The sequence below is a fragment of the Podarcis erhardii genome, assembly GCF_964252035.2.
Source record: "Podarcis erhardii genome assembly, chromosome: 5".
NCBI lineage: Eukaryota > Metazoa > Chordata > Lepidosauria > Squamata > Lacertidae > Podarcis > Podarcis erhardii.
In genome coordinates, this window is record NC_138509.1 from 14,288,109 (window position 1) to 14,413,117 (window position 125,009).

Sequence of the window (125,009 nt, forward strand, 5' to 3'; positions counted from 1 at the left end):
GCTCGGAAAGGTCGGGGAAGGGAGAGCTCTGGGCGCGCTCGTCTTCGCCTCAGCGAAAGGGAGAGGCTGTGCCTTTCCTGAGGAGAGCGAGAGGCGCGCCAGAAAGCGCCCTTCTTCGGCAGAAGAGGCTCTCCGTCTCTCCCCCTCAAGGCCCGGCGAGGCTTGGAAAGTTACCAGAGAGGGGGAAGTTGAGTTGGCGCTGCTTCTGGCAAATACGCGTGTGAGAGGAGAGCGTAAGAAAGTTGTCGGGAGACCGAGACAGACCATTGGTCCAGGCGAAAGGTTACCCCAAACTTGGGTCGCCGTCTGATAGATTTTTTGGGGGACTACAACTCCCATCATCCCTAGCTAGCAAGACCAGTGGTCAGGGGTGATGGGAATTGTAGTTCCAAATCCCCAAAGTTTGGGAGACACTGGTCCAGAGTTTCACGGAGTGGGAGCGGTTTCCTCAGCTGCATCTGAGGATGCTGGGGCTTGAACCCACAGCCCTGCCGCACTCCTGCAAAGAAACTTTGGTTTTAATCTCTCTCTCTCCACACACACACACATATGGATGTAGTGGCCTGGCCTAGCCAAGACTAGGGCAGGGTTTTTTCCTTTAAAGTGCTGCCACTTTCTCCATTTGGTTACAGGTGGGTTGGAGTCCTGTGGATTCAGTCAGGGTATGATGGTGATTTCTTACCTACCCAGTTTATCAAAAGGTCCCAGGACACAGTGGCGTAGCGTGGGTTGTCAGCACCCGGGGCAAGGCAAGTAATTTGTGCCCCCTAACCCATGGATTTGCACCCCCTAACCCATGGATTTGCGCCCCCTAACCCGTAGATTTGCACCCCCTAACCCGTGGATTTGCGCCCCCTAACCCTAACCCCCAGATGTTGCGGCCGGCCCCCCCTGCACCCCCCACGCTACGCCACTGCCAGGACAGGATAGGAGTGAACTCCTAGAGGCTGAGGTCCCTTCGGCCTCCCCAATAAAATATTTAAGGGGGTCAGGCCCCACCAAAGTTGAAGGGAATTGCCATTCAAATAGTGGGCCTGTATCATGTCTTGTGGGACTTAGCTTCTCCCCTCTCCCCCCCCCCCCAAAAAAAAATAATTCAACCTGCAGGACAGGTTGCACATTGCAGCAATTAAAAAATATAGTGCTGAAAATAGTTTGAAACAACTTGTACTCGTATGGATAGATTTTAGCCACCTCAACACTCTACAGTGTAGCACCTGTCCTGTCCTGGTAGACAGGGGTTGTTCAACATGCCCCCCTTCCTAGCTCTCGTTGTGCCTTTCCAAAGCTGGGTAAGCAAGACTTTGGGAAGAGGCATGAGGGCTGTGACAACTGACAAGGACCTCCTGGGATAGCTCCGTTGATAGAGCCCGGGACTCTTAGTACCAGGCTCATGAGTTTGAACCCCACATTGGGCCAAATATTCCTGCATTGCAGGGGGCTGGACTAGATGACCCTTGTGGTCCCTTCCAATTCTGTGATTCTATGACTCCCTCCTAAAGTCTAGTTAACACTTTGTCAGGAAAGAGGAGGGAGGGCTCCAGGACCCTGCCAGAGCCTCACACACCCAGTACCTCAGCTGGCTTTGGGATGGCAGTGCAAGGGCTGCAAGATGGGAGGGTCAAATTTTGGCCTGGCTCCTTCCCCCCAACCCCCGCCACACAACAAGGCAGTGTGTGTCAGGAGGGAAAAGTAGGCAAACTATCCCCATGCCCACCCCCACTAACACACACACCCCCGGCCTATCACCCACTATTCCAACACGCAGCACAAAACCTCCAGATAAAAACCTGGCAAGTCAAAGGTCTACACTGTCTAAAGCACTTCTACAAAAACAACAAATCCATGCCAACACAGGAAATAGAGGACAAACTAGGGGACACCTAAATACCTTGGCTAACACACCATCAATTTCATGCCGCCTTAAACAAATGATCATGATGACGATGATGGCAGTGTGTGTCCTGTGGGTTTTGTGTCAAAGTGTGGTCTAAACGACAGAGTCTAGGGCTTGCCAATCAGAAGGTCGACGGTTCGAATCCCCGCGATGGGGTGAGCTCCCGTTGCTCGGCCCTGCTCCTGCCAACCTAGCAGTTCGAAAGCACGCTAGTGCAAGTAGATAAATAGGTACCGCTCCAGCAGGTAGGTAAACGGCGTTTCCGTGCGCTGCTCTGGTTCGCCAGAAGCGGCTTAGTCATGCTGGCCACATGACCTGGAAGCTGTACGTCGGCTTCCTCGGCCAATAAAGCAAGATGAGCACCGCAACCCCAGTGTCGTCTGCGACTGGACCTAACGGTCAGGGGGTCCCTTTACTTTTACTCTTGTGGCCCCACTTGGTATGAAATGTTGGACTGCCCTGTGGTACACCTTCGGGGATAGTGGCAAAACGCTTAAGCATCTCAGAGATGCTTAGCTGTGTAAATCTCTTACTAAACTGAAGACAGAACACTACACGTATAGGTGTAACTCATCAAAGCCCTAGTTCCATGGGAAGGCATATGCTACATGCACAGTCATCTTGACACATCCGCAGGCCCAAGTATTCTCATACTGGAGGGGAGGAACCAAAGGAATTAAGACCTGGATCTTTCAGCAGTCTCTTCCCTGCTCCCAGCCACACTTTTAAAAGTAACTGCCATCTGAGAGTAAATTCTGCCTAGCTCATTCACTTCAAATTATTTTGTAAGAAAAAAGACTAATACATATACTGTAACAATAAGTAAATATTAACTCACAACTGGGGAGAAAAGAATTAACCCGCCCATCCCATGTATTGTGACCAAAACCCAAACCCTACACTGCAGTTATGCTTGAAAAGAGCTTTCTATCAGTGCCAATGGAAGCAGAGTGCTATTGGGGGTGGTCCCCAAAGGCGGAGCCCCAGCTATTTGCACCGAGTCCCAGATCTCTTTCCCCTTCCCCTCCCTTAAAAAAGAGAGACTTTGCCTCAGGTGGCAAAATGTCTTGGATTGGCCCTGTTTGGGTAGGGCAATCAGCTCTCCGTTTATTATGCGGAGGCTGCACTGTGATTCCAACATATCCCACCTTCATTATCCAATAAAGTACACAGACCCCCAAATTGCTAACCTTCTCCCCCACTTTCATTAGTTGAGTCTTGCAGAATTCAGCACCAAAGGCATCCTAAGGATCCCCCAACCCAAGCATAGAGAGCCTGGGTCCTTCTGTTGTTGGAGAACTCCCATCAGACCCCGTTAGTGTGGGCTGGTCAGGGATGATGTTAGCTGGAGAGTACAGCTTCATCATCCCAGCCCTTTTTAAAATCCAGACTGCCATATTTAAAGACATGGGAAAAGGAAGCAACTTGTTTCTTACCATTTCTTACCCGCCCGCCCCCATTCAGGATCTATCTGACGTCTAAGCCAGGTTAATGTTCCAGAATTACTCCACACACAGCCCAAGAAGGGGGACATCCATGGCATAAGGGAACAGGTTTAGCAACATTTAATGTCTCTTCCAGCAGACCGAAAAGCCAGTCAGACTTTGTGGTCTGTTCTATAATCACTAGACTACACTTCTATTCCCCCTGCTATTTAACCCACCACCCTCGCATCCCTTCCATCCATTTCCATTTTGACTATAACGCCAGGAAAGAGATCACACCTTCCAGGTCCCACAAAGAAAAGTAGAAGGGTTTTGGTGGACCTCTTTGTAGATTCTTTCGTTCGCTGTCAGAGGTTCCCCACAAGGAGAAAAGTCTGTCTCCATGGCTGGCGCAGCAGCAGCAGCTTGACCTCACATCCTATACACTCCTTAAGGAGGAGGCTGCTGTGCCATAAAGCATGGTGGCACAAGCATGGGAAAACACAGTGAAAATGAAAACACACACAAAAGGAAGAAAACACAGATGCCAAGTGTTTCCAAATGGCCAGTTTATTATGGTTTGTTTGCAGGGAGGTTAGATGATATTGCATCAAATCAAGCATCCTTCGACACTTTCCAGTGCATTTCTCCGCCACTTTCCTTATTGCAAAATGCCCGTTCTTTGGGGGATGCGGGTTCATTGTACAGGAGCTCCAAATTCATTGTACTTGTGCAACCTGAATTTGTCAGTATGCAAAACAAAAACAAAAAACAGCAACAGTCTGGAAACACCCCTGGTTCCTCTCGAACCTTAAATCATAAATAATCTTGACCATAAATCATTGTGGTGATCAAATAAAATCAAGGAAGATGTGAGCCCACCCCTAGGAAGATGCCTTGTGCAGAATTTTCCCATGTATGTGCCTGCATAGTCTACAAAGGGCACAGATCATCACACTCTTCAGCTGCAAAGGCCATTGAATATTAGACACACAAGAGAGACTACTTGTCCAACTTGAATGAACATTTATGCTGGTTCTCCAGACCCTCTAATTATGAATATAGTAGTTTTAGTCCATGTAGTAGCCTCCAGATGTTGGTCTGTAACTTACATCAGCCTCAGGCAGCATAATAGCCAATGGTTGGGGTGATCAGAATTTTAGTGAACAGTAACTGGAGAGCAGCACAGAGTCTACCCCTGTTCAATAGTTTAATGCAGCAATAGCCCTGGAACTCCTGAGGAGCAATGAGCAAATTTCATGTTAGTCACCCTCTATGCTGCACAACACACAATGTCTTCTCTGGTGGAAAAGTGCAACATGTTGAAGTTGATGCTCGGGGAATATACCTCCAGCAGGTGAAGGTTTAAAGGATCCAGTTGCACATTTAATCAGATACAGCAGATCTTTGAAAAAAGCCATCACAAATTCAGTTTACCTTGTGTGCACTGTGGAAGACCTACCCAGTCACATTACTTTGCCCTTACAGAGCCATGTTTCTAGCTGTCAGGGAGGCCAGCTCTTTTTGGTGTTTTTCAAGCATAGATTCCACTCTTTGCCAAGACCTCTGTGGCAGAGGTACACAATGCCATCATCTCCACCGTCAAAATAGGTACCTCTACCAGCTATAATCTCTGAACAATTTTGCTGACTTTTAAAGTTTTCTTAGCCAGTTCTTCAATAAGGGCAGAAATACATAGCCGCAGTTTAATTGCCCAAGAAAAGAGCTTACATGTAGACACTAATCTTCTGAATTTACTGTCAGAGGAAGGAGTTCCCTAAAAGCAGTGTTAACTGACAAAACAAAACCAAGGCTTTGTAGCACAAACAGTGCAAAAGATTGGCATGAATTCTGATAGGTGCTTTCCTATCTGGTCCACAGCGCAGCACCCCTTCCTTCACCTCCACCCCAAATGCATGTTTTGGGTACTTCCTTATTCCATATCCTTCTCTTTATTATACTAGAACTCTGCAACACTCAACGACACTTGATTGAATAAGTATCCTGCATCCACTACCAAACAGCACGTAACACACACACAGAATTCACTGCCACATGTTGTGTTGATGGTCACTCGCCTGGCCAACACTTAAAAGAGGATCAGGCAAACTGATCCAAGCCTATCAGTTGTTATTAAGCCACGACCACAAACTAGAATCTCCATTTTCAGAGACAGCCTCAGAACACCACTTGCTTGGGCAGGGGCAACTAACACAAGGAGAGAGGGGTGTTGTTTTCTTGCCCTACATGTCAGATTCCTGGATAAATTTCTGGGCAGTGTTGGTTAACTATTAGACCCGCCCTTCGTCTGATTCAGTGGAACTCTTGTAACATAGAATTAATTGCCACAAGATGTAGTAATGACCACAAGCAGAGATGGCTGCTTTAAAAAGTCTCTGCCATTAGCTGCAATAGCTGAATGACAGTTCAGTTTGCAAGCAGAATACTCCAGAATGCTCTATGCATCTTGATTCCCTGCTGGTGATCTTCCATCGGCATCCAAGTTTCTGTTGTGATAAGTGGAATGCTGAACTACATGGACCTTGCTCTGATCCTGCAAGACAGCTCTTGTATTCATAGGTAAATATTCTGCAAATAACTGCTGACTCTTAAAAGCAAACAAATGTTTCGGGGACAATCCTCTTGTTCACATTTGTCTTTACCCTGAGCAACTATACCTGCACCAGTTGTTGCATTTTCAAACTGCAATTCCTTTCAATTCACATAACGATTAAAATACATTAATAGGGTGATTGGAGCTAATCACAAGAGTCTTGTCAAACACACGCATTGAGCTGGAAAGAAACTGCACTCTTTGGGTCATTTGTATAAGCAGAGAGGATCCCTATGCTTACTTCAGCAAACTCTGGATGTTCTTATCAGGTAGAGGCTGAACACAAACCTGTGATAAACAGTTTCATAGCAATGGATTGCACTAAAAAATGTTTTCTCCAGCTGGGATGTTAGAACTAGGTGGACACGTTTTGTGAAAGTGGCCTTTTAATGCTACTCAAGTTCAAAAGTGTATCAGGAATTTCAGCAGTTTTAAGGTGGGAAAGATTCAGTATCAGGCTTAATGGTGGTCTACATACTCGGTAGAATGGAACAGTGTGGAGGATGCTGTATGTATGGCTTCCCTATGAGGGATTGACAAACCTCATTCTCGTTTCCTCTGAGTTTGTCATCTTTACAATCTTAAGTTCAGTTTGTTCAATCTTCACATATGCTTGCATTTTTTTACAAAAAGAATATTTGTGAAAATTCATAACACTTTGGTGCATTTATACCCACGCATCCATTTCTCTATGCCATTTTGCCTAACGTACAAATTTTTGCAAGCAATCTGTCTTAGCAGAATGCCATTGCTAATGTTCTTTCCCGCTTATATAGACAGACATGTTTGCACGCACATCTTTGTAATATGTGCACTAATATGGGCAATTGGGAGACCAGCTGGTATCACACAGAGGGGCAGACTTGACCCCGAAGCCTTCATAATTGCTAATCCCTACTTTACAGTGACAGAAATTGGATTCTAGCCACACTGAGATTGAAGGCAACAATTTTGTGGTGCGCGCACACACACACACACACACACACACACACACACACAAATCTGTATTCCTTCCTAACTGCAACCTAGGAGTGCTCTGCCAAGTCTCAAGTGTGAGAAAGGGGAGAGGGGGATGTTGAGGGGAAACAGCCCCCTGGCCATTCATCCTGACTCCACCCCCTCCCCAAGTAATGTTTGCTTATTACTGGCTTGGAGTAACTGGCTGTCTTGCCTAATCTCCTTTTCAGTGCATCGCAGGCAGTACTGTCGGGAAAGGCAGAATAGACTGCACTCCATGGGCTCATGGGATGCACATGCTCCACCGCAACATGCCTGAGTGGGCATCCAGCAGATTGGTGAGTGAGGAGCAGGGTGGTGTCAACGGACTGTATGCGCCACCATGTGGGCTTACCTAATGGCAACAATAGACAATTGGCCATCTGCAGCGCCTCCACCACCCTGAAGGAACACCTGAAAAGGCTGGATTGGCTGAGTCCCCAAGGTAGGGACAAGAACCTCATGTCCGTGAGGAGCTATCATCAATTGTTAAGGGTGATAAAACATGCACGCCCTCAAACGGCATCAAAATATGAATGTGGTAGGAGAATATAAAATATTTGAGGGGGTCGCCCCCCCCCCAAGTTGATAGGCATTCAAATGGTGGGTGTGGCACATCATGTGACTGATTATATGGGGGGGCGGCTTACCTGGGATCCCCAATATTTTATTCAAGTTGGCACCCCTGGTGGGGGAGGGATGGGGCGGAGGAGAAGAACTGCTAAGCCAAAATAATTCATTTACAGGTCATATTTATTCCACTGTAAAAAGTCAATAGACTCCTTATATATATATACACACACACACAGTCACCTGCCGTTCCACACAGTAGACACTGGCTTCAGTTCCCAATGGGATTCTGCAATAAATGTGGAGAATTTTAGCCTAATGCATAAGAGGAAGGAAGCACTAGATGAGACACATTTCACTCTGCTTTTGTGCTAAGAGGCCAGAGGTGCAGGAGGGGGTAACAGCATCCTCCTAAAGTGAAAGCGACCAGAAGGAAAATTTAGCAGCCTCTTCCCAAATGAGTTAGAGCATCATGTATGGCCAATTCCTGCCCGCTCCCAGAAGCCTCTCACTTTATCGGGCACTAATCAACCAAGTCTAGTTATCTTGTGAGATCGTGAGTGCAAGCAAAGAATGCCTGGAGGGCACCCAGTGAGATTTAACTGAAAGGAGGAGAGCTTTAGTACAAGAGTTAGTCAAGATGGTACAGCTCGCTCAGCACTGCAGAGGTTCCCCTTCCCTGTCCTGGGCCCAGGCCTCTGCTTCCTGTCCCACATTCTCTGGTCTTGCCCGGTGGGCAGATATTTTCCCCCCAGCTCTCGCTACCCAGCAGAGTAGCTGAATAGTACCCTGAAGAGTCAAGCCAAAGAGTGGCGATAGGAAAAGTCACATTCTCAAGTCAATGCCAAAGAATATAGGCAAGCAAATATCTGTAATAGGAGCGTCTCTGCTTAATTTCCTAGGGAATATCGCTCCTCTGCTCCACTCTGCAGGAAACGCCTACCTTCTTTCTTTTCTTTTAGATCACAGGCAGCAGAAGGTGTGTGCTGAAAAACTGACTGCTGCCCCCTAACTCTAAAGAGAAGAGAAGCTGGCCATCACCCACACAGAGATTGCCTCTGCACAAAAGGAGCCAAGGGCCATGGAACAGATGAGCTGGGATGGAAATGTTGGCCTTAGGTCCACTGGGGAGGACAGCCACATTGCAAAGTGGCCTTCCACACTTCTGCTAGGGTCTTCCCTACAGCAATCATGGCTTCTACCAGACAGAGCATCCTGTACCACCATCACCCCTGCAGCCAACTGTCCTCTTTACTCCTCTCCTCAGTTGACTTCAGAAGCTGTCATGGGGTCAGTCGGCCGCTGGGAGGCCAGAAGAGGCACAGGAGAGGTGGCCTCTATGAGGGCTGGGTTCAGAATAATAGGTAGAGTCATAGGTGGCACTCCCACCTGTAAGGGGGAGGCCAGAGGCTGAAGAATAAGAGGTTGCTGTGGCACCACTTGAGGTGCATCTTTCGCCGAGCTCACTTTCACAGGTGCTGCTGCTGGAGGGTGGAACTGTGGTCCAGAGAGACTGGAACTGCTTGGAACTGAAGCCGTCTCAGGGTCTGCTGAGACAAGAGAACAGATTTTTCACATGTTCAAGAGGAAAATTAGTCACCAGATAATATGTTCCATGGGGAAACGGGTGGCGCTGTGGGTTAAACCACAGAGCTAGGACTTGCCGATCAGAAGGTCGGCGGTTCGAATTCCCGCGACGGGGTAAACTCCCGTTGCTCGGTCCCTGCTCCTGCCAACCTAGCAGTTCAAAAGCACGTCAAAGTGCAAGTAGATAAATAGGTACCGCTCCGGCGGAAAGGTAAACAGCGTTTCCGTGCGTTGCTCTGGTTTGCCAGAAGCAGCTTAGTCATGCTGGCCACATGACCCAGAAGCTGTACGCCGGCTTCCTCGGCCAGTAAAGCGAGATGAGCGCCGCAAGCCCAGAGTCGGCCACGACTGGACCTAATGGTCAGGGGTCCCTGTATCTTTACCTAATATGTTCCATGACCTTCCCAAGCTTCGCCTAGCTCACTCTTGGTGTGTATAAAGGTAAAGGTACCCCTGCCCGTATGGGCCAGTCGTGACCGACTCTAGGGTTGCGCGCTCATCTCGCTCAAGAGGCCGGGAGCCGGCGCCATCCGAAGACACTTCTGGGTCACGTGGGCAGCGTGACGAAGCTGCAACTGGCATGCCAGCACCAGTGCCGCACACGGAAATGCTGTTTACCTTCTCGCTATAAAGCGGTACCTATTTATCTACTTGCACTTAGGGGTGCTTTCGAAGTGCTAGGTGGGCAGGAGCTGAGACCGAACGATGGGAGCTCACCCTGCCGCGGGGATTCAAACCGCCAACCTTACGATCAGCAAGTCCTAGGCACTTAGGTTTTACCCACAGCGCCACCTGTGTATAAGTACACACAAATCATTCCTTTTTCTCTTGGTTTCTTTTCACTCCCTGTTCCAGGGACCGCAATATCTCAAGGATCGCCTCTTTCCATATGAACCTACCCAGACCCTGAGATCATCTTCTGAGGCCCTCCTTCGTGTGCCCCCTCCTCGAAAGGTTTGGAGGGTAGCAACACAAGATCGGACCTGCTCTGCAGTGGCTCACCATCTGTGGAATGCTCTCCCCAGGGAAGTTCGTCTGGCACCTTCATTATACACCTTTAGACGCCAGGCAAAATTTCAACCAGGCCTTTGTTTGATCCTGTTTACATCCTATACCCTTTTAAAATGTGTTTTTTTGGGGGGATAGCTACTGGGTTGTTGTTTTTATTTTTATTAGGTATTTTGTGGTTTTATATTTTGATTTTATTCTGTGAACTGCCCTGCAACCCCCAGGTATAGGGCAGTATATAAATTCAATAAATTAATAAATCATCATCATCGCACTGCCTCTTCAGTCACCCCATGTGACGTGCCTCTTCCAATTCCTATGCTAGTTTCCCATTCTGCTTCTCATTCTGCATATATTTGTTTCTTTAACACTACACCTTTAGCAGCTCAACAGATTCCTGTCTTCTTAAATGGTTTTACCCATTCTTCCTTGCTGCTCCTTAGGCTGGAACTCCCAGAACACAAACACATGTGACGCCAACTCTTTCTCCCCTTCAAACCTCACCCAGAAACTCATCTTTTATGAGAATGCTTTGGCTTAACCTCTAACTGAAGCTTAAGCAGTGCAACTGAATTTTCTCTCTTTTATCCAGCGCTACCTCTTCTTGGTCTAGCTCCATCTTTAACCCTTCAGCCGGCAGACAAAAGCACTTTTAGTCAGACAAGCCTGTGGCCTCATTACCCACCTTGTTAAGGCATCTGTAAATATACAAATCGATGCATTTTACTGATGTTTTTACCTACTTGTTTTTATTTTTACTTTGTATTTTACTGCTGTTAATCGCCCTGAGCACCATTTGGTGGAAAGGAAGAATATAAAATTAACAAATACGGATTCCTATCCTCTGTTTGCTGTACTTCCCACATTGTAAGACTTTAGACTGTAAGCAACCTGGAACAGGGATATGTTTGTTGCTGGTTTGTTGTTTGTTTAACTTGCATTAGTTTGTAAAGCATCATGTTCAGTGATGAGATTTGAAAAATTAGTCATGCAATACTGCTGCCGCTGTTACTACTGCCACCAGTTTGCAGCAAAGAAGAGATCTGGTGCCACCCCTAAGACAGAAAAGGAGCAGCTGCAGGGGTTTGTTTCCTTGCTGCCTGCCTGAAAAGGTGGCAAACTCTCATTTCTGCTACCAGCTAGGTGACGTAGGCCACTTGCTTCTCAGGAAGAATATGGCAAGAAGGAGACAAACATGATCCCATTCATTAGCCAGTGAAACAACACCTCTCCAATGCTTGCTTCCTCTTCCTCTTCCCATTCCTTTTATATCATGTCTATTAGATTGTGGTGGTGGTGATAGAAGCAGCTCATTCTTGCAGGAACTGTAGGACTTACCAATGGCCGCCAGCTCAGGAGACTTCTCAGAGGGAGCTGAATGGGTGGCAGTTCTTGTATCCCCTCCAGGGGAATGTGGCAGGGAAGATACTGTTGGTTTGGGAGGATGCATCTCTATTGGTAAGGTAGGAACTGGGTCTAAATAAAAACAGCAAGCAAAAGAAAAAAGAAAAGATTATACCTCTCGAGGAAAAAGGCTTTCCCTTAAATCAAGACTGCGTGCTCCCACTCATGTCAGATCAGGCTGCTCTGGCAACACGGGACAAGACTATACACACCAACCCACACACAAGTATTCTCTGCTATGACAAGACATCAGGAGTCTATTCTAGCACGATCTGTGCAACAGCCCCGCTCCCCAATAGTCTGCACCATCAAGGGAACCAAGGCATGAACTGTGGTGTGAATCTTAACTTAGCCATCAGGACTGTTTGTGCCCACGCATCTTTTCAGGAAAAGAAAGCAAGAGATGCACAACACTGGTTTTGGGATTGGCTTGGAGCTCCATTTCTGTTGCTGTCTAGTAAAGCCTCAGATCTACTGCATTCTAGGGTCCATCTCAAGCCCCAAGCACTGGCTCCTTTCTGCAAGGAGCACAAGAAAAGGGGAAAAGAAATGCCTTAAGAGAACAAAATGAAAAGGAGAGCAGGCTCTAGTGCTCATTGATGAAAAACTCTTTATTGCAGCTCAACACATTTCAGAGTAAAACACTGCCCCTTCGGGAGCTTGAAAAACTTGTGTTATTAATGTTCAAAAACACCTTGTACTCAAACTCTAACCAACTCAAGAACCAGCTTGAAAAAGTAGGAATGCAATCCTCACCATCTATACTGAACTAGGTTTACAAGTTGATTAGATTTGAATAAGGTGGCTTGGAATTTTAAAAACTCGCACATTTCTCAAGCTCCTGAAGGAGTTTTACTACCAAACATGCTGAGCTAAAATAAAGAGCTTTGTATCAGTGAGTAACTAAGCATACTTTCCTGTTTGTTTGTTTGTTTGTTTGTTTGTTTGTTTGTTTGTTTGTTTCATTTCTTTATGCAAGGAACCTTGCATGGCCACTTCTACATACCCCCAAGTGCCTCTCTCAGAACATGAAGCTTGCTCACAGATTCTAAACATAACACAAAGCGGTTGGCTTGCATACCTTGGATGACTGTCTGTTTGAAGAGCTCATCCCTCAGTTTTGGCAGAAAGCAGTCTATGCGTTCCCAGGTGATCTCCCAGAGATCAGAGTAGCCTGTTCGTGAGTCAGCACTGTGGAATATTCCAGCCGTGTCCATTACTAGCAGCATATTTTTCAGCGATTCAGGGATGGCCTCTGGCTGCAAGGCAAGACATATCTAAGAGCTAAAATCTGAGATCCTGTACTCTTTCTTCCTTCTGAATCAACTGCTCCCTCAAGTCCTCTTTTTAGATCACTATCAGAGGTTAACATGGGGCTGGATCACTGGAAGACCAAGAAGGGTGGAAGGGCCCAGAGGGGTGTTAACATGAATTTCAAACATGGGCCTACCAAGGAGAGATCCTAGAAACCTGAAGGGGCAGCAAATACATACCAACAAGTCACTGGATCCAGAATGCATGTATTTGTCCATGAAATCCAGAATTGTCAGCCATAGTGCAGCAAAGGTTGGGAGGGAGAGCAGTGGAGACAAGTGCTGCAGAAAGACCTAGGATAGAACAGAAGATCACACAGTAAGCATATAGCATGAGAGGAAGAGGGACCTAAGGTGACTGCTCTGACACCACAGGGTATGTTTAAGGTTATTTTAAAGCCCCAAACAACCTCTGTCCAGTATACCTGAAGGAGCATCTCCACGCCCATCATTCTGCCCAGATGCTGAGGTCCAGCACCGAGGGCCTTCTGGCGGTTCCCTCACTGCAAGAAGCCAAGTTACAGGGAACCAGGCAGAGGGCCTTCTCGGTAGTGGCACCCGTGGAATGCCCTCCCACCAGATGTCAAAGAGATAAACAGCGACCAGACTTTTAGAAGACATCTGAAGGCAGCTCTCTTTAGGGAAGCTTTTAATGTTTACTAAACTATTGTATTTTAATATTCGGTTGGAAGCCGCCCAGAATGGCTGGGGAAGCCCAGCCAGATGGTCGGGGTATAAATAATAAAATTATTATTATTATCATTATTATTCCTAGACAGCTCTGCCCTGTTAAAGGATTCCAAACCCTGGGAATGCTGTGCCACACTTGGGCCCAAAAGCTTGTTTAGGGCCTCTTGTAAAAAATCACCAGACCATGTGGCCACAATGCTTAAATCCTGAGAGAGTAATCAATTTAATGAAATGAACAAGGTTGTACACACACTACAGTCTTAACACAGATGGCCAGAATTAAGACAGGCAGGGTAATATTACTTCGAAATGTTGTTAAACTTTAAATTCTGTGTATATATATTGGGGGGGGTGTCTTTTGCAGGGTTGTCTTTTTGCAAGTTATCCTTTCATTTCAACTGTAAAGGTGAAAATGTAGTAACTTAAAATAAATCCTCTCTGGCTCCTTAAAGCTTGTTAGCCAACCACAGGGAGCTAAAACAAAGTCCTCACCCTGCTACAGAGATTGCAGGTGAAGTACATATAAACAGAAAAAGTTACTAGGAGAATAGACTTTGTTTTTGTTTAGTGACAGTGAATTCAGGGCAGGAGGCTACTACACCACTTCCCACTGGGAATGGGGACACCAGTTCAAAGGAAGATAGCAATTCAAAGTGGAGATACTGGGTGTCTCCTGAAATCCCCAGTTCAAGTCTGCTCATCCCCACTGCCAAATAGGCATAGTCAGAGGGACCTTTAAAGTGATGTACTGGATGCAGGTGGCGCTGTGGGTTAAACCACAGAGCCTAGGACTTGCCGATCAGAAGGTCGGCGGTTTGAATCCCCGCAACGGGGTGAGCTCCCGTTGCTCGGTCCCTGCTCCTGCCAACCTAGCAGTTCAAAAGTACGTCAAAGTGCAAGTAGATAAATAGGTACCGCTCCAGAGGGAAGGTAAACGGCATTTCCGTGCACTGCTCTTTTTCGCCAGAAGCGGCTTAGTCATGCTGGCCACATGACCCAGAAGCTGTACACCGGCTCCCTCGGCCAGTAAAGCAAGAGGACCGCCGCAACCCCAGAGTCGGTCACGACTGGACCTAATGGTCAGGGGTCCCTTTACCTTTACCTTACTTAACGTTAGAAAGCTTTGCTCTCTGAAAAGTAAAGTAAGAGGCCTCGCACCTTGGAGAGGAGAGTAGAGGCTCTCATTCTGGTCTCCTCCATTCCACCGACGTCCGCAGGGCTGATATTTTCTAGGAGTTTGGTCAGCAAAGGAAACAGCACCTATTATCCAAGATAAACAGCAGACTGGTAAATAAGGACAGGAGGCAAAATATAGTAGGGGTTGAGAGCAAGAAGCTTGCCTGCAGCCTGACTTTTTCTAGGGGACAGCAGATGATCACAACAACATAAAGATTATTAGGAATGGGTCCAGAGGGACAAAGAAAAATAAGGTTGCCCTAAGACAAATCACCTCCTCCAATGATGATGCAACTATATCAATTCTCCTTGAACTGCTCTTCACCCTAGCTAGTTTGCTATTGACTTATATGGATGCACATCTTCCAGTGAATTGGTTGCAACTGAGGGAGGCAAGATGCAGAGGCTCACTGAAGGTCTGTGCTGACCATGGCTGATGGGAACTGTAGTCCAGAGCATCAGGAAAGCACCAGGTTGGCAAATGCTATGCAAGTAGGAATTTGCTGCCTACTCACGTTGTAAAGCAGTAGTAGGCAACCTAAGGCCCATGGGCCGGATGCGGCCCAATCGCCTTCTCAATCCGGCCCACAGACGGTCTGGGAATCAGTGTGTTTTTACATGAGTAGAATGTATCCTTTTATTTAAAATGCATCTCTGGTTTATTTGTGGGGCATAGGAATTTGTTCATATTTTTTTCAAAATATAGTCCGGCCCACCACAAAATATAGTCAGCCCACAGCTGAAAAAGGTTGCTGAACCCTGCTGTAAAGTGTCTGCATGTCCTGCTTCCCATTGGATTTTTCAAATTTGAAGTGGGAAAACTCAGCTCGCCCTCAAAGGAGATGAAAGCCCCCTCCTCTCCCAAGCCTTCAGAACTGGAAAAAAATAGGATTTATTGCTGTTTCTACTTGAAATAGGGGCAGTCCCTTCTATGTGTAATATCTACTTTGAACCTGCCTAGATTTTCAAATGTACAGGTGAGATACCTTTTAGATAAAGGAAAACAGAGCATTTATTCTATTTGCCTTGAACATTTGGCCTTTCATCTGTGTACCTTAATAAATTACTAAATTGGGACCTTAATAAATAAATTGGTCCGTTTGCAGCCCAGAAAACTCTTCCTCATGCCTGACCATTGTTCTGCATTGCCACTTGCCAGGATAGCAGATAAAAGAGTGTGTGGTTGAGCCTTGCCCAGTGATGACCAGGCAGGTCTGCTGTCTCACCTTCAACAAATCTCTCAGATGTCCTCCCTGCCTAAAGAAGTATATTCTGCCAGGGGAGGAAAAAGACTAGGAGGTGGAAGAAGTTACACAGTTTAAATTGCGCCACAACTCAGCAAGGTTTTGGCTCAGGAGAAGTCCTATCTTCTCCATTGCCTCCTTTGGAAAGATGAGCCCATTCGCAAGCATTGCTGTAATGGTTCTAGGGGGTTGCTCGTGCGTAAGTTGTCGCCACACCTGGCTGGGTTACCTGGGTGAACCCTTTCTGTCTCAATCGCTGGCAGAATCCGTCAGTGGGCGTTTCTTGAACTTCTTCCAGCAAAGAAGTTCTTTGACGCCCAGTCTCCTCCTACTCTCCCTGCGCGGAAGTCTTCTGCGCAGGGAGGGTGTGGGCAGCGGAGGACCCGTGCTCTCCCCGCTGGTTTCCGGCGAGGAGTCCTGGAGCCTTCTCTCTGATTGCCCCATCTGCCCCCCTTCTCCACTGGTGCTACGCTGATTTCCTTCCCCAGCAGATGGGCTGCCTCTCTCCCTACTGGGACCCTCTCCGGCATCCCTCTGGAGTCTTCCCTCCGCCTCTGGCTCCGATGGCAGTTCCCTGACAATTGCCAATGTAGGCATATAACAATACCTTATTGAAACAGGATTCCCACTCTAAGGCATCCAGAGCCTGCAGGTCATGCACAAGGAGAGCCCGCTGCAGGTAGGTCAGTGCCTGCATCCGCACCTGTCGCCTTGCATCACAACACAGGCAGGCAATACCTACAAAGAGGGCAAGTTAAAATGAGAGGGAGAATCTTCATTCTGCACCAAGCAACTCCAGCCCTTGCTTACATCCTTCACGCAACCTCCCCAAAAGCACAGAACTGTTCGATGCTTATTAAATGTAGTCCTGGACCAGCACAGAGCCCTGGGTTTCCACAACAGCACAGTTGAAAAATGAATCTGTCGCAGGAACCCATGGGCCTGTCACATAGAAATATAATTTACTCTGGCATCCTTATTTACTTCTTATAAGCTGTTTCCTTTATGAATACCGTATTTTTTGCTCTATAAGACTCACTCCCCCCCCCAAAAAAGTAAGAGGAAATGTGTGTGCGTCTTATGGAGCGAATGCAGGCTGCCCAGCTATCCCAGAAGCCAGAACAGCAAGAGGGATTGCTGCTTTCACTGCGCAGCGATCGCTCTTGCTGTTCTGGCTTCTGAGATTCAGAATATTTTTTTTCTTGTTTTCCTCCTCCAAAAACTAGGTGCGTCTTATGGTCTGGTGCGTCTTACAGAGCGAAAAATGCAGTAATTATTAAGATTTTCCTAATTCTGCCAGAAACAGGATAAAGGAAATCTTTTATTTGGTTGTTTGTATTGTTGTATATTATGCTTGTTGTTTGTTATGTTTGTGTCTGATGGGGGTGGATTTCTGTGTTGGGGGGTGGGGGGTTTGTGTTATATTGTAAATAAAATGTTCAATAAAAAATTATTTTTAAAAAAGAAAAGAAATATAATTTACTCCATTACAATCCTGAGTTGCTGTCATGTTTCTGGAGGGCTGTAATCTAGAGAACTGTTTGTGTGAGCCATTCAAATCAGATGTTCCGGTGTGTAACGAATCAGAAGAATCACAGTAGGGAGCACACCAGGACCAATAAGGAAAAGTTTATCATATTTTGGTATAAAAATCTTTCTTAAAAGCAAAGGGGGAATACTATTTGAGCTTCTCAAAGTGCAGTGAAAGTAAATAACAGGGTCGGTAGCAAGATGCTTACTAGCAAAAGGCAGCTTAATCTTGCTACTAGTTTTGAATGGAAACTCCCTTCAAAAAATGCATGTGTGAGACTGGCATAGAATATCAAGCACATATAATAAGCCCAGTCTCTGCTTTGGTGAACACACATCCGAAGCTGCTCTTAACGTGTTCTGAATATGTGTTCTGAAGACAGCCCTGTTTAGGGAAGTTTTTAATGTTTGATGTTTTATCACGTTTTTAATATTCTGTTGCGAGCTGCCCAGAATGGCTGGGGAAACCCAGCCAGATGGATGTGGTATGAATAATAAAGTGATGATGATGATGATGATGATTAACACAGGGCGCTTAGCAACATTTTTTGTTTGTTTGTTTAATATCACTCTTCCCCTAAAGTGTATTACTTCAACTGCCTCATGTCCAATTCTGATGCATGTGGCTGCTATCTTCTAGTCCAGGGCAGTCCAATACGTAACCTAATGCTCAAGGCCTTTTTTGGCAACATTTGACACCCCTCCCTGGCCCTCAAACTGCCTTTTCAAAGCCATGTAAGCAAGATGCTGGGCTTTAGGAAGGAAGCTTGAGGGCTCTGACAGGGTCCTAAAGTCCTCCTATCTCCTTCCCAAAGCCTCGTTAGCACTTTACCAGCTTGGGGAAGGAGATGTGAGGGCTCTAGGACCCTGCCAGAGCCTCATACCTTCTTCACAAAGCCCAGCACTTTGCTTAGCCAGCTTGAGGAGGGCAGTGTGAGCGCAGGGTGGGGTGGGGTGACAAATTTTGCCCTTGCTCCCCTCCCCCTGCAGCTTCCATATCAAAGTTCTCTTGCAGTCCACTTGATAGGAAAAGCCGGACCACCCTGTTCTTGTATGCTAGGATGGGCTAGGCTTACCTTGCAGTAATGGGCACCAGCAATTGGCCCATAACGTCTGAGAGTCTGCTTCAATTTTCTTTCCCGCAGCCTCCAGATGGTGCTGCTCTTCAGCCCAAGAGCTATAGATGGTGGCAGCTCGTGTGTGAAGAGTGTGCATCAGGTCCAGCAGCTGCAATAGAAGAGGTAAGTTGGCAACATACAACCTGCCTATCTATGAACAACATGAAAACAAGCCACCATCAATGCTCAGAATGGAAGAAAAGCAATGACCTGTTATCGTGGTTGTGTCCAAACAAATATGATTATCAGAAGGGGAAGAAACAGGGCAATCACCCAGGCTTGAGGGAATAAGCCTACAAGTACAGTAGTACCTCAGGTTAAGTACTTAATTCGTTCCGGAGGTCCGTACTTAACCTGAAACTGTTCTTAACCTGAAGCACCACTTTAGCTAATGGGGCCTCCTGCTGCTGCCGCCACACCGCCAGAGCCCAATTTCTGTTCTCATCCTGAAGCAACGTTCTTAACCTGAAGCACTATTTCTGGGTTAGCGGAGTCTTTAACCTGAAGCGTATGTAACCTGAAGCGTATGTAACCTGAGGTACCACTGCATATGAACGTGTTCAGCAGTTCCAACTGATTCTTGGTTTGATTAAGGAAGTCATAATCTATAGGAAGGGAATTCCTATTTTTAATTTCTTACTCTTCTAGAATATGTGGTTGGGTGCGTTACTCTGTATTAAAATACAGATTCATAGCAAAATGCCCCCATAACCCCAAAAAGAGACAGAACCATGCAGGCAAGAACTAAGGCACTTTTTAATTCCCACAGAAAGGAACACTGCACCCACACCAACCCTCTGGACACTTTCTTTCCAATAAACTACTCTAGACTGTACTATAGCATCCATATATTTTATAGTATCAAACAAAATATAGGGAAACTCCCTGCAGGCGCTGCATCACTAAAGATCAAACTAGATGCGATGTTATTTATGCCATTTGGCCTTGTGTGGCTGACTGCTGTGTGCTTTACAATAGCTGGCTGGTGGCAGGCAAATTGTACAGGAACTGTGGTGAAGTGGGGCTTTAACCTTTGCTCCCACTGTGTTCCCAAATGGAATTAGCCCCTTCCACTGCTCCTGCTATTTGCAATGGGAGGAAAGTTTCCATTGACACCAATGGATGTTTTCCTTCCATTGTGAGTAACAGGCATGGCTCTTCCTTGATTTGCATCAGGACCACAGTGGGGGTATTGGATTGAAGTCCTTCATCCCCTGAGCCATGGTCCTGATCCAACTCACTCTCTCCTTGCCAACCGCTGCCACCTCAGCTATTTCCCAGACTACTCTGAAAATAAAACCCAGACATGCAAGGCCAAAGAAAATGAATAATGCCACACCTAGGTTGACCCAAAGCTACTGCAACCAGGATAACCGCAGGGAAAGCAAGGAAGAAATCCAGGCTATACTTACGTCCTGACTAACCTGTAAAGACACAGTGTGGTAACTGGCAGGGATGCTCTCATCCTCATCATCCTCGTCACTGGCCGAGCGGTGCTGATGCTGGCTAGATGCCCTCAAGTGCCTCAGAGAACTCTCCTTTGCTTTCTTCTTGAAACGGGTCGATTTGGGGTCATACTTGTGGCTCTTCCCTCGCTTTTCCTGGGACTTGCACCCTAAGAACGAGAAGAATTTCTCTAGCTTGTGGTTCTCCAGGAACACCTTGTGCCTGATTCTAATGCTAAAGAAACAACCTGAAACTTTCAGCTCAGGGATCCCCAGGCGTGAAACATTAAAGGAGGAAAGCTCCAGCATTTCTGGTGGGGTGCTAAGTTCTCCCTCTGACCACTCACTGCTGTTTCACCACCAATCCCTGAGCTCCGAGCCTTCATCCTTTGTGGGTTCCCTAGCTGGTGCCTCCCATCATTCCTCTGTGTTCAGCCAGCCCATGACAGCAGGTCTAGTTGATCTGTCTTTTTTATAAGAACAAAAAACCAAAAAACCAACCCTCACCTAATGGGTGTAGATTGCTCCCTTAATTTGATATAACCTGGAGCCCCACAGCCAAATACTCAGGTTACAGAAAAGTGATGGCCTCACCTCCATTTAGACTGGCCTCTACAAAGATGCGGATAGTTTTGACGCAGAGCTCAAAGTTTTCAGGTGTGACATGGGCAGCATCTCGCACAATGAAAGACAAGGACTCAACACACTTCATGAGCGACTTGGTATTGTGTGGGCCCAGGTCCATCCCCACAGTCAGGCTGTACTGATTCACCAAGGGTGAACTGCCCAGTTTGGAGAGTCCAGCCATGGCCTTTGGGCTGTCAAGGTCATCCTTCCCAACCTGTGAAATGAAAAGTATGTTTGAGTCTAATAGGGCAACTGTCAGCCCTCTCTACAGCCAAGAGAACGGGCTGCATTGCCTGTGCTAACTTCCAATAACCACCTGATATGCCGTTCCAAGTCTCTGGGCTGCTGCTTCCTTAGAATGTTGCCTTTTCATAAATAGCCAGATCCCTATGGAGACAGTTGGATTTGGGCCAGTTCACTCAATTCACTTGGCAGAAAAGTCTGCGTTGGAAGGCCTGTTTTTGCAGTCTTCGGAAAGAATACAGTGGTGCCTCGCAAGACGAAATTAATCCGTTCCGTGAGGCTCTTTGTATAGCGGTTTTTTCACCTTGCGAAGCAAGCCCATTGACAGCTTAGCGGATTAGCGCTATTAGCGGTTTAGCGGCTTTTAGCGGATCAGCTGATAAGCGGCTTAGCGGCTTAGGAAAAGGGGGGGAGGGGAAAAAACCCGCAGGAACTCGCAAGACATTTCGTCTTGCGAAGCAAGCCCATAGGGAAATTCGTTTTGCAAAGCGCCTCCAAAACGGAAAACCCTTTCGTCTAGCGGGTTTTCCGTCTTGCGAGGCGTTCGTCTTGCGGGGCACCACTGTATACAGTTGTACTTGCCTTCCCCTGGAATCCGGGTGAAAGGGCTGCCAGAGACTAGCAATGCAAACAAGACTGTTTCCAAACTTAGAAATAGGAGCCTTGATGCAGTGCTAACCTCAAATCTGACTTGGGTTTGGGCTTTCTCTATAGCCTGTTGCCTCAACGAAGACATGCATAAAGCAGGTGGAAGCCTTTGGTACTACTTACCACAAGCCAGCCGCTGTTCATCACATCCACATCAGTCACAGAACGATGCATTTTGCCTTGCTTGCTGTGATCTGCATACACCTCTGAATCAGAAGTGTAGCCACGATCTAGGCTGGCTTCATTTGGGTGATAGATCTCACTGTCTGACTGAGCCCCTTTAAATAAGCAAAACGGAGTGAGACAAAAGATGCAAGGGAATACCAATTTCATGGCAGCAAAGAGCTGTGCTAGTGGCAACTGTGTATGTCACTGCCAGTTCAGATCCCATCAGCATATATGTGAAATAAAGATTTTTTTGGTCCTAACATGCATCATTTTATACCTGTTTACATTCAGTTGCATTTGCCATTTTACCACCCATTCACTCAGTTTGGAGAGGTTCTTTTGGAGCTCCTCAAAATCTATTTTTTGTTTTAACGATGCTGAACAATTTAGTATCGTCAGCAAATTTGGCCATCTCACTGCTCACTCCTAACCTAGGACCAACAGACGGGGCCACTGCCAAGGACAAATCTTACCTGTGTCATTCTCTGCCCTTGCTGTTGCCTGCAGCGCTGGGGGTGGCTTGACTCCTGATCCAATGCATTCCAGGAGGCTAAAGAGCGTGTACCAGTCATCTCCAGAATGGATGTTGGCAGCATTGGTCTTGAGAAGTTCATGAAGACCATACGCAATCTGATGACTGGCCCTGTTCAGCATGCTGGGCTTCATCATGAGCAAGATACGCAAGGAAAGCAGCACCTGCTCAGAGAGAAGCAAAGGTGAGTACTAGAGCATCAAGCTATCTCTACACCAGCTTCACTCTTGCATTTTGCTTTTATTCCCCGACCACAGTCTGCGTTATGTGAAAGGTCCTTTATCAACACAAGAGGATAAACTGGAGGACCTTTAGGTATTGGAGCTGTCTGTGTGTGTGCTCCTGACATTTTCCTTAGGAAAAAAGTCCTTATGCAAACCTAGGGCTCTCGTGGGCTGCTTCCTCCCTCTTGCACAAGGCTGTCATTGTTTTGGTTATATAAGGACTAGTATTCACCGCTAAGCTTCAGAAATAGAGGGAATGATGGGTATTCTGTGCTTCAGCCACAAAACTCAAGGAAGAAAGCCATCATTCCAGAGATACTATGAACAAGAGGTCCAACAATAAGAGGAGACCACTCCATGAAGCCCCCTTTACCTGGGCACTGATCTCCTCTCTGCGCAAAAGACGGATTGCCAGCCGCAACAGCCCCACCACTGCCCTCTCAACTAGGAAGCAATACTCCACAGCATTAACACACAAGTGGTAGAGGTGGTCTCGCACTGCCTGCCATACAAAGGCTACACGGTCCCTAGAGAAAGAGGGAGAGAGGACATTATGACAACAAGACACATGCAAGCACAGCTTCAGAAGACCTGCAACCCAGTTGGGCATGTGCAAATACTTTTATATTCAGATTCACACCAAGAGGGAAGTCAGGTCCCTCGAGTCCACAACTAAACAGGTATGGCAAGAATAAGAGAATATGTCCCCTGTCCAGTACTGTATGAATACAAAGAAAGCTAAGATAGTGTATGAGTTCAATATAAGTCTATACATAAAGCAACTATATGGAAGATCATAAAAAGAACAGTTCAAAGCTGGAATGCCTCTGATGGTGCATTTGTGTGACTCACCTGTTCTCCAGCACAATCCTCAGAAGCATCTCCAAGCAGAAAGCACAGTCTTCCTCATCATATGTTTCCTCATCAGGAGTCACAGAGATGAGAGCCTGAAGCAAGCAAATCATACCCAGACATATTTAGAGAATGATATGGAATGACAATTCCCCACAACAGAAGTCTACATATGCTCAATCTCTCCTCAAGGACTTCTTGCAGCAGCAATGGAAATGAAAAAGCAAGGAAGCTCATGTAGGCATAACACTGTACATACATCCTTTGATGCACTGCTGCTGTGAAGTAGAAGGACCACCATTTACTGTTCTGATGGATTTATATCTCTGGGGATGCAAAGCCAAAGCAATGGCTACAGATCTAAGGAGAACGGCCAACTAGGGTTTTTTTATCTGTCAGCTGCTCTTAGTTTTACTTATGGTGCCAATCCAAACAACTGGACTTCACTATTCAGCATGATATGCTAGACTTGTATCAAAGGAAGAAAATCTGGTTGCGTCTTTGGAATCCCACCCCCTTTTGCAGTCCCCCACCTCAGAATTTCCAAAGCAGCAGGCACTAAAAAAAAAAACTTTTAATAGTAGAGCTGCAAAAATGCCAGAAAAGTCCAGGGAAAAGAATTATGCTGAACAAATGTAATAGGAAAAAAGGAGGCGGGGAAATAGATTAAAAATAATCCAAGTTCACAACGAATTATTCAAATTTTCCAAGTTACTAAATCAAACAAACCACTAGGAGACTATGAAAAGGAGCTCCTAGGAGGTGCACATTTTTTCAAACTTTGATATGTCTGTCTATCAGGTTAAGCAGTGGAATGAAACCCAATTGTTTGGAGTAACACTGTAAAACAACCTAGAGAAGGGCTCAGAGGCCTCTGCAACGGATGAACCTCTGGCTCATTAGTATCACATGGAAACCTCCAACTCAGGAACGGAACTGGCCAAGTCTCCCGTGGGCAACGTGTGCCAACACAGCATGCAATACTTCCATGGTGTTTGGGCAAGATGGCTCCCTGTTGACTTGAGCACACAGTTCAAGATCATATCCATGCAGTTCATATACACCAAACCTATATGGGACGCTTATTCACCCTCACCTTCATTAGCTCCTGCAGGGACTCCAGTTGCAGAAACTTGCTTTCAGTTATCAACTTCTCTGGGTCACATTGCTATAGAGGAGAAAGTGAAAAAAGGATGTGCTTTAGGAAGAAAACAAGGGCTAACGGTGCCAGCGATCTCTCCTGGAACTTACGAAGTACAAAAAGGAGGAGGAAGTGTCCTTGAGCAGATCCAGAATTAACTGCCCTGCCACCAAGTCCCCCACACCAGTTAAGGGGAAGGGCCTTTGATTTGAACCCAGCACCATTTTTTATGGAAATTAAGACATAAAAGGACACTCAGGTTGAGGTGCACCAAACTTTTTTTTAATGGCTCAATAAAGCTTCAATATTTATATTTTTAAAAACCATCATACTGACCAACAGTACCCTAGTTCAGTGTTGAGGCATCAGAACTTTAAGCAAGCTCTTTGGGTTTTTCTATCTGCCGTGAATCACAATACTGACAAGAGGAGAGGGGGAAACACCCTCAGCTCACAAAGGGCAGCAGGGAGCTCATTTTACTGTATGTCTAAATGGCAGAATGACTTTTTTGTCATGAAGGGCATAAACATTAAAAAGCCTCCCCAGAGGGCATGTGGCAACCAGAGGGACTGTACCCACTGTGATTGGGGAGAAAAATGAGGCGTTTATTCCTACAGAATCACACCCATCAGTTTGAAACCAGGGCAAGGCATGGGAACAAAACTCAGCCAAGTAACTTTGAGCAAGTTATTCTCTCTCAGCCTAACTACAACTTTCGGCTCTTCGGAGGGAGAACAGGATACAGCTCCAGCTGCTAAATAAATGGTTCCTTGGAGAGAATGCACTGCCCCAGATAAACTTACATTATGCTAACTATGTGGGCAAACAGAAGTTGCATTTGATTCTCATCATGTGCTATAAGAAGAGAGCCTGTTCAAACAAGAGCTGTCCAAGTGCAATTCTGGCAGGTGGGCAGGCAGAGCCCACCGCCCTCCTGTATATGTGCCCTCCCAGCTTGCTGACCATGAATTACCTTTATACACTCCAGGGCCATTCTCTTTGCCTCCTGGTTCTCCGTAGATGGCCCCCTCATACCAGATTGTTCTGTGCCACTGAGTGTCAGCCAACTAACGAAACTCAGCATTGTGGACTCGCCACTAGAAGAAAAAAGTACATTCGGTCATATCAAGGGCATACTGATATACGGTATCATATCTTATATCTACATAACAATTCAGGATTTTGATTGCCTATACTTATGTCGCCAAAACTGCACCACCTGTGCAGAAGCACTCCATTTTGTGGTGGGATCACACCTGTTCTACTCCACTTCTGTTCTTTGGGGGAAAGTGCCTGTGCTTATGTAGCCAATACGACAACACCAACACACACAAGATTCCTGGTAACCCCAAAAGTTTGCAGAAGTGGGGGGGGGAGTATCTTCATGCAGGGGAACCAAGTGGTGGAACACATCCCCAACCAAAGAAACAGCCCAATGAGGACTGTGCATGCTCAGAGGGCACCAAATGCTAACTAGCACCATCCACACTCAACACGGAGGCACCAGAAGACTTAGGGGAAATAATGATTAGACTATTAAGGGAAAATCTAAAGATTTGGGCGGGGGGAGAGGATAGAATAGAGTATCCCAAAATAGGGCATGACTGTGCAGGCTGGTGGAACAGGGGCGTGCCATATTACAATATTTTGTTACAGATCTTACTTGCGTTCTCTAGCACCTGATAGCTTATACCTGGCAACAGAAGAGCATATTTGCCTGCCAATGTGTACACATTCTCCAGACCACTCACCGGTTGGAAGGTGTCTCCTCGCGTTGCAGAGAGATCTTGCCATTGGGATCTACAAAGTCTTCAACCTGGAAATTAAGCCAATACGTCATGTGTATTAACCAAACCAAGGGTTTAATTTGGTCCTTTGAGTTCACAACTCCCTCTTCCCCTCTCAAATTGACACTCTCATTGGAGCGTCCCTGTTTAGCACAACAAACCATGGGCCGCTGTAGGTAAAATGATTGCCCCTTGGAAAGCAGTGCTTCTTGGAACTGAGCTAAATCAAGTCTGATTACTATTCAGAGATACTGCACACTTTAGGTGATGTTAACTAACTCCCATGCTGCTTGATTAACTTTGCCTACCCTACCATTAATCATCACTGGTTCTAAGGAAGGCACTATTTGCCTGTTTATGGGCTTTAATGGCTATTGCACTGTCTATAGAGTAAACAAAGAGGAAGGAGAAGGGTCACATGGCAGTTTCTTTAACAGGAATGAGAGTTCCATAATGTTAGGCAATTTTAGTAGCATAAACTGGTTACAAGTCTAAGGATTTATTAGTCACATGTTTTAAGGATTTTTAATCACATGCTTTTCAGATAAAATGTCCTATTTTGTGCTTTTCCCCATCTCACATAGTCCAATTTTTAAAATATATTCTTCTCAATTTAGAAGTTCTGGCCCAGCAAGATTCTGCTCTAGACCACTTCTACCATCCAAACGAAAAAATCTTAATTGAGAGCAGTTATCTCTCCAGTAATCAAATCCACAAGCATATAACATCCACATCATCTCCGTTACATCTCTAGCATTAACAATAAGTTATTTTGGTTCAATACATGTGCTACCTGCCAATAGTGCAGCACCTAAGAACAGAGATTTGTGAACACAGGGAACTGCTTATCCCAAGTAGGACCATTTAGTCTTTCCTAGGCCCTGCTATCAAGCATTCTTTATTCATCTGGAAATGCCATGTTTTAACTCTGGGATCTTCTGCAAGGAATGTGTCACTACTGAACTATAACCCCTCATCAGTTTATTACTGATAATAAAGTTTTAAAGATATTTCTATCTTTTATTCCATCCTATTATTGTTTCAACAACCCATATACGTCCCATACGCTCTCAACCCAATTAGCCTGGCATCTGCCATCAATTTACCTCCACCATGGTCTTTGGCAACAGCTCTGCTCTGAAAAGTTGTAGCATGGCCTCCATGATGTTTTTCCAGCCCTCTCGCAAAATGTCACCATGGCGATGAGCCAAGTGGAACACAGTCTTTGCTGCAATATGAGCTTTGGGATTGCTTCCAAAAACTGTAGGCAGATTCTCAATGGACTGCAGGAGAAATGGTAAAGAGAAGTCAGGGGTGAGTGGGGAGAAGCTCACCACAAACCAGTCAGGCCATTCAGTGGAACATCATCAAGAGGCTGATCACAACGCTAGCTGAGACCCTTCCTGGAGGACTTGCACCATAATTCATGCTTCTGTAATTTCACAGATTGCCTACTGTAATGTGCTTTATGTGGAACAGCTCTTTAAAACAAACTGAAATGTTCAGCTCAGGAATTCACCTCCATAAGCACACAACCTGGTCCCGGATGGCTTCCTGTCAGGCCTCCTTTACAATTGTCAATTTCACAGATGGTCTATCACCTATGTAAATCAAGGTGATCTGATTCCATTGGAACTTGAGCAGAGCCTTTATCTTTATTGGACTATCAATTCTCTATGATCATACCAGGATGAATGTTAAGATATGTGAAGCAGGATGTTCCCAATAGCTGTACAGTGGTACCTCGGGTTAAGTACTTAATTCGTTCCGGAGGTCCATTCTTAACCTGAAGCTGTTCTTAACTTAAAGCACCACTTTAGCTATTGGGGCCTCCCACTGCCGCTGCACTGCCGCCACACGATTTCTGTTCTCATCCTGAAGCAAAGTTCTTAACCCGAGGTACTATTTCTGGGTTAGTGGAGTCTGTAACCTGAAGCGTATGTAACCCGAGGTACCACTGTACTAGAAGTAAGAAACTTTCTCTATGGAGTGGCTCAGAAGGCATCAGGGATTTTGGCTTTTCCCCCTAGCTGCCCTTCATGCTTTAAATGGCCTTCCATGCAAACACCTTCCTTATTTCTTTTAAGTCACTCCCAGAATGGGGAACCTCCAGGGGTTCCGATTTGGTTCACCAAGCCATTAAAAAAAAGCCCAACAATCAGCTGACATCACCCTAAGGGCAAGTAATGTCAGCCGATGGGGAGGGGTTCAATTCAGTTCAGGTGTGGGGAACAGGCATATACAGTTGTTCCCTGCAGAAAGCAGGATCTAATCCTCCATTCCCCCACTCATCAGCTGATATGTGGGATGGGGGCTGCTGTAGGGAACTCCCGCACACAGCTCAACGCTGCAGAAAGCAAGTGTTAACTCCCGTAAACACACCATCAGCTGATGAGTATTGACCATGGTTCCGTTTAGAATCAGTCTCACACCATTTCCTTTCATTTGCAGACTCACCTCACTGCTAAGAGCTGTGAACTTGCAGAGAGAAATTATGAGGTTGTCAAAAACATCACTGAGGCCATAATGGGCAGAAATCATGGCACATTTTCTGAAAAAGACAAATCACAGCAATGTAAGAGAGAACACACAGTGCATTTTCTGTAGGAGCTCTAGGGTCCTCACACCACCCTTCAGTGGAAAACTTGCATCAAATTTGATAATTCAATTCTAGCTGGTAACATTCGAATGACAAATTTTGTGTTTGTATGTTTTAATGATGCCACTCAAATTTCAGAAGCTCAGGATATGATGGAACTTAATTGTGAATTAAATGAGGCAGAAACCACAGTGGTAATACAGCTCAATGGCAACTAGGATAAGCATTTCTGTCTGCCAGTAGACACTTTTAAAAATGGCTATGCAGAAATTCATATTCCAGTCTTGCCTACCCATGAATAGATATTCAGTAGGCTTAAGCAATATATACCTCACTCATTTACTAGACAGTGCCAGCTAATTTTCCCTGGATGCAAAAAGCTTTAATCTAAGTAAAAACAATTTCTATATATACAAAACGAGTCTCTGCTGGATGTTGTGAAGGAGCATTACCTGAAACCAGAGATGGCCTTCTGAATTATCGTTTCATCCAGGCTCTTGTCAAAAACATAGGACAGAGCTGCCACAGTGGGCCCCCAGGTCATGGCAAAGAGGTCGTGATCATAACTTCCACGGGGGACATGAAGAAAGATTCCTTCATCAGTGACTCCACGATGCAGCAGCACACTCCACACGTAGTTTTCCTTTACTAGGCCCGTCTGCTCCTCTGGCATCACAATCTCTTCATTTCTACCCAAGATGAGGACAGAAATATCGTGTTTACATATTAACATTCGGCATCAATGCACAATTGTTGGTACCCAACATGATGCACTGTGTGTGTCTTATTTACAACAAGATGAATGAGCTGGGGAAAGAAGGGTAGAAAAGGCTGGCCTAACATCAACCAGTGGGGAAGCTGTGGCCCTCCAGATGTGGCTGAACTACAACTCCCATTAGCCTCAGCAGGTATATGATGGGAGCTGTGGTTCAGCCACATCTGAAGATCCAAAGGTTCCCCAAACCAGAAGTGAGTGTGTGTGGAACTGATAACTCCCTCCCTCTCCAAGGGGAAATGCCAAAACACTTACTTGATGGCATGATACATGTCCTCCAGCATGTCCTGCTCAAAGTCTTTGCCTCCATTTACCCCTTTCAGATTTTTTCGGAATTCCTGTTAAGCAGCAGCAACAGAAAGCAGAATATTACGTTGTGATCGCTGCCTCAAAACAGACATCACAACTATTTTAACATGTTGCTAGGTACTGGCGCACAAAATGTCACTAACAAATTGATTCCTATGAGTATCCCAAATCAATTTACAATGTAATAAAGTATATATAAAACAAGCTGCAGAAAGAAAAACAATCTAAAGCAGGCATAGGCAAACTCGGCCCTCCAGATGTTTTCGGACTACAACTCCCATGATCCCCAGCTAACAGGACCAGTGGTCAGGGGTGATGGGAATTGTAGTCCCAAAACATCTGGAGGGCCGAGTTTGCCTATGCCTGATCTAAAGAAAAGCAATTATGTATATGCAAAAACTGTTTGGAAAAACAACATCATCACATACATGAAATCCATTCAAATCCAATGCATAAACAAATTGGAACAAAGATCTCCACTTAGAAAGCTTATTGAAAGCGGAATGTCATTAACAGGCACCGAAATACAGGGAAGGTGCCTGTCCCTTATACAATGAGAGGGAAGCCAGCTTTCTCTTGACAGGATGGTATCTGCAAAATCTTTCCTGCAAAACACAGCACCTTGTGGGTATATAGGGGGTGAAAGCATCTTTTAGGTACACTTGAATTATCAGTTATCAATATATTTGACCGTTGGCAATTTGCAGGCAAGTTTTAGTATGATGTACAGCAACAACGTGCCTTCTGAAAGGCCACTGGGGGGCTATTTTACTATTATGTTTTAAAATACTACAAGTCAAAGAGAAAGAAAGAAGAGCAAGCATGGTGGTGGAGAAAGAATAGACCTCAGTGATGTGAAAGCCAGCAAAAACGTCTAGGTATGCAGGGTGTGTGTGAAGACATCAGAGCTCACCTCTAGAGTCATAGGTACACTCTGCTTGCGAACATTATGATTGTGTTGGTCAGTATTCAGCATGATAACGGCATAGGCAAGGGCAAAGCAAGCATCACTATTGGCAAACGGAGACCCATTCGCTTTCTGAAATGTAAAATGACAATACAAATTGGACACATTACAATCTAAATGCAACACTTAATTCCTATTTATGTCATTTCTAGCATCTGAATAGCAAGTTTTATGTTCCCCGAGACTGTCTTTTTCATATTATTTTTATTAAGTATCCAAAAATATTTCAAAGCATTTATCATTATATACATTTCTTTTAACATCCGAAGTTTCTTCTTGACTTCCCACCTCTCCTTTCCTGATGTTTGTTTTTTACTTCTTTTTATTAGCTATTTTATAACACATATATTTTTATTATCTAAACCCCACTACCATTAAATCTTTCAGTAATCCACTGCTTATATTTCAAATCCGGCCCGTGACTTCATATATGGGTGATAATTTGATAGAAAAACCATCAGTGGTCTCCATTCTTCCTTAAACACTTTGTCATTATGCCCTCTAAATTTGGCAGTTAACTTCACCATTTCAGTATAGTCCATCACCTCAGACGTTCTTGTTGCATACATTCACTTTTGTTTCAGCTTGTCACTTGCTACCAGTTTTTTATTTTTGTTGTTAAGTTGCTTTGAGGCTCCTTTGTTGCAAAAAGCAAAGAATAAATTAAACTAGTGACAACAACAACATCTCTCAGACGTAATATTCTAGCTCACTGTGCTACGAGGTAGAATGAACACATCCTGACTAAAATCAGTAATTTCTTCCCATGCTGATCAACTGCTGCAGAGAAGACTAGAGAAGTGTTGCTTCTCGACAATTTCAGAACTTACGCGCCAATGTTCTGTAAAGACTTCCAACAGCCTATGGATTACAGGAGCCTCTCCCGGCAACCTGAAAGCTTCTAAGTAGAGTCGCAGGGCTTCGTCTAATCGCAAGCCTTGAAAACCGAAAGTCCTGAAACATGAGAAGCAAAAGTGGCTTGAAGAAAGTAGCTTGCAAGCAGTCACATACCCCAAAATCTTTAAGGGTCAAAATACAGAAAAGTTTTCTAAACTATGACTTGACAGTATGGAGTTCAATTTCTCTAGGCTTTGGTTTTTTCTGTTTTAATGTACAGTCTACAATGATGCTATGGGACGCGGGTGGCGCTGTGGGTTAAACCACAGAGCCTAGGACTTGATGATCAGAAGGTTGGCGGTTCGAATCCCCGCGACAGGGTGAGCTCCCGTTATTCAGTCCCAGATCCTGCCAACCTAGCAGTTCGAAAGCATGTCCAAGTGCAAGCAGATAAATAGGTACCACTCCAGGGGGAAGGTAAACAGCGTTTCTGTGCACTGCTCTGGTTCGTCAGAAGCGGCTTAGTCATGCTGGCCACATGACCCAGAAGCTGTCTGCGGACAAACGCCGGCTCCCTCGGCCAATAAAGCGAGATGAGCACCGCAACCCCAGAGTCGGTCACGACTGGACCTAATGGTCAGGGGTCCCTTTACCTTTACCTACAATGATGCTAAACATCCTGGCAAAGGAAAGGAGATGAGGATAGCATTGCTTTGCACCACAGAGTAGCTCACCCATGCCATAAGGCTCAGCCAACCTTGGATGCTCTTGCTGAAAGCTATTTTGTCTAAGAGTCAGCATTTTTTATTTGTAATTATTTATCAAATGGTTCCAGGGTGGGTTACAAAAATACAGGGTGGAATCCAATGTTGTGCTCTGCATGTCAGCAGAAGCATTTCTGTTTGTCAGACAGAATGAGCCGCCTCATCCTCCCCCAGTACACTGTTCTGGGGATTCTCCTGACCCTCCAGAGAGGATTTGGTTGGGAGGGGGGAGGGGGGAGGGGGTTGCAAAGAATGCACAAGAGGAAGGGGGGAAAGCAGCATTGCACTAGCAGGAGCCCTTGCACTGATTTCTGCTAGCGTGCTGGGTTAGCTTAATCCAGGCCATAACCATTAAATTAAATTAAATTACAATGCAAAATAAAAATAATGAAATAAAAATCAAGGTCCTTTGAAAACAGGCTACCTCTATGGTGGTTAGAGCTAAGGGTTTCATGCAGTGAATAATTCAGAAGGTGAATTTTCCCATGCCAGGACTTTCTAACCGGTTTCCTGTTTATGACCAATCCAAACATTTCTACTTACCCCACAAAACTTTCCAGCAAGTCTACGTTCTTCCGGTCACTCACAAATTCTCCAATCATTTTCTTGTCCAGTCGAGGATTCTCCCTCAGCCACTTTGCTACTTCATTATTATCCATGGGGGTAGCCAAGAGGTTTTTCTCCTGAAGAAACTGTATCCCTTTCTTTGGCTTTTGATTGAACAGCTCTGAACCACTTATCAAGAGCTAGAAAAAGTCAAAACAATATAATTAACAGAAGACATCCTACATAGTTAATATTATCCTAATAGCCAATTTGTATCATATCTTCAATAACCTATTTCCTTTAGGTTTTTAGATTTGCATTTTACCTTCTGACTAAAGTCCTCTGTGATGCAACACATTCATAAAAAGCAACTTTTAAAATGTGTTCTTTGTCATAAAAGCCTGTTTCAGTATTTTCAAGTAGAATAGAAAGTATTTGTCTTTGTTTTTGGCGGTAAGGTCAAATGTTGAAAATGTTGGAAACAAGAGTCTAATTGTTTTCATCTGACACTATCCACATAAAATGTTGAAGCAGGATGATAACTTTGTTTTGCTTTAGGAATAATTCAGCACAAGGTGTGCCCTAGTCCTTCAAAACCTAAAGTAGTAAGAGATGATCTGAAAACAATTTAAGACAACCAGGTCTCTGTTGTCACAGCAATTCAAATATTGTCAATATATAAATAAAATTTAACAAGTTCATCTTTTAAGGTTCATATTCTAAAGGGATATGGCCACTTGTTGAATAAACAGAGAGTGTACATGTTAACCATTATTCACATTTGTCAAAACTGAGTTTCTGAAGCTCAGGAATACGTAATACAAGTAGATAATGTCATAAGCAGCTACCCAAGAGAGGGTTAACTAAAAGGTTGTGTGTGACTAGAGATCAAACACAAACATCTATGTGAACTTTACTAAAGCACCAGAATAAATGTCAGTCCTCGGTTACTGCCCATCACTAACAGGAAACAACACTTTGATGACTGTAAGACCAATTCCTATGGATATGTACAAAACAGCATCCTTCTTTGTTCCTCTGGCAAAGTCCTGCTTCCCACAATATCTCACCAGGTATAGCAGTCACCGCAACACAATTTTCAATTACTGGTTATTGGCATTCAAGATTCAAAACAGCTTCATGCAGGAACACCTCATTTGAAAGCAGGTTCAGAAAGAAAAAGGTTCCACCCTGTGGAATTGCCCTCCTATCAGATGTCAAACAGATGAACAACTATTTGACTTTTTGAAGACATCCGAAGGCAGTCCTGCTCAGGGAAGTTTGTACTGGTTGATGTTTCATTGTTCTTTTAATACTTTGCTGGCAACCCAGTCAGATGGGTGGGGTACAAATAATAAAAGTATGTATATATGTATGTATTTAGAGCTGTCCATGAAGAAAGAATGGGCCATGATAAAGAGACTTAGTGGTTTTTAATGGTAGGTGATGTTGCTGCCTTGTATTATTATTCTATATTATATTGTATTGTGTTATTTATGTACATCGTTTAATTTCTGGGAGTTAAGAATAGGACTGGGATAAATTGTGTGTGCTGTGCCCGTATTTTATACAGTTTGTATATGATGTTTGTTTGTTAATGTGTGGAGTGCTATGCCTAATAAAGGATTTTGAATTGAATTGAATTGAATTGTATGCATTTAAAATACACTCAAAACACTCATCATGCTCTTATATTTTAAAATTGTAAGTCTGAGGGTAAAGTCTGTTCTTTATTGTATGTGTCATGCCTACTCACATATCTTTCAGATCAACAGCATGCCTTACCTTCTTTTTGCTCTTAATCATTATCAATTCATGTGTGGTGGGTAGGACGCAGGAAAAGCGAGTAGGCTTCTTTGGAATAGTCTTTTCTGCTAAAAACAAAAGCAGAATGTTTTCACAGTGGATCCTTTCCCACATTTCCCATGATTTACAATATACAGATAAGATGGCGGCGCGTGTAGATGCAGCGGCTGGTTGCTCCTCAACTCAGAATTTGGCTTTTTTGTCCTGCCAAAATAGACTTGTTTATAGTCGGCAGGACATGTTATCTATTCGGCTATTTTGAGTGGAGTGCCCTACCTGGGTGGATGGAGCAGCCAAGTAATTTCGTTGTCCCCGAGAGGGGGCAATGACAATAAATATATTATTATTATTATTATTATTATTATTATTATTATTATTATACAGATAAAAAGAACTCTCTTTCCACATGACCCCACCCCACAACCCCATCCCAGCATCAATGCTTTTCTCTATAAGCCCAAGTCTTGCAAGGGACTACTTCACATGTTACAGTAGATGGAGGTACAAAGCAAAACATATTCTCCCATGTAATTTGAGAAAGTAGCTATCTTCCCCCATCACTTTGTTTATACAGGGGAAACACAATGTAGGCAACCACAAGTAATGGGGGAAAGGGCAAGTAAACATGTAGCTGCCTCACACATTATGGGATAGAATAAGGTATAGAATATATTTTAAATCATGTACAGTGGTGCCCCGCAAGACGAACGCCTCGCAAGACGGAAAACCCGCTAGACGAAAGGGTTTTCCGTTTTGGAGGCGCTTCGCAAAACGAATTTCCCTATGGGCTTGCTTCGCAAGACGAAATGTCTTGCGAGTTCCTGCGGGTTTTTCTCCCTCCCCCCCCCCTTTTCCTAAGCAGCTAAGCTGCTTATCAGCTGATCCGCTAAAAGCCGCTAAACCGCTAATAGCGCTAATCCGCTAAGCTGTCAATGGGCTTGCTTCGCAAGACAAAAAAACCGCTATACGAAGAGCCTCACGGAATGGATTAATTTCGTCTTGCGAGGCACCACTGTACTTACTTCTACTGTAACATATGACATGATCCAGTGACATTTAACCACCCTCATCCCAAATCGTCTACAAATGCCTGACTCAATATATAGAACATGGAAGGAAACGTGCATCATTTAAATGCTTTACTGGTGCCAGAGACCTCAAGCTGTAGTACAGCTACAGAATGGCAAAAAGAAGTCAACATTTGAAGTGTCCATTGCACACTAATGTTCATCATTTACCTGCGTTATTTCCCAACTCCAAATTCAGACTGTCTTGCTGTTTCATGTGGCTGGCTGTCAAGGAGCCATTAGTGTCTGGCAATTCTGCACCGGGTGATTTGCTATCTGTCAGCAGCCCCTCGACAACTACAGGGGAAAGAAGAGAACCAGAGTTATCCAGGACGAAGTTTTAAAGTCACCGTGTTATTATGTAGATACAGTTATTACTCACTCTGAAGAAACCTAACCATTCGCCTTCAAAGAGAGGAAATATGATTCAACAGAGAATGAATATCCACAGACCAGCTCAAATTCATGCACAAAATTAAAAAATGGAAATGATGAATTAATTCCTTGTTGAGAAAAATCCGATAGAAAGCAAGAAGGCATCATTTAAGATGTTTTGAAGCAATCAGGTCAAGGTTAGGAAGGAGGATTTATGGAAAAAGGTAGCAGTATTGTCTAGAACACAGTCAGGAAGGACAGATGTTACTATAAAATTAAGATGAAGGCACCAAATAAAAGGTTCTCACTATGGGTTGTTTCTTTGATGTTACAGGGAGTTTCTGTACTTGGTTTTAGTGCTTCCTTCTCCTGCTGGTAGATGCTGCTGAGCACTTTGGCTTGGCATTGTGCTTCTGTACTATCTATCACTGTCAGTAATGCTTCAAGGGACAGCAGGTGAGTAGTGTACAGTTGTCCAGAAACAGGAAAGGCATTCTGGGAAAATCAAGCATACCTAAGCATTAAATTAGGTTTAATCATTTGAGCAAGGAAAACTACTCACACAGAAGCTGTTCAGCCCCAAAGCTCTACACATCCACGCAAACCTCCCTAACATTGTCCCATTCCTCAAAAAATCCTTCCCCTGCAAATAACCTGTTGTCTCTCAGGTTGCCCATTAAAGGTAAAACTTCACTAAGATTCTGAAATGGATTATACTTTGTGGTGGAAGGCAAATTCACTGCATTTACACCTATGTTTCCTACAGGTAACATTTGAAGGATGAAGGAACAATGCCCATCACCAAACCTTCAGTAAGACACATATCAGAGAGTCAGTCAATTGCAGCTCTTTGTAATGCATCAGCTGTGGAGCCTCATGTGTTTGGTGATATAAGCCCTAAAAACTTTGTGTTCCTCACAATGCTCCAATCAAATATGTCTGTTGTTCTAAAGAAAGAATCCCTATGGTAAAAGTAGATGTGACGGGAGACCTATGATCGGTTCTCCTGCTGTTTTTCATAATTTAAGCACAGCTTGGGGGTGAGATCCAGCTGAGATACTGTGCAATTCTTTTTCGTGCCCTCTACCAAAGGTGATTGCATCCTGAGGACAAGACCAGAGATACCCTACTGCATGAGGATTACCCACACCTCCCCACCTGCCATGGTTCTGATCAGACCACCCTCCAACACATCAGCACGTGGCTGATATTTCATTCTTCAAACACACTCAGATCTAGTTACATCTGTATTATTATTTTTTTGCTGAGCAATCCTAATGGAAAGACAAGAGCAAAATAGCTCATTTTCAGGACCTTGGATAGCAGTTTGGTGAGGTCTTCAAAGAGGTTAGCACAATAATAGTCACAGTCATAATTTATGTACAGCTCAGTGACAAAACTAGGAATCCTCCAGAGTTGAACGATGGCCTCCAGGGCCATCTCCTTCATCTCATAGGGCATCTTGGGGTTTTCCACTGTGATAATTTCCATCAGCTTCTTTATGTACATCTGGTAGACAAAAGAGATGAGTTCAGTATATGGGATGCAAAACAAGGCAGAGTATTTAATTTCATTTGGGACACCAGTTTACACACAGCACAACTAAACCGTCCATAAGCACAAAGGTGAGAAACTATATTTCTGATGAGAGCTGCATTCCTTTGAAGGCAACTTGTTGGGGTCACATGCCAGCAATGGCAGGGCTAGAATGAGTGATGGAACAACACCCCTTCTCTTTCTCTCTTTCTGCCACCCCCTTTCCCTATTTCCCCCCTCCACACCGTCAGGATGAGATTATGCCAAGGACCACATGAAAAGAGGCCAAAGGTGGCATGCAGCTCATGGGTCACTGACTACTGACTCCTAGTTTATTGCCATGTGGCCAATCCTCAGGGAGTCCAGGCAAAGAGTCAGGCTTGGGTGCTCCTCCTTCCATTTCTTCCCATTTCAAAGAACTTTAATTCAAAGAACCAAGATTTCTGGTTCACATGCAACGCTATGTTGAGATTCTTTGAAACTAAAAGTAGTGTCAGTAGGAGGAGAGGGAAGCATGCAAATCTGGCCATGAGTGCTGCTCAGACTCCAACATTCCAATCAAGGCAACTATAGATCTGAGTGCTGCCTCTATGGGAGATGACAGGGAAAGCGACCAAGCAGCCACCACTACTGTCAGTGGGCATGGTCTTCCCAGGCACAGCGCCTTCCAATCTTCAGAAAGTCACAAGGTCACCTCCAGTTCACACACACTTTCCTAAATTCTTAGACAGGATTTCATACACATCCACGAACAAAGCCACAAAGCTGTTTAAATTACCTCCTCCAAATACAAGGTAGGCGCACTTCAAAAGACTCACCTCCAGTTGGAATTTCAGGTGTTCTCTCATACTCTCAAAGAGGAGGAAGCAAAGTCTAAGTGAAGCTGAATACAGATTGAGTCGCTCCACATTCAGTAACTAGGAAAGAATTAGAAGTTGAAAGATTGTTAGTGGAGAGATATTCATTTTCCCTCTACAGTGGTACCTTGGGTTAAGTACTTAATTCGTTCCGGAGGTCCGTACTTAACCTGAAAGTGTTCTTAACCTGAAGCACCACTTTAGCTAATGGGAACTCCTCCTGCTGCTGTGCTGCCAGAGCACAATTTCTGTTCTCATCCTGAAGCAAAGTTCTTAACCTGAAGCACTATTTCTGGATTAGCGGAGTCTGTAACCTGAAGCGTATGTAACCTGAAGTGTATGTAACCCTAGGTACCACTGTATTTGAAAAGCAAACCAAAATTGCAACATAAGTGTTTCTTCCAGACCACACTAACACAAGGCCTATATCCCTACAGATATTGCCTAATAGACATAAGACTACGATAAGTCCAAAACTCACTTGAAAGAGATATCGACATAATTCTTCTTTCACCAGTCCTAGGAGAGATGGACAGTTTGCAACAGAGGTCAACTCCAGGGCAACAGTGAGCAACTGCAACCCCATGTGGATCATCACTTCTGAGTTGTGGCGATCGTGTGGGTTAGTGAGAGAGATGAGGAAGCGGAGTAGTTCTCGGATACAGGGCAACCCATAGGGTACTAACGCTGTGCCTGGAATGGGGAAGGAGTATAAGTAGAAAGGTCACAATTATAGCACTTCTGAGCCAACCTCTTTCCAATAAGCCCAAGAGATTTTAAAAATAAAAATATTACTGATAAAGACAAATGCTAGGTACTTCCCCCCGCCCCCCATCAATGAGTGGGATGGATAGAAGCAAACAAAACTTGCTTTTATTTCAAAGCACTCACCTTCTTTCTGAGAGCACTGGGTAAACCTCACTCCCCGGGGATTGACATAGTCCATGTCATGAACAGACGCAGAGTCTGAGTGTTCAGCTACAGATGTACACTCCTCCAGAACTTCAGGGATAGACTCCACTGAGGCAGATGGCGTCTTTTCTTCCCGGGGGCATTCATTCTTTAGTCACACAAATTAACAATACAGGAAAATTAGTATAAGCTATCATTGCTGCATGAACAGTTCATTGACACAAGCAACCCTATTCATTCAGATAATATCAATTTTCATAATCAGACTACATACCTCAATGTTTGGCTGAGTGGCTAGACATCAGACATCTAAATTAGCAGCAAAGGCTGGTCTATATTTGAAGGCTAGGCTACTTATACTGTTGTGGAATTGCTCTGCTACTTCAGAATGTGTGTGTTATTCTTAAGCCAAACCTATCCAACTAGCTGAAGACCAGAGTATCCTGAACTTTCCTTTAGGTCAGCTGATTGCACAAACTATATTCCAGATGAGCAGTTTATCACAAACTAGCTTAAGTTCATACCTGGGGCTCTAGCTGCTCTCTAGCTCTAGACTCAGTTAAAGGCACTGATGTACTGATTCCTAAAGGGTTGACCAACTGCAAGTCCGTAAGATCTTCCTTAGAGCTGATCTGAGAGGAGCTCTCTAAGCCACTGTCAGTGGAAGGGCTGACTGTAGTAGATGCGTTTTCTGAACTTCCAGATGAGACGGGAGAAGGTACATCAATGAAATTAACTCCACCTGTTGATAAGAAACAGCAGCATTAAGTAGCAGCTATGCACCCATTATGAAGCAGCTCAGGACCACATTCCCACTGTGTATGCACAGTACATTGGGTTGCTACTAATTACTTCGCCTGACACAGAACACAGTGGCCTGCCTCACTGGAATGGGTTGCACAGAGTGTACTCCACTGGGCTGCATTGGCTTCCTGTTGGCTTCTAGGCACAATTCAAGGTGCAATTCTAAGAGTTCAGGAATTGCTAATTTAAAATTATTCTTCTTGAAACACCTTTTAAAAATATATGTAATGTTTTGTAATATAATCCCAAGTTTCTTAGCTATTTTCTTGATGAACTGAAAGTTTGTTAGCTAATTGTTCATACTTTACTTGCCAATGGTTGTACCACTCTCAAATATCTTATGTCAAGCTAACCATGTATTTTGTAACTGTCGTATATTAAGAGGTAAATATTTCAAAGACAGCAGCATTAAGTTGCCCTTTAATTTTGTTACCTATATTGCCACTTATAATTTTCTCCTTATTCAGTTACAACCAAGCGGGAAGATTTTATTCGTCTCCCCTACAATCATGGAACAAAGATCCAGAGAGGTGGGGCAGATTTAAGGGGTTGCAACACAGGCTCCCCAGCAGTGGGCCACTCTGTCCAGCTATATAATGTGCCAAAGACCAACAAGGAAGTCAACTGGTGCGGGGCTCCCAACAGTCACAGCTCTGTTCGTTCACCAATATCCATACTATTGTGTATTCTGTGGTTGCAGAATCTTTGGATCAAGAACATGGTTAAGGTTATCATTAGAGTTGGGTTTCCATTTATATGTTATATCACTTGCCGTACCTGTCCCATTGGCAGCTAGCTGCTCCGTTCCTTGAGATACTTTGGCTACATGACAAGAGTTCCGTGGCGATCTCTTCTGCTTTTTCCACTTTGATGAGTCACTCATTCCCCCTGCTCGCATTTTCAACTGTGAACAGCAAAACACATAGAATATCTCTTATAGCCATTCACCGTCACAAGAGAATTGGCAACAGCATTTGATCAGACCTAGAACCCTACGATCATGCCAGCTTACCCATGCTTCCTATCGCATGACTCATGATCTAGCCCAACTTTAGTTGGAAATTCATTATTTGTGTATTACTTCAGTTTATAAAATATATTAAAACTTGTTAGCACAGATATGTCTAGGGCTGAGCCTGAATCTCATTGTTGTGTGCCTATGTAAATGCAAACAAACAAACCACTCCTTAGACATTCTCCCACATTCTCGCATAACCAAGAAACGGAATCAGAAGCCAAGTTATGGAGGTGAGGAGAGCCTCAGTTAGTTCTCAGTTCTTGTTGAATTCTCTGGGACCAATTAAACAAGTTGCAGAGGATGGCGTTACAAAGTTTTAAAAAACAGGTAAAAATGTTTCTGTAGTGGAGACATCTTTCTTCTCTGCTCACAAATATTTCTTTATTCTTTCTTTGGCAGGCCCCAATCATCATCCTCCCACACACAAAGAAGAGTGTAAGTTGTCTACTAGGTGTGTGACATTGCCTGGATATATGTGCAGCATTACATTATGGGCTGCCAGCTTTTCTTTATTACATGGATTTTAGAATCCCACTTAAGACTTTTATGAAACTGTTGTGAAAAAATAAATCGTAGGCCTTTTGACTAGTTACATTCTCCCGCTATTTCTTAGCATGCTTCCAGAAGGCCTACCCAAATATAACTTTGATTTTAAACCTGGAAATCTCTTTTGCAAATTAAAAAGCTACAAAGGCAGCATTACTTTTGAATGAAATGATAGCTATGTCTAAATAAAAACAGCTTTCTAATCCACCTTGAACATCTTTGTTGCAAATGAAAGGAAACTTAATAGATTTAAGTGCATTTAATCACATAATAAATAATTTCTTTAAATAAGCACTGCAATTTTGCTCTGCCTCTGGACCTGGGGTGGGGGACCTCTGGCCTGCGAGTCATATTTGGCCTGCCGCAGGTCCCAATTTAGTTCACAAGGCTGTTTTCACCATATTATGTCCCCCATGACATCAGGTGTGAGGCAGGCAGAAGCACAGCCAGTCCCTACATAAACTAGGCTTGAAGTTACTGCCCGTCAGAAGCCCTGTGTGGTGCTTTAAAGTCCTGGTAGTCATCACCTGGCAGCAAGCAATAGACAGGTGAGTGGCCCTGCCACCTACCAAATTTAGCCTGTAAATGGTAGGGGGGGAAAGGATTAGGCCCAGCAGCCAGATCAGGTTCCCCATGCCTGCGCTAGAGATGCAAAAACACTCACATCAACCTCTGATGGAGAAAAGAAAGTAAGAAATAGAAGTCATACCACCTGAGATACGAGCAGGTCACTTAGCACCAAAACACAAGTTCTAACTCCTAATCTTGAAGTGGCATGATCTCAGCTATACTCAGTATATTTGATCTATTTATTTTAAGGGGCGTGTAGGCAAGGCATACATACATAGATACATACATAAATAATTTTATTTGTATGCCGCCTTTCCACAATAACTATGCTCAAGGTGGCTTATAACATGAAAAAATACATATCTGCAACGCAACAAAAGTAGTCATAAACAATAAATTAAACATTAAAAAATACACAACCAAACTGAACAATTTCTGCAACAAGATCTATAACAAAGATACAAAAAAACCATCAGCAACAACATCCAACCCACAACAACACCCCAGCCCATGAGTCAGCAGCCTCAGTTTTTGCAGCTGGAGTTAGTCAGGGCCCCGCCCTCACAGGTCAGGTGGGAAAAGACCCACAAGGCAGGAAGCAGGTATTCCAGGACTCACAGCCAAGATGGAAAGAACATTGCTTTGAAGGGAAAATACCACGCATTTTAAATTATTAGCCTGCCTTTCAATTCTATGATGACTTATAATTGAACAAAAACTAAAATAAACTTGAAAATACCTAAGCACACGAACACTAAAACTGAAGAACATCAGCAAAAACTATAAATTCAGCAACTGGCAGCATGATGATGATGATGATGATGATGATGATGATTTTAAAAGAAAAGGTCTGTGGAAAATAAAAGGAACTTCAGCCAGAACCTAAAACTCATTAAACTTGGCACCTTGTGAGCTTCACTAGAAGATATTTCCCAGGGCAGAGGACTTCAACTAACAGGCCCCTTCCCTGATCACCACCACCCCCTCCGCTTACAGCAATGCGAGACCTTAGCTGATTATTTTAATAGCTGGATAGGTGAGCAGGCAGTTGCTTTTTTAAAAAGCGCCCAAGTTGTACTGGACTTCAAAAGGTTAAAACCAACAAAATGAATTGTATTTGGAGATGGACTTAAGGATCAGTGAAACTGCTTTAGAATTTGTGAGGTATGTGCTGTCCAGCTGCCCCCATTCCACAGTCCAGCAGCTGTATTTGGACCAAATGGCATTTTCAAGTAAACTTCAAGGGCAGCACATAATACACTGCAGTAGTCTTATTTGGATGCTACTAGAGCATGTATAATTATGGCCAAGAGGGGTTCTTAGCTAGTGGAAAGCACTAATGGAAGCACTAAAGTACTAGTGGAAGGCTGGCCTCAGCTAGAGCCAGGGCTTTTTCGGCTGTGGCTCCAATCTGGTGGAACGCTCTGTCACAAGAGACTAGGGCCCTGCGGGACTTGACATCTTTCCGCAGGGCCTGCAAGACGGAGCTGTTCTGCCAGGCCTTTGGTCGGGGTTCAGTCTGACTCCCTCTCCCCTTTCATAAGAAATTGCATGAAAGTGGCCTCCCAATTTTTCTCACAGGCCCATATAAGTTCAGCACAAACAGCTGGGCCTGGTGAGCATTTAAGGTCCCCAACCCTAATCTGCGGGTTGCCATCTGATTGGATTTTATTCTGCTCCTGATCTGATTTGAGGATGTATTTTAATTGATTGTCTGATTTTATGTTAATGTGTTATACATTTGATGTTAGCCGCTCTGAGCCCGGCTTTGGCTGAGGAGGGTGGGATATAAATTATTATTATTATTATTATTATTATTATTATTATTATTATTAAGTGTCACTGATGACACTTAGATCTGGTCCTGTCTCTGGGTGTCTAACAACAACCTGAAGATGTGAACCCAATTCTTTAGGGGGAATACAATACCATCCAGACAGTACATCCATCTTATCTGGATTGAACTTCAGTTTATTGGCACTTATACTGTCCGCTACTGATCTCAGACACCAATTCAGCACATCTGCTGCCTTACTTGAATTTGATGAAAATGAGGTGTGTGGGGGGGGACAGAGGTGGTCATCATCAGCACATTAATTAGAGTCAAGTATCAGCACTTTATGATCTCACTTATTGATTTCATGTAGATGACAGTATGGGAGGCAGAACCCATAGCACAAGTAGCTCAGAACAGAATAACAGGCTCAAAGTATCACCTATTGAAACCAGCCATACAGATAAGAATACAACCACTGGAGCATTTTGCAGTCAATCTTCACCCAACCTCCAGTCCAGAAAGGGACCATGGTGGATGAACTCAAAAACCACTAAGTGGTCTAGAAGAATTAACAGGGTCACATTCCTCCTGTCCTTCTTCCAATACTGGCAATCTAGAAACAGATATACAGCCCTTCTTTTAAAAGGGAACATTTGTGACAAGCCAATACTAAGAACAATTTTAAGGATTAAAGAACAGCTTCTTCAGGAGTGGTCTCATGACTGTCCTCCTTCAATACAACCAGGACCACCTTCTATGTCAATGAAGCAATAACTAACTCATGGAACCAGTCAGTCATCATGAGATGCTAGCCAGGAAGTGCAAGGTTTGAGCAAACAGATAATATAACACACTCCTCCAAGAAACTTGTCCACATCATCAGGCCTCAAAAACTGAAATTCATACAATTTCTAAATGGATGATGTTCTGAACACATTCATTGACTGGACTGCTGACATAGTGCCATTCAAGTTGAGGTAAACACAAGCTTTTTTATTCCTGACGCACTTAGCAAATAAATCATGGTGCTATTGAGGGTTCCTTAAAATCAGAATGTAGACTGGAGAATGTAGACTGGGAAAAGCTTCACTGGGCTGCAACCATGCAGATGCAATAGTGACAAAAAAAAAAAAAAAAGGTATTGCTTATTTGGCACCATCTCTGACACCAAGTAGGCTCACACAGTGTTAGAACAGTTATGGCCCAAGTTTTATGTGCCTTGTGTTCAAGTTGTTATCACATCTGCTTTGCTGCCTCCTGCACCCTTGTGTAACAGGACACCAAATGGGCTGTATTCAGTGGAAGGGCACTTAGAAATGATAATCTTTATATCCTCAATCATCTACATATCCCACAATGTGAGCAGGGCTTCAACAGATGTAGCAGCCACATGAACTAGAAACATATACACACACACGTTGCACTAAGGAATCCCTCCAGAGCTTCTAGAGGCAGACCTGGAGCATGAAATATGAAATTTAAATGTAATCCTCCTTCATCACGGACATAAAATGAAACCTCACAATTTGCATTGCAATTTATGCCACTTGTTAGTTGCCTTATCCACAAAGAACAATCTAATCTGACATAAATCCTATGTGGAAAAGAAAAGTGTTTATCATGCAGCTCTAAATGGAACTCTTTAAACCACAATGGTTAAAATATGAAGTTTGAAGAAGTGCCTTAAGCTCTCTGAATCCAGCTACATTAGAAGGGAAGGAATTTTATGTTAGATTATTATGTGTAATAATCAGTTTGGAAACATAACTCTAGCTCTGGCTAAACAACTTTGTAGAATAATGGCTTAAGGGAAAGTGTGGATCTTGAATATTTGTGATACTGTTCTGCATATAGCTTTTCCTTTACTGAATTACTGAACGACTATCACATGGATGCAGCTAGCTTGTTTTGTCCTGCTCTGGAGGACAGGACTCAAACCAATGGGTTCAAGTTACAAGAATGGAGATTCCAACTAAACATCAGGAAGAACATTCTGATGCTAAGAGCTGTTCGACAGTGGAACAGATTCCCATGAGAGGTGATGGATTTTCCATCATTGGAGGTTCTTAAGCAGAAATTGGATGGCCTTCTATTATGCATGCTCTAGCTGAGATTCCTGCAATGCAGGGGGTTGGCCTAGATGACCCTTGGGGGGGGGGTCCCTTCCAACTCTGCAATTCTATGATTCCATATACTAAGCCTTGTACCCTACCTTAGACAATGCATAAAACCTAGCAATATTTGCAGTTGCAGCCGGCTTCCCTGCCGCAAATAGTTATGACCAACCTCATTCATTTGTGCCAATATCTCCAGAAATTCATAAACTGCACTAAACTATAGCTTTCAAGATAGGAGATGGTAACTGGCCATCGATAGCACCATCTCTAGCTTATGTCCTCTATAAATTCTCAGAATATTTTGACAACAGCATTTCTGATGTCTGCAATGTCACTTCCTCTATATTTAAAGCCTTCCTCCCAACACTATCCCAAACAGAAGCAGTTTGCTACATGCATTCTTCCCCAAAGCCATGCTGCATAAGAAACATGAATGAAAGCTTTTGCTACACAACACATAACTACCACCCACAGATGCTTGCAGAAGGGAAGGAGAGAAAGAGAGACCTTCAGTTTCTTAAAGAGTAGTACTCTCTCTAACTGGTTCAGGGCTTTGGACTGTTCCCCATTACATAGTTCCAGTCTGTTGAGGAGATATGGAGAAATCTGTGAAAGACAGTCACATGTACCGTTTGAAAAAGAAAAAAGAAAACTAAACCCAAAGACAGAATCCATGTAACAATGCAAGGAATGATGTAAAGCACATAATGAAAAGCAAAGCAGGACAGTAAGAGTGAAAACCAAGGCCTCTATGAGATGAAGGAGCCACCCACTGATTAATGAAAAGCTCTCACACAGGATATGCTTACAGAAAAGCATTCCACCTTTTACATCTAAGGCTTGCTTTATGTGACACACTCTTAATTTGAACACAGCACATACCTGCATTTGCAAGCATAAAACGTCAGAAGTACTACTGAGCCTGTTGGTGCAAATCCTGAGCTCAAAATGTTTCCTAATGCATCAATCTAGGAAGAGATCTATGCATGCACCCTATAGCACTTTGCTCTTGAATATATCCAAGTTGCAGAAGGTTAACTGAATTTTCTCTCTTGTACAAATCAGATTTATGAATAGGAAAATTGTTGTCCTGAATATTCCTTATGAGTCTGATAAAATTCCCTGTGTAACTTGACAGGGAAGAAAATACCCCTGTTATTACAGTACAGGCTAAGCTACAGATTTCTTTGCTTCTTTTTACTGTTCAGCCCCACGCCCTCCCAGGTGACAGGGACCTTGGTGATGGTTGGGACATTTACTCCCACAAGAATAACACTTTTTGAAGGATGACTGCTGAATTATTGATGTGTGGTCACAAGAAAAGGGATTCCTATCTCCTTAAAAAGGAGAGAGACGGAGCATGAGTTTGGAGCCCAATAAGAAAGCAGGGAGAACAAGGGGGAAGAAAAAGAGGAGAAATAGACCCAAGTAAAGAAATAATCAAATGCTTACTAAAACACATGAGCTGCTGCCCACATGTCAGCAAGAAAAGAACTGAGCCCACCCTTTGAGGGATGAGCACTTCCCTGTTCTGGGAGGGAGACATGAGGTCAGTTCCTTAGCTAACACTCTAAAAATTTCCTGATGTTGACTCTGTTCAGGTGCACAAAGATTACAAAAGAAAGCTGCCAGTTAATGGAAGGAGGCAACAGATCTGGCTCACAGAAGTCACTTCCTTACAATGCCTAGGTTAAGTGATACAGTTGATGACTGACTGATTCACAATGGCATAAAGAGCCATAACCCGAACTCATTTCTTAGATAAGCCTGCACAAGATTCAGAGCTGTGCCACTGATTCATATGTACATTTGTCCCACCTGCCCCCAGAATAGCGTAACTACAAACACTCAGAAGCAAAGAATCCATCAGCAGTTTGGGTCTTACCTTCTTTAAGTTAGTCCCTACGTAGCTCTTAGGCTCTTCTTTAAAGTGAGGTAATCTGAAACAACAAGAAAATACATATATTAAGGACAAGGAATAAGGGAAGGCCTTCTTCCTGCCTGGCAGCAAATAGAGAAAAATTGCAGTTCCCTGAAGGCTTCCCCTTGGAATATGGTTTATCTGCCCTCTTCTGATCAAAAGTTACACTACAGTGTAATAATCAGAAAAAGGAATAATCAGTCTTATCAGTTCGTGGGTAATGACTAAAGGTCAGAGCTTTGACTTGAATTCACATTTTCAGAAAATGACTGGGTCAAGTCTAATCTTTTGACTCCTAACACAGACACACTTAAAGAAACATTTGCTCTTTAGCTCTGAGTGTTGCCAGCCCTAGCATGGTAGAAAGTGAAGTATCTAAAACACATTAACAGTCCAGAAGAAGAAGAAGAAATCCTTCCCTATATGGACCCATTAATTCAGGAGAGCACTTATTTTGGCATGGATGAGAAAAGCAAAGTCGAATGTCTAGATGTATGTGCATTTTCACCAATATTCACATTTTACATTATACCTAAGAGTCGTTTTCTTTTAAAAGGCCAAACTAACATGATTATTGTTACTGAAAATGCAGGGTTGGCCACATAGTAAAAACTAATTAAGAACTGCCTTGCTGGATGCAGATGGAATGGATTTATTTGGGGGTGTTTTTTTGGTGGGAGGGGGGTAGACTGCCTCCCTCAGCATAGAAGCACTGTGAATTAGCTATCTTTCTTTAGTCCTTGCAGATAAGTCCCCCAGCTCAACTCATTAGAACTTAATGAATTGTTTCAAGTGTACTTTTGAGGTCTGCAGAAGACTGAAGATATCTTTTAATTCAAATCTTTTAACTGAAAAATACAATAAAGCACTGGAGTATATATATTGCTAACAATGTAGACATAAGATCTAATAAATTTGTATTGCTATTATTTATACCCATAAATGGTTCAAGACCAACAACAAGAAATAGAAAGCTAGATATATCTGCACAAGTTTTAGCTCAGTTGGGTCAAAGAAATTCCATTTAGAGTTTCTTGGCTCCTAAAACTCAAAATGGTCCTTAAGCTGTGTCCTGGGCTGGCTTAAGGGCACACAGTTACCTGGAGCTTTTAAAATCAGCTGGTGGGTAAGTGGGTTGTACAGCTCAGATAAGAACTGAGGCAAAAGGCAGAGAAATGCTTTTGATATTCATGTGATCTGCCAGGCTATTCAGTGAAACTTTCACCTTCTAAGGTTTGGCCCTTTTAATCAAAGACCACAGAGTAAAGCAGTACTTGGAATCTCCTGCTAGGACTTACCCTCAATGAACAACTAGCGTCATTTCTATTGTAATATCAGTCTCTAGTAGGCTTCTCCCATATGCAAAATGCGTGGTGTTCAATGTTTACTTTCTATCACAGTCCTTTGATCAAGGCAGCTTAATATCTGAGGGCCTACCTGAAAAGTCTAAACCAAAATCTGCAAGTAGCAACTAGGAAATGCATAGTTAGCTCAGGATGCTAATGATGTCTGGGGTTACAAAGTACCACAGACAAATGGGCTCTCTTTCATATATCATTTATCATTTTGCATCCTTACTGAGTGAGATAGCAGGCTTTCAAAGATGCTGGAAACCTATAGCTCTTTGTACACAGAGTAGCTTGCCTTTCTGTCCTTTTCAGAAGCTAACTATATCTTCTGGAAACATCCAACTGAATAGTTAAGAGTGAAATATAGATAAAAAACTATTAATAACCCATTTTTAAAATATCAGAACTACAACAGTACAAAAGGTAAGCAATGTCATTTTACATTCTAAAACCTAAGCATTATGTGTCCCAATTTCCTACAGCAAATATACGAAATACTCAATCTGATCTAGATTAATATGAAATACTCTTGAAAATCCTTGGTCATAATAGAATAAATGCTGTGGTACAGTAACTGGAAAGTGTATCAGGATATGTTGGAAAGCTTATAACTCAGGCACAGACTCTTTGTCACAGACAAATTATCCAAATTAGTTTTCCCAGATTCACAGTGAACCAAGGTGAAAAAGTACTTCAGTAAGCAGGAACAAATCATCTTAACTGGAAATACATTGAGTAGTAAAAGCCAACTGGATCCTGCATTTAAAAAAGCGTCTCAGATGCATGTTGTTTGAAACATAAACCCTTTTGCTAAACCAGCACAGTTAAAACTAATAGTGGCAAACCATTCATGTTCTCATTGTTCTGCACCATTTCCAACACTATTGCCATGTTTGGATGTCACATTAAACCAGAGTTAGCATGCTAAGAATGAGCCTCAGCAAGGACCAAGCATTTGCATGGACCAGATAATGCTTGGACTGGGTGATTTTCCGGAGCACGCCTGCCTACCCACCCACCCCCGACTGAAGTGTGGATTCTTCCTCTCCTTGAAGGGCCACCTGAGCTGTGCTGAGACAAACACAAGGAGGTTTACCTTGTGAAGAGCAGCTGCACCATGTCGACCAGAGTGTGCTCTGCAGATTTTCTCAATAACTCTGAAGACAAAAACAAATAACACAGGTGTCATTACTTGGTGTGATATTATCTAGAGGCTTCTCCAAGTAGACTCCCCTCCAAGTGTTGTTTACAAAGGATTACTGAAAATTTATTAAAACCAGCTTCAGCCTCAGCTGTGCAGCAGAATGTGCAAAGGTACACTAAGTGGCGCTACAGAGCTGAAACAGCGGGTGAGTGAAAGAAACACACAGGCAACTGAGCAAAAAGTGGTCTGCAAACACCTTTTTATTATTACTAAGTTCAACTGCGCATATTTAGCATATTTTATGCTTGTTTATGTTCCAGCGCATACTCATATTGCAGACAGAACTCTGGTCATTTACTAGAAACCATTACCCATCTGGAAAAGTTTGGGGTTTGCTTTCTTGCATTGAAAACCTACCACTAAGTCTCATCTCAAAGCATATACGGAAGCAAGACTGCATGATTTCACAGACTGACTCATTGGTGAGATGAGCTCCAACTGGCGTCAGGAGAAGAGTCCTCAGGACCTGAAAGAAGAACAAATAAAGATGACATTCCAACAGCAGTGTCAGGAAGAGAACTCGTGTACAACAACAGAGAATATCTGAAAACTTCAACTGAAGGAAGGGAATGGGGGACTACATCTCTTGCATGCCATAACTGCTATTACTCTCACTTAATGAATGAAAGCAAACAATGCTTTGCCACATACTGTGATTGGGTTCTCACCCCTCACTCTACCACACCAAGGAAGCCTAATTTTCACTACAAAAGATCAAAAAAACTCCTCTCTAAGTCCAGTTGAGGATTATTTTGCACTGGAAAGCTTTTAGTGCAAGTACAAGAGTCCTAAGTTTTAAAATATTGATGAAAACTAAAGTAGAAGTCCCAACACCATTTTTCTTCCCCAAGCTGGTCTCCATGGAACAAGATTAACAGGGCACCAGGCACAAGACATTACACTAATTGCTCCTTTGTTTCACATACCTGCAAGATCTTCATCAGGACAACTTCATCACTCGCAGGGTCTGTGCCCACAAACCGGGCATGTGTGACAGCATCTGCCATGTTCTCCATTCCCTCAGCTGTGCCCTCATGGTTAGAATCTGTATAACAGAGAATTTTTTGACATTATCAAACCAGGGGAATTTTGCGCCACAGCAAAATTCTCCATTCTTATTTCCATGGCTTTCCTTTTCCTTCCCTGCATTTCATCCAAAGCTCTCTTTACTCAGATTAGAATCACAGTTCAAGTTATGGTTCAACAAAAGATAAATTCTTATTTGGCAATGGATTGATTTCATGCATTTAATACTCCAGTAATTAGATGGTGCTATTTATTATCTTTAGTTCCAACTTTGGTAGCTTGGTTTTCACACGATACCAATCCTTTTGCAATCTGCATCAAAATTCGTTGTACAAAAGATCAGTCCTTATTTGCTGCATTTTTATGCCACCCTTAATGTAAAAGGATCCCCGAAGATATTGGTTTTGAAGTACCACTACATATTACTCTATATACTTTCCATTCTTCAGTTGTAATCAGTTTTCAGTATTTTCCAAACGGCTCAGTTTCCCTCCCCCAGAAGCATATGGTATATCTGCTGAGGGCAGGGAGGAGATAAAGTATCTTCCTCCATGCCCAGAATTGAAATGCGGTCCTTCTTCTGGGACATTCACTCAGCTGCGTGAAATTATGTAGCTGACATGAGAAGGCAAAACAATTATTCCAAATCATTACCTATTAGTGCATACGAGAGGAACTTATTTACAGATGTCAAGGCCAATCCAGTGATGGGGCCTGTAGTATCTTCCGAACGAATAACTTCCAGAAAAGGTCGAAGGAAAACAATAGGCTCAATGGATGAAAGCTCTAAAGCAAAAGACAAATCACAACATTATAAAAAAAACATGTAACATCACCTCCAGGGCAGGAAGAGCAATGTCTCCCCTTCTCAGACTCAAGTCTTGCAAACTCATGGTTCAACACACTGAGCAATTTCATTTATGTAATGTAAAGTTTCAAATAAGTTAAACACTGCATGGGAAAAAATAAAAATTTAAAAAGACAAGGCCCAGAAGAGGGAATAGAAGGATGGAACACAAGCACAGAGAGATTATAAAACTTAATATTTTGGTAAACTCCTGAGCGAGTTTCAATTGCAAGAGCACTGCTTAAATACAAACATGTGGCATACTGGGCATACCGGGGCCAATTCACTAAGAGAAATGGTAGCATTTTGATTGAATGCCAGCAATCATATTAGCCACACAGACAAAAATCCAGGTCCACTCAGCACCCACCAGCTACAACAGTCATTAATAATTTGCCTTGGATACCTCAAATACATGTAAAAGAATGTGTTGAAGACCAATTTACTTTCCTTTATAGCACATAATGAAAATAACCTTAGACACACGATTCTCAAAGTGTAGAAGGACCATAAATAGTTGCAACACCAAAGTTCAGTCAGTCTCTTCCTAGACTTCTCTAATCACTCATGTTTATTAGGAAACCATCAGATGAGCTGCCTACCAGAATAATAATAATAATAATAATAATAATAATAAATTTATTATTTGTATGCCACCCATTTGACTGGGTTGCCTTCCGATGGGCAGAAGGGCATCGTTTGGGGGTTATGGCCTTTCATGACTATTTCAACAAGGCAAAGTATTGTACAACTGAAACATAAGAAATATAAAAAGCAACAGAACCCAATCATCCCATCACATGCACAATCCTATAAAAGAAGAAATACATATAAAAATAAGTAATAGAACTGAGGAGGCTATAATGCATAAAATATTCTCAATTTGTGTACAACCAGGATTCTTCCACACACATACATCTGAAACCATATTTGCCAGCATCATAGAGAGTCCCTCTTTTTGTAATGACATCCACTCAACTGCAGTAGAATCAATCTAGTAAATCCTTGGCAAACAGTGGAGGTGCTGAGAATTCACTCATGTGAATCTGACAGTTGTCCTTTCCCAGCTTAACTCTGATGATTATTTTTTTTTAAAAAAACACACCTGTTATTTAGAAACAAATTAAGTATGGAGTATATTTGCAATACTTGTGCACCTTAACCAGACTTTATAGGATTGTTCATAGGAAGTCTTTGCCATCTGTACCAGTTGTAGCTTCCAAACTGTTTTCAAAGACAGGTTCATGAGAAAGTAATTGATCTGAGAGTTGCATGACCCTGACATGAATGAATTCTCAGCAACTTCAAGGCTCAGTGCTTGTAGACTGTCTATGGCAACGGATTTTAACTCCAAATGAAATTACTAAGACAAAATGCAAGCAATCCCCCCATGACAAATGTGTCTGCCCCATGACCAAACATTGATAGTTATTGATCCTGGATTTACTAAGAATTAAAGCAACGTTTCCAAAATTCTCTTAACATGAGAAAGCAACTGCTCCAGCACCCCAGTAAAGCTAAATGAAACCCAATGGAATTCCTTTAAACTGCACAGACAGAATGCTCTGAATCAAGTTTTGAAGTGTGTCAATTTAAGCACTCATTTTACCTTTCAAATAGAAATTGACACATGTCAAAAAGACCAATTACATTGTAACACACTATGGAATTCTTCAGTCACTACTCCAAAGTGGGATTTCATACCAGATTTTTCTTTCAAGATAACTGGCCAAAACTAAGGAAGCAGACAATTGAAAAGCCCAGGAGAAATTAAAAACTTCTACAGCAATACTTTAAATTCAGTAACTATCCATAGCTCTTCATGGCTTGCACACTATGAATAACTTCTTCATTCCCAATTCACTCTGTTGTCAAAGAAAATGCTCTATTGTTCTAGCCAAAGGGTAAAGGGACCCCTGACCATTAGGTCCAGTCGCGGACGACTCTGGGGTTGCGGTGCTCATCTCGCTTTATTGGCCGAGGGAGCCAGAGTACAGCTTCCGGGTCATGTGGCCAGCATGACTAAGCTGCTTCTGGCAAACCAGAGCAGAGCATGGAAACGCCGTTTACCTTCCCGCCGGAGCGGTACCTATTTATCTACTTGCACTTTGATGTGCTTTCGAACTGCTAGGTTGGCAGGAGCAGGGACCAAACAATGGGAGCTCACCCTGTCGCGGGGATTCGAACCACCAACCTTCTGATCAGTAAGCCCTAGGCTCTGTTTTTTAACCTACAGCACCACCCGCGTCCCATTCTATTGTTCTAGAGAGCCTGAAAACAAGAATTTCAGCTTTGTTCTCAGTTAACTGTCTTGGCTGTTGCATCTGTCTACTTAGCTTTCCTTCAAAGCTTTTCTGTAAACCGCCTTGGTACTTCTTTGAAATGAAAAGGCGCTACACAATACTGTAATTACCACAGTTTCAACTCATATCTACCAAGAAAAAAAAAATCTTGATTAGCATACCTCTACCAGAGACCTCAGACCTCACTGCCAGTCAGAGCACAGTGGACAATAATGGTCAATATGGGCCAATGATCTGACTCAGAATAATGCAGCTTCATCTATCTTTGGCCAAGGCCTTGGAGATGCTGAAACAACCCTTAAAGGAGTACAATATCACAGCTTTTTCAATGGTTAAGAAAGCCAAAAAAGAAAGCCACAGGGGCACTTTAGAGTTCTCTTTTCTTCCAAAACAAGGATTAATAATTGTACCAAAAACATTACGGTCTTTGTATATGAATCACTGAAAGACTCACTTAGGTGTCAGATATGTAAAATAACATGTGAAAAAGTGGACAACCATTCTTGGGTAAACTACAGTGGTACCTCGGGTTACATACGCTTCAGGCTACATACGCTTCAGGTTACAGACTCCGTTAACCCAGAAATATTACCTCAGGTTAAGAACTTTGCTTCAGGATGAGAACAGAAATCGTGCGGCGGCAGCACGGCAGCAGCAGGAGGCCTCATTAGCTAAAGTGGTGCTTCAGGTTAAGAACAGTTTCAGGTTAAGAACGGATCTCCGGAACGAATTAAGTACTTAACCCGAGGTACCACTGTATTCCGATCTTTATATGCATTAAAATATATTACTTGTACATTAATGATGTAAGGTTGTGGATAAGATTTTTTGATATTATTTCCATAGCATTGTAAAACAAAATGTTGTACAAAAGTTAAATGAGAAACCAAACACTTCTCATGGCAGAAATAAGGTACATGGAAACTGGAGGCCAAAGTCTCTTTCTTACTTTAAGAAAACAATTTTAAACTGATAGGGTTGCAGATTCTGCTGTAAAATGGTTCTTAAAAAAAAATAATGATAATCTGCTGGGAGGCAGCAAATTCCACAGGTAGAGAGCCGGAACTGAGAAAGAATAAATACATGAATAGAACAGCAAATCTTAGGACAAGACATGTAGTGCTAAAAAGATCATTAGAAACTATACCAGGGTTTTAAAGAAAACAAGGGGGGTGCTTTTCATCAGGACTACACAGCACATGGAGAGGGAAGGTTTAACCCTTTCTTCCTAAACTGCAATTGTGAAGAAACACACACAGGCATGAATAGTAGCCTTTCATTAAAGTTGTCATTGAGATCTTGTTTTCTAAGGCTGAGGGATTTTCATTGGGATTACAGTTGGGAAGGGATTAAGCTTCCCCTTGTTGCACTGTAGTTCCAGTCAAAATCAGACATACCTTCTATTGTTGTTGACTATCATTTCTAAGGTTTGGTTATGTAAATGTAAATAGTGGGAAAACAATGAAGAGAACATGCAAGAGCAGAAAGAGAAGAGAGTTGACAGAACCACACTGTAGCTGAAATGTCTGGACCTCTAAGGACAGAAATGTTTAAACACACAAGAGGAGCTGGACAGGTAACCTTTTATTTTTTAAAAAACACGGAAGAGAACTTGTTTAAGAAGTGGTAAACACGGATATTACAATTTCCAAATTGTTACCAATGGGTACCTTTTGTGACTGTCTCCTTAGCGTGGTTCTTTAAAACAGGATGCAAGTAAGGCTACTTTCTCCCATGCCATTTGCATGGCTATATCTCATTTTGTTTCACATGTGGAGTGCTGTTGAAGGGCTTTGCCATTCCTTGGAATGTGTCACTAACTTCGCTGATAGAACCCAGCAGGTGAAACAACTGTGTAAGGCGGCTGCCTTTTCTCTGCAACACAGTCAGTTGTGTTTTCTGCTGAAATGAACTAGTGTGAAATTAAGTCATGGCTGCAGCACATGTTTAAACTTTTAGGAAAATGCACCTCTAATAAAGGATTAACTCCTTCCTGTCTTCTGAATATGCTGTCTAAAGATTTAGGGCTTGCTTATGATCAAGGTAAATATAATTCACTGACAGTATCCAGATTTTTCCTCTATAAGCATCAAGGTGTGTGTGGGGGGGAATTAATGGAATGAAAAGATGGGCCTTGCAAAAGGAGGTTTCCTGCTCTTCCCACTCCACTTCCTGGATCAGGGCAGCTAGGAAGCACACAGCTTGAGCAGAGAGGCTGCAACAGGTCTCTCCAGACAGCTTCCCCCTGAAGCTGGGTGTACATAACACAGGCGGCAGCTGCAGCCTAGAAACTTGAAATGCAGCTGTCACCTGGCAGATTCTCCTGTTGCCTGGTGACTCCATGGATTTACTGGGCAAGAGGACACACCATGGCCACGTCAGAGAACCATGACACAATCCCCACCTCTGTTTTTTACTGAAACATCCAACTTAATTGAAGTTTTCAAGCTAATAAAATAAAGCACCACATACACACAAAAATCTAAGGTAATTTGATCTTCTTGCAAAGACTTGAGTAGTTTTTGTCCAAATGCAGATAAGCAGATGTGTTAGCACCTCCCACTTCCACCATAATGTCCAATGCAAAACATAGGGAAGGCATTTTAATGGGTGCACAACATGCGCACCTATTTCTCATTACACAATTTCATTTTATTTATTTAAAGAACTGATAAACTACTGGATGCCAATCATCTACATACTCTTTCCAGCTTGTTATTGTGCTATGCAGAGTGGCAGAATATTGCTCAAAAGACAATGGTTAAATTGGCTTAATTGTATCATGAAATGTTCACTGTATCTTTTCTGTGGCAATGTTTTGGGAAACGCTTTCTATTTTTGTGATGTGTTCCGGCAGCAGCAAAAGTAACATTTTCATTTCTGAAAACAAGACTGTTGCAGTTGTATGAAGCAGCAGTGGCAGCAACGGCATAACATGCCTTCATCTACAAATACATGGAATTGCACAGGCCCCAAAGTGGCAGAGGTGATGAGGTAAACCAGGCCAGGGGGCAATCAGGATCATGCATGCAGATGTGAAAATAAAAATACAGTGGTACCTCGGGTTAAGTACTTAATTCGTTCCGGAGGTCCATTCTTAACCTGAAACTGTTCTTAACCTGAAGCACCACTTTGGCTAATGGGGCCTCCAGCTGCTGCTGCGCTGCCGGAGCATGATTTCTGTTCTCATCCTGAAGCAAAGTTCTTAACCCAAGGTACAATTCCTGGGTTAGCGGAGTCTGTAACCTGAAGCGTATGTAACCTGAGGTACCACTGTATGGGCTACATTCTATTTTTGTTCACCATTTATACTTTAATTCAAGTAAAAGAGTTTGTCTGTTAGAAACAGTAAAGGAAACAAAAAAAACATAACTGCAAATGTACAAAATACCGGTATATAGATAAAATGGATCACAAATAATGACAAAAAGTGACAACAAGCACATGTTGTCATGTTGCAAACTGAAGTAACAGGCAATATATGCACAATAACTATTAATTCATGATTTTCTACAGTGACTTTACAGAAAAATCATACATTCACAAGATCATATTGTTGCTTGCCACCTAACTGGCAAAGATCCACTTTGATTAATTCTTGATTATAAAGCACTAATATAAATCTGGATTTTGTTTGGGAAGAAATATCACAGATACTGTGTCCATTATTACTAAATATTAAAGCAAATAAATTGAATACATTGTGAATTATTTCAGTGATATATCATTTGTAACCCATCTTTTAATTTTATTTTCTAATTTTGTATATAAGAGATATATAAGGTTTGCTTCCCTTCCCTACACAAACATGAAATTGCTGATTCAGTTGATAATCCGAAAGTGGGTAACTATGGACAAGGAGTAGTAAACAAAACAATGTGTCAGAAACATTCATTTGATGCATGTTCTAATGAGTTGTATTCAGTCTAAATCTTACATGTTCATTTAATATAACACATCAGTTAGTTGGGAAGGATATCAAAGTCATCTAACTACTGATGACAGTATTAAGGGGATTAATATTAATCTTGGCTGTTTCAGGTTATTCAAAAAATAGTAACTGTTCCATCCAACAAGAGCCAGAGGGCAGCATGGGAAAGCCTAAACAAGAGTAAGAAGATTAATGAACCCTGTAAATATTCCCCCCCTCCCGGTACATGGGGCGTTGAATCCCCAGCAGACTCAGTCATACCACCACTCCACTGCAAATCTTTTGGGCAGCTGAAGCTAGCATAGCTAATGCTTATTCACTATTGTTTTTGCTGATAACCAGTAGTACTGAGAACCCTGAAGAATAGGCAAGGGCCACAGAGCAGCTGGTTTGCTCAATTTCCCAGCACAGAACAAAACTCATAAATTATGGCCATTTCAATGGACTTGCTTGCACAAATAACTGTTAGAATGAATTTTCTACTCATAGAAAGCTACCGTTTCTTGTGTCAAAGGTGGAAAAAATGTTAATACAGCAAGAAACACTTGCTGTTATCATTCATTTTATAACGTTTTTAAAGTTCTGTCGAATGCCAGAAATTTAACATTATGTTTGCAACACAAAGTAGCTCCATTTATATTAAACACCACCAAGCAAGTGTTTGTATTTTGCTTTGCTTATTTTGGTAAAAAAAACAACTCCTCTACCAAGTTCAACTAGCACAATCCAAGAGAACCAGTGAAGATGGCTGCCAAAGGGTGGCTATCTGTGACAACATGAGCCCCTAGAGAATACGCTTATAAGAAGGAGGGAGTTCATTTCCAGTTGTTACTCCTGCTTGCTCTGCTACTCTGCATACCTTTCTTCTACCTTTTCCACACATCTCGCTTGACAAAATGACTATCCAATTTTCCACATCAAACATCCTTCTTATAAAATCTCTCCCAACTCCTGATTGCTATAACTGCTGCCATTATCTCTCCTCTTCTTTGGACCCCCCCCCCCCACGACATTCAAGCACACCACTCTGTACTTAAAAATACACCCATTGACCCATCCTGTCTCACCAGCTACTAGCCTCCCATGTGTCTCCAAACTTCTAAAGCATATGACCTCTTTCTCTCCTTTTGCTATCTTGATCCCCTATCCCAAAGGTGGCTTACACTCAGTTTGGGGGGCTAATCTTCCATTAAATTGCCAAGCGCACAGACTCTGTAAAATGTTACAGGAACTTGAAAAGAGAAGAGTAGGTTTGGGAGAACTTTGTCCAATTCTACTTCCCCATAAAGTGAAGGGAAGGGTTGGAACTCCTCTCATTTGTGTGTGAGATGGTTCAAAGATAGCTGTCACATTCCTGGAACTGAGATTTGCTAGCCAATTTGTGCCTTGTGGTCTCTGTTTAAAAGAAACCTCAGCTGCCAAAACAAGGCAGTCAATCGTCAAGACAGTCAATAGTCTTATGTACGTGAGTATGACCATGGTAAGAACTGCCCTGATTAAATGCTCTACTTGGCAGCTACTCAGTTAAATTACTTTGAATTTATGAATTCAATACACTCTAGTAATGCCATCTCTTATGTTAAGCTGACATCTATTTTGGTTAAAGTACAAAAGAGTACTACCAGATCATTCCAGAGCCAGAGGGAGGAAATCCACATTTGTAAATTCTACCAGATGTCACTACAACTGAAGCCTACCCATTGACCAATAATTAAAAGCATCCCTCTGCTCCTCTCTTCTCATTTCCATGAGAAACACCTTACTTTACTATTTATACCCCACTACACAAGCCCTTTCCCAGTGTTTCATTGCAGCCTAGATAAAAAGAACTGTGATTCTAGTTCTGTGTGCAAGGAGACTTGATATTTGCTTTCCTCACGCACACAACCTGAACAGCACACACCAAATTCCAAACTAAGAGGAGATTCAAAAATATTGTGTAATACAGTAAAATTCCACTAGGCTATTGCAATCTCCTTGAACCATTCCATGCAGCTCTCAGCATCCTCTCCAACTCCTTCATAAAATAGCTGCATCATAATGTTTCAGCCAAATCAGATAGTAAAACTCCTTCTCATAGGAGAAACAGAAGAATGCAACATTAAAAACCCAGAGTAAGATATTAAAACTAATTTCATCTCTCTTACTCATAAGTAGCTTTCACACCAACTTTTCTGACTCAGACTACTTCAGGCTTCTTTCCTTGTACACTAGAAAATCTGTTACTAGGTCTTAATTTGGCATTACTATTCGCTACTAGAAGTATTCTGTTTACTACATTAAGGCTTAGTGTGGATGTTTCTTATTAACCATCAGATAAAAGGCATGATAGCTAGGCACCAAACAGTAAAATAGAGAGGGTCTGTGAGCACTTACAAAAGGATGCTGTGATTACTAACACCCAGCATGGGTTTCTCAAAAACAAGTCATGCCAGACTAATCTCATTTATTTTTTTGAGAGAGTTACAAGACTGGTGGCTCAGGGGAATGCTATGGACGTCGTGTATATTGATTTCAGTAAGGCTTTTGACAAAGTCCCTCATGATATTCTTGCAGAGAAGCTGGTAAAATGTGGGAAGGACAAGGTAACTGTTAGGTGGCTTTGTAGCTGGTTGACTGAGTGCTCACTAACGGTTCTTCTTCATTCTGGAAAAAAGTGACAAGTCGGATGCCACAGGGTTCTGTCCTGGGACCACTGTTTATTAATTTAAAATCTTAGGACTCTTCCTCAGGGCAACTATAGAAGCAAAATGTATATGCAATCCATTAGTGAAACAATTTATAATCTTAAGAACTAAGCAGAGTATCACAAAATGAACATTTAAGTATAAACTGTAGCCTGAATAATGGAGGAAACTAAGAAACTTTTTTTTTTCAACATTTATTTAACTTATTCCTATTTTTCTTGAAGAACAATAAAGCAATCCTTTAACCTGCAAGCTACATAGTGTTCAAGAGGACTTATTCCCAGGTATGTGTGCATAGGATTGTTCATAGAATCATAGAATAGTAGAGTTGGAATGGACCATGGGGGTCATCTAGTCCAATCAGCTGCAATGCAGGAATCTTTTGCCCAAGGTGGAGCTTGAACCCACAACCCCTAGATTAAGAGTATTATGCTCTACAACTGATAAAGCTTGATAAAGCTTAGAGTAAAAATCCTGGATAAAAAACCGCAAAAAGGCTCAGTAGTTGTATTTTGCCAAATAAAAAACGTGGCATAGGCAATATTCTCATATATGGGATTATCACTGCGGTTGCAGTGTAGTAATAATTTATTATTATTTATTCCTCGCCCATCTGGCTGAGTTTCCCCAGCCACTCTGGGCGGCTCCCAATCGAATATTAAAAACACAATACAGCATTAAACATTAAAAACTTCCATAACAGGGCTGCCTTCAGATGCCTTTTAAAAGTAGGATAGTTGCTTATTTCCTTGACATCTGAGTGGTCTCACAGAATAATTATTAATGGACTGCAATACATTTTGCATTTATAGTTGCTAGAGAAAGAATCAGAAAGATTGAAAGGCTTTAGACTAACATATCGCCCTTCCTACACTTTTGTAGTCTCCCCTATCTCTATTTGTTCTAATCCATCATGTCCCTATGGGAACATACCTCCAGATTTTCCATGATGTTCTTCTCCAACTTTGTCACTATGAACTTCTCCAAAAGTAACTCATAGCTAATACACAAATTCTGCTTTTTATATATTTTATCAGTCTATACACCAAATGGTCTATGAACAGAATGTGTGAACTGGGAATTAATGTTCAATTGGTTCAAAACAACATTACAGGAAGCCACATAAAACTTTGATTCCTCAGAATGTTGTCTGTGTTTAAACACAGAAGTCTCTCCACCTATGCAGTGGAACTGAGCTCAGTGGAACTTACTGTACTATTAGTTTCCAAATTATTAGGTTATTGAAACAATTTGAATAGTTCCACTTTAACATCCCAACACACTCTCAATCGGCAAAGTCACTGCATTATCATAACATGCAAGTATTATAGGGGAAATCAAGTTTATGGTTCACTGGGGGACTAAGAAGTGTTAATTTCAAGTAATAAGAAAAGTTTTTTAGTCTTCTGTGTACTATATAAATATAGGCATGTGTATAGAAGAATTGTTTCTGTGTATGGAGCAAAATTTGCCTTCCCATACAGCACTTTAGAGATGAAGCAGTTTTGCATGCTGCTGTATCCACAGTCCATTCTGTACACACAAGGTCAGTCACATCCAGCGGGGATTGCATCAGACTCCTGGAATGCTGAAGTCCACATATTTGCCATTCAGCATGAAAACTGCTTTTCAAGTTCAATCAGCTATAAATGTTGCTTTGTTTTAATTTTCCACTGAACTTCCTGGAACCTATTATCAGACTGCCAGGGATGTATATTTAGCAATGGCAACATGGCCTTTTTGCCATTGCTCCACTGCTAATGTCACCTCCAATAAACAGAAACACATAACCTACCCAACAAAATACACTTGATTTCTGACAGTTGTTTACAGCAGATACTTCAAAGCCGTTGAAGAAGAGTATGTCCAATGCTCTATTTTGTACTCTGCAATCCACAAGAAGGAAAATCTTCAGGCCTCATGAACTTCCCATGTCCACAAGCTGAGAAATAATTCCTCTCCACTTCTAAAAATCAGTTTCCAACCCTTGTTTTCATTCAGAGATTAAACAGATCTTCCACAGAATACCTGCCTTCACTGCAGGTACTCTGCCATAACAAAGAAGACCAGTTCATTTCCCAGGATTCAGGAGTTACAGAATGACAGACAGGAAAAAAATGCCAAACTGAAATCATGATAACAGTTTTCTCTTCTGCATATATTGTCAAGGAAGGTACTAAAGCAGCTGTAATGGAAAATCAAGTTTAGAAACTTAGAATAGTGCCCCAGACAAAATCCAGAAAACACTTCAGAAAATGAGTTACTTGCAATAACATGTTAAAAACAGCCTCCCATGTAGTATCAGTTCTACACAGGGTTACAAATATGTCGCTCAGAAATGTTTCTGAAGGTCATTTATTACTGTATGGCATGGGAACTACTGTTGGAAAAAGTGTTCCAGATCTGAAAATAATAAACTGATTTGTGGCTCAGCCTACTAGAGATGGCAGAATTTCCAGTGCAAGTTTAACTAGCCACCCAAGAAAGATGAACGCAGGAAGATGGAAGAACAAATATTCAATTTTTTCCTCCTTCAAATGGAGGCTGGGGAACAAAATAGTCCGAAATATGGGGAGACAATATTTAATAATATTTCCATTGTAAAAAGTGTTATAACTAAATCCTGCTACATAATCTAATAGTCTTATTTTTAATATCTGCTTTGTTGTTCAATTGTATTTTAGTTTTGTACATGTGAGTGATATTTTTATTATCATTATTTCAGAGTGTTATATCTTGAGTTCGGGATTCATGAATCTAAGCTGTAGGAAATAACAGTTAATTGGCATTTCCAGAAATGTGATCTCTTATTCCAATTATATCATTAATCTCTCACTTTTTGACCAACAGTCCTCACAGTGACTAACCGCTAATAAATATGACTAACAGTAATTGAACACAAAATAATACAATTCAATGATAAATCAATTATAGCAACAACAACAGAGTACAACATAGTTCATCAAAATCAATTGCATAGAACTCAAGGCTCAAAGGCCAGGTAAAGCAGCAAGTTTTTCACTATCTCCCTAAAGGAATCAATGGTACAGATCTAGGGACACCACCAAAGAGACAATATTTCTTGCAGGTTATAACATTTCCTCAAAAGGTGGTAACACAGATAAGAGACCCTCTGAACTATATTTCAGTGCATAGGAACAAATAATGTTAATGCTACTGGAACATGCAATACATGAGCCAGTCCAAGATTACAAGGAAAAGAACATTTCATAGGGTAAAGCAAAATAACAAGTCAAACAACTTTTATTTGTTAAAAATCCTTAACATACTGAAATTGGGTCCCCCCCCCCTTTTAAAAATGACTCATATGACTATATTGCAAAAATGTAGCACTAGGCTAAATGTAAAGTACTTAAATTCAAAACATTTCATTTATTACACATCAATCTGTGGTCATTTGCCAACTTTTTTAGCAATTTACACAGAAAATAGTACTCTGTAAGACAAGGAATGTAACAGCAGCGAGGCTACTTGCTTAATGTACAGAACATCCTAGATTCAATGCCTGGCAGCTTCTGTTAAAGGATCTCAGGTAGGAGTACTGGGAAAGACTTCTCTGCATGAGACCCTGGAAAGCTGCCAACAATGTACCAGACTAGATGAGCCAATTATCTCCCTAGCTTCATATGTGTGGTATACAAGTTATTTCAGTTTTCCTGAAACAGTGTTTACAAATATATCCCAGTCCTGGAGATGGCAATATAAACCAGTACATCAGCTTAAGAGTAAAGAGCAGCAATAATTTTTAAAATCATGTGCTGGCCACACGACCAGGAAAGCTATCTGTGGACAAACACCGGCTTCCTCGGCCTAAAGCAAGATGAGTGCTGCACCCCATAGTCACCTTTGACTGGACATAACCGTCCTGGGTTCCTTTACCTTTTAATGTTTAAAACACACTACATTAAAAATTAGTCGAGTTATCAATCTGAAACAGAAGCGGTCTATAAGCAATTTTCCACTCATATTGGGCTTTTGGAGAGAGGACTTTCACATCCCTTTCAATGTTCATTTTTGAGTAAGCCATTATTTAACTCTCTCACAGAAATAGAGAATCAATTTTAACTGGATACTGAACTGTAATACTAGGAATTCTTAAGTAATTGGGCAAGTTGGATATGCATTGTGACTTGTTAATATTACCTCTGTAAATATATTTGAATTTAAAAGAAATCAAACATATTTAATAAACATACACTGAAAAGAGTATCAGTGTTTGCAAGTGACCACAATTAGTAGTACAAAGGAGCAATACAATTATTGGTTGACATGAAGAAATTGCACAAAATTGCTAATCAAATCTAGACTCTGTATTTGTAGTTGTCTTCATTCTCCTCACTGCCACCAATACAATTGTTCCATTTTATTTCTGCAGTTGTTTGTCCTGTAACAGCTGCAAAAATCAGAGCAGGCAAATTCAAAAAGCACCACAGTGACACCTTCCGACCGAACATGACTGTTCACTTGTATAGTTACAATTACAGCTCATGATCTTCAGAACTTCATTGTTTCAGCCCTCCTGATCCTCTAAAAGTTTCTGGTAACTTATTTGTTGAGTCCTCTGGCTTGGTGGTGCTGTTACTGAACACCACGTCAGTCCATAGTAAGACCACGCTCACCTAAAACTTGATTGTGGATGAAGGGGCTGACAAAGCATGCATTAACAAGACATTTATGGGTAAGCTGGGTGGGCCTCACCTAATTCAGCTCTGTAGGTACTCAGTACAGCAACAGCAAACAGGTGTTGCTCTTGTCCAAGGAAGCACCATCTCCTTTACCACAAAAGCTTTTGATCTTGGGGTGGGTTTAGAGGGTTGGACTGGAGAGACAGACTGGGGATGCTGCATGTCTATTGACCACCCAATGGCACCCTTGACCAACCTGGGGAAAGGGATACTGAAGTATTCAAGGACCCACTGTGACCAACTGGTTAAACATTTTGAGGATAAAACTGCTCAGCTTTGGAGTTACTTTGAATCTACAGTTATAGCAATCCAGATGAAGTACCTAATACAATCAGCTAATGTGAACAAGGTCCTTGCGGCTATATGCCCTCTTGATCTCGTGAGTGGTTTGTTTTGGGAGTACTCTTAATGCTCTATTTGCTGTGACTATTTCTAGTGTCTAACACATGGAAATTCAACCAACATTCTTACAATGTAAATTACAAATCTGTCAACATAATCTTGTATTGCATCTTGTGATGGACAATGGATAATCCAAAAGACCACATATCTATCTGTAATGGTAACTGTGATGCTTTAATGGAATTTTCAGCTGCAAATTCTTTTTTTAATACTGACTTTAGTGACAAAAGTGGTATGAGAATTGCAGAGACAATAATGATAGTAGTGATACCAACTCATATGTAAAACTGTTTCTGAGGTCCATATCTTACGTCATCATAAAGCACATAACCCTGGAATAAATGAGGTTGCTGTTAAAACACATAGCAATCCAAACGAACACATTGTATTCATTGTTACGGCATTTCTACTTAATGGTTCAGTGAAGCCTTCGGGCAAACTGCTTTTGTTCCCCCAAAACCTACTAACCAGTGCATCATCTATGTTTACTTTTTCTTGGCAGATTTTTACTAAAGATGATGCTTAGCATAGCACCAGGTGGACAATAATCAGGATTCATTGGGTCATGGCTTCACGAGTATATCCACTCTCTATTGGCTGATCAGACTAAAAACAAGAATGTGGTTCCCACCAATGTGTATATGTTGTGACATTCTTGTTGAGTCCACATCACATAAATGTCATTTCTATAAACTTGTCTGATCAAACATCATTCCATACATCTGGATGGTGGCACAATATGTATTTCTCTTGCCTTGTCTTCAATGGTGATAGTCACTCCTTTCCCCCCCTTAAGTAATACAGTGTATATGGAGCATACTGACACAAAAAATAAGAGATCAGCAATGGAAATTCTCCTTTCATTTATTCTCTCACAAAACATAAATAAGCTTGATGTGATTTGCCAATTCAAGTTTCTGATATGATAGCGCAGCTGCCAGACTTTCATAGCACTCAACATCCATAAGGAATGCTGTTACAGTGAGTTTCCTGCAATCAGCAGAGTTGGACTAGATTACATTTGAGATTCTTTCCAACTTTATAATTATAATGTCTTACAAAATTTCAACACCATTCTCAAAACTTTTATGTTCTGAGAAATCTTCTTGCCAAACATGAGGTTTATTCTACCAAGTGCAACTTACATCCAAAAAGCTAATCCACATGTCTCTCTCTACCCTATTTTACCCCAATAATTTAGTTTGCCCCCCACCATATGTATCAGTTGCTGGCCAGCACCTCCTCTTCCCTCAAACAGAAAAGGGCAGAGAAGCAAAAAGCACTGTTGTTGGGAGTGTGCTTGCATGAAATAAAAGTTCTGGAACATTTCAAGGTGGACCCTGAAAAAATGGAATCACCACACAGTCCCTAGTTATGAGGAGTGTGAATGCTGAGCCACCCCACTTCTACTAAGTAGTATCTTTTTGCAAGATATAGGGAACAGAAAATGATAGCAATTCTAATATTTGTGCTGCACTATCAATATTTAGGTAATTAATCCATTTAGGTGTGGTTTATTTTCTCTCACATACGTTAGAAGGCTACAAACACATCCTCCATATATCCCAAATCCTACAATTAGAGCCTGGAGAGTGGGGATATTCCTGTGTCTTGCAATAACATATTTGGTTATTTTCTGGCTTTGATGAGTGCCATCTTGAACACATCAATTTTCCCAAGGGTGGTATGATATTATTTGAGTCAAACTCAACTGATGCAATATATTAAAAGCACTGCAAACCAGTATTAGCCGCTAAACTAAAAGGTGCCAAAGATTCCATTGTAAAGCAAAAGGTTTGACCACAATTTTTTATATTTTAATGTATTTGTACATCTTGCAGAAACTCTAATATTGTTACAAAACAAAAATCTGGAAAAATTAGAGCTGCAACATTTGGTTGACTAGTTATTTTAATCTATCAAAACATTTTAATCCAATTAAAAGTGTCCCCAATTAATAAAAAAATTAATGATTAAAATTATTTCCAATTGATGTACTTATAGAAACTTCCCATAGCAAATAAAATCTGTATTTTCTTATCATCTGTGTTCCATTATTATTATTATTATTATTATTTATTATAAGTAGATTGATGTAACTGTTTTGATTTTTATATTGCATGTTTTTATATTTGACAAAGCGTATTGTATAATTTATTACTAATTATAATCACCGCCGCCACCACCATCTTAGAAGAGGTAGCCCCACCTGTGTGAATGTCTCTCCTAAACTGATACTTGCTGCAATATTTCTAGTTACAGGTTGGTAGCCGTGTTGGTCTGCCGTAGTCAAAACAAAATAAAAGAATTCCTTCCAGTAGTACCTTAGAGACCAACTAAGTTTGTTATTGGTATGAGCTTTCGTGTGCATGTGTATGCACATCATCTAAATGCAAGCAGGCTTTTTCCTCTGCATATTTAACCAATTAAAAATAATACAATTTGACAACTTAAGTATATTTAATTGAGTGCCAGCCCTAATAAAAACCCACACACGAGATTAGCAAAAGAACATAAAAACAGATTAAAAGCAATCAGATACAGCTCTATTTAGCAACAGTACTACATCGAAGTCCTCCTGAAAAAGTGGCCTTACAGCCTTTGCTGAACACCTGAAAAGATGTGCATCTTCTCCTGGGTTGCTATTTCATGACCAGTTACTGAGAATGGCATACTTCTTCCAGAGATCATCCTCATCTCCTGCAATCATGATGCATGAAGATGTTAAATGCCAGGGGGGTTGAGAGCCAGCGTGTCAGAAGTTGTGGCAATGTCACACACAGCATTTAAGGAAGAATTCATCTCAAAAAAATATATATCGGCAACCACATATGGTAGGCTAACAAGTACGCCGCTAGTTTTTGCAGAACACTTCTAGTAACTTCAAACGGTGGATGCCAACACAGTGGCACCAAACTCAGAAAAGTTTTCTATCAGTATTCTGTTGCAGTTTTGTCCATCTGCAGTCAGACAGAAGTTAATGCACTCCACACCACTGCAGAACTGCTGAGCCTAGTCCCCTTTTCTCTCTCCTCGAGTACACCATGGGATATCAGCCAATGAAACAAAACAAAAAAAGAAAATAGTTGATCCTAATCATTTCCGACACCTGATCAGAATAAAGAAACACAAAGAGGCCTGGTACTGTGTGCTTGTTTAACTTTGTGAGGCTCAGGACTCCTCACAGAAACCCATTTAGTTATTTGCCACATTCCATTCAACATATCACATGACTGGATTACTAACAGTTCCTGAAGGTTAGTTTAATCAGCAGTTATATACTACAGTCATTTTCTGGGCAAAAAAAAAAAGTTTAAATTAAATGTATGAATGACAACTATTAAACCACTGCTGACTTGCAAATATACTGCTATGGAGATCCTACTTGATTCTTGCAAAAAGCTAAATATTTTCATTAAACTTGTAGGGATGACAACTTTTCTTAACTCAAATAATTTTTGTTCCCACTCATAGAGAGTGAAATGGAGAAAATATATAATTTTACTTAGTCACAATGTGGCATTACATGCCCACAGGCCATTTCTGTTTCTGTGATTTTATTATTATCTGAGAAACTCTCAGAAGCTTTGTTAATTAAGTGGTATATAAATACCTTAATAAACAAAATACTGCACATACCTCCACATGTGGTGGGAGTGTCCCAAAATTCAACTATTCTGGACAACAGCCATACAAGAAATATGTAAAATAACTAAGCAAGTAATAGACATCACCCCAGAATTGGCCCTACTAAACATCTTCCAAGACAACAATGCCCATTTACACCACAAAGAACTTATAACCCACCTGCTCTCAGCAACCAGAAACATCATAACCAGACACTGGAGAGACCTGTCAGGAGTAAGCATGGACCAATGGTACCAAATAGTATGGGAAACAGCCCTACTAGAAAAATTAACTAATAAACTGAAACTGACACGGGGACAAACAGAAGAAGACGCCTTCACCCTGGTATGGCTCCCCTTTATCACATACACAGCCCAACAGGACAACGACAATAATCCACCAACAGCATACAAATCAATATGGCTAACCTGATCCAAAACACCCACCCACCTCACTCACACACGAAAACAAAGATCACCACAGCCAATCACAAGCAAACAATCACACCCTAAGCCAACCCCAACCTCTCTCACCACCAAAGGAACACAAGTGAACAACACAAGCAACGCTGACACCAAACTCTACATACATTAAACATAATAGAAACACCGCCACCCGACCCCACCCCCATCCATCCTCCCTCTCCCCACCCCCCTTTTCTTTTTTCTTTCTGTTTTCTTCTCCCCCTAATGCCTCAACAAATGAAACGGATTTGTAAAAACGTTACATGGAAGAAGAAGAAAAGAAAAAAAAAACGAGGCACTACACTTCTGTAAAACAAGAAAATCCTTAATAAAAAATATTAAAAAAAAAAAATAAATAAACAAAATACTGCTAGTAACATGCTAGCCCGCCTTCAACTATCTACATGAAATTGTTGGGTGAGGTTATATGGATATTAGGACTGGGAGTAATCAGAATGTGAAAAATAATCAGATGGCAATGAGAGAGAGCTTAGTATCTTGGGGAGGAAATAACAGTTCAAATTGCCTGGGGGAAATTATGAAGCAAGACAAGAGGGAAGCACTATTCTGGGAGGAACACGATCATCTGACAGAGGTATACTGATGGGCTCACACTTCCTCAGGAGGAGTAGGTTCACAGCTTGGGGTACCCCTGGATACAGCTGCATGACTAGATGGCTCAGGCAGCACCTTTTACCAACCAGCAACAAGGACTGCCTTATACAAACTTAATCCAGCATGCTAGTTCTGTTCGCTACTGAAACAGGCATGCCCAGTCATTCACTTATCAGTCACTACCAAGTTAGACTACTGTAATGTACTTTACATGGCACTCCCCTTGAAGAAAGTCCAGAAACTTCAACAGATCTAGAATGCAGTCAACAGGGTTTTATCTGGAACTAGCATATCAAATCACATGTTGGCAATTCTTCACCAGCTGTGTTGGTTGCCAAACTGTTTCCAGGCACAATTCAAGAAGTTGGTTTTGACCTTTAGAGGTTTAAAATGGCCTGGGACCAAGGTATTTCAGACTTCACTTCCTCCCATATGGACTTTCTTAAGAAAAAGTTCAATTTCTGAGGTCCTTCTTTCTTTTCCCCTTCTGCTACAGGTGTACAAGAGATAGGGCCTTTTTCAGTTTGGGAACTTGGGGTGTGGAATTGCCTCCCAAAAGAGATAAGCATACAAATGCCTACTACTAAGCAGGCTTTGATTACTATTCTTTTCCAGTACACTTTTTCATGATATTGCCTCTGAAATGCGCTTAGGCTAGAAACATTAACCCCACTATGTCAGAATCCCTGGAGACAATCAATCAGGTTCTTTATCCACAGCAGTGACCAGAGATGGAATGATCATTGGGAGGAGTGCAAAAAGAAGAAATGCCGTGGTACACCTGCATCAACACAACTGGACACCTTCATCTGCCCCAGCAGCAACTAAACACATCTCTCCCATATAGGTCTCTACAGTCACAGCAGGTGCTGTAACTCACCAACAGTTTGTCTTCATCCCTGAAGATGCACTCTTCTATTGTCTCCCAAGATAGATGGATGCCAACAACCAAAATTCTACTGCTGCTTCTAATATTCGTAATAGTTTCGTCTTTATAAATGATTTGATATAGCTGTTAACTGTATTTAATGGTAAAGTACCTTGAATATATTTTTGAAAGATAGAATACAAATAATATAAATTAAATGACACAACATATTATCCAAAGAAATATGAGCATATTAATATTCTCATGGAAAGATTGCTCTGAGTGATCCCACACCATTCCGGGGTGACTATTTCATTATTTATTTATAAATATATATATATATATATATACCACTTAAATCTCTAAACAGTTTACAAAAAGAATAATATAACAATGAAAATGCAAACAACATATAATCACTTTTAAAAAGATAGAAACATAACTGTACTGTATAACACAAATAAAACTTAGATGTGTACAATACAAATATTAAAAATATAAGAGTTCAGGAAAGCTTACGGGGAGTAGGGAATACATGTTTTTAAGAAGCATTTAAAAGTCAATATTGTCTCTGCCTCATGAACTACCCAATGGAAGGCATTCCAGAGGGTGGGTTCCATCTCCAGGAAGGCCAGATTCTATAGTGTCACTAATTAAAAATCTTCTGGTCATGAAATGACCAATACAGTCTCCTCAGAAGATTGTAAAGAATGGTTTATATAGGGGGCACAGTCTGCAATGTATCCTGATACCAAATTATTAGGGTGTTCAATGGCAACCAGAAATCATTGAACTTGACTCATTAACTAATATGTAGCCAAATCTTTAAACACTACTGTACTAGGCATAAAGCTAAATATCTCACTAAGCAATCTAGAATCTGGAGTGATTAACATAGGTACAGACAACAGAGTTCTTTTCCAGTACTATATGATTTATAATACATTATCTAGGAATACAGTATCTGTCTATCTTATAATGCTCAGATGCATTACAAATCAAACCTTTAACTAAGAAGTTATTCTCCAACTCAGAATGTTTAAAGAAATAAGTCTATTTTTATCCAAATCCCAGATAAGATTTGCTCAGGAGGAGAGAGACCAAGCTTCAAGCCATCACCCAGCTGAGGATCAAACAGAGGCAAGTTTCCTCTGAACTTCTGCTGGGTTGGCAGCCTTCTTTAGAGTTCACCTGTTCCTGCTCTATGTTCAGCCTCCATTCCTGGAGCTGTTCATAGTCAGAGGCTTTGCAAAAGGAATGAGTGTGGGAAGATACTTAAAGAGATGGCTAGAGTTCCTTTTAGTGTTAAACAACTGAAAACATCCCTACAATTTATTTATTATTTTATGTTTGTTGTTTTGAGGGAGAGCAGGTTAAAATGTTTATAAACACACACACACACACACACACACACACACACTAAAGATAGCCCAGCTCATGAACTGAGATCTGGCTCTGGTGAGACTACTCCACAGGTCAAGACCATGCTGGTGAGAAGCACAAGAGTGAGAGCATCTGAAGCCTTCTTTAAGTGATATTCTGATTTTAGAAGAACTGATATGAACAAGTTAGTCCTCACTAGAACATTCCTTGGCTATCTGATTTAGAATTAAAATTCAGAGGTGCATTCAATGTGAAACTGAGTGTTTTGCTGTACCTAACCTGTAATGAGCTCTGCCTGCCTCTGAATACCAAGGTAATTTCCACTCACTAAACACCAATACGTGTATGAATAAAAATGAAAGGATTTATCTAAATCTTGTTAATGCACACAGATGTTAAAAAGTGACCTTTACAACAGAAAAGGAAGGGAAGAAGAGGTGGATTTAAAGCTTTAAAGAAGCAGAAGCAGGTGCCTTATGTACAAGTTATCTTTCACACACAAAAATGTAGATTCCAGGTCCAAGCAAAATATGAACATTCCATTTAGGTAGAAAAAAGGCCCTTTTAAAAAAAGTATGGCAGGGTGGAGGAGAGGGAGGACCTTTGCAAAGAGGAAGATGGGAATAAGAATAGAGGGAGGTGAGGGTCCCCTGAAGTTTGGTGCTAGCCCTGCCTTGCAGTGAAAAAACATTTTGTTACAATCTCAAGTCAAAGTTTTCCACCCATTTTCTATTAATCTTCTTCTGTACATGCATGCACATTCCACACAGCATGATATCTTCCTCTCGTTTTCTTCATCACTGCAGATCTCTGGACCGCTCTCTGCTATCCAACATTTTCTCTCCACCCTATAACACTCTGTTTTCTTTTCCAGGACTCCATTGCACGTTCTCTCTGCACTATCATGTTATTTCACCCCCATCTCGGTTACGTCTACACCCAGCCTCATTTCTCAGCAATCTTCTCTATCGTTCTTTTGTTCTCCCCGCACCTCCACAGGTTTTTCCTGCACCCCAATTTCTTATCCCCCTTTTTCTTCCTCCACGCCACCAATCTCTGTATCTCTGTCTCAGCTACTTCTTTCCTTATTCTCACAGACCTCTCTGCACTGTTTCCCCCACTCCCAGGTATCTCTGCAACCCATATTACTTCACCCCGAAGTCTCTGGACCCCAGATACAGGAATCTCTCACACCCCTTTTTATTCCTTAAGCCTTTCATTTTTACTCAGACCCACCCATGTGACTACATTACAGTTCTCACAGGCAGAAACAAAACTATGCCCTACTTGTCCTTAGGTTTTCTAAAAAGTTGTTTGCCATTCAGAATCATTTTCAATCGAAATAGTCTGAGTGGAGGGAACTAGCAGTGTTATCATCCTCAGGAAACATTTCCATTATATGGATAGAGGTCCTATTGTTTATAGTCGCCATAAACAATGATTAAAAGATAGACTGTAGCAAATGCAACAGCCTCTTGCCAACTTCTATATTGGAAGTCCCAGAAGGGTAAGAAATTGTTTCTCAGTTAAAAAGACAAAGCTTCCTTTCCCAGAACAATTTGTCTCTTGAACTGACAGCCACCCACTCCTGCTATTGACCCAACCCAACTTGGTCAGTTGCATATTTCCAGCTGTACTTAAGGCACATGTTCCTGCCAATCATCCTGGACACAGGGAAAATCAAGAGAATGCCCAGGAGGACAGGGGGGCAGGGAGAGAGAAATAGTTGTGCTTTTCATTCAGGCTTCCTTTGCTGTTCACCTTTAGCAGGAAAGAGAGAGAAAAGCCTTCCTTTTTATCGTTGTCTGCATTGGATTGAATTTCAAATTGTTTCCACATAAAAAGTGTTATGAATTTTTAAAATTTCTAATAATTGTTTTTTATATGTGAAATTGTTTCTATTGCTGATGTTTTATTGTAACACTGCTTCAAGATAATTTACGGGGAAGCAACCCATAAATGGAATTAAATAAATAAATAAAATTTATTTGGGAAGCAGTTGTGTGATTTCAGAAGCCTTTCATCAAATAGTGGCCTAATACCAAGACCTGAAGAACAAAATACATTAAATGTGCCATTAGAAAACTACCACATTTTTTGCTCTATAAGACTCACTTTTTCCCTCCTAAAAAGCATGGGGAAATGTGTGTGCGTCTTATGGAGTGAATGCAGGCTGTGCAGCTATCCCAGAAGCCAGAACAGCAAGAGGGATCACTGCTTTCACTGTGCAGCGATCCCTCTTGTTGTTGTGGATTCTGAGATTCAGAATTATTTTTTTTTCTTGTTTTCCTCCTCCAAAAACTAGGTTCGTCTTATGCTCTGGTGAGTCTTATAGAACGAAAAATACGGTAACTAGCTGCTCTTGCAAATACTAATCCCTTACAGCTTTTGGGTTTCAAGAGGCTCAAAGTCAAGCACTGTTATCTTTACAGATGTGGACTAAAGCTGGGGAAGAAGGGCCTAAAACGGAATTTCTATGGAATTTCTCCCTTCCTGTATGAGAGGATTCCCCTGAATCAGACTGATCTGAATCAGAGAGATCAAACAAGAGGTTAAAACACCACTTGGCCTGTGCCTGGAGGACTTGGGATGGCCTGAAAACCTGCAGGGACAAGAATGGGACACCCAGGACTCCATCATGCCCAATTCAAGGTGCTGGTCTATCAAGCCCTAAACAACTCAGGGAAGGGCCATAACTCAGTATATCATCAAACTTTGTATGCAGAAGATCCTGGGTTCAACCCCAGGCATCTCCAGTTAGATCCTGGGAGAGATTCCTTGTCAGAAACCAATACTGAACTAGATGGACCATCGTATAAGGCAGCTTCCTCTGTTTCAGGGCCCAAGCACCTACAGGAGTGCCACCTCCAATACCAGCCAACTGGATCCTTAAAATTGGGTAGGGCACTCCTCATAGCCCCAAGGATTCATGGTGACCAGACTCATAGAAAACTCTTTTGCAAATTTCCCACTGGAAATGTGTCTGTCCCCTTCATTATTGGGATTTAGACATCAACCAAATACATTTGTTTACCTAGGTCTTTATAATCTGTTAAGTTAATGTTTGCCTTGAACAGCAGTGCATGGGTTATGTTTTTAATTACCGTCAAGTTATGAATGTTTTAGTTTTGCTTTTGTTTTAATTACTGATATAATTTTGTTGCTTATCCTTTTTTTGTACATCGTCCAAGGAGGGTGATTCTTAAGCTCAATAAATAAATGATTTTATTTTTTTAAAGTGGGAATTCAAACCAATACCAGGAAGAGACAAATGAGACCGATGCAAAGACCAAAAGGTAGAAGGAACACACAATAATCACAGGAACCACACATCTTTCTGGGCCTCTAGCACCAATTCCAAGCTGCTTCACCACCTGACAGTACCAAATTCCATGCTGTTACTACCTTGTCACTACCAGAGCTCAACAACAGCAAAAAGTGGCCACACTCTTCTGAGGCCTTATCAGGTAGAAATGGCAATTGTGGGGCAAATCAAAAAGTAGAGATAGACAGATTAGTCTATTTCTCGTCTGTGTCCGAGTTCAGCCATAAGCCCATTCTTTCCCATTTCTGCATCATTCTGCAAACTTTCACCCACAAAAAAATCATATTTTAATATACATTTAACCTAAAATATGCATTTTGAATGCATTTTAATATAAAATAAATGTTTGTCCACATTTAAATATGCATTTTAATACATTCTTTTGAGGTGATTAACTATATCTAACATTTGGAAAAGTGGAAAAAGCAAAGGAAAACAGCATTGCAATCCACATATTAGGTCAGCTCACTTAAAAATAAGAGCTGAACAAAAATGATCAAAGTTCACCTCAAAGCACTTACTCAGCACTCTCTGCTTAGTTCCTAAAAGACTGGCAGAGACAAGCCAAAGGGCAGGAAAAGAAAACCAGGCTTTCTGCTCTTCCACTGAGTTTTTTTTTAAACTGCCTCTAAGCAACAGTAAAGCATCTACTGCTGAGGCAGTGAAACATCTGAGGACTGAGACTGCTGAAAGAGAGCCTTCAGAAAGATATTTGGAATAGTCTGCTTCCTACTGGTCAAGACAGTGCATTACCCATTGCAGAAAATGCACTTAATTGGCTCTAAAAACAGAGAGATGTAACATTACCACATAATATTTCTTCTGAACTAAACCCCAAATGTTTTTGTATTTATAAAACCTATAAACAGAATCTAGATAATTTATAACCTGTCTGGATTTTGACCATGCTTAACACCTCTTGCCTTATTTTTTAAGTTTCAGTTTTTTGGACCACAGGACCAGTTTTTATTGTCAGAAAAATAAGAGATTGAAACCAAAGTTATTTGCTCTTCCTGTTCACACATAAAAGAGTAAATCTGTTGCTAATGTGATTGTGCTGCAGAAATGCTGCACAAGAATGACTTCTGGGTGGAACTGGGTCCAAGGAACAAATGCCCTGGAGAGTTTATATTACAAGGCAGCAGCAAGCATTTCTTTTCCAGCAAAAACTACTTCACTTCTGAAGTGAACAGGCCTGGCAAACTAACATGCTTGCCTTGTCCAAGCACAGCCATGCATACTAACGGTTTTAGCAGAACACTTGGACGCAAAGCCTTCAAACACACATTGCAGGCAGGCACTCTGAGGGGGTGAACAGTGCCTTCCAATAATTTCTCTTCATTCCTTCTTCATTCCCTCACACAAGCACATGGCAATTTCAGTAGTTGTGATCTAAAGATTCACTTTTTAAAATTTATGTTTTTAATTTGTATCCCACTTCTGTGGCCTTGCAGTTAGAATTAAAATGTGGTCCTCTGTGGCCTTGCAGTTAGAATTAAAATGGAAATATGACACATTGGAAATGGAAAGATGAAGATTTTTGTTCTAAATCTGAAGTCTGCCTCTCTCATGTTCACTTATATGATTGAAGTCTGGACTCTGGCACAGACTGTTTCAGCCTGTGTCCTGACCCTTTTTCCAGCCAAAGTCTTGCTTGTGGCTGTGCCAACAATGTATTTGGGTCTCAAGATGCTGTTTGTAAATGCCAGGTCAGTCCATATTAAGATCTGCCTCACCCACAATTTAATCAGGGTTAAGGATGCCGACCTGGCATATACAATCAAGACCTGGGTGAGGAGCAAGTCAGGGGGTTAGTTTCTCCCAGCTATGCCCACCTTGGTACTTGGTCCAGCACAGGAGTAGACACCAAAGCACCTGATCTGCATGGCAAACCTAGTATGTCTTGCCTTTTAAAAATATTTGCTGCCCATGCTCCGCACAATGGTGAGTACTTTGAGCTCACAACAGATAACAGCACATTTTTTATTCACTATTTTATTAAAATATTACTAATACCCCACCATTCACCTCTAGTCCACTACAGGATTTGTAAGGTCATCCTCACCTAATTGAGGCTCACTAATTGCCACAGTGATTCAGAGTCAACATTAATATTATCTTCCTCTGTTTACTTTCTCCTGCCCAAAGGCTAAATAATTAAGGATTGGTGCAAAATGAAATGCAAAGGTCACTAAATCGTTAACCATTTGGGTTTGAAGAAGTTACAGGTATGTCAGCTTAAAAAAGAAATGCTTTTGTATACATTTTCATTCCCAGTCTTTCCTTAGATTGCATAGACTGCCCATTATTTCAAGCATTCTGCAGCTCAGCCTTGTCATTGGAAGAGAGATATGCAGCTGAGTCCAAATGAGTCTGGTAGGATAGTTCTCTCTCTCTCTCTCTCTCTCTCTCTCTCTCACACACACACACACACACACACACACACACACACACAGGTTTTATGGGAAGGAAGACAGACTGCTCTTTTTACCTAGGGAACCTGTGGACCTGCAGGTGTTGTTCGACTCACAACTCTCATCATCCCCAGCCAGGATGGCCATTGGTCAGGGATGATGGGAACTACAGTACAGCGACATGTGGAGGGTAAAGGGTTAAGAAGTGTTGCCCCAAAGACTGGTCATTCATTTCAGATTGCAAGTAAATTGACCAAAGACAAACAGTAAATAGGTGCCAGTTTGGACAAGAAGAATTATGCCTTTCTTTGGACAATTAAAATCTGTGAAACGGCACTAGCCATGACAAGCTCCTATGTAAGTGTGATCATGATCTTATTTTATGTTCTTTCAGAATCCCAAATATTTTCCCACATAAACTTTAAACTTTTAATTTTTTTAAAAAAATAATAATTAAAAAAAGGAAAGTTTTTAAGCCAGGTAAGTTCTTTAAAAGTTTTCTTCTTTTTTCAAAATTTGTATTATGTATCAATAGGAAGGTTACTTATGTTTCTGCAAGTAGCCAATGTGAGATATCACTCAACTATTGTTTTATTGGCCACCACATCTTCCTGCACCAAAAATTAAAAGAAACAGTGTTATATAGACAAGGATAGGGCTAAAAGATTATCTCTACTTGCACCTTCACTTTGTACAGGTAAGAAACTTAAGCCAAGATAAAAACAAAAATCCAAAGCCACAAGGTATTGAATCTATAGGTGAGTTCGGATACTCACACTGTATTCCTAGGCTAGGTTGGCTCTATGGTATACCTTCTTTCCCAAATCAGGGCACCCCATACATCATTCCTAAACAGTTAAATAAGCAAAGACTCCAAGGAGAACAAAGGTACTCTACTGCAACATGCCTAACATTTACATTGCCCCTCTCTACTCATTAAACAGATTTTGTTTAAATAATGAACAAACTGTATTACAGACTCCAATGAGAATTCCAAAATTATAAGTCAACTGATAAAGCTCAGAGGAGATGGAAGAGAACGGGAGGGAGAGAAGAGCAATATTGACTAATATAAAGGGCGCAGCTTGAGAAAGGATATTCCTGCCACACCTGATCAAACATAGTCCACAGAGGGGAGAAGGAAAGAGGAACACGAGAAGAAATGAGACAAGGCAGTTGGAAATTTGCATCCAGCACAGATTAAAACAAACTCAGTAGGGACTGAGGAAATACAGAATATATATTACTATAAATGCAAAACTGTTCTAAAAGCTAACTCAAATGTCAAAGATTACTGCTTGAATAAATTTGAATATGAAAGTCATTGCTTCTGTAACTTAATGAAGAAATGTTGAAACCGAATTCAAGTAAGAGTTGAACTCTGCCCCTGTGTTGCCTCTTGAAAGTGGAGGTCTCTGACAATAGCACAACATGCCATCAGGGCCCACCAATACCCTGCCTAGGATCAAGTCTGCTCCCAAGAACACCTAGGAAGGATTTCCAGTCAGTGCTACATGACAGAATTAACCCACACACAGGAGACATGAAGGCTGGCATGGTCTTTTCACAAGTGATATGAATATCAGGAAACTTAACTACTGATTCCACAAATGCACATTAGTCCAATGTATGCATCATGGCAGAAAGTCTAAACCAAAACTCTGAGTATTTTCCTAGCACAAAGTATGAAAGAGTCATCTAGATTTTAATCAGGAGATTTGTGAAGAAAATATTTTATCATCCCTCAGCCCCAAACCATACAGCTGGCACGCACACACAACAACCAGCCCCCGCCAATCTTCTGGCATCACTTTCCTCCTGTGTGCTTGTATGTCATTAGTTTGGCTATTGTCACATCCACAACTGAAGACAGAAGAAAGCATGGTCAGGGAAATGGAGGGCAAGACACTCTGTTTCTAACCAATGAAAATCAAGTGCCAAAACACCTAATATATGTCCCTTCATTTATGTATTGACCCTATTATGTACACTGCACTGTGAAGGCATGGTTTGAAAGTCAACCTAGATTCCACAGTCTTGGTGCCAGCTGTGAATGCAAGGCTGTTCTGTACTGATACACAATCCATATCCCTATTTAAAAAAACAATAAATCTGTCTCTGCAGAATTTAGGTATGTGCCTTGATCCTCTACATACCCAATATTAACTTAAAAAACAACAACAGCTTACCAGTTATGTTATTCAGCACTTCTTTCAAAACACTGAAGCTGTGCAAAAGAGGATCACGGTCTTCATCCTAAACACATGAAAAGGTTGTTACTAAGTAGGAACTGGACTAAGTTAAAACTTCCTCACTAAGAGGGAGAAAATATTTATATCATCTTTCAATAAGCACTTAAAGAGATCATTATTCAAAGAAGCCCCAAGGTCTCTCCCAGTCATGTGCAAGAGGGGGAAAATTGGGGCTCACTCAGCTGGGGGCAGGAGCCTTCTTGCACCCCAGAAGACATGCAAACCAGCTGCGTTGTCCCCAGTCCGCCAGGCACTGGGGTGAAAGTGTCTCAGCTCCTGCAGTGAAAGCTGCAAGAGTTTCATCCCCCGCCTTGTTGGCTGAGGCCAATGCAGCTAGTTATTTCAACATCATGGTGTATCGCCAGATTGCGATGTTTGGCTGGTGATGCATCACAATGTTGAAAACCTGACATCACCCAGCCCTACTAGTAATACATGGTCATTGACTGCTGGGAATGAGTGTTTCAGCATGTTGCCTCGTGCTCCGGCCAGCTTGCTAGCCCACCGCCTGTTGTGCCAGTTCAACAGTAGCAGCACCGGCATGCCACCCCATTCCCACCAAGCTGCTAATCCAGCTTGATTGCTTTGTGCAAAATGGGTGTTAGGAGGAAGATCACAGAGGTAGCACACAGTTCCTTTGCCAAAAGGATTTCAGCTGCTACACACAATGCATCTATATCCAGGTCAGCAGGGATGTGGGTGAGTATGCAGAACAACCCTATGTAGGCCTGCCCAGAAGTCCCACTGGGTTCAATGGGACTTACTCCTTGATAAGTATGCATAGATTTACAGCAGCCTTAAGAAATGAATGGAATAAGTAGTATGAATGGCTAAACACAGTTGTGAGTAACCTGTGGCCCACCTCCAGATGATGGACTGTCATAGGTTTCCCTCCCTGTTGCCCTCTGGATGTTGCTGGACTACAACGCCCATCATACCTGACCACTGCCCATGCTGGCTGGGGCCGATGGGACCTGTAGTCCAACAACATACTCCGTATCCCTAGACTATCTCAAATGGGATGTTCATTTGAGTTTCACATTGGGCAGCAAAATGTACTGGAATTGCCAATTGCCACAGCAGAAGGTTATAAAGCTGGGGAGGAATTTGTATACTTTTATTATTTCTTTACAATATTCTCTGAACTTTACTTCATACTCAGAGGCACTTTGTCTTTAAATTATTGTCTCTCAGTTCTTAAACTGCTCCTATCAGAAGTTTAAAGCTTTGATCAGAAGTATTACATCACATGGGTGTGTGCATTTTTAAAGCTTTTGAGAGAAAGCATTTTAGACAGGCTCTGAAAGACAATGTTCAAGGCACCAGGATTTGAGAACAGAAAGTGACAACCCTTTATTCCAGTTCAAAGGTGTGGAAAGACTGTACCAACCCCTCCAACAACACAGAATTTAACAATCAATCCCGAAGGGGGTAGCGATACTGCCAGGAGGGTGTTTAGTGCTACAAGAGTCTACATGAAATAAAAAAGACCTAAGAAGTCTGTGGAACCTTAAAGACTAACACATTTGTTTCTACATAAACTTTTTGTAAGCAGGATCTTGTTTTATCAGATGCATGAACTATGCAAATAGTAGGTATTATATGAATGGGTGTATAAAAATGTAGCACCCATAATACTACTTTGCACAATTCTAGTGCTCAGAAACCCTGAAATTTAGACCAGCATTATTTTCCCAATATGTGGGTGCAGTAGAGTGGGCTCACAATATCCTGTTGGTACCCCGTCCCAGAGTTCAGCACTTTTCAGTCTCTTATACAATAGATGCCACACTCCAAATTATTTTGTTAACTAGAATTAGACAAATGGAAGATCAAAGCTGCCTACAGAAACATATAGCAAATAACTATTTCAGTTCCTCATATATGTTTGATATTAGACAGATTCAAGATTCACTTCATGCAACACTCAGCAGCTTACCAAATGTGTATGAGTACTCCATCTTGCACTGCGTTTTATGGCTCCTACTACTGTATTGATTTCGCCTTGAATAATATAAATGTTCTTATCCACAATCCTGACAGACCTAGGAATGAGAAACTAAATTAGTACCCATTCAAATACAAAAAAAATAACATTATTATTCCATACCAGGAAAAGAAATTTGAAAGTATGTCCCAGAATCTACTCTTTGGATGCAAAAAATGATAGAAATATTTCATGAAATGAGAAATAGTTAAATTATCTTGGTGCGGTCTGTTTTATATGTTTTTATTAATAGCTATTCCACCCTATATTTTAACTCACAGAGAGACCCCAAGGCAGCTCACAAATCAGAACACAACATTTTCAAGACACTGAACCCATCAAACCAAAAGGTTTAATCAGAGTCAAGCCTTCCTTCCTTCTTTCACTTGCTTTGGGGAAATGAGGGTCAGCATGTACAATATATATAGAGTTTCACTATTTCTTTTAAGATACCGTACAACTTTTAGCACTTCAAAAGCAAGAAAACCCTAAAAAGGCACTATAAACCTGGGGGGAAAGGACTCATGACTTCACAGTCTAGACCCAGCAAACCACAGATTGTGCTAAGTAAACCACTACAGGAAAGATATGGGTTAGTACTTGGCATACAACTAATCTGGCAATCAACTGAGCACTGTAAAAAGAAAAAAAGAGGGAGTAAAGCCTGCCAGTGGTTAACAGCCGGAAGCAAAGGAGCAGAAATGCACACAGAAGTGAGAAACAATCCAAGTAGTACATCTGTGCAGCAGTGTAGTATTTGGAAAAGCACAGATATATCTACCAATCTGGGAAGCAGCCAAAAGCACACCCTGCCCATTAGACTAGGCCTCCTTCCCCAATTTCTAGGGTACATTTCCATACCACTTGGTGGGCATCTCACTGATAAAGTCACAGAGATGGGCTACCATGGAAGAGGACTAAAGGAAAAAGGGGTAGAAGGCAGAAGATTGAGATAAGTAGAATGTGATGAATAGATCGCTGCATGTGTGGTGTAGTGCTAACCACCTTGAAAGAGGCAGTGGTACAGTCCCTACTTTAAAAGCCCAATCTGGACCCTGAGATTCCCGATTACTGCTGCTGATCACAAATGCTCCCTTCAGGGATAAGGTGCTTGTACAGGGGTGGGGTGGGGTAATGGCCTCGCTTCAGAAACACTTGGAGGAAACCAATTATCTAGACCCATTTTAGACAGGGTTCCAGACCAAGCTTTCGGACTGAATCAGCTTTAGTTGTTCTGATGGATGTCCTTTACTAGGAAACAGACAAAGGGAGAGTAAGTAACCCTGTTACTCTAGCTGGATATTTCTGCAGATTTTGACAGCGTTGAACATGGTATTCTCCTGGGCCAACTTTATGAGATCCGACTTGCGGGTACTGTGTTGCAATGCTTAGATTCCTATCTGCGGGACAAGATTCAAGGAATAACACTGGGTAAGCATACCTCACTGCCCAGACACCTGCACTCTCAGATATCACTAGGAACTCTTCTGTCCCCAACACTATTTAACATCTAAATAAACTGTTGGGAGCAGTCATCAGGATCTTTGGGACACAGTGTCAGCAATCCCAAGCACTGCTTCTCTGTTATATCTAAATAAGACACAGCTCTGGTTTTGAACCAGTGTCGGGATGGAGTAATGAGCTGTATAAAGGCAATAAACTGAAAATGAATCAGCAGCATTTGATATTTCTTTATCTACTACATTCTATAAGGAAACAAACAAGAGAGATCTGAGTTATCTACTCATTATATAAATTTTGACATCCTTATTCCAGGGTGAAAATAGGCCCTTGAGTGTTATACCATGAGAGAAATCTTAGGACAGAGGATGAAATTAAAATAATTTCATTGTTTTGTTCATTGTTCCAGTCAAATCCAATAGAATTTTATGTATATGCCCTCAATGCAGCTTGCATAAAATGCAGTTAAAACACAATTAAAACCAACCTAAAATAAAATTAAAATCAAGGAACTGGCAAGTTTTTGGATATTTACTATTCCTAAGATCTGGTAGAGAGGCCTATATCTGGGCTGCACTAATCATGGAGGCACAATTGTTTGTGGCAAGAGAAAGGGCCTTCTGGATTATGGAACACATGAGGTCAAGTTGGTCCCCTCCCGTACCATTTCTGCCAACTAGTGAAAACCTTTCTCCCCTGGCAAGCTTTCATCTTGCTGGGCAGATGACACATGGTGGACCTTGTTTAGGGTTTTTATCTACTGCACTGTTTTCCATTTTCACATTGTTTTATTCTTATATTGTTGATAGTATGATACTGTAAGATGGCATTGTAAAATGAGCAATGTGAATGCACTGCAAAAGTGCAGGATACAAATCTTCTGGAAAAAATAAAATACTGCATTTGTGGTGAATCCACAAGTGGCATGGGCAGCAGGAGTTTACATCATACCTGAATGTAAGTTGGAGGTACTGTGGAATTAAGCATACAGCAAACTCTGCTGAAGTACACTAGTGCCTGCTCCCCAGTCCAGGAGACTTGAGCCCAAACCACAGCCAGTGTTTGTTAAAACTGGCATTCTCTCATACTTTAAGCTTTCCTTGTGGCACACTTGCAAAAAAGATTGGTCACTACTTTTGTAGCTCCAGGGCTCAACTCTTTCTGTCAAAGCCACCTTTAAGAGGTCTATATATTATGACAGCTAACCCTTCTGCTTGTCACATAAAAATACACATTTGGGTAGTGCAGTCCATGTGTTCAGGTAATCCAGTGTCTACCCCATATTGCATATATTCAACAGTCATAAGTAGCTGCAATTTCCTCTAAGCTGCAACTCTACCCAACTTCAAAAATCAAAATTACAACTACTCAACCTCCAACAAATCAGGTTTGAGGAAGCTCTGTTCAAGTCACACAGTAATGTATCAAAAAGTAATGAGGACAAGTTGAATCTACTAGTCTTTGGAAAGATGGCAGAGTTGGCATGTTTGTGTGTCACATGGAATCTACTCAAAAACGAAGAACACTATATGGACACGAGGCATGTATACAGGCCCCAAATGCCAGTTCTGGGTACTTCCACATTCATACTGACACCCAGTTCTTTGACTTCCAGCAGACAATTTACAGATCTGTTCTTCCCCTATGTTCCAATAGCACTTACGGCCAAATTTGAAGGTGTGTTTGCAGCCATATTTTAAAGTGTGTAAATATATAAAGCAGTGCCTTATGAGAACCAGCCCAGGCCCACCTGGGCAAGCTGGGAAGGTCACTGAGCCAACATCCATACCCTCAACACCTAAGTCACTTGGAGTGTCAATGGCAAGGATGAGATGCAGTGTGCTCCCTGTCATTGATATTCCATCCACCTAAATGCAAAATTGTGCTAGACATATGGCATCACTCCACCCAGGACTCCTCTGGAATACTCTGGGGTGATGGTAAGATCTCTGCATTCATGCAAAGGGCTAAGAAGACCAGAGATAACTCTAAACCCTAATGCTGCCTCCCATCCAAAAGTGCAAATCAGACTACCTGAGATACTGTCCCTCACCCCCAAATCCTCTGTACTTGACAAGCCTCATTCCTCTCACATTAAACTGCATGCCCCAGGCTGTTGGGTCTTCCCAAGCACCTAGCACAAATTAAAATATGTTCACTTCCTTCAAAACTATTCACAACACCTAATGAAATTTAGCGTGTGCCCAGACCCTAGCAGGCAGGGTTTTACCTATCCCTCCCCAACCCTGAAGCTTGTCCCAAAATCAAGCCAATGGCCAGATCCTTGGGCAAACAATGTTTTTATAGCCCTGCTGTCACAGATCTTTTAACCAGAGAAGCTGAGGGTACAGTCTCAGGCATTCTGCTTTGCAAAGTGCACACTGCCTTCACCAACAAAGGCCTTCATTGATGCTTTTTAGGGCACCCCAGAAGCAGCAGCTGGACTGCCAGAACTGGGCCAGCTCACAAAGAATCACCAAACACCTCAGCTCAGGTGCCCCAAGGGTGCGGGAGGATCTTATTCCCTCATGGGAAGCTGCACAGGACTCTGAGATCTTTGGGGGAAGGCCCTTCTCTCGGTCCCACCACCCTCAACAGAAACACCTGATGGGGTCACAAGAGAGGGCCTTATAGGTGGTGGCAGCTCCCAGGAAACTTCAGAACTCCCTTCCTCCGGACCATCTCCCGCCTTGCTGCCCTCCCAACCAGCAGGTGAAGAAGACCTATCTTACTCCAACAGGCGTTTGGGAACGCCTGCTTTTAATTAAAGGTGTCAGCGCTGCCTCTTATTGTAATGACTGGTGCCGTGCTGTTTTTATGGAGTTTATTGGTTATGTTTTAAAACAGAGCTTAGATAGGTATGCAGTTTTCAATTCCATGGGGTCTCCAGCCATAGGAACCAACTCCTCACCCGCCGCCCTAAAAAAAATAAAATATTTGAGGGGGTCGGGTCCCCACAAATTTGATGTGCATTGCCATTCAAATAACGTGTGTGCACCATGGCATGTGATCAATTCTGTGGGGCGGGACTTACCCCCTCCCCCCCCCCAATATTTTATTCAAGTTGGCACCCCTGTCTCCAGCAGCTGTTGGACTACAACTCCCAAAGTCCCTAGCTAGCAGGTCAGGGGGTGATGGGAGTTGCAGTCCAACAGGAGCTGAGGCCCCACTTTCGATTGGACGCTGCTTATTTCGATGCTTATTTTTTTTCCCCCCTTCTTTTGTAGCGGTTCTTGTTTTTATCTGCAAGCCGCCTCGAGTCCCGTCAGGCGGGGTATAAGTAAATACAGAACCATAACAACCACAGTCATAATCTCGGCCGGAAGGTCAAGCGGTCCCTTGCTGCACTTTGCCTGCCGAGAGAGGGAAACCGCGGCCTTCGCGAGCCGCCTGGGCCGGACACCACCTTCGGGCCCTTGCCGGCCCCCCCACACGAAGGACAGGCAGGCCCCGCGGCCCAAACGCCCCCGGCTCCCTCAGCAGGCAAAGCCCGACTGCGGGCCGGGCAGCTGGGAATGTCTGGCTGGCTCACTCACTCACCCCTCCATCCAACCGGCATCCAAAATGGCGGCGCCTGAGGGCAGTTGCTGAGGCGTCGGAGGGCCTCTCGGCATTGCCGGGGAGCCGGACCGGCGGCGGCCCGCTCCGGAAAGCCCGCTAGCTCCGAGAAAGGCAGCCGCCCTGAGGAACGGCAGGAACCGGCTCCTCTCCCCTCTTCGCTTCTCTCTCACTGACGTGGAAACAAGGGCGCAGCCTAGCTTGCTGCGCGGTTTACTGCCGGGGACGGGGAGGGACCTCGGCCAATCGAAACCAGCACCTGAGGTGACAGGACACCCGCCGCCCAATGGCATCGGCTCATTCCGAGGGAGGTTGGCGGGGAGGCGGGAAGGAGAAACCCTTCCGCCGCCGCCCCCCTAGCGAGAAAGCCAATTAGGAGAAAGGCTTGGCGATATTGGCATCGCTAGTTGCCAATAGCTGCGTGGGAAAGAGAAAGGAAAGGAAAAGCCAACCCTCCGGATAGGTGAGCAGCCTCCCCGGAGAGAGAGAATCAAGTGTGATTGCACTGCAGAGCGAAGATTTGCTGTGCATTATGGGGGGCAGCTTGTCATTTCTGGGCTGCGGGAGCGTGTGAATGGTCAAACTCGCAACTCATTGGTGTGGTGCTTTTGGGTGTGTGTGTTTTGATCTCTCCCAAAAATTACCACCCAAAAAAACAAAATAAGGAAATGCATCGCCGGCAACTGCACTACTACATTTTTACCTTGTCATGTGTTAGTTACACTGAATTTTATGCTTTATTACATAAAAATACAAACTCAAAGCGGATTAATAAAAACCTAAAACAATAAAATCAAGATAAATCATAGAATTGTAGACTTGGAAGAGATCCAAGGGTCATCCAGTCCAACCCCCTGCAACACAGAAATAAGTACAACCTTACTCAAAAACATGCAAAAGTTAAAATGCTAAAACAAATTAACATTAGCAGAATAAAGAATTGCTCTTACCTGCACTGAACCCTTCTAGGGAGGCAATGATGCAACAGAAACCTTTTAAAATACTTGTGGTCAGTCAGAGGTTTTTAATCTAAAATCAAGCTACATATAAGATGGTTGGTGTCATGGATGTTGACTTATTATGGAAATGTGTTCTGTATTAGTCATGGTAATGCTATTGCTACAACCTTGTCATGACCTTTGGATAGAACAATAAAACTATGAACTGAGGCGGGGGGAGTATCGCAACAGTGCATACGTGCAGAGGACAGAATGGAAGCTGACCACACACAGGCCGCAGGCCGGGTCGTCCTCTTATATACCTGCTGAGATTGCCAAGGCATCTGACCCTCACCTGAATCTCATAGCTCTCCTGTAGCTGCCTCTGATTAGTTATCATTTAACTCTTGGCCTCACACATCATGTGCATGGAAATTGTCGAACCAATTAACTAACTAGAAGGATTACTGTTAATAGCACCAGTTTTCCTATAACCTGATATTGCTGGATAGTTTTGATGAACTGCAAAAGCATTTTTAGTTTGCTTTCTGTTGCCACCCTGGAACTTTTCCTTATTAGTGCCACTTTGTTTTGTACAATTCCTTGCAAATGAAGGAGAACAACTTTCTGATTGTATATGTTGATAATATAATTTTGGTTACTGAGAACAAACAAGATTGTACAAAAACAAGATTGGGTGCAGGCCTGGCCAGGACATAGGCATCCTGACTGTGACATCTATGACCTCTGTGCTTGCTTGCTTGATTAACAGCTGTTGGGAACTTCAAGGTCCCTGCTCTCCCTTCTTATGGCTTTCGTACTGGACCTGGAGACTCCAATAGAGAGCATTCCATGTCAAGAAGGAGGGCAAGTGGGCACCCTATCAAATGACAGGGCAGGAGCTACACAGAGAGGGCCTTTTCACTGGTGGTGCCCATTGTATGCCTTGCTCTTCCCAGACCTGCTCTCTTTTGGCCTGTATTTTGGAGCTTTATGATTTAGGAAGACTTTGGAAGAACTGGTTGACAAGTCTTATCAGTTGCTAGCGTATGAGCGGATTTTATTTGCTGCTGTTCTGAGCTTCTGGTGCACCAGGGTTTACACCAGCATAATAGAATTGGCCAGGATGCCAGAAGGGATACAATTTACGAGTTTTCTCCATTATCTGCACAGCAGCGGGTGTTCAGTCTACAATGCAAAGGCTGAGCTAAAGCATTCCCTGTTGGTTACCTGCTTTCAGCAATAGGGGTCGCTGTTTGGTAGTACCTTATTAGTTAGCTGTCAGATTCTAGAGCTCCCTATTGGTGGCTCTTAAATAATCCACAAAATACAGAGTCCATTCATAACACACAGTGTTCATTCATAAAGCAGTAACATAAATCTCCATTGCTACATATTGGGTGTATATTTTAGCGATTGAATGTACAAGTTTATGGCCATGCTGTAGTGTGGTGCTTATGCAACTGTGAATGAAATGTAGCTGGGCTCATTATCTCGGGGTTTGGGGGGGGATAGTGACAAAACTGATTTCCAATAAGTGCCCCCCTTTATTTCCATAATGAGTCCTTGAGTCTTGTACTCTGAATGGTGACACCAGAGACTTAGAAGGTGCAGGACTTGTCAGTCCAACCCCTGCACAGTCTCATCAGTGCTGACCTTAAGGTAATTGGAGCAATTGGGCCAAATTAGGCCCCACGGGCCGCTCCTAAGGGGGCCCCTGCACCAGGGCAATCTAGATGGATTTTATTTAGATCTATAAGATATAAAGTTTTGCAGACTTTGGCTGTGAACTGGTGCCCTACCCAAAAAAAAATATGCAAGTTGCGCCCCACTGTTTCAAACTGAGTGTCACTGGCTAGCCCTGAGTCTCATAGTTGCTGGGCCTGAGTTGCCCTGCCCTTGCATGAAGTCTTGGGTTTACAATTTTGGGAGGGGGAGACTGCAGCACTGGGGAGCGGGCAGGCTGGTGAGGCCCCCTAGACTTAGAGGCCCAAGTTGCCCTGCCCTAGCATGAAGTCTTGGGTTTGCAATTTTAGGAGAGGGGAGACTGCCCGCTGGGGAGGCCCCCTAGATTTAGCAGCCCTAGGCTTCAGCCTACTTAGCTTATACAGTACATAACTCCGGCACTGATTGTCATGTTCACTGTTTAAAAGGTTGCCAGTCATGCCTGCTTTTACCTCCCCTTCCCTAACTCTCTGGTCTTTGGGTGCTCCAGAGAAGCCCCAGGGGACGCCCGACTTTCCTGCCGGGACCTTCCTTGTCACCTGGAGGCCTTGGTAAGCCGATGCCACTGCAACCCCTCCTTCCTCGCCAGAGGGAGCGGGCCAGCCGCTGCCCACAAGCGGGCCTCCGAGGGGGCGGGCCGGGGAAGCGCCAGAGTCTGGCAAGGGCGGGGCCCGACGACGCCTCGCCTAGCCGGGGAAGGGGGCGGGGGGCGCTTGGCCAGCCGCGCGGCTGCGAATGGGGCGGGCTAGGCGCGCGCTGCCCGATGGCAGCTGCCTGGGGGCGCCGATGGCCTCATCCTTAAAGCCGATTGCCCCCGCAAAGGGGACGCACTCGACGGCGGGACCCTCCTCCAGCAGGCTGCGGCCAAGCGCACGCAGCTCGGCAGCACTACTCCGCAGGGACTTACGACGAGCGGAGCCGGAGCTGGGCAGCCCCGAAGGCTGGCGCGGAGGCGAGGCGAGGACAGCCGACGGCTCTTTCCGGGCGCACGGACGCCGCGCGCTGTAAGTGGTCGCTGCGCCGGCTTCTCCCCGGGGCGCAAGGGAACGGAGACAGGCGATAGCGGGGCGGGGTGCCGGGACAAGGCTGGGTGTGCCCGACGGCTTGCATTGCGCGCCCCTTGCCTTGCTGCCGCCGCGTGTGGTGATGCTTATTCTGCCAGCTGCTGTTGGGAAGGTGAGGGCGCATCTTGTCCTTTGTTTGGTCCCGGCCTTCCCGTCGAGCCTGTGGTGGAGGGCGGCCGGTCTTTCTTCTGCTCAGCCTCCCCCGGCCGCAGCCGGTGGGCCGGGCGTGATTTTCTGCAGTCGTGGAAAGTCCCCCACTCCGCGGTTCCCCGGCAGCGCACTGGCTCTGGTTGCCGTCGAGGCTTCACGAAGTGCTCCTAGGCACTGACGGACGGGGCTCGGGAACCCGAGGGTGAGTTGATCCGGTGGCTAGGGCACAGTCGAGGCGCCTGGGCGAGGCGATCCCTCCGACTCAGATAAACTCTGCTTTCTGAACTGCAACCCAGACGCCGCTTTAGTTTCCGCACAGAGTCGAAAAAGCGGTGCTTGTAGACGCGCAAAATTATGAGCCGGGATTTCTTTTGTAAGGTAACGGTTTGCTAAAACCAAGCTTGCGGGTTTGTGAGAAAGAGAGGGGGAAGAGAGAGGAAGCGAAATGGCGCAGGGAAAGTCCGTCGGCTTTTGGACAGATAGACAAATGATATTTATGTAAGGACCGTGCTTCTGTTTACAACCGGAGGGATCATGCAGGTTCCCAGAAGAGGAGATATTCAGTCTCCCCCTTGGGAACCCTTGTTTAATTTTTCTCCGCTTTTTGCTGGCAAATACGGCTCCTTATCAGCAGGACTAGTCTATTTTAACTTTGGTTAAAATCTGTCCTCACGAAAATAAAAAATGGATTTTGCCTAGGAAGGAGACCCTTCAGAGAAGAAGGATTATTAAACCGCAAACCGCTGCAAAAAGGAAAGCCGCAAACGAAAAACAAACCCAAATGCATGTTAATGTCACCTTATTAATTCAGTTACTTTATTAATAGTTATTGATTAATAGTTTTGGGACTATTTTCTCTACTCAAGTTTCTATTTAGAATTTAACATTACTTACAGAAGACAATGTTTTTCAAAGACCAAATCAAAATTAATTTAACAGTAAAATTGTTCAAAAAACATATTGCATCCTGACTTTCTTCGGAATGAAAACCACGGCGACTAGGAAGATGTAAATGCATCTAAATAAACCACAATATCAATACGTTTGTCCGTTAATTTTAAATATTCGCAATTATAATTCAACAAGATAGAATGTAGTAATTTGCACATTCGTGACACCAAAGTACCTTTTCAGTTTTTACGTGTTTTCTTACTCGGAATGCAACGGTATGCAAAGTTTTATGTCCATAGTAAAACCGCAATTAAAAATATGTCCATAATAACCCTTCCCCCCCCCCGAATATTGTGCAGAAGTTACTGTGTGGTTTTAGTTTATCAGGGCTTAATTGGCATTTGATCACCAGTGCGGGGACATTGTGCTCTTTACAAATGACTCCCCCCATCCCATATGATCAAAAACCAGCAGGCATTGCTAAGTCGGTGCCACAAGCAAACTGTGACTCGGGTAAGAAAAGCTCAGCATCTAATCTGGGCTGAAAACGCCAAATACTCGGCGGACTATTCCCGCACAAGCTGGACTCCCCCCACGTCGCCACCCATCTCCCCACGCTGTGCGTTGGGAAGGGGGGCAAGGGGAGGCCGGCCCCTGCTGCCTAATCGTTTTTCCGCAATTCCTTGCTCGCTTCTGTTGCGCAGACTTTTGCATATAAAACACCGTAAGAAAGCACCATAGCATTCAGAAGGCGGAAAGCCGTCGCCTGCTCTCTGTCTTAGTAGCTGCCATCGGGGCGCAACCACAGAACCGCGTGTGCGCAGTGGCGGCGATGCTTAGACGCCTTCTGGCCGCCCAGCTCAAGACAAACCAGGGAGCAGCCCCGCTGCCTCGCTTCGGATCGGGATCGGGGGCGGGGAGCCGTTTGGGCCGCAATCGGTTCTCCCAAGAGTGGATCTGGGTAAAGAAAGAAAGGAGTCAGTTACGCACGTTGCACTCCGCGCAAGTTCAGCGAGAGCGGCGGAACGGTGGCAGGATTAAGAGGCGGCCCCTTTGACGTACCACCCCGACTCCCACCCACCGACCCACCCCCGCTCTCATTCGTTGCAGCGGGTTAGATTGGATGACCCCCCCGGATCCCTTCTAAACTCTCCAATCTCTCCAATTTAATGATTCCCCGCGCGTGATCTGGCGCGATTCGCGGCTAACGCTTTGCAACCCTTTCTCCCCGGCGGAGGGAGCTGGAGGAGCACCTGGTGGTCCCGATCCACAGTTCGGTGGTGGCGCCTCCTCACCAACTCCCCCTGGTTTTGCGGGGACAGCGCGGCCGAGAAAAGGGGCAGCTGGCTTGCAGCTGCCGACCGCCCCGACGTGGCCGCTTTCGGCTTGGCAGGAGAGAGCCCACCTCGTGGGCGATTGGCGAGGCGGCCCCAACGCATTCTGGCAGCCTGATCCCTTTGCTCAGGGCGGGCGGAGCAAGAGACGCCCCTTCCCAGCCCCCTCTCGGAGCGGTGGTGGGGCGCCCCCTCGAGCCTTAACGGCAGGCGACCGGTTGGTCCTTTGCTCGCCAGGAGCTCAGCCCTGCGGGTTCGAAGGGTGCTGACTGAGTGGCTCGACTGGGGCCGGTTTGGCTTTCAAAGGCGCATGAGATGGCCCCCATGGGTTTGGACAGTGGTTCTCAATTTTTTCCCCCTCTGGCAACTTTTTTCAGCATAAAAATTTGCTGTAATATTTTTGTTTTTTTTAATTGACAGGTGAAATAGCTCAGTTGGTAGAGTAAAGGTAAAGGGACCCCTGACCATTAGGTCCAGTTGTGGCCGACTCTGGGGTTGCGGCGCTCATCTCGCTTTATACAGCTTCCGGGTCATGTGGCCAGTATGACTAAGCCACTTCTGGCGAACCAGAGCAGCGCACAGAAATGCCGTTTACCTTCCCGCTGGAGCAGTACCTATTTATCTACTTGCACTTTGACGTGCTTTTGAACTGCTAGGTTGGCAGGAGCTGGGACCGAGCAACGGGAACTCACCCCGTTGCAGGGATTCAAACCACCAACCTGCTGATTGGCAAGCCCTAGGCTCTGTGGTTTAACCCACAGCACCACCCGCGTCCCAGTTCGTAGAGTATGAGGCTCTTAATCTCAGGGCCACGGGTTTGAGCCCCACTTTGGAGACAAAATATTCTTGCATTGCAGGTTGTTTGGACAATATGACCCTCTTGGTCCCTTCCAACTCAACCATTCTATGATTCTATGAGAAGAAATGTATTGGGAAATAAAATCACAAGTAGGATTGCTCTCATTTTAAAAAGACATCTGTGCATATTCTGCAAGTAAAATAATTGCTTTGGGCTGTGCTATACTATACTACACTGAAATGTTTAAGTGTTTCTTTGATTGCCCTTGAATCTTCCTGCCACACATCTTTTTCTGCCACATCCTTTGAGAACGCCTGGCTTGAACAGCAAATCGCGACCCATCCCATATTTTGTGTGTGGATTTTGACTAACGTGCAGGCAGCTTTGCTAAGTGGGAAGGTGGTGTAAAGTTCAGTGGGCTTGTTTTGGGGGTGGGGAATGATGGGAGGTCATTTCACTAGGACTTTACCGGAAATGGGAACCAAATCTCTATTCTTCCCTTTTTGCATCCATGACGGGAAGATGGGATTCCTGCCACTGACGGGGCTGTGAGTTGGCAGCCCTGAGATGTTCCTGGATTGCTGTATCTGCTAAAACACCAGGGTTGCCTTGAATTCTCTCTGGTATGAAAACTTGGTTTTCATCCTGGGTATTTTCAAGCCTAGTGGGGCAGGGGTGTGATTCTCCTTTATCCAACAAGTAAAGAAGGTGACAATGCATTCAAGTTTTGCTGCTGTTTGACACAGACCAGCGTAGAGGATGTCAGAAGATGTGGGAAAATAATCAGGCTAGATACTTCTTTCTTTTCCTTTGTCTGGGTTCCGATCTCATGCTAGCAGTCTCAATGGTAACACTTCTTTGCTTGCGTTGCTGATTCTAAACAAAGAATGTGTTTCTGCTGACTCAAGCTCTTTTTGTTTTGCAAAACCAGTCAGAAGACAGGACCAGGGAGTTTGACGCAGCTTACTGCCCAGCCAGGCAACTTGCATAGGTTTTCAGCCATGCTACATGACGCGGGTGGTGCTGTGGGTTAAACCACAGAGCCTAGGACTTGCCGATCAGAAGGTCAGCGGTTTGAATGCCTGCAACGGGGTGAGCTCCCGTTGCTCGGTCCCAGCTCCTGCCAACCTAGCAGTTCAAAAGGACATCAAAGTGCAAGTAGATAAATAGGTAACGCTCTGGCGGGAAGGTAAACGGCGTTTCCATGCGCTGCTCTGGTTCGCCAGAAGCGGCTTAGTCATGCTGGCCACATGACCCGGAAGCTGTACTTTGGCTCCCTCGGCCAGTAAAGCAAGATGAACGCCGCAACCCCGGAGTCGGTCACGACTGGACCTAATGGTCAGGGGTCCCTTTACCTTTAGCTTAAACTAAAGCAAGTTTTCTTGGATTTGGTGAAAATCCAAGTGACCTCAGCAAGTATTTCAGCTTCAAAGATGATTCTGATTGTTTCTACTTTTTGTTAAGTATTTTTATTTATTCACTTGATTTGGGTGGGGGAATGCAGCCCCCAAAACTTCTCTGTCCAGTCCTTGGGACTCTCCCCAGGCTGTGCCCCTCCTTGGGTCAAAGACCCTCTCCACAAGGCACATCCCTCCTCTCCACCCTCCTGAAATGTTTCTGCCTCGTGTGAACTGATGGGGACACACATTATAACCTTACATGACCCTGTGTAAAGTGTGGCTTCCTGTGGTATACCTGGAACACAAGTGTTTTGGCACTAAGGAGCCTGCTGACAGGAGATTAAGAGGACATGTTGCTGTTTTGCTGGGAGAGTGGGAGATTTGGGAGAGGGAAGATCGTGTGAAACCCCAGAGACAGACAGAGAGAGAGACACACACAGAGTAAAAAGCAACATGCAGATAAGACAGTGGAGCAGAGAACTGCTGCCTCCTGCACAAAAAACATCATTCTGCAGCCAGGGAATGACAGGATGAAGCCTACATCTACTTCCCAGTCCAAGACTGTAGCAGCAGGAACAGAGACTGCTATAAGAGACCCTAATTACTCAGTGGTACATAGTTGATTCTTTGAACTCTATCCTCTCCTGTTTTTGTTGCTGTAGTTATTTAGAGACCCACCTTAATTTGAATATTTGTTTCTGAACCATTTATTTTGCTTCTTCCCTTCTTGTTAAATCAATGTTTGTAAGTGGAGAAATGTTAACTGGGTGAAGTCCAACGTTAGTTAGACTCACTAAAGCTAAAGGGACCCCTGACCGTTAGGTCCAGTCGCGGACGACTCTGGGGTTGTGGCTCTCATCTTGCTTTACTTGCGTACAGCTTCCAGGTCATGTGGCACTTCTGGCAAACCAGAACAGCACACAGAAACACCGTTTACCTTCCCACCGGAGTGGTACCTATTTATCTACTTGCACTTTGATGTGCTTTCAAACTGCTAGGTTGGCAAGAGCAGGGACCGAGCAATGGGAGCTCACCCTGTCATGGGGATTCAAACCACCGACCTGATCGGCAAGCCCTGGGCTCTCTGGTTTAGACCACAGCACCACCCGTGTCCAGTTAGACTTACTAGACCCACTGAAATAAACGGGCTGAAAACTCTTATCACCCACTTCCTTTTAAAAAATCATTCTAGCCCCAACCAATTTTTAAAAAATCTAATTTCAATATATACATATTATAGTTGTGTCTTTGGAATAGGCTCTGCAAGAATTTGAAAAAACTTTTATCAAAAAGTGTTGCTCGCGATCATATGCCGCCAAATATGTATAAAATGTCCATAAATTCATATGTGTAAAAATTAGCAATCTTGTGTACACTGTACAAAAACTGTATGTTCACTGAATGTAACAAATGAACAGCCCTGCTGTCTCTTCCAAACTATTCCTAAGGAGATAAAATAAAGTAGTGTACAGTGGTACCTCAGGTTACATACGCTTCAGGTTACAGACTCCACTAACCCAGAAATAGCACCTCGGGTTAAGAACTTTGCTTCAGGATGAGAACAGAAATCGTGCTCCAGCGGCACAGCAGCAGGAGGCCCCATTAGCTAAAGTGGTGCTTCAGGTTAAGAACAGTTTCAGGTTAAGAACAGACCTCTGGAACAAATTAAGTACTTAACCAGAGGTACCACTGTACGTCTTCCTGAACAGGGGCAGGTGGGATAAATAATATACACTGAACTGTTCCAGAGCACAATGATAATATCATATATAATGATATTATATTATCATTATAAATGATAAATAATATACACTGAATTGTTCCAGAGCACAAGTGACATTATCAGTCTCTCCTCTGAATGTTCAGTATTTAATCTCTTAGACCTTTTAGAGTAAAGGATGTTTAACAGTAGTGGTAAATCAGCCATCCTTAGCTCCTTAGCTGGACTTGAGCTCTTCCTTGGAATGGTGGGCAAGAATGAAAATCGGCAGTTCTGTGAAGTCTTGCCATTGCTTAAAAAAATTATAAACTCACGTTTCCAAAGCTTCCAAGGTAATACAGTACAAGTAGCATCAGGACAAATTTAAACAATCATAATAAATGCAACAAACTCAGCAGCAGCTGCAGCACAGGGTCACAGCCCCCACCCCTGGAGAAGAACGTGATCTCAAAAGCTGTAAGACCAGAGAAACTCCACACCTCACCATCGGAGCAATTGTGGTTGAGTCCCCCCTTCTCTTCACCTAAAATGGTTTTAGTAGCTCTTGCAGCAGCCCATCGGAGAGGTTCCTGAAGGACGAGTCAGCAAATTCCCCCTAGCCTACAGAACAGATGAACTATCACAACAACAGCACACACTGTTTCGTTTTTCTTTTGTCGTCCCTGTTTCATAGACGGGAAATTCAGCTCGCTGTCTGAAGCAGGTAACCCTTTACCTAAAAGGCAAGGCCTCTCCAGCTTGTCATTTTCCCAAATGTTGTTTCTTTCCTCCGCTGCTAAGAAATCTGCCTTAACAGTACCTTGCATAGGAAATGAAGTGAATCTGACTTTAAATAATTTTTAAAAACAACTTTCCTGACTTCTCTTCTTTTATCTCTGAATATTGCACCAGGGAAACCAACTCATCGACCATTAATATGCATGGGAATGTTGCAGCCCACATAAAGCAAACAGGATTTCTGTTGTTGTTGTTACTTTAATAATTACCTATATCCGTAAGCAAGCACTCACTTTAGTCCTTCGAAAATGTGATTCCTTGTCACACTTAGGAGAAAGTAGGAGCAGAATGAGAATCAGTGAACCAAATTTTCATGCTTTTTTCCAGGTCCAGGAGGATAATTTGTTATGGGTATAGCATATGAACAAAATACCTTCTCAGAGTTTGTTACCAAGGACTGGTTCTGATATAACAGGCCTGTCCAACAGGTCGATCTTGAGATCTATCGGTCGATCGCTGGATGTCCCTTGTCAATGTTGGTTGATCACAGGTCCCCCCCTTTCCCAAAAAAAGCGCTCAACAATTCTGGTCAATCCAATAGCCCTGTGCTATAACATTTACAGGATGATCCCCCAGGGGGAAGTGTTAATGTGATCCTAATGGGACACTCTCTTTATTTGGCTGTTGCCATTCTAAGGCTGTGGGACGCGGGTGGCGCTGTGGGTTAAACCACAGAGCCTAGGGCTTGCCGATCAGAAGGTTGGCGGTTCGAATCCCCGCAACGGGGTGAGCTCCCGTTGCTCGGTCCCTGCTCCTGCCAACCTAGCAGTTCGAAAGCACATTAAAGTGCAAGTAGATAAATAGGTACCGCTCCGGCGGGAAGGTTAACGGTGTTTCTGTATGGCTGCTCTGGTTTGCCAGAAGCGGCTTAGTCATGCTGGCCACATGACCCAGAAGCTGTACGCCGGCTCCCTTGGCCAGTAAAGTGAGATGAGCGCCGCAACCCCAGAGTCGGTCACGACTGGACCTAATGGTCAGGGGTCCCTTTACCGTTACCTATTCTAAGGCTGTGTATACCTTAATCTGTTGTGCCCCCGCCTCTGGTTTTGAATCCAAGTACAAGCAACATTACCTCATAGTGTCTTGAGTAATACTGTTGTTTGATATGTTTTCCCTCAAACCAGCTCCAATCTGAAAGGAAAACTGGAGCCATATTTCCTCCGCAGTTAAGGTGTGTAATAATAATAATAATAATAATAATAATAATAATAATAATAATAATTTATTTATTTATACCCCGCCCATCTGGCTGGGCTTCCCCAGCCACTCTAGGTGGCTTCCAACAAAATATTAAAATACAGTAATGCATCAAACATTAAAATCTTCCCTAAACAGGGCTGTCTTCAGATGTACCTTTGAGATAGCTGTTCTGCTTGCGTGGATGACAGCGTCTGCACAAATGACAGTTTCATGAAAATGAGTTGGGGGGACATTGCAGGAAATCAGGCAATGCGCATCAGGTGAAGGCATCCTCGCCCCTCTCTGATGTGCACAACAGAGTGAAAATGTGACTTGAAATGCAACTGGGGGGGGGCTCTCTGTGTTTTAAGCCACTAATGTATACCTGAAGTAGCATCTCCACCCCTATCGTTCAGCCCGGACACAGAGGTCCAGTGCCGAGGGCCTTCTGGTGGTTCCCTAACTGTGAGAAGCCAAGTTACAGGGAACCAGGCAGAGGGACTTCTCGGTAGTGGCGCCCGCCCTGTGGAACACCCTCCCACCAGATGTCAAAGAAACAACTATCTGATGTTTAGAAGACATCTGGAGGCATCCCTCTTTAGGGAAGTTTTTAATGACTGATTTTTTAATGTATTTTTAATATTTTGTTGGAAGCCGCCTAGAGTGGCTGGGGAAACACCAGCCAGATGGGCAGGGTATAAATAATAACTACTACTACTACTACTACTAATTATTATTATTATTATTATTATTATTATTATTATTATTATTACTATTATTATTAGTTTTTGGCCTAAGCTGATGCATTGCAGGTCTGTCTCAGAGCCCACCCAGACAGGTGAGGGTTTTTTTTGCAGGTGAATTCTGCAACATGTCAATGACACAATAAATTGCCGGGAAGGACAAAAATAGTGAGCAAACACATCTTATCAAACTCCACCCACTAGTGTGGACAGGAAACATCAATACAGATAAAACGTGCCACTCTCCTGAGATGTAAGAAACACACCCTTTGGGGCTGCTGAAATGAAGGCAAAGTAGGGTGAGGAATGGTTTTTTTTGGGTGGGACCGATTGTGGAGGCAGCTCTAATAATGACAACATGTATTCAGGGACAGCCAGCTCCCGATTTCTGAATGGGAGGGGAGGAGGGAGGCAGCCCCTGTTAACTGTTGAGAAAAAGGCATTTGGCATTTGTGGAGCTACCTTCTAGGCTGAATTCTGGTGAGCTTGTGTATCAGAACAACAAAGGGCCCCTCTGGAGGGCCTTTTTATTGTACACTTAGGATGATTTGTGCTGATGATGGTCTCAAAGAGGTCATACCTGGTCCTCCTTCCAATCCTGTTTCAGCATGTAGAAGATTTAAAGCAGGAGCTTCATTTCCAACCTGTGCATATCCCATAACTTCCTGCTGAAATGCCATAACACTTTATGCTGCAAATCTTTGTTCCGCTTCTGTTGCACTATAGCCTCTCCACACAGGGATACTGTAGGGAAGCATTTCAGTACTAAAGCAGAATAAATTCACCGCTAACAAAAACCCCTATTTGTGAAAGAGTAACTGGGAACGCGGGTGGCACTGTGGGTTAAACCACAGAGCCTAGGACTTGCCGATCAGAAGGTCAGCGGTTCGAATCCCTGCAATGGGGTGAGCTCCCGTTGCTCGGTCCCAGCTCCTGCCCTCCTAGCAGTTCGAAAGCACATCTAAGTGCAAGTAGATAAATAGGTACCACTCCGGTGGGAAGGTAAACGGCGTTTCTGTGCGCTACTCTGGTTCGCCAGAAGCAGCTTAATCATGCTGGCCACATGACCCGGAAGCTGTACGCCGGCTCCCTCGGCCAGTAAAGCAAGATGAGCGCCGCAACCCCAGAGTCGGTCACGACTGGACCTAATGGTCAGGGGTCCCTTTATCTTTCACTGGGGAAAGGAAAAGAAGAACAGGATTGTGTTGTGGAAAGGAGAACAGAATGTATATGTGCTCTGGTCATCATTTGCTTGTAACTGATGTTAGATCAATACTTAATTTCTAAAATGAGAAGTGTGAGTGATATGCCATCCTTCTGTAAGACCACTTCTTACTTTGGGAAGGGGGAAACCTGCAGTTGCTCAGTGGCGAGGGGAAAACTGTCTGCATATGCTCCGAAGTACGTACTCTCTTTATTTCTGCTTAAGAATTCTGTTCCTTAGCCACTGAATTGAACTCATAGTCAGGTACCCAGCGTTAGAAACTCAGATATATAAGCTAGGTGCCAAATGGCACCTTAAATCTAGGTTACTCTCCACATGTTGTTGGACTACAACTCCCATAATCCCTAACCATTATCTATGCTGGCTAGGGTTGATGGGAGTTGGGAAGCTAAGTGCTGAAGAGCCACAGATCCCCAATTCCTGTTGTAAATTGCATAAAGGAAGCTATGGGCATAGACATGTGTTTCATGTGTATTTGAACTGCTGTGGGGTTTGTGGCTTGCCCCACAGCTTTTATCGCCTAGTTGGAATCAGTGCATGCGCACACTTTTAGCTCTTGTTTTCTAGCTGTTGCGAATGCGAGTCTGAATTGTGTTAAGGCCTTGGACTCTGTCCCTAGGAATACACACTCATTTACAAGAGTGAAATGTTGAAGGGTATACAAAATACATCTTATTTTTTTGCCAACCTATACAGCACCCCCTATCTTTAGACTATAGAGTGTGTGATATTTGATAAGCGTTCTCTACCTGATAAGCTAGCAGGGAAGCCTGTGCTCTTTGACAAATGTTCCTAGCTTGCTACATGGATCTGTCTTTCAATAAGGCACTGTAAATCCATAAATTACTTTTATAAGACAGCACATTATTTTGCTGTTTAATTTGCCCACGAACCTTAGGATGTGGGATCAAAGGTTTTCCCATTACTGCAGTTGTGTGGGCCCATGCAGTGGCATCAGAACACCAGAGAAAATGATTGAAATGATTGTCTAGAAAGCTTCCAGACATCATCTCTTAACTTAACGTGGAAGTTTGTTTTAGTCCTTTGTCACTCCCTGCCATAGTTAGATCATTCTAGGTTGTATGTGTGACACAGTTGTGCAGGAAACAGCAACCTGAAAGCAATGCGGAGCTGGTGAAGAACGAAAACAACATGTGATATGTGGGGACACATTTTACCCTGATGGCTGCAGCTTCTCAGAGCATAGTCTCACCCCAGATTAGCGCAGGGCAGCAGCTAAGCCAAGGCTTGCATTAACCATGATTCCAGGTTTGATAAAAGGCTAAAGAGGCTAAATCACAAACCTGGGTTTGGATGGCATGTTGAGCCAAACTTTGGCCAGGGAGGAATAAAGCAGCTACCATCTCCTTGGGATCCAGCAGCAGTGCTGGATTTAAGGCGGTGCCGGCAGTTCCCCCGCACAGGGCGCTGAGCCAAGGGGTGTGTGCATAACAACAACAACAAATATTTAACCACTGAGCCTCTTGGGCTTGCCGATCAGAAGGTCAGAGGTTCGAATCCGCACAACGGGGTGCGCTCCCATTGCTCTTTCCCAGCTCCTGCCAATCTAGCAGTTCGAAAGCACACCAGTGCAAGTAGATAAATAGGTACCGCTGCGGCGGGAAGGTAAATGTGCTTCTGTGCACTCTGGCTTCTGTCACGGTATTTTGTTGCACCATAAGCAGTTTAGTCATGCTGGCCACATGACCCGGAAAATTGTCTGTGGACAAACGCCGGCTCACTCGGCCTGAATGTGGAGATGAGCGCCGCACCCCATTGTCAAGTTTGACTGGACTTAACCGTCCAGGGGTCCTTCACCTTAACAGGTACCTACCGAGAAGGTGCATAAAAAGAGCAACTGAGATTGGAAAAAGAATTATTGCTATCATAAGAAATGGGAGCGGGATGCGGGTGGCGCTGTGGGTAAAACCTCAGCGCCTAGGACTTGCCGATCGTATGGTTGGCGGTCCGAATCCCTGCAGTGGGGTGAGCTCCCGTCGTTCGGTCCCAGCTCATGCCCACCTAGCAGTTCAAAAGCACCCTTAAGTGCAAGTAGATAAATAGGTACCGCTTTATAGCGGGAAGGTAAATGGCGTTTCCGTGTTCTGCGCTGGTGCCGGCTCGCCAGAGCAGCTTTGTCACGCTGGCCACGTGACCTGGAAATGTCTTCGGACAGCGCTGGCCCCCGGCCTCTTAAGCGAGACGGGCGCACAACCCCAGAGTCGGTCACGACTGGCCCGTACGGGCAGGGGTACCTTTACCTTTACCTAAGAAATGGGAGGTGGAAATTTTGTCCTCTCTTGGGGCGCCATATTACCAATGTTTGCCCCTGCCAATACATCTGCACCCCAATGTCCCTATTTTCCAGGGACAGTCCTGGATTTACAGAAGCCGTCCTGGTTTCTGATTTGATCCCGGAATGTCCCGATGTTCCTACAGTGGTACCGTGGGTTACATACGCTTCAGGTTATATACGCTTCAGGTTACAGAATCCGCTAACCCAAAAATAGTGCTACAGGTTAAGAACTTTGCTTCAGGATAAGAACAGAAATCGTGCTCCGGTGGCGCGGCAGCAGCGGGAGGCCCCATGAGCTAAAGTGGTGCTTCAGGTTAAGAACAGTTTCAGGTTAAGTACGGACCTCCAGAACGAATTAAGTACTTAAACCGAGGTACCACTGTATTTTCACGGCTTGACTTAATGTGACATGCCAACGTGGCTTTTGAATTCACTTGAGCTCTGGATTTGTAAGCCCCCCCGAGAATATGATTGAAAGGTGGTATAAAATATTTAAAGTAACTGAACAAGCAGTAATTTGGCTTGCGAAGAAGTTTGAAGTGTAATCTATTTTGGGGGGCAGCGGCAGAATTTGGCTAGAAATCCATACCAGCCTATGTCCCAATTGATCCCACTGGACTACACTGCAAGACTAGTGACGCGGGTGGCGCTGTGGTCTAAACCACAGAGCCTAGGGCTTGCCGATCAGAAGGTTGGTGGTTCGAATCCCCGTGATGGGGTGAGCTCCCGTTGCTCAGTCCCTGCTCCTGCTAACCTAGCAGATCGAAAGTATGTCAAAGTCAAGTAGATAAATAGGTACCACTCCGACGGGAAGATAAACGGCGTTTCCGTGCGCTGCTCTGGTTCGCCAGAAGCGGCTTAGTCATGCTGGCCACATGATCCGGAAGCTGTACTCTGGCTCCCTCGGCCAGTAAAGCGAGATGAGCGCCGCAACCCCAGAGTTGTCCACTACTGGACCTAATGGTCAGGGGTCCCTTTACCTTTACATTGCAAGGCTATCGTAAGCTGTTCTTTTCAGCACAGTTCCTCAGTCTTCAACAAGAGTACAACAGCAGTAGAGCACATTGCAGTGATGCTGCAAGCAACTCCCTTGGCCTCAGCCTAACCCTCTGAAGTTTTCAGAGTGAGGTTTATTCTCACAAGCCACTCTCTCTCAGCCCCAGCTGCATTGACCCTCAAATTTCGGGTCCACAGACATCATTTGCATTGGGAGGATTATTTTAAAGTGTTGGCAAAACTTAAACTAACGTTTTACATAAGAGAAATATGTCAGAAAGTAAATTTGTCTGGGAGTGGACATTCTGTCGCTCTGTCTCTGGTAAATTAAAACCTTGGGTTTCTCATTTGATTTCCACAGGCAGGGAGAACCATTTAAACATTCAGCATGAAACAGCATATGTAGACAATGAGATGGTTCTCTCTAACTTTCTACTCTCTGTAGTTTTCATGGTCTATAAAAGGAAGGAAGTAAGGAACTGCAAGTCTTTCACAAGCCATTTACCCCTTAACTTACAGAACATTTAAAAATCTGTCATAGTGTATTTATTTTATATTAAATTGTAAATGCATAGCTACTTTCCATCTAAAAGGTGCTCAGAGGTTTACAACAGAAAATTTAGAATATATATAGTTGTTAGAAAGCTGACTGTGAATAGACTTCCGGGTTGGCGCCATCGCCGAATGGCGGACTCCCTCCGAGCTCCGGAGGGAGCCTGCTCGGCAGGGGCTGGGTCCTACCGCGCCGGCGACGCGGGGACCCTCAAAAACCATGGGCACTGAAACCCATGGACATGGTGACTCGGCTGGCACCTTTTGCGCTCCCCCGACCCGCGAAGGAGCCTTTTTAAAGGCTGCGGAACGGTGACAGGGGGGGGGTGCTTTGAGTCCTCCGCTTCCCCTGCCGAGCGAAGCCGCATGCCATTCGACGGAGAGCGCTGACTTCTTCTATTGAAAATTTGGACTTAAAAGAATAACCCGTGAGTAATTGGAACCTGGACTAAAAAGGGGGATAAATTTTTTTAAAAAATTCGGAGCGAGCGGGGGAGGCGCAAAAAGGAAGTCAGCCCCCCCCCTGTTGTAGAGGAGTTAAAGTAAAGGATTTGACAACTAAGATCGAGCGTAACCCTATTTTGACAAAGTTACTAACTTCGCGATGGAAAATTATAAGACTGAGCTGGAGGAGAAAAGTGGAATTGAATTAAAAAGCAACCCACCCACCCCACCCCCCACCCCGGAATCCTGGGAGCGATTTGTGAGAGCACCGGGAGAAGAGAAAGAGAGGTTTTGACAGCTGTCAAAGAGCTGTCAAAGCGGAAGAACGAAAAAGAGAACTTTGTTACGAGGACTTTGCCGGTTACATTTGTTATAAATTGGATATAAATTGTTTAAAACAAGGAATAACAAGTTATTTTGACTGGTGGGCGTGATCTGGAAGGGAATTGAGTTATTGCAATTCACCTAGAGGAGCTGAGGGATATTACAAGTATTGTTGGCTTGGAACTTGAATAGAATTTTTTATCTCCTGGGAAACTGCAGAAATGGAACACTATTTTGTCTACAGAGGTCTACACACTAAAGGAGACAATAGATTTATCTATTGAAGAATGGAAGGGACTTGGCATAATGTTTTGTTCCTGAATAACAGAGCCTCTGCAGAGGAATTAGAAGCTTTTGGAATTAGAACATTTGTGCAGGAGAGCAGGGGGGAAAAAAAAAAGGAGGAGAGAGATCAACAAGAACAACAAGAACAACAAGAATTGGACAAAGTTGGAAGTGGGAACATTTGGGACATCCAGATTTGAAAGGTCTAAAGAAATAAAATTGGAGCTTTTACTCCTAAATATAAAAATCTGGATGGAAGAAATGGGCCTTTTTGAGATAGACTCCTTCCAAGATTGGACATTCGAAATTAAAGATGACTGGTAAAGGACTATGGCCTAGATAGATGTGGGAGCTCCAGGAAGACATCAGACGTTGAAGAACATTGGGAACGCAACCGGGAAAGGGGGGAGGGAAATTTGGAATCCAAAGGGTGTAAAATTATATTTGATTATCTTAATTATATTTTATAATTTTATTTTAATTAATTATATTTGATTATTTTAATCTGTATTGTATATTAAAGGAGGGAACACGCGGAAGGGAACAGGTCGATTTTAGAGAATGGGAAAATATTTTTAAAATTGGGCTAATGATAATAAGTTCAAAATCTGGGATAAGAGCTTGCTGAATTTATTTGTAAGAATTGGAATACAAGAGGGGGGAGGGAGGGGAAGTCCTGGAAAGATGTTATTGAAAATAAGATTTTAAATTGGGATGTTTTGTTCTTTTTATTTTGTTGTAATTGGAAATTTCTAATAAATATTATTAAAAAAAAAAAAAAAGAAAGCTGACTGTGAATAAGTTGTGCGAATGATCCCTTTCTTACAACAAAAGGTCCTTTGGCCTTAGTTGCTGGTCTTACTTGCTGGTCACAAAAGATGGAGGCAACAAACAGGAGAGAGTGCTGTCTAAGGCTACACTGGGACTGGGCTTTAATTAACTGGTGCAGTGGTACCTCGGGTTAAAGACTTAACTCGTTCTGGAGGTCCGTTCTTAACCTGAAACTGTTCTTAACCTGAGGTCCCACTTTAGCTAATGGGGCCTCCCACTTCTGCCGTGCTGCCACTGCGCGATTTCTGTTCTCACCTGAAGCAAAGTTCTTAACCCGAGGAACTATTTCTGGGTTAGCGGAGTCTGTAACCTGAAGCGTATGTAACCTGAGGTACCACTGTACCTTGAACTGGTAGCTGGTTCAAATAAACGTGATGGAAACAGAGGACTGGATAATGCAGAAACCTGCGCTCAGCTACTTCTGAGTAGCAGGCTAATCGTGGCTGTTTATCTTCCGGTGATTAATGGTTTCCCATGGTTCCCGTTTCAATTCCATTAAGATCACAAGTGTAGGAAAATTGCCCTGATGCTTTATGCTCCCGCCCCCCCCCCCGCCCCAATTCTTATATACAAGAAATTCATGACCTTTCCTTGAACTTAGATCGCTTTCCCCCCTTTGTGCGTTTCTGGGCTATACGTTCGAAATCAGAAATCATCTGAATCTTCTGCCCTGGTCCCCGGAACATGATTGGACAGAGAAGTGCATATTTATGCTGATGACACCACACATGGCCCAAATGACAAACCATCTCTCCTGCTGGCTCAGGGTGTGTGTTTAAAGCAGTAATGAGGACTAGATAGAGCCATTTGTGGTGCCTCAGAACGGGCAGTTTCAGAGCGACAGAGTGGAAGTCTGCACAGTACTCTGAATAAAAGGTAAAGGGACCCCTGACCATTAGGTCCAGTCGTAGCTGACTCTGGGGTTGCAGCGCTCATCTCGCTTTATTGGCCGAGGGAGCCGGCGTACAGCTTCTGGGTCATGTGGTCAGCATGACTAAGCCACTTCTGGCGGACCAGAGCAGTGCACGGAAACGCCATTTACCTTCCCACCGGAGTGGTACCTATTTATCTACTTGCACTTTGACGTGCTTTCGAACTGCTAGATTGGCAGGAGCAGGGACCGAGCAACGGGAGCTCACCCCGTTGCGGGGATTCGAACCGCTGACCTTCTGAACGGCAAGTCCTAGGCTCTATGGTTTAACCCACAGCGCCACCCGCGTCCCTCTGAATAGCTACCCTCAAATGCTAGGAGTGGCTTTGTCCAGCTCTGGCTGGTTTGCCAGCTACTAGGGGCAGAGGAAGGGGGTGCGGTGCGGTGCGAGCCGTCCCAGGTGTCACGACTGAGGGGGGTGACAAAATGCTGGGTGGCACTCACCTTGGGGCCTGCAGCGCACCTGAACCAAGCGTCTCTTCTGGGAGAGACGCAGTGGCTTGGGCACGCGCAGGCTCTGTGCTGCCCAAATGGTCTGCCTGCTGCCTCCCACCCAGCTGTAGAGGCAAAACAACAACAAACCTATGGTTAAGGGAAACATACTCAACAATCACACAAGATGTAACCAGCTGTACTTTTGAATAAATAAGGTATAATATTCATTGTATCAAATTGTAGATTTCAACGGAAGTCTCATAAAGTTCAACGAAAAAAGACCCAGTGGATCAGTTCATTCTCTAGTCAGTTCATGCATAAGGTCCACACATGTATAAGTATCTATTCCACCTGTCTGTTCATAGAGTCCGATAATCCACATTAAGGGTTGTCACAGTTCCACAGAATCCTTTCACAGAGTCTAAGACAAGGATTTCCGGGATATTAGCCTTGTTTCGCCATCCTAGGCTTCATCAGTAGAACAGGCTCTAGGTAACGCAAATAATTACAATATCGTAATCTCACACATTTTTACAGCAAAATTAATATAAAAAAGCAAACAATTGTACATACCATATGTAATATTACAGGATAGTGGATCTTATAGCATGGTAGTGGTTGCAGTACCTTATTTATTCAAAAGTCCAGCTGGTTACGTCTTGAGCGGGAGGAGGCAGGCAGACCCTAGGCCCCGTGGTGTGCCCTGCCCCTATGGGTGGGCTCGCCCTGCCTCTGTGGGCAGCTCACCCTGCCCCTGAATGTGCCGCCCCAGGCACCCAAGTGGCTTCCTCCGCCGCTGCCAACTACAGCCTCTTTTGGACATACATGACTTGGCCACTGTTCCCTGTGCTCTGGCAACTTCCAGACTGGATGACTGCAATGCTGTGTGGGGTTGCCCTTGAAGACAACTCAGAAACATCAATGGGCCCAAAATGCAGCATCCAGATTCCAGTTCCGTTTCGATCTCATACACCCTTCTGTTTTAAAACAGCTGCCCTGGTTGCTGGTTCCTTTCCAGGCCCAGTTCAAGCTGTTTGTGTTGGGGTTTGGAGCCCCAAATGACTCAGGCCCCAAATTGACCCACCTCCTTTCGCACATACGTAGGGTCAATGCTTTCCCCGGGAACTGAGAACTGGGGAATGGGGCTGAACTGCCATTGGCAAAAGTCAACTCAGACAGCATGAGGAACCATGGGAAAAAGAAGGAGGGGAATTTTGGAGATGTTATGACCAGTTGTTGTTTTTTTACCTCCCTCCGTAAGCCAGGCAGAAGCTTCCGGGGATTTCAGAAGGAGGCTTTGATTTTGGGGGTGGGGGTTGTTTTTTCCCCTGTTGTGGTTTGGCCTATCTCTGTTGTTGAGCTAAAAATGTCCTGTGTCAAGTCTCTTCTTGTGCTTTGGGTAGTTCTGGTCTTCGGCTGATACGTTTGCGTGTTGATTCACATCATCAAGTGGAAGATGGCTTCCTTCAGAACATCTATTTCTATTCAGTGATGAGGGAGAAGAGTGAGATGTAGTTCTTGTGCTTGGAAAAAGCCAGAGATGAATTCCTACTTAGTTTATACCAGCAAACAGCACCAAGACTGAGCTAAAAAATATCATTTTCGGAACAATGACAAGCAGACAAGCTGATTTGGGGCCAGGGCATAGAACAATGAGATATTCCCTGCCTGTTACTGCTCACTCAGCAACAAATATTTGAGGCTGTGTTCTGAAACATGCCCTTTTGAGTTTGTGTCCCAGTTCAGTCAATGGAAACACATAGGGCCAGGGCTACAAAAATAGATGTGATGTGTAGCTTCTTGTACAGAAGCAAAATTGTTCAGAAAATACCTTTTGCTTCAGGCAGAATAAAACGTGTTTCTGGGGTGCCTACAGATCTCTTTTTTTATGCCACTTACCTTTCTGCAAGTTGGCTAAACTAGTCACCTCTTGCTGGAGGGGCGACTGTCTCACTTCAGGTCTTTAGCAGGTGAAAAGGAGGAATTTGAATCAGGTCCTTGCAGCATCAGTCCCTGGAAGAGAGGAAATTGTGCTCGGGCGGCAGATGCAGTCGTATGCAAATAGCTGGGGGGGGGGTGGAATTATCATCTACAAACACTGGGAAGAAATTCCATCTGCTGCTTCCTTGAGAAGGGGGCCTTAATAAATTCTGAGACTGCAAAGTTACACACATCTTAATCAAGTCTTAATCCGAGGAATTAATGTGCTGTGTGTTTCTGCATAATTCCAGGAATCACGCAAAAGCTATGACAATAGCCAGAGCCGCAGATGGACTTGCCTCCTTGCACAAAATGCTGCATGAAAAAGGTATATTGGTATATTGAGGCAAACGTGGCTCCCGCCTTCACAGCCTTTCACGTACAGGTGCACCATCTCAAAGTGCCAGGGCGACTTGTGCGCTTTCATGTGCGTGGCGTGCGCACATGTGCTTGTCTATGCATGTGTGTGCACAAGTGCCAAACCACTGTGCTTGCCTTCACGTCTACTGCAGAGGAGGAAAACCGTCCAGAGGTTTTTTCTCTTAAAAACACTGACCTTTTTTTATCTTAGAAAAGGAGTCGGCGGGGGATACGGGACACAAATATTTCTAACCGCATATATGTTGTTACCTGTAATAACAGTGCAGGATGAAAATGGAGGGAAATGTGAGGTAAGGAAGGAAGAAGATGCCCACCAGTTCACAAGCAGGCATTGCCTCCCAGCTTTGACACAGCCTGCATTGAGGAAATAGGTATAAATTTTGCACCGGAGGCCAAAGCTCAGCTTGTCTTTAGCTTCTGAAAGTCACCAGATCACAAACATTTGGCATGAACCTACCAGTCCACAAACACGAAGGTTTATTGGTTAGCTTTGAAAGGTAGCTGCACTCCCAGAATTAAATCCCACTGTGCACAATGGAACCTGTTTTGGAGTAAAGACACTAATTCTTCACAGTGTTAGCCTGTGGCTGCAACAAGCACACTTATTGGACGTGAACCCCACTTAACTGAACTTATTCCCACCAAGTAAACTGACCTCCTAATCGTATATGCTACTCAGATATCACTTGGGCCTCTTTTTCAGCTCTTCTCCGGTTCCTATTCCAGGCCGATGGAGTTCAACTTGCTCACTGACTCAGAGGCCCACAGTCCCAATCTCTCCCTCTCAGAGTCGGGGACACCACAACATGAGCACAGCTGCAAGGGGCAAGAGCACAGCGGTAAGTACGAAATTGGCTTTGCTCTGAACAGCAAGCGGTGCTTCTCATTTCATAGCCTCCAGCTCCGGCCTGATTAGAAAGGGAGATGCTCTATTTGTTTCTTAGACATGAGCCTATCATAACTGGTAGAGCAGAGCTGCAGAACCTCATGCCTGAAGGCCAAAATCCAGGCCTCTAGCTGGCCCTCAGGGATTGCCCAGGCCGTGCCCTCTCCCCAATCCACCCCCTAAAAAGGTAAAGGGAACCCTGACCATTAGGTCCAGTCGTGACCGACTCTGGGGTTGCGACGCTCATCTCGCTTTACTGGCCGAGGGAGCCGGTGTACAGCTTCTGGGTCATGTGGCCAGCATGACTAAGCCGCTTCAGGCGAAGCACAGCAGCACACAGAAATACCATTTACCTTCCCGCTGGAGCGGTACCTATTTATCTACTTGCACTGGCGTGCTTTCGCACTGGCTAGGTTGGCAGGAGCAGGGACCGAGCAACGGGAGCTCACCCCGTTGCAGGGATTCGAACCGCCGACCTTCTGTTTTTTGTTTTTTTGTTTTTTAAAAATTATTAAAAGTTTTGTTAATACAGTAAAGAGAAAAAACGGAATAAACAGAGAACAAACAAAAAAGAAACAAACATAAAATTTAGCATCTTATAATAACCATCTTTTCTTCATTTTTGGACTTCCTCACATCTCTCGCTCCTGCGTTCCAAATTTATAAAACTTTAGCCAGCAACTTATCACCTTATTTCCATTCTTATTGTACACATTTCCAATATTTTGTCCCTAACTTTGAATATTTTTATCTAGGTCCTAAATACTTAATTTTGACATGATATTTATTCAAAATTTATTTTTCTCATAAAATTCACTCATTCTCATAATCTTTTCAACTAACTTTAAGGTGTCCTGTTATTTTCAAATCTCTCATCCTACTTAAAACTCATAAAGTTTACAATGTTTTTGTAGGTAGTCCTTAAATTTCTTCCAATCCTCTTCCACTGCTTCCCCTCCCAGGTCTCGGATTCTGCCAGTCATTTCTGCTAGCTCCATATAGTCCATCAGTTGCATCTGCCATTCTTCCAGCGTGGGCAAATCTTGAGTTTTCCAATATTTAGCGACAAGTATCCTTGCTGCTGTTGTTGCATACATAAATAATGTTCGATCATTCTTTAACACCCTCTGGCCAACAATGCCCAAAAGGAAGGCCTCTGGTTTCTTAGGGAAGGTATACTTAAATACCTTTTTCAGCTCATTATATATCATTTCCCAGAAGGCCTTAACCCTGGGGCAAGTCCACCAGAGGTGAAAGAACGTTCCTTCAGTTTCCTTACATTTCCAACACATTATCTGACAGGTGATATATTTTTGCTAGCTTGACTGGGGTCATGTACCACCTATATATCATTTTCATAATGTTTTCTTTCAAGGCATTACATGCCGTAAACTTCATACCGGTGGTCCATAACTTTTCCCAGTCAGCAAACATGATATTATACCCAATATCCTGTGCCCACTTTATCATAGCTGATTTAACCGTTTCATCCTGTGTATTCCACCTCAGCAGCAAGTTATACATTCTTGAAAGTACTTTAGTCTTAGGTTCTAACAGTTCTGTTTCCAATTTCGATTTTTCCACCTGGAATCCTAACTTTTTATCCAATTTAAAAGCCTCTTTAATCTGAGCGTAATGTAACCAATCTCGCACTTTGTCTTTTAGTTTCTCCAAACTCTGCAATCTCCAATTGTCTCCATCTCTTTCTAATATTTCCCAATATTTCGGCCATTCGACCTCCATATTGGGTCTTTTCACAGCCTTAGCTTCCATAGGTGATAACCACCTTGGGGTCTTGTTTTCTAATAAGTCTTTATATTTTGTCCAGACATTAAACACTGCTTTCCTTACAATGTGGTTCTTGAAATTCTTGTGAATCTTAACCTTGTCATACCACAGATATGCATGCCATCCAAAAGCATTGTTAAATCCTTCCAAATCTAAAACATCAGTGTTTTCAAGAAGCAGCCAGCAAAAAGCTGCTGATTCATAATACAACCTTAAGTCTGGCAGGGCAAACCCCCCTCTTTCTTTAGCATCAGTTAATATTTTAAACTTAATTCTGGGCTTTTTGCCCTGCCATACAAATTTAGAGATATCTCTTTGCCACCTCCCGAAACACTCCATTTTATCCACAATCTGTAAAGTCTGGAAAAGAAACAGCATCCTTGGCAATACATTCATTTTTATAGCAGCAATTCGGCCCAACAAGGAAAGTTTCAGTCTTGACCAACTTTCTAAATCTCTCTTAATTTCTGACCAGCACTTTTCATAATTATCCTTGAATAAACTCAGATTTTTTGCTGTTATGTTCACCCCTAGATATTTTACTTTTTTAACCACGTTTAACTCTGTCTCTTTCTGAAACCTTTCTGACTCTGAAACTGTCAATTTTTTTTCCAATACCTTAGTTTTTTGTTTGTTTAATTTAAAACCCGCCACCCGACCAAAGTCTTGAATCAATTGTAATGCCCTTTTCGTACTAGATTCTGGCTCCTGTAGGGTCAAAACTAGGTCATCTGCAAAAGCCTTAAGTTTGTACTGTTTCGCTCCGACCTGAATTCCTTCCACCAACCAGTCCCCTCTAATCATATTCAAGAGCACCTCCAGGACCGAAATAAATAACAGAGCGGAAATAGGGCAACCTTGTCGTGTTCCTTTTTCAATTTTAAACTCTTCTGTCACCACGTTGTTAACTATCAATTTGGCCTTCTGTTCTGAATAGATTGCATCTATCCCATTTTCAAATCCCCGTCCCACTCCCATCCCTTCCAGATTTTTCTTCATAAACTTCCAAGAAATGTTGTCAAAGGCCTTCTCCGCATCTATAAATATTAACACTGCTCTTGTATTAATATTTGTTTGCAAAAGTTCCAAAATGTCAATAATATTCCTTGTGTTAGCAGACAAATGTCTTCCTGGGAGAAAGCCTGCCTGATCTTTATGGATCACTTCGCTTAAAACCTTTTTGAGTCTGTTTGCTAAAATGTCTGCAAAAATTTTGTAATCCACATTTAGAAGGGAAATGGGACGGTAGTTCTTAAGTTGTGTCTTTTCCAATTCTGATTTAGGTATCAATGTGATGAAGGCTTCTTTCCACGTTTCCAGTGCTTTCTTCCCCTCCATAAACTCATTGCAAACCTCCATTAGTGGATATATCAAATAGTCTTTCAGTATCTTATAATATTTGGAGGTAAGCCCATCTGGCCCTGGGGATTTGCCCAATTGCATATTCTGAATGGCAGCTTCAATCTCTTGTCGTGTTATTTTACAATTCAGGGTTGATCTATTTTCTTGAGACAACCTTGGTAGTCCATTCTTTATCAAAAATTGTTCTATCTCAGCCTCGTTTTGCGGCCCTTGAGTATATAGTTGTTTAAAATATCTCTGGAAGCACTTCCTAATCTCCACAGGGTTCTGAATATTTCTTCCTTCAGTCTCTAGGTTAGTGATCGTGTTTAATTTTTGTCTCTTTTTCAACTGCCATGCTAGCAGTTTTCCACATTTATTTGCCGAGTCGAATGATCTTTGTTTCATTAACTTAACTTTCCACTCCACTTCCTGATTTATCAATTTGGAGTATTGTCCTTGGTGAAATTTAATTTCTTTCAAAATCTCCTTTGACTTCGGTTTCAATCTTAACTTCTTCTCACATTCTTTAATTTTCTCCAAAATCTTATCTTTTTTCTCATTTTGTGCTCTTTTCTTTACAGCGTTCTGTTGTATCAGGAACCCCCTCATAACCGCCTTACTTGCATCCCAGATGATTCTTTTTTCCACTGTGGTGTTCAAATTTATCTCAAAGTAATCCTTCAAAACTTTTTGGGCCTTTTTGGTAATCTCCTGATTTCTAAACAGATTGTCATTCATCTTCCATCTAAAGGAGCCGGTTGAGATTAGTCTCATGTCCATCTTTACAGCGTTATGGTCGGAGCAGGTCTTTGGGCAGATTTCCACCTTTCTCGTCTTAGGTGCCAGACCTCTAGTTATCCATATTTGGTCGATTCTTGTCCATGTCAGTTGGGCTTCAGAAAAGAATGTTCCCTCTCTTCCCAGGGGGTTCTTTGTCCTCCAGATGTCAATCAAGTCCAAATTGTCAGTCAGTTCAAAAAAAGTTTTAGGTAGTCTGCCATCTTTTGTCACATTTTGGCTTTGAGACTTGTCCATGTTAGTTGATGCCACCCCATTCATATCTCCCATCATAATGATGTTGTCATAGTCCAGATAGTCCAGCATTATCTCATGCAGCTTCTTATAAAATTCCGATTTCCCCTCATTTGGTGCATAGATTCCTAATATCAAAAACTTTTCTCCTTGATTTTGTATCTCAATTGCCAAAATTCTTCCCTGCTCATCTTTAAATAGAAATTTTGGTGACAGGCTCTTCTTCGCATATATCACTACTCCTCTTTTCTTAACTCGGTCCGAAGAAATAAATTCTTGTCCTAGTCTTTTGTTTATTAACACTTTTCTGTGGAGCCTAGTCACATGTGTTTCTTGCAAACAAATAATGTCCAATTGTTCTTTTTTCAATATATGAAATATTCTTCTCCTCTTTTCCGGGGAATTACAGCCATTAATATTCCAGCTCAGAAGTTGCAGAGACATCCTGAACAAATCTGTTATTCCTCTGGTGGTGGTATCTTTTTCTCCGGCTCTTCAGGTCCCAAAGGTGCAGGTACAGATGATGGTCCAGACCCTGAAGGTCTTTCAATCCCTTTCTGAAGGTCCTCTCCGTAGGCACTCAAAAATTTATCTTTATCCTCGGCTGTTTTAATTTTAACCTTCTTCCCTCTGAATGTAAAAGATAATCCTTGGGGAAATTCCCACCTAAAAACAATTGAGTTGCTCCTCAGCAGTTTTACTAACTCAATATAGGTGGATCTAAGGTCCAAAAGTTGTTTTGGGATATCTTTATAAATTTCTACTCTTTTGTCCGAAATATCCAGTGACTTTCCGTAATGTAGGCCTAGTATTTTGTCTCTTTCCTCCTTAGATATCAAAGTGATCAAACAGTCTCTGGGCATGTCTTTCCTTGCTAATTTTCCAAGTCTAAAAGCAGTCACAATTTTAAAGTCCTTTTCTTCCTCCAAAGGCCAAAACCTGGAAAATTCTTTTGTCAGAAACTCAATTAAATTCCCTTGTTCAATTCCCTTGTTCACCTTCTGATCAGCAAGTCCTAGGCTCTGTGGTTTAACCCACAGTGCCACCCTCATCCCATCCACCCCCTAGGCTAGAATAAATCAAAGACATTTGACTTTGCAGATAAGTGAATATTTTACTCACAAAGTTTCCAGAAGTTACAGCAAATAAGTCTCCAGCACTGGCAGTAAAACAGAGATGAAAAAGGTTCCAAATGACTTAAAAAGAAAAGTATTTTGTTTCTTTACAAAAAGGATCATGCAATCTTTGGGTTTGTAAAGATACAGGCTTCGAAATCTCATTTTTTGAGAGATTTGGTTCATTCGCAGGGAGCCATGACCGCATGACTTCTTGCTTGTTCCAGGAAGCAGAAAGAGAATCGGAGCCTGCTAAGCTCCGCCCCCACTGGCAACCTGAGCTCAGGTTAACCCTTTATTGCACGCAGTTGTGAGTCAGTAATATATTACAACAAATCGGTGCTCTTGCTTTTGCTTTCACAGACACAGAAAAGTCACAGCAGAACCAGACCGATGACTCGAATCCTGAGGAAGGCTCCTTGAAAAAGAAGCAGCGCAGGCAGAGAACTCACTTCACCAGCCAACAACTCCAGGAGCTGGAAGCCACTTTCCAGAGGAACCGCTATCCGGACATGAGCACCCGGGAGGAAATTGCTGTCTGGACCAACTTGACTGAAGCCAGAGTCCGGGTAGGCCTCATTCACACCCGCTCTGCTTTCTCTTAAAGTGGTCAGAATTTGAGGATTCGATAGCGAACCACATAGCAGACCAAGCAGAATGGAAGAGGCCTCTGCATGTGGCTTTTAACTTTTTGTGTGAGCTATTATACAGCGCAAGTACTTTCTGAGGAACAGATTGCTCTCAAAATCTTGCATTTTAAAAAGTGAGGCACTCCTCTCACAATCAATCCTAATAGTGAACTCAAGCGGCGAGTGCCACCAAAATAGGACCACGAAGAAACAAGGGGGAGATACTCGCATGCTTGAGGAAACCCTGAGGTTTGCAGAAGTACATTTCCACCCCAAACATGAACAAGCTGAAAGGACGGGGGGGGGGGGACACAGGGAGGAGGAACACCAACAAAAGCCCATTGTGGACTGAGCATGCTCAGTAGACATGGAATGAAGAGTAACAGAAGGGGAAAGAAAGTTGGAACACTGGGTGGTGGGAGATAATGGTTGGCTGGGATCCTGTACTCATTTTAGAAGTGAGGATGCCTGCCACATTTTGTCGCAAGTTCCACCTGTTCTATTGCTGAGGACCCGTTGTAACTGCAGCTCCCATTATCCTTTGCGATGTTCACTGAGGCCTATGGGAGTTGTATTTCTGCCCCGCCTGGTGTCTACCCGAACACTGAGGTCCAGCACCGAGGGCCTTCTGGCGGTTCCCTCATTGTGAGAAGCCAAGTTACAGGGAACCAGGCAGAGGGCCTTCTCGGTAGTGGCGCCCTCCCTGTGGAACGCCCTCCCACCAGATGTCAAAGAGAACAACAACTACCAGACTTTTAGAAGACATCTGAAGGCAGCCCTGTTTAGGGAAGCTTTTAATGTTTGATGTATTACAGTATTTTAATATTTTTTTGGAAGCCGCCCAGAGTGGCTGGGGAAGCCCAACCAGATGGGCGGGGTATAAATATATTATTATTATTATTATTATTATTATTATTATTATTATTATTATTATCATCACCAAGCTAACACACAGAGAATGCTAACTTAAGGAAACACTCCCTTTCTCTCACAGGTGTGGTTTAAGAACCGCAGGGCCAAGTGGAGGAAGAGAGAAAGGAACCAACAGGCCGAACTCTGCAAGAACAGCTTTGGAGCCCAGTTCAATGGACTGATGCAGCCTTATGATGACATGTACAGCGGCTACTCGTACAACAGCTGGGCCACCAAAGGCCTTGCCACCAGCACCCTGTCGGCAAAGAGCTTCCCCTTCTTCAACTCGATGAACGTCAGCCCCCTCTCGTCGCAGCCCATGTTCTCCACGCCCAGCTCCATCGGCTCCATGCCCATGCCTTCATCCATGGTAGCTCCCTCCACAGTGACTGGCGTGCCAGGCCCCAGCCTCAACAACCTCAACAGCCCCGGCCTTAACTCGGCCGTTTCATCCAGTACCTGCCCATACGCTTCCCCAGCCAGCCCATACACGTACCGGGACACGTGCAACTCCAGCCTGGCTAGCCTGAGGTTGAAGGCCAAACAGCACGCCAACTTCACCTATCCGGCAGTGCAGACAGCAGCCTCCAGCCTCAGCCCTTGCCAGTACGCTGTGGACAGGCCAGTATGAAGGCCTAGGACCCTTCCCCACCCACCTAACCCCGATAATCAGGAACTTGGCCATTAGCCCGACAGCCACACCCAGACCGACCAAATTCCAGGAAGATGTGCTTCGTGACGACCATGCTGTTATAAACTTTCCGACTTCTCTCTTTTGTTTTTGGCGAATGTAAACACAACCGCTCATTGAAAGCTCGTTTGGGAAAGAGGACTTTTCTGCCAGGCTCTGAGGTCATTGTCAATCCGGCGCTGAAATGCGATAGCTCTCGGCTTGCTCCTGCTCCGGGCCGAGAACAGGCAACCCATTCGTGCAACAATACGGAGAGAGGGAGACCCAGGAAAGGGGGAGGGGGGACAACAGTGCAGCTGCCGATTCCACTCACCAACGTATGTCTGTGCGCTGCGGCGATTTGCATGCCTGCCGACACGAAACCCTCCGAGGTCTAAACGCTATGCTGGAAAGACCACAGATTGGTGCATTGAGGATTAGACTTCTTTCACGAATGTTTGCACAATGTTCTGTCGCTTCTTCTTCTTTTCCTTTGCAGATTTCGGCCTTTTGTGGTTGAGGGTTGGCAAAGGAAGATGTGGTCTCATGGAAAGGTTCAGAGTTCATGAAGGCAGGGGCGAGAGAGGGATTATGAGCCGTGGGGAGGGTCTGGGACCCAGCTGAATGGAGAGATCCACTCGGGCACGTTGATAAGATCCTGCCCCCTCCCCCCGATTTACACTGGTTTCTAAGACTACAGCAGAAGCTGCTAGCAGGTCGCCAAAAGGGATACAGAACTTTGACTTTAGCAAAAAAACAACAGCGACAACCGAGAGCTGCATAGTCCCTCCCATGCCTACCTGTGGAAGTCGGGGAAAGGAAGAGTGAAAAGATACAGAGAAATATGAGCAAATAAAACATTCCCTGTTGGATTTCATTTTCGACCAGGCGGGAGTTAAATATCAGTATATCCACATACAGAACCCCATTGCTTTCCTTTTACAGTCAATGGCTCTTTCATGCTCCCAATAATAAATTCCATTACAAAATAAATCGGAAGAAATCCTTGCAATCTTTATGGGTGTCTGTTTATTGTAAGAGCAATGTGGAGCCAACACCTAGGATTAAAGCGTTCTGTTGCTTTCCCCTCCTGAAGGTGGAGAAACTGGGCTCTGCAGTTAAAGCAGACCTTTTTTTAATCCTAGAACTCAGTGTCTAAAAATTAGGTGTTACCCTCAAGTTTGTCAAAAATAGCACCATGCAGCCGATCGCTAGGTCTTACATTTTCATATTTGGGTAGATTGCACGTTTTCTACTGAAAGACCAAGATATTGGTACTCTGGCCGTTTTACTCGTGTTTGTTTACATAAGCTTTTAGTTATAATGTTTTTGGAGAGTCGTATTTCAGCCTCCAAAAGTTTAGAAGCTTGAATTAATGTGGAACACTGTTCCAAGGGGACGTGGACTGAGAACACTTCAAAACCAGAAATTTGTCTCATTCCCAGGCTATTCTTGGTCCTGCTAAAGTTTAAAATGTAAACTGACACAAGTATGCCTATTTTTATCTGGTATATTTTGTCTATCCATTATGTTCTCACTGCAGCCTTGACTTGGGGAACCCTTTTTTTAAAAAAACTGTCTTCAAACGTGTAGCATGAACCCAATCACTGCTCCAGACAACCTATTTATTGAGCGTGATTTGCTTTCCACAAAGCTTTCACAGAGGATACATTGTATCTGGTCTTTATTGAGCATTTGTTCAGGTTTGCTTACAGGGATGTTATATAACAGTGAGCACTCCTCCTGGGTTTATCGAGATTTGTTTTTGGGCTGTTTACATGTCTTCCCATTAAATCTTCCATTCACCCCACACTTTCAAATGCATTTCCCAGGCACTTTTCCAAACCACACACACAAAATCAATTTCTTTCTAAAAGTTTATTTATTGTGCTGGCGTGACACAAGTGTCTTAATCCACTTTAATTGCACAAACCTAAACTTCCCGGTTATGCTGGTAGTTTGTAGGTTCCCTGGGTGTAGCAGCCAATTCTGAAATAATATTTCGGACCTTCAAACTGGCAAAACCTTTTCCCACAGCTATTCCTTTACAGACGCAGCCCCTTTGCCCTATAGGAAAAGCAAGCTAGCTAATCGCTCCATTCTTTATATGCACCCTGCTAACCAACCCAAAACAGCATGTAAAACATTTTGCACATTAAAACAATGCATCGTTAAATCGACACAACAAAACAAGACAATGCAGAAGCAGAGAAACACGATAAATACTCCCTCATCCAGGGGTGAAGTGTTAGTTGCTGTGAGTGGAGTTCCCTGATGTGGACCTTGTGCAGAGTATAAATCAATAAGCTCTCACCACAATAAAGACTTCCTAAAGTTCTACTGCAAACTGTCTTAAACTAGTTACAAAATAAACATTGCAAAAACAAATGAACACATTGCTCTTAAACAACTAGCAATACAGGCCAGTCTTCTTTTTAAGATCTTACTGTTTAATATTGTCCAAGAACTATTCTCTCTGGTCCCAGAGAGAGCTCCGTCTAAGCAACTTGTTCCTGCTGAGAGAGATAGCTGGCTTCCGGTTCCCTGGAATGAAAACCTCAAAACTTTTCAAACACGCTGCATGCAAACACAACGTTTTATGCACATAAAATTTTAATTTCTTTAACATGAAGTTCATCCTAATCTCCAAATCTTGCCTTTTTACCACTTTACTGTACAAGAGATGGCTGGGCAGAGGTGTGGGGCCACCTGCATCTCTCACACTCTCAGCAGTGTCTCCTTTAAGAATCCCAGCGGATGGGAATAGCCTCGTTATTTGAGGCTTCCCATACAATACTAGCATTTTGAATCAGGCCTTGAAACTAACTGGTAAGCAATGTGGTTGCCTGAGGACCTTTGTAACAGGATCTCTCTGACCAGCTTATTGGCCCTCATCCAGCCCATTACTGTTTACTTCAAACAGCTGTTCAGGGCTTTCACAGCATACAGATGGCAGCAAATTCCAGCAACAGAGCACAACTTTTGCAAAGGGTTCGGTCCCTTTGTGGCCTGACAATAGACTGAAAAGGTCAGCGATGTCACCCCGGACAAGAACATTAAGTGAATTCTTACCAGCCTTCTCCAATCTGATGCTCTCTGGGGCTACATCAGCACCAGCACAGAGCACACCTTTTTTCTTTTTTTTCTTTTTGGCAAAAGCTGCCATAGACCACAGATGGGTTTTGCTCAACCCAGAGAATGAACAGAATCAATCTTGTAAGTGGTTGAAGGACGAGCCCTGTGTCTCATAATTAGCAAAATGTAGAACAAGGGAAATTAGGCTATTTCCTCCCTGACCATTAGGAGGACAGGACAGAGCTGAGCATCTCACCAGTATTGGATGAATAAACCCATATGAGAGAGAAAGAGAGAAAGAGAGAAAGAGAGAAAGAGAGAAAGAGAGAGAGAGAGAGAGAGAAGTTGATCCAATGTGTTTATTCAATGGTTTGTGGCCATTGGTGTTTCAGCGTTCCTGCTTTGGGAATGTATCATGGATGGAGGAAGGAAGATTAGAGGCACCAGGCACCGGGTATCCCTTCTCCTTTGCTCACCTGTATGGGTTGTTTTGTTCTTGTACCCTTCACTCCTGCCGCGGGCGCAGATCTGAGGTTCCCGGTTGCCGTCTAAGTGCTTAGGGAACTGCCTTCCATTCTTCTCTAGAGGATCCCGTTGTCTGTTTTTATACCTGTGCAAAGTGCTCACTTTTGTGCAAGTGTCCCTTCGCTAAGGCTCCCCACCTGCCACTATGTATTCAATTCGGGAGTCCAGCATATCCAGCTCCGACTGGAGAAGTGAACAGTGACGTGTGTCAAATCAGGATATTCTCAACACGGCCCCAGAATGTTCTTGGCTTAGAGTCAGCTGGCGTACCAGAAAGTCGCTCTCTGCCATAAAGTTTCCAGACTGCTGCACCCCCTCTTTCTGGGCAAAGTTGGCATTTTAGGGGATATTGCCGCATTTTTCCTTTGGTTACTCGAATTACCCGCCTCCTGCCTGATGGACTTCTGCCTGCCACTTGGCTGTCTTCCCTAACTTATTTCCCTGTCCTTGGGCCTGAATACCAAACCTTACCTCTTTTCTGTTTTTGTTCCGGGGAGGGGGGGTGTACCTCCAGGTTCATATCGGTGTGTGGCAGAGCAGTGTGGCTCTGGAACAAGGAACTTGACGTGTCCACAAGGCACAGGAGAGCTCAGTTCTTACTGAGAAGGTAAAAAAGGTAAAGGACCCCTGGACGGTTAAGTCCAGTCAAAGGCGACTATGGGGTTGCAGCGCTCATCTCGCTTTCAGGCCGAGGGAGCCGGCGTTTGTCCACAGACAGCTTTCCGGGTCATGTGGCCAGCATGACTAAACCACTTCTGGCACAACAGGACACCATGATGAAAACCAGAGTGCACGGAAATGCTGTTTACCTTCCCGCTGCAGTGGTACCTATTTATCTACTTGCACTGGTGCGCTTTCGAACTGCTAGGTTGGCAGAAGCTGG

At 43.3% G+C, this 125,009-nt stretch overlaps 2 protein-coding genes and 1 long non-coding RNA gene across 12 annotated transcripts; 1 reads left to right on the top strand and 2 right to left on the bottom strand.

The window, feature by feature from the left end:
• Positions 1-7,666: 7,666 nt before the first annotated feature.
• Positions 7,667-88,961, bottom strand: GBF1 (golgi brefeldin A resistant guanine nucleotide exchange factor 1). Of its 8 annotated transcripts, XM_081864187.1 has the most exons (42): positions 88,733-88,961; positions 83,684-83,789; positions 81,682-81,748; positions 52,575-52,706; positions 51,821-51,939; positions 51,252-51,360; positions 50,787-50,847; positions 48,306-48,360; positions 46,928-47,026; positions 41,170-41,296; positions 40,113-40,330; positions 39,568-39,736; positions 39,158-39,369; positions 38,638-38,736; positions 37,598-37,792; positions 36,592-36,778; positions 36,080-36,205; positions 34,821-34,909; positions 33,033-33,235; positions 31,719-31,842; positions 30,835-30,960; positions 29,868-29,950; positions 29,290-29,526; positions 28,696-28,789; positions 27,345-27,521; positions 26,203-26,267; positions 25,425-25,548; positions 24,407-24,478; positions 23,311-23,405; positions 22,832-22,985; positions 22,176-22,398; positions 21,658-21,812; positions 20,611-20,857; positions 19,984-20,186; positions 18,530-18,680; positions 16,531-16,661; positions 14,662-14,763; positions 12,994-13,107; positions 12,582-12,759; positions 11,435-11,572; positions 8,891-9,051; positions 7,667-7,790 (listed from the first exon to the last, which is right to left on the bottom strand). In XM_081864187.1, exons 1-42 carry the CDS (start codon positions 88,804-88,806, stop codon positions 7,773-7,775), a joined length of 5,619 nt encoding a protein of 1,872 aa, XP_081720313.1. In that variant the 5' UTR covers positions 88,807-88,961; the 3' UTR covers positions 7,667-7,772. The 8 variants fall into 8 exon arrangements, with proteins under 8 accessions (XP_081720313.1, XP_081720310.1, XP_081720311.1 ...); XM_081864184.1 differs by having other exon boundaries at positions 7,667-9,051; positions 34,821-34,906; XM_081864185.1 differs by having other exon boundaries at positions 7,667-9,051; positions 19,996-20,186.
• Positions 88,962-92,148: 3,187 nt separating this feature from the next.
• Positions 92,149-121,538, top strand: PITX3 (paired like homeodomain 3; the record flags this gene model as incomplete). 3 transcript variants are annotated; one of them, XM_081864400.1, is made up of 5 exons in its annotated part: positions 92,379-92,417; positions 112,021-112,097; positions 112,854-112,989; positions 118,679-118,884; positions 119,939-121,538. In XM_081864400.1, the coding sequence occupies 4 exons, from the start codon at positions 112,059-112,061 to the stop codon at positions 120,485-120,487; spliced, it is 930 nt and encodes a 309-aa protein (XP_081720526.1). In that variant the 3' UTR covers positions 120,488-121,538. The 3 variants fall into 3 exon arrangements, with proteins under 3 accessions (XP_081720525.1, XP_081720526.1, XP_081720527.1); XM_081864399.1 differs by lacking the exon at positions 112,021-112,097 and having other exon boundaries at positions 92,149-92,417; positions 112,877-112,989; XM_081864401.1 differs by lacking the exons at positions 92,379-92,417; positions 112,021-112,097 and adding an exon at positions 92,521-92,589.
• On the bottom strand, positions 111,111-118,605 carry LOC309343164. Its single transcript, XR_014157140.1, has 4 exons — positions 118,323-118,605; positions 112,806-112,966; positions 111,689-111,802; positions 111,111-111,270 (listed from the first exon to the last, which is right to left on the bottom strand). It is a non-coding gene; the product is annotated as an uncharacterized lncRNA (long non-coding RNA).
• Positions 121,539-125,009: the final 3,471 nt, after the last annotated feature.

What these genes read in the sequence shown, in the direction of transcription:
- GBF1 (XM_081864182.1), bottom strand. Translation starts at nt 88,806, where the DNA reads ATGCCGAGAGGCCCTCCGACGCCTCAGCAACTGCCCTCAGGCGCCGCC. An exon ending in TCACAGCTCTTAGCAGTGAG is followed by an intron (nt 27,522 to 28,695) that starts GTGAGTCTGCAA and finishes TTTCTCCTGCAG; the next exon opens with TCCATTGAGAATCTGCCTAC. An exon ending in AGGATTGTGCTGGAGAACAG is followed by an intron (nt 22,986 to 23,310) that starts GTGAGTCACACA and finishes CTCTTTCTCTAG; the next exon opens with GGACCGTGTAGCCTTTGTAT.